General features: G+C 45.5%; 6 protein-coding genes across 7 annotated transcripts in view; 3 read left to right on the top strand and 3 right to left on the bottom strand.

Moving 5' to 3' along the window:
• LOC141112671 (Golgi apparatus protein 1-like) overlaps positions 1-13312 on the top strand; it is a gene marked incomplete in the record, with an annotated part of 122289 nt that extends 108977 nt beyond the window's left edge. The window contains 9 exon segments of the mRNA XM_073605665.1: positions 2218-2310; positions 2389-2526; positions 2616-2739; positions 3868-4010; positions 4251-4352; positions 6645-6752; positions 8687-8807; positions 8897-9003; positions 10885-13312. Coding sequence (XP_073461766.1) covers positions 2218-2310; positions 2389-2526; positions 2616-2739; positions 3868-4010; positions 4251-4352; positions 6645-6752; positions 8687-8807; positions 8897-9003; positions 10885-11052 — 1104 coding nt within the window.
• An 18443-nt stretch (positions 13313-31755) lies between these two features.
• PDPR (pyruvate dehydrogenase phosphatase regulatory subunit) lies at positions 31756-51847 on the top strand. Its single transcript, XM_073605664.1, has 18 exons — positions 31756-31908; positions 34675-34923; positions 35188-35321; positions 36776-36857; positions 36939-37102; positions 38442-38563; positions 40212-40329; positions 41831-41980; positions 42628-42820; positions 42944-43068; positions 43718-43873; positions 44692-44825; positions 46630-46778; positions 47794-47906; positions 48162-48256; positions 48339-48428; positions 49373-49555; positions 50204-51847. Exons 2-18 carry the CDS (start codon positions 34709-34711, stop codon positions 50573-50575), a joined length of 2595 nt encoding a protein of 864 aa, XP_073461765.1. The 5' UTR covers positions 31756-31908; positions 34675-34708; the 3' UTR covers positions 50576-51847.
• An 11087-nt stretch (positions 51848-62934) lies between these two features.
• Positions 62935-79498, bottom strand: LOC141112669 (fibulin-7-like). The gene is made up of 8 exons (XM_073605663.1): positions 79357-79498; positions 78784-78855; positions 74876-75026; positions 74189-74359; positions 68658-68777; positions 64910-65047; positions 64687-64825; positions 62935-63460 (listed from the first exon to the last, which is right to left on the bottom strand). Exons 2-8 carry the CDS (start codon positions 78844-78846, stop codon positions 63100-63102), a joined length of 1143 nt encoding a protein of 380 aa, XP_073461764.1. The 5' UTR covers positions 78847-78855; positions 79357-79498; the 3' UTR covers positions 62935-63099.
• Positions 79499-89497: 9999 nt separating this feature from the next.
• AARS1 (alanyl-tRNA synthetase 1) lies at positions 89498-106357 on the top strand. Its single transcript, XM_073605661.1, has 21 exons — positions 89498-89652; positions 90004-90153; positions 96278-96466; positions 96538-96683; positions 96784-96975; positions 98934-99078; positions 99660-99805; positions 99911-100019; positions 100296-100446; positions 100862-100986; positions 101250-101394; positions 101809-101987; positions 102315-102428; positions 102515-102721; positions 103601-103785; positions 104201-104309; positions 104388-104501; positions 104735-104854; positions 105045-105131; positions 105212-105325; positions 105729-106357. Exons 2-21 carry the CDS (start codon positions 90010-90012, stop codon positions 105912-105914), a joined length of 2907 nt encoding a protein of 968 aa, XP_073461762.1. The 5' UTR covers positions 89498-89652; positions 90004-90009; the 3' UTR covers positions 105915-106357.
• Positions 106358-109071: 2714 nt separating this feature from the next.
• Positions 109072-130632, bottom strand: LOC141111752 (C-type lectin domain family 18 member A-like). Its single transcript, XM_073603889.1, has 10 exons — positions 130376-130632; positions 129089-129307; positions 128210-128307; positions 127632-127753; positions 125810-125917; positions 125121-125213; positions 116696-116802; positions 112211-112340; positions 112024-112120; positions 109072-109222 (listed from the first exon to the last, which is right to left on the bottom strand). Exons 1-10 carry the CDS (start codon positions 130487-130489, stop codon positions 109123-109125), a joined length of 1188 nt encoding a protein of 395 aa, XP_073459990.1. The 5' UTR covers positions 130490-130632; the 3' UTR covers positions 109072-109122.
• Positions 130633-142125: 11493 nt separating this feature from the next.
• The window catches only part of ST3GAL2 (ST3 beta-galactoside alpha-2,3-sialyltransferase 2), a 64272-nt gene continuing 63087 nt past the window's right edge, over positions 142126-143310 (bottom strand). For both annotated transcript variants that reach the window (XM_073605660.1, XM_073605659.1), the window contains exon 7: positions 142126-143310. This exon is cut by the window's right edge and continues 3697 nt beyond it. The gene's annotated coding sequence lies outside the window, so the exon portion shown is untranslated.

The raw sequence follows: 143310 nt of genomic DNA, 5'->3' as shown, positions 1-143310 counted from the left end.
GAACAAGATCTCTCAGTCAAGAGAAGTCAAGCTGTTGATCCCTTTTGTGTCCAGACTCAGTTGGAAAGTTCCCAAGTTCATGGCCAGGTCAAAGTACCTCTGGGCAGAAGCATTGGATGCTCCTGTGGCATATGTACTCCCTAATATATCTTTCTCTTTCAAACCCCTTCCCTGGTTACTAACAGGAATCCAGCGAGGGGGCATTCTTGTTTTCCTTGTTTCTCCAGAATGGCCACACGGGGCTTGGTTCGGATCTTGTTTGGTTTATTCACAAACACTTTGTAGTGCTTTCCACTCTGCCCAGACCTTCTTTCTCCAGGTCTAAACTACCAACCTGCTTTATGGTGGATGGTGTAACTGTTTGACTGTTGAAAGACAGGTGCTAAAGAACTAAGGTCTATCCTAGGCTATCATTTCCACAATGATTCGTGCTTGGAAGTCTACTTCTCTGGTTTATCTGCTATGACACATAAAGGCATAAAAGGATTTCACTGTAAGTTCAAATATCATGTATACATTAACCTACTTGTCGACCGCCTAGCTGTAAATGTATGTAATGACTTTACAGTTATGGTAAATACCGTAGCTAGGTGCCATAACCCCGGTATCATTTTATTTTATTCTTTTCCCTCAGGCGGTCGGCTTTCTGATAAAAGTGATCCCAGCATAAGATTTGCTGTGAGAACTTATATAGGCAGAGGTTCCCCTGCCGCTTCCCGGTTGTTTCCGAGCTTACCGGAACCATCAGCCTGAAACTGATCCGGTGTGGCTGATGGCTAGGCAGGAAGTCGAGTGGGGGGCAAGATAGCTGCCACTCTGCTCTATGCCCTTGGAGGACCGGAGCGACGTCTGACGTCCCTTCCTGTTCTCTGGGCAGGCAGACAGGATTTTTTTTTTTTTTTTTTTATTTATTTACCTTTTAAAGGTAAGAGAGATCTGGGGTGAAGCGAACGCATACATAGGTCGTGCCCGCATATGTAATTGGTGTTCAAACCACACATGCGAGGTATCACTGCGAATGTTAGAGCGAGAGCAATAATTCTAGTGCTAGACCTCCTCTAACTCTAAGCAGCTAACCTGTAAAAAAATTTTAAGGCATCGCCTATGGAGATTTTTAAGTACCGTAGTTTGTCGCCATTCCACGAGCGTGTGCAGTTTTAAAAGATGACATGCTGGGTATCCATTTACTCAACATAACGTCGTCTTTCAAAAAAAAAAAAAAAATAAGCATTCCGTTTGAAAGACTGCTGCACAAATGCAGTATGATGTAAAATATTGCAACGACCGCCATTTTATTCTCTAGGGGCCCCGGCTAAAGTGTGTGTATATATGTGTGTGTATTCTAAGTAATTTTCTAGCAAGAAGTGCTGATTTTACTTGTAAACAAATGTCAGAAAAAGGCTGGGTCGGCCAGTGGTTAAGCTGGGCATATTCACATGCACACTGTAAAGACTATCTATTTCCTGTGATGTTTCTCTCTATTGCACAGCAGATTTCCTACAGAAAGTGAGCACTAAGATCTGCTGTTCTAAGATTGCTATGCTGGGTCTTTGTGTGGCCTTTCTCCTGCCCCTCTCTGATGGTAAATCATAGTGCACTTGATGTAAAAGTTCTCCGCAGAACTAGGGAATAATTACAGAAATTGTGAGAACTTTTTACTCATTATAGTAGAATTCTGGACTCTACCTAATCTTAATGCTACCTCCCCCCTTCTAACATCTATTCTGACTAACCTTTGTAAGAAAAATCTGTGTACTTGCCTATTTTCAGGCCAGTCTGGTCACGTGATCTCACCTGTGTCAGCCAGCACCAGCTGTAATGAGAGGAGAGAGCATTCGATAACAGCTGGTTATGCCTGAACAGTGACATCACCCATAGGCTTCCATTGTCAGTACCGCATCCTCTTCCTTGCAACAGCTGTTGGATGACTTGGGGAAGCCGAGTCACATGACCAAAGCAGGTTGAAAATAGATCTTTCTTACACAGGTTAGTATAGGTGTTAGGAAGGGGAGAAAAGGGTTTTTAAGGCTAGGTAAAGTCCGGAATTCTATTATAAGTGTTAACCCATAGATGGATTGTAGCCAGGGAGGCTGTAATCGGTCACGTCTCTACGTACAGCTTATTCGCAGAAAATTCTTGTATGAGTCCCTGGACAGAAATTTTAAATAGTGACCCTTTGTGGGATATAGATACTGAACTCTGGGATTTTCCTTTCAGTCAGAGGACATCCGCCTAGAGCCCAAACTGTATGACGCTTGTAAGACTGACATCACCTCCATCTGCCCTAATATACCCTTCGGTAATGCTCAGGTGAGCCTGCCCTCTACTGGCCAAATTTCCTCCTCTTACCCTGTATCAGTTTATATTAACCTTTCTGTATTGTCTCAGATCATTGAGTGTCTGAAGGAAAGCAAGAAGCAGCTGAGTCCGACCTGCCATCAGAAGATCTTCAAACTACAGGAGACTGAGATGATGGACCCTGAGTTGGATTACACACTAATGAGGGTCTGCAAACAGATGATCAAGGTTAGCGCTGCTCTCTGTATCAGTGTCTGGGAATAACCCCAAGAGTAGCCCCCAATCTCAAAACTTCCCCATTCCTGTTCTCTCCACAGAGGTTCTGCAGTGACACTGACCCAAAGAACATCCTGCTGTGTCTGAAACAGAACAAGAATACAGAGACCATGGACCCCAAATGCAAACAGATGATTACAAAGCGACAGATTACCCAGAACACAGGTATGTCCCATGTAACCACAGAATACAGATGTGCTCCCCCCCCCCCCCCCCCCCCCCAGGGGTGCAGGTGCGTGCGCCCCCAGGGCAAGTAGTTTAGCTGCTGTCCACATTTCGTTAACCACCTTAAGATTTACCCCCCTTCCTGACCAGGCCATTTATTGCGATACGCCACTGACAGTTGCGCAGTCCTGCCACACTGTACCCAAATAAAAATGTCCTTTTTTCCCACAAATGGCTTTCTTTTGGTATTTGATCACCACCTTGCCGTGGGGGTTTTTTTTTTTTTTTTTTTTTTTTTTTTTAAATAAAAAAAAAAAAAAACAAATTTGAAAAATACAATTTTTTTTTTTTCTGCTATAAAACAAAACGTATCCAATAAAAAATGTAATATATATTGTGCTACATATTTTTTGGTAAAATAATCCCAATAAGAGTATATATTGATTGGTTTGTGCAACAGTTATAGCGTCTACAAAGTATGGGATATTTTTATTTTTTGTTTTAACTTGTAATGGCAGCTATTAGTGACCTATAGCGAGACTGCAATTATTGTGGCGGACATTCTGACAATTTTGACACTTTTTGGGGACCAGTGACACTAATACAGTTTTCAGTGCTAAAAATATGCACTGTAATGATACTGGCTGGGAACGTGTTAACACCAGGGGCGATCAAAGGGTTACCTGTGTGCCTGACCAGGGTTTTTCTAAACTGTGGGAGGTGCTTTTACTAGGGGAAGACATGGATCCTGGTTCCTGCTTTGCAGAGAAAACAGGATCCATGCCTTCCCTCCTGTCAGAACAGCAGTCTGCCTTGTTTACATAGGCAGATTGCAGTTCTGGCTCTGTGGCTGATGATCGGCGGGTGCCGGCAGACATCGAGTCCTCTGTACCCGCTGAATGGCTCCTGCTGTGTGTAATCACTGTGGGAGCGAGGCACTATCGGTGCACATTCGTACCCCCTATCCAGAAGTGTAGGATCACGTGTATATGTGATCCTGAGCACAATGGCCACCCTGTAGCTGTAAAACTGCTATAGGGCGGTCGGCAAGTGGTTAATATTGGGGATTTGACCCGCAAACTGCTTTGGATTTGGAGTAAAATTCAGCTACTGTTTGTCTTCTCACAGATTATCGGCTAAACCCCATACTCCGCAAATCCTGCAAAGCTGACATTCCCAAATTCTGCCAGACCATCATCAACAATGCCAGAGATGACACGGAACTGGAAGGACTTGTCATCTCCTGCCTCAAGCTTAAGTATGCAGACCAGGTAGGTCACGGACACGGCTGAGGAGCACAGACAATTGTGCATTGTTCTCCGTCACTCCGTCACTCTCTTTTAGCCCCATAGATCCTTTTCACCCTCTGTCCGGGTCACTCCCTCTGTCCGGTAGATCATGTTTTTTCTTTTTTTTTTTCCTGCCATGACACTTGGCAGAAGCTTTTTTTTTTCTTGTAATCAAATATTTTATTGGAGCAAGACTTTCTTGACAATTTGCTTTGTACACAGCGTCTGTCGCCAGACTGTGAGGACCAGATTCGCGTCATCATTCAGGAGACTGCGCTAGATTACCGGCTCGATCCTCAGCTGCAGATGCAGTGTTCTGAAGAGGTAATGGTGTTTTGTGTGCTATGGTCTTCACCTGCTGGTAAGAATTTAAATGTTTCCTGGAAATATGGTGATGACTTTCCTAGGACTCAGTGCATAGCATGTTCTTCTCTCCTTTATACATCAGTAAATTTAGAAACCAGATAGAATTTCCCCATAAACAATAGGATGTTGTAGAAAGTAAAAAGTCAACAGGCATGGGGAAGGTTGGGGGGGATTGGGAGAGTTTATGGTGAGCAGTGCACATATTTACCAGCACACCGTGGATCTTCAAATGCAGTCCAAAGCTTTTATTGCAGAGATTATTGCGCAAAACAAGTGCAATGTTTCGGAGCCACGCAGGACCCCTTTGTCAGGCATGTGACAAAGGGGCCCTGGGGGGGGTGAGTCCGAAACATTGCGCTTGTTTTGTGATTTGATCTCTCTACAATAAAAGCTTTGGACTGCATTTGAAGATCCACAGTGTATTGAGGAATATGTGCATTGATCTGTAATTTATCCAGTGTCCAGCTGGTAGTTGATACAGCACCCACTTCAGCTGAGCCTTATGATCCAGGAATGTGTGGGATGGGGATATAGACAAGACTATGGTGAGCAGTGGTCGTTTGCATACTGAGTATTGAAGTTAAAGGGGTTGTAAAGGTAAAAATGTTTTCACCTTAATGCATTCAATGCATTAAGGTGAAAAAACTTCCGACATTACCGCCGCCAACAGCCCCCCGCCCGCCCCCCCCCCTCGAAAGTCAGCCGCTCGCTCCCGACATCCATTTCACCGCTCAGCCTGGCCGCTGATTGGGTACAGTGGATGGATTGAAAGGGAGCTCGCATTAAGGTGGTTAGTTCTTGTGGGGAGGAGCTGAAACAGCCGCCGAGGGACCCCAGAAGACCAGGTTCGGGGCCATTCTGTGCAAAACGAGCTGCACAGTGAAGGTTAGTATAACATGTGTTTTTTTTTTTTTTTTTTAATTACCTTTACAACCCCTTTAATACAAAGAGTATTGATTGGTGTAGAAATTGTGGGGTGCCAGGTCCTATCAGGCATAGAATTCTTTGCAACCAGCCCAATCCTAGAGCAGAGAAGCCATTTGGTGAGTCATAAGTGGCAGTGTTCTAGGCATAAATAGAATGCTCTGTGGTACCTGTAGGGTGAAGAGCAGGTAAGGAGGAGCCTATCAAGAGTGACTGAGGTATCATGCTCTGGTTATCAGTGGGGTTAATAGCTTTACAAGAGAAGTGTGTTTTGTTTTTTTATTCATACTTACCTAGGTGCATCTGTCCCTCAGTGTCTGTTCACTGAGAACCGAGCCTTCGAACACTGCCAACTGCTTGATTTTAACAGCTCCCCCGAGCAGAGAGTTCACAGCTCTCTGCTCCGCCTCCTCGCTCACTGGAGTGCTGGGATGTGGAGGGGATGGGAGTGACCGGCTCAGGCTCTCAGCGGCTCGCTGAGCCAGGTGTCTGTTCAGGGATCTAAGCGGATCACGACTCCATGGTCATGATGACACGGAGCCTGGACCAACTCTGATGTCAGCAGAGAGCAGGCTACAGCCCGCTCTCTGCTGAAAACGGGTCACAGGAGTGCAAAATGAACTTCACTCCTGTGATCCACAGAAGCACAGCCAAAAGAGCGTTTTTGCCACGATTTTGTTCAGGTCACCAGTGTAAAAGGCAGAAAAACGCCTGTAATCTGCCCCAAAGAAGCTCATGTTCTTTTTTGAGCTTAGGGCGTTTTTACAAGCGTTTTGCTTCAGGTGACAAATTGCTCAGATGTGAACAGGTGCCATTGAAATAAATGGAATTTTGCTTGTTGTGCGTTTTCAGGCGTTTTATGAGCTGAAAACGCTCTGGTGTGAATGCAGCCTTAGGCAGTATAAAAAAAAGGTAAGATGTGTGCAATTTGTTTCTGGGCTGTACTACAGGTACAAACAACAACTACTACTAACATACACATATGTATATGTATTGCTGCAATAGCCAGGAGCAGGGGAAATAATTTTGGCTTCTTTAGTGGTAAATTATGATCAAGAAAAAAAAAAAAAATAAAATCAGGAGATATACATTACCATTTACCACCAAAAAGCCTAATTTGTCCAGGAAAAAGGTATAATCCACCTGGATGCACAAAGTAGTTGTGATTTGTACAGTTTTACTAGCACATGTCAAAGTTACAAAATTGTGCTTGGATATTTGGATTTGTTTTACCCTTAGGCGTGAATGGGTTAATTTCTGTGGAGATTGTGACTAGTGAGAATGTTGTGCTCTAAGTTTTTTACTGAATTCTCCCTGTGCCCACAGATTAACAGCCTGTGCGGCGAGGAGGCGGCGGCCCAGGAACCCACCGGGCAGGTGGAGGAATGTCTGAAGATGAACCTACTGAAGATAAAGTCCCCTGGCTGTAAGAAGGTGAGAAGTGACTGCATTACCCTAGAAAGCATTTGGACCCTATATATATATATATATATATATATATATATATATATATGTATATGTATATGTATATGTATATGTATGTGTGTGTGTGTGTGTATATATATATATATATATATATATTATTATATCTTTTCACATGTTATATAGGGCAACAATTCATTATACATCATTAGGGGCAAACCAAGGGGCAGTCCCTTAGTTTATCCAATCACAAGAGTACAAGTATCAAAAGTTACATATCACAAGTTATATGGACATATGGAAGTTATATGGACATTTGCATAATCTGACGTGCTTAAAAAAAAAAGTACCTAACGAAAAGTACCCAAAATATCCTTTATCAAAATATATTTTCTTAGCTTAAATTCCGAGAAAATGAATAATATAGAAATAACCTTTTAAGATACTTTCAAAAAGGTGCCTTTGGCTTTAGGCCCAGGTTTGCGGTGGGATGTTCTAACTTGTTCCCGTACTTATATTCAAATATTCTCACCGCAGGTACGGTACTTTCCTGTTTTTGCAGATAGCTAGCTTAGTAAATTTAAAATTGAAATTAGCATTTCATCTATCTTGTATAAAAAAAAAAGTTCAGGCCCCTTATCTAAAGTATATAGTGAACCAAAGTGCAGCCATTTTCCTTACAGGTAGTAGGTGGGGCAGTGCACAAAAATCAGTAGTAGGTGGGGCCGTGTACAGAGGTCAGCTGTACGAAGAGCAGTGTATTATAGAGATCAGTAGGGCAGAAGATGGGTAAGCAGGTCAGAGGCCGGGAGGGCCCAGACATTCTTGTCTAATGCAGAGTGGCACAGGGAAGCTGCCATGCCATAGCTTCACATTCAGGAGCTGATCCCCCTCCTTTCGCATGATATCACTCGCAAGCGCCTTGGATTCGGAGAGGAGGGTCGGTGGGGATGCGCGCACTACACAAAGGGGAAGAACCCACTATTTTGGAGGATTTTCCCACCCTGCGGCCTCATATGCAAGGGGCAGGGGCTGCCTCTGCAGCCTAGGATTGGCTGAATGTGCGCATGCGCCACTCTGCAGCTATAGGGGGAGAGCACAGGGTCGGCAATGAGGGGACATGTTCGCAGTATACCAGGTACCGGTTTGCAATCATCGGGTAGATCGCGATCGATGGGTTGCCGACCCTGGTATTTGTGTCAAGTATACAGGTTGGGTTCTAACAGAAGGTATTATATTTGTACTTTGGCTTTAATGAGTAGGAAAGAGATATTCTTAGTCAAATTAGACTTTTATTTTTATTTTTTATTTTTACTTTTCTGTATATTGCACTTGGAATATCAAATGTGGGACAGGGATTCCTATACAGAGGGATCGAATAGCTGCCCAAATCATTGGTCTCAGTGGGATCATGGCCCACAGGGAAGAATAGCCCCCAAGTCATTGGTGTCATTGAAATGGTGACCCCAGGGAAGATCCCCCCCCCCCCCCCCCCTGCAGATGAAGACTGATGAACCCTGCATACTGCCCGCCAATGCCTTTTGTGAGTGACGTTTTTCCATGTGCAGGTGCAACACCATCTGAACTTTTTTAATTTTTCTTAAAAAGTAATAGTAGTATCCTGGTAATAAGAGTACACTTTTTCGGTAACGTAGCAGGCTGTGGCCCAGCGGAGGATCTGTTGGCGATCCAGTGCGAACGTTTTGATAGCAGTAGCTGTCTAAGCAGACAGTGATCTGTGGCCCAGTAGGTGGAAAGTCCAGCTTGGTGGTTGAGAACCCCCAGTGTAGAGCATATAAAAATTTGTTTAATGCCCCATCCAACTTTGTGTGAATGCCAAAACCCAGGCCACGTATGGGAACATGCACTTTATTGTACGTAAGATCTGATGCTTCTATATTCTCTGCCACCTGGTGTAATCCTGATCCTTCATCTTTTTGCAACAGGAGGTTCTGAACATGCTGAAGGAAAGTAAGGCAGACATATTTGTGGATCCTGTGTTGCACACGGCCTGTGCGCTAGACATAAAACATCACTGTGCCGCCATCCCGCCAGGAAAAGGACGCCGTAAGTAACACCCCTAAACTGCTCCCATGTTAAACCTGTATGGGCCAGCAGATCATATCTGAATAAGTAATGGTGTTTTCCTATTGCAGAGATGTCCTGTTTGATAGAAGCATTACAAGACAAGATGGTACGACTGCAGCCCGAGTGCAAGAAGAGACTGCAGGACCGCCTGGACATGTGGAGCTATGCAGCCAAGGTGAGCAAGACAGCCTGCACGCCATTCATAGAGCAGCCAATCCTTTGTGTCTGTGAACAATATATGTGTCACTGACTATGAAGCGAAAAAATATAATTGAATGTGTGTGTTTAGCCGCTGCTGTAAAAAAAGTACTAATACGTAAAAGATAAATCAAAATAGATACAGCGCTGGCTATGCGAATAGGCAAACACTGTGCAATAACACTGGGATCATACACAGATGATTAAATAAATGCTAGGCATATGTGGGTATCATAAATTCATGAAAATAGGAATTGAAATTAAAATAAAACACATATGTATAAATTATCAAAAACAGTCCCAATAAACAGAGATAATAGCAATCCTTCAGCCTATGCTATACAGTCTATCACCTGATAAGCCAATAAGCTGTGATTCAATGAAGGCGAAAGATGACTCTGGATCAAAGTTCATGAGATGAGTGCTTCTAGGTGCAGGATTTCAAAATCACCCATAAAAAATAAAGAAAACACTATGGTGTGAAGTACTGAAGAGACAGGATATCAATTGCGCATAACAGCGCTACTCACAAGAACAATGTATTGAACAGGCATTCAGAGAGACTTCCGCGTTCGGCGCTGTAAGCGTGCGTTCCACGGGAACAGGAAGCAGTGTCACTGGTTTAGGATGTGAGCCGGATATTACGTCGACGGGTTTCGCCCCTCCTCCAGGGCGTCATCAAAGAAAAAAAAAGACTATTTTTCTGAATTTATGATACCCACATATGCCTAGCATTTATTTAATCATCTGTGTATGATCCCAGTGTTATTGCACAGTGTTTGCCCATTCACATAGCCAGCGCTGTATCTATTTTGATTTAATCCTTTGTGTCTGCCTCACAAAATCTTTCCCCAGCCTCGGTCACACACTAACAGAGATCTGCTGGTACAAAAGATTAAGTATATCTGCAGTGCTGGGATGCTTTGTGTAGTATGAAGCAAGAGGGAAATGGCTTGGCAATCAGATATCCACTTTAAAGCTGAGCTGCTCGTATTACAGGCAGTCAAAATACCAGTATCAGCTTTTCGCAGACCTCAGAGGGGGGGTGGAGACAAGTGGCACAAAGAGCCAATCGAGTGTGTTGCAAGTGCAATGAGCATGGTAGGAGGTGAGAGCAGAGATGAGCTCATCAGTCTGCTGCTCCATCTTTCTCTGTCCAGTGACAGTATAGCGTTGGAGACCTACATGGATAAATTGCAAAGAAAAAAAAGATCCTCGGGTTTGGATAGACTGTGATTGGCTGTCGGTGATCATGTGATTGATTATTGCTTTGTGATCAAAGGCTTTCAGTGACAGCACGGTCATAGTGCTTGGGAAAGACAATTGAGAATGCTTTCAGCACACAGCAGTTACGCAGGTCCTACAAGTATATATGCAACAGCTTGGCATAAAGCTCACCTCTGTGCTGTCATGGATGTATTCAACCGGCATGGAGTTTTCCAGGTTTACTTTACTATATAAAGTTGATTAACCACTTGCTGCAAAATCACATACCTGGTACGTCAAGTGGTTGTACCGGGATGATGCAGCTGAAGGCATCACCTCCGGTACCTCTTTTTTTAAAAGCCGGCGGTCGGCTCTCTTGTAATCGCAATGAGAGTGGCTAGCCACTGGATTGCTATTACCAGCAGCTGGAGGGGAATTCTGTTTGAAAAACCGCTGCGCAAATACTGTTTGTTATAAAAAAATTGCAAAACCCACCAATTTATTTTCTAGGGTCTCCGCTTTAAAAAAAGTGTTTGGGTTCGAAGTAATTTTCTAGCAAAAAAAAAAAACTGATTGTTGCATGTAAATGGAAAGTGCCAGAAAAAGCTTGGTCTTCAAGTGGTTAAATTTTATTTTATTTTTTTCCTTCCAGGTGGCCCCGGCTGATGGATTTTCTGATTTGGCAATGCAAGTGATGAGTTCCCCATCCAAGAATTACATCTTGTCGGTTGTCATGGTTAGCGTGTGCGTGCTTTTCTTAGGAGGCCTGCTGTGTGGTCGCATCACCAAGAAGGTGACAAGAGAATTGAAGGACAGGTAGAGCATCGGACCCCCTCCTACACCTCTCAGCAAGAGCTCTGAGAAGCAGGGGGCTTCTGGGGAGGGAGGGCAGGCCTGTCGCCACATGTACAGCTCTCCCATGCAGTCCTATCCCATCTTCCTCTTCCTCCCAGCTCCCTCCAGCGCTGTGGAACCTGGATGGAGCAATGGAAGAAAAAATAAACTGGCTCCCGTCTCCTCTGCTTCATCTGCTCGTTCTGTCCCCCAATCCAGAGACTTCAGGCCTCCTGTTGCTGCACAGCTCCCTACTCTCCTAGTGCCGTGTTGCTTTATGTGGACTTTTTTTGGGGGGTGGTGGGTGGGAGAGAGGGGATTATTATTTTAACGGTATGCCTCCCAGAGTTGGAAGCTGTGCCTCAGCCACTTTGCATAACCCCACGGCAAGATGTGGAAGGGATGTGGAGATTGAGCACTTTGTGATGCTGTCTGAGCCCGGATGTCTGCAGAGATGGATCAGTGCAAACCGCCCGGCTCCAAACCTGCCAAAACTCTACGAACTCTTCTGTCCTTTCTCTTCCCGAGCAGTGCGGACTTTTCTTAATGATTTCCAGCAATGGACATAGAGCATTTTTAATAGTGCAATCCCGTGGCTCTCTCTTCTCCGGTTCCACAAAAAAGTATTACTGTCCTGGGTGGAAGGGGCCGCTGCGGTGGTGGTGTCTTTCTGTGCCGATAACTTTTAATTCTCAATCTCTGGCGGTTTCCTCACACTTGGGGGGGTTGTGCCCTTTAAGCTCCTCCTTTGCTTAACTTTTTTGTCTTTAAATTGTGTTTTTACTTCTCTGCTCACCCATTGTGAAACGTCTAATATTTATCTATTTTGCTTAAACTGATAGTCTGGCCTCCCGATTTTTCATGCTGATCATTTCATGATGCCCTCTAGCTGCTAGCCACTCGGGTTCCCTGCTGGACAGACTTGGCTATAAGGTTACCCCCCCTGAGTGGAACTGTCACGTGGCCAAGAGCAGAGGTTGACGCTCATGGTCTCCATTTTGCACTACTGTACCCAGCAGCCAGTCGTTGCGACTGGACGCTGAGCAATATTTTCTGCAAGTTCAGCGCGTGCCACGGTTGATGCTGCCCGGAGACCGGGGCACTTGCTGTACGCTCTACAGCTCCGTTAGGCTTATATCTGTGAACATGGCCAGGTCCTTGGTGTGCTGTTAGGTGGAGCAGGTACATCTAGCTGGGGGTTAGAAGTGAACAGAGCTGGATTCTGAGCATTAAACCATTACACTCCGTGCATTCATTTCCTGACAAGTGCGCTTTCCACCTCCAAACACAAGCCCCACATTATTTAAACCTTTGTCTTCCACTATTGTCCAACATCCCTCCCCAGCACAGGGTCTGCAAGCTGTCAACCCCGTGTCTTACTGGGGACAAATGCCAACAACATTCCTTATCTGTTAATAGAACTCATTCATCGCATTAAAGTCCTGCTGCTATTGGTGGCCCTGTCCACCCAGCTCTTTACCTGTGTGTTAGTGATGACTGAAAGGAGATGGTGCCTGCTGTCAGTGACTGGTGGTGGTGTAGGCAGCTGGTACTGGTCCTGAAAAGTGTCCAATATATCCTTTAATCACCAAATCTTTAAAATCTTAATACCTTGTGGCCCCAGTGCATTGTGGATTTTGTGGGACCTCCGTAAATTGATGTGATTGATCCTGGCTGATCCGATACGGATTTCCAAAAAATTTCTGCTTTGTGTGTGGGTAGCACTGTCATCCTGGGCTGAAGAACTTACAATTGCTTGCTTCATTTCACCCACTCAAAACCTGCTAATGTCAAAACCCTTCACCAATTATTCTTTTCCTCTCTTTATCAGCTACAAGATATTTTGCCGCTAACAAGGATGCGGAGAACTACTATAGAACATAATCAACCACCTCACTCCTCCCCCCTCACCTGCACTCTACAGCCTGGACTGCAGCCACACCCCTCCCTTTCCCCCTTGTTGTCCCTGACATTGCAGGCCCAGTATGGTCGTGCATTATACACTGGAGCAGAGCCCCGCCCACACACATTGAATAATGGTCGTAGACTTCCATGTCCTCCCAATTGTCACATTCGAGTACATTTTTCTTTTTGTACATTGTTTTTGCTCTGTGTATAGACCCGGTCATCATGTCCATGCTGTGTCAGAATGAAATGTTACCCAATGTTTCCGGCATAATGTGCATTTTTTTTTTTCTGTACAGAGAAATGGGAAGATTTAATAAAAAATAAAAATGCTACCTAAATACAGTTGTGTTCCTGAATCCCTAAAACAAGGTTCAACAGTTAAAGCTGCCATTTATGTCCATGGTGCCTTACTCCCCCTTAACATGCTAAAGAAATTTTTAAATGGTTCCTTTCCTTTTTCATTACATTCCTTATGTTAACCTTGATATCCACCCTGGGTCTCTCTGCTTCTCTATGCAATGCAGACCGATCATGGCTGGTGGGAGGGGGGGCTGGCAGGGTGCTAAGATGTTTTCCATAAAGCTTTATTCTGCACCCTGCGAGCCCCTCCTGCCAGCTATGATCGGTCTGCCTCAGTACTCCTCTTAATGTGGTTGAAAACATAAGTGATATTGTCATCCTTAAAACATTAAATATAACAGTTTAATCCATGCTTAGATTATAGAAAAAATGTGCCTGTTCTACTTTTTTTTTTTTTGTTAATGAGCAGGTTACTTGATTGCTGTTGCTTCCTGAGCGATTCACGGACCTGCTAGTGGGTGTGTATCTATCTAGTCCTCCTCTCCTCCTCTTTGTGACGTGTCTGTCCCGCTCTATACACTCACCAACAGGTCTGTGAATCGCTCGGGATCACATGACCTGCTGGTGGGCGTGTATGGGCGGAGCAAACACGGCTGACATGTCAGGGAGGCAGTGACTGGGTAGGAAGCCACTGTTTGTCAAGTTCAGAGAGATGGGCAGGGGGGTGTGGCTTACACTGTCACCCTAGTTATATGTGACTCTGTACTACATTGGTGAAAAAAAAAAAATTGAAATCGTGAAAACTTTGTTTAATTTGTTCATTTTCCAAAAAACTATGACTAATTACAACAAAAAACTCGCCATGCCTCTTACTAAATACCTTGGACTGTATACTTTCCAAAAAGAGGTCATTTGGGGGCTATTTGTACTGTCCTGACATTTTTGGGCCTCGAGAAATGAGAGGCCAACAGTACATAAGGATTGATCAAATTTCAGATAGAGTAATACCTTGGATTGTGAGCATAATTTGTTCCAGAAACATGCTTGTAATCCAAAGCACTCGTATATCAAAGCAAACTTCCCTATAGTAAATAATGGAAATGCAGATGATTCGTTCCACAACCATTTTTTCTCTATAAAAATGATTACGGCAATACAAAATACAGTACAGTATAAAGTGCATGGTGTATACAGTACATGGCCAGAGGTCCGGGGTCCAATACGATAAGTAGAAGGATCAGTTTCAATGTGAAAAAAAAAAATTGGAATTGGACTCACAATGTTTATCCCACGTTAAGGAGTCTGGTGCTCATCCATGTAAAGCTGCTGGTGTATACAGTACTGTATGTGGCCAGAGGCCTGGGGGCGCTGGTGGCTTCCAGCACTTCCTGGAGAACTCGGAGACACTCTGGAACAGTTGAGAGATTCAGGTGCTCCGAACGCGCATTACGCCCGCCCCACCCAGCTGGGTGTGTCTGAGTTCTCCAGGAAGCTCTGGGAGCCACCAGAACTCCTGGACCTCTGACCACATACAGTACTGTATACACCAGCGGCTTTACATGGATTCGTACCAGACTCCTTAACGCGGGATATACCGTATTTATCGGCGTATAACACGCAATTTTTTTCCCCTTAAAATCAGAGGAAAATCATGGGTGCGTGTTATACGCCGAACCGCTGCTTTGGAGGGAAAGGAGCTAACCCAGCGCCGCCGAAATACAGCGCCGAGTGTACTCGGCTAGGCTCGGTTCCGCCCGCAGTCACGCCTAGTCCCGCCTCCTAGCATTTACATCCCGCCTCCTAGCATTTACGTCCCGCCACTGGACCGGTGTGGTGTCCATCATAGGAACCCGGCCAAGGGGTGGGAATGCGAGAGGAGCCGACTACACAGGACATCCCACTCTGTCTACCTTGGCGGCGCAACAATTTAAAAGCTGATCATGGTACAATTTGGGGCAAGGCTGCAGATGGACACTGATAAGGCTTCATTGATGGGCATTTAAAATGTGTTTATATGTATGTATATATATATATATATATATATATATATATATATATATATATATATATATATACAGTGTGTGTGTGTGTGTGTGTATATATATGTATGTATGTATGTGTGTGTATATATATATATATATTTAAAACTGAAACTGATCCTTCTACTGCTTGTCTTGCATATCAAGGTATAATTTGAAAAAACATTTTGCTCGTCATGCAAAAAGCTTGTTTACCACGTTACCCACGTTACTCGTAAACCAAGGTATTGCTGTATATACCATAGTTTGTGGACTCTTCCTACAGATTAAATAATACAAACTGATTTGGGTTATTTTCACCAAAGGAATGTAGCAAAATACATTTTGGCCTACATTTTTTTTAAAGAAAGATTTGTTTGCAAAAATTTTTTTTTTTTCAGTCTCCTTTTTTTTGTTTTTTTGTTTATTAAGTAAAAACAGCTGTGATTAAATGCCACCAAAAAAGAGCTTATATGTTCATGGTAAAAATTATATATATTATAGTGTGTTACATGACCACGCAATTGTCATTCAAAGTGCAACAGCTCTGAAAGCTGAAAACTGACCTGGGCAGGAAGGGGGTGAATGTGCCCAGTATTAAAGTGGTTAAAGGGTAACCCCACTTTCATGAGGAAAAGAAATGGCAAATAAAGACATTTATATAGCTTATACAATTGTCACACAAGTCCTATTGTATATAAATGTTCTTAAAAATTTACTTTTCCTTTTCAATCTGCAGCTCTGTAATTTTCTGAAAATGCAATACAATATGACTACCTGGAGGTGTTCTGTACACCGAATGTATACAGAACGCACCCCAGAAACATTTCCTGTTCATGTGATTGGCTCACCAATTTTCCCAGAAGTCTGCGCTAAGATACAAGTCAGATTTCAGGCATCCCCTGCAACAAAAATGTCATTTTTGGTGAGATACTCCCAATAGGAAATCAGGCTAAAGGGATTCAGGCCCAGTAGCTTTCCTCATTAGAGCCCTGCAGGTGCACAGCTGAGTGATGATCATGAAACCACTCCCATTAGATTCACTTTCCACATGGACACAGACAAACACACAGGGATTTCTTTAGAATAACAAAAGATAGGAATCTGCAACAAAGTTTGTTAAAATTCTTGCAATGTACATAGATCACCCAGAGGGGAATGTTTTTTTTTGTTTGTTTTTTTTTTCTCAACAAATGTGGAGTTACCGTTTAACTGCTTGCTGCCCGCCCATTGTCAAATGACGGCAAGGCGGTGCAGCTCTCGTTCTGGGACGACGTCATATGACGGCGTCCGAGAACGGCCCCTCTCCCGTGGCCGCGCCGTGTTGCTAGGACACGGCGCGACCCCAATCTCTGTAAAGAGCCGCGTCCACGGCTCTTTAACCATGTGATCAGCTGTGTCCAATCACAGCCGGTCACATGTAAACAAGTAGATGCCGGTAATCGGCTCTCCTCGCCTCACACTGACAGTGTAAGGAGAGGATAGCCAATCAGCAGCATCTCCTCACAGGGACATCTAATCAGTGACCTGATTACAATAAATACAGTGTCACAAAACAGTGCCCACCATTGCCCACCAATGCCAGCATATAGTGCCCACAAGTGGCAGCAATCGGTGCCCACCACTGCCCACAAGTGCCACCAGTCAGTGTCCATTAGCGATGCCAGTCAGTGCTGCCCATCACTGCTGTCGATCAATGCCCATCAGTGCGGCATATTGGTGCCATCTCATCAATGCCCACTAGTTCAGCCCATCAGTGCCGCCTCATCAGCGCACATCAGTGAAGGTGAAAAATTACTTAGTTACAAAATTTACTGACAGAAAAAATGTAAACCTTTTTTTTTTTTTTCAAAATTTTTGGTCTTATTTTTTACAAAAAAAAAACAGCAGTGATTTAAATACCACCAAAAGAAAGCTCTTTTTGTGTGAAAAAAAATGATGAAAAAATTTGTTTGGGTACAGTGTAGCACGACCGCCCAATTGTTCAAAGTGTAACAGCGCTGAAAGCTGAAAAATGCCTTGGGCAGGAAGGGGGTGTAAGTGCCCAGTAGGCAAGTGGTTAAAGATGCAGTGCAATGATTTTACACTGTAAAAAAAAAAAAAAATCTTCCACATGATTGGATGATGGAAGTCCGTATAGCTTCTGCTCATTTACTAAGCTGTGGAGCAGAGTGCACAGTCTATTTGCTTTTAGTAAATTGACCCCTTTGTGTCTTCTGTGGGCTGACTCTTGGGAGGAGTTATGCAAATCTCAAAATGCCTTGATGGGTGGGTGTCAGTCTGGAGGAATTGACATTCCTAGGCAGGCTACAGGTAAGGACATAATGGACATCCTATGATGTGGGCTCTACCAGAATTGCTGCAGTTTCTAATGCACATTATGAGAAGCTCAGTGTGCAGTGAAATCAGTCATTTCAGTATGGGAGATAAGCCTGTACAGCTGTGCCAAGACTAAAGGGAAGTTGAGAATTGCAGTATAAATGAAGGCAAGACTTAATCATAACCATGCAGGACACAAAGTGGGAGATTAACTAAAACTGGACCACACAATCTGGTGCAGCTGTGTGTAGTAACCAATCGGCTTCTAACTATAGTCGTAGATCATGAGTTGTATGCCCCTACCTTCAGGTGATTGGACACTGGCAAAGTCTTTGCACCCTCATATAACTGCGCCCACTTTGGATAGAGTGGAGAGGGATTTGAACCCCTTTCAGTTTTTGTATTGCTGTCTGTGCCCCCGTTGGTGAGATTCATTCTCTCCATTTGTCCTGTTTACTGTTCTCATGGAGAGTGAAAGAAAATCCCAAAATGTGTTTTCACCAGAACAGGAATAGAGGGGAAATCTTTCAATGGGGCACTAGTTCTGATGAGAGCCAGGGATTTCCTCTCACTTCCTGTTTTTTTTTTTGCTATGGGACAGGAAGTGACTGGAAATCTCCCCAAAGATGGAAAAGAAAACGGACAGGGGTTGTAACCATCCTTTTTTTTTTTTTTTTTTTTTTTTTTTTTTTTTATTCTTGGTAGGAAAAAAAAAAAAAGTTTCTCTGGTCATTGAAGGTCACAGCTGTACTTCATTAGGGATTGTTTTGATGTCGCCACCTACAGGAACAAGACGCTGGGTGCAATTAAACTAAAAGCACACCCAGGAAGTGGCCAAACCCCCCAATCTGCAGAAAGGTGTTCTGTTTTTTCATAGAGTCGCAGGACTTACGCTTTCTAGTGTCTAGATTTTGCAATTTTTTTTTTTTTACCCATTTAGTTCTACTTTTGAGAGACACTGAAGAGCACAGATTATGTGCAGCCCAATTCTTCTCCCATCCCTATTTACCTGAGTGAAGTGCACTGAGATCCTTACAGACTTCATCATCAGTATATAATTATAGGAGATGACATTGCAGATTCACAACGTAAAGTGCACCTGTCACGTCTGCAATATTGAATTATTGACATGTTTCAAAATGCAACAACGCTGTCTTTTTTCTGCTCCCTCCCCCCCCCCCCCCCCCCCCCCCAAAAAAAAGTCGGAGTGATTTAGTAAAAGACGCTGGGCAGGGCTGTCACCACTCCTTCCACCAAAAGGCAGTGTGTTGTCAGCTTACACAAGGATTTGGAAGCAGATTGCATTTCTGGCAGGTCCTCAGGTAGGTTTCTGTACTTGTACAAACAAGGCCAAGGGAAAAACCAAGCTTAGCTTACCACCAGCCCGCAGACAACCACATAAAGTCTGTACTTGCACTGGCTTTAAAAGGGTCAAACATGGGGAAATGTGCATGAAATGCAGAGATGTATGGCTTATGTATTTTTTATTTTGCCTTGCCAGGCACTTTAACCACTTCCCGCCCGCCCTATAGCGGATTGACGTCCGGGAAGTGGTTCTGTTATCCTGACTGGACGTCATATGACGTCCAGCAGGATAACATGCCGCAGCGCGCCCCCGGGGGCGCGCATCGCGGCGATCGGTGGAGCGGTGTGTCAGTCTGACACACCGCTACACTGATCTTGGTAAAAAGCCTCCGGCGGAGGCTCTTTACCACGTGATCAGCCGTGTCCAATCACGGCTGATCACGCTGTCAATAGGAAGAGCCGTTGATCGGCTCTTCCTCACTCGCGTCTGACAGACGCAAGTAGAGGAGAGCCGATCGGCGGCTCTCCTGGCAGGGGCGGTCTGCGCTGATTGTTTATCAGCGCAGCCCCCCCGCAGATCACCACACTGGACCACCAGGGATCGCCACTAGGACCACCAGGGAAGGGGCAACATATGGATGGCCAGGTATGTACCCCATGGCCATCCACATGTGCCCAGTGTGCCAAATCTGTGCCAATCTGTGCCCACAAATGGGCACTGATTGGCACAATTATGTTGCAGTGATGCCCAGCAATGCCACCCTTAGGGGCATCACTGCAAACAAGTAATGCCATCAGTGCCACCCATCAGTGTCCATGCCACCTGTCAGTGCCCATCTGTGCCAACTATCAGTGCCACCCATAAGTAACCATCAATGCCACCTATGAGTGCCCATCCGTGCCGCCTATGAGTGCCCATCCGTGCCACCTATGAGTGCCCATCCGTGCCACCTATGAGTGCCCATCCGTGCCACCTATGAGTGCCCATCCGTGCCACCTATGAGTGCCCATCCGTGCCACCTATGAGTGCCCATCCGTGCCACCTATGAGTGCCCATCCGTGCCACCTATGAGTGCCCATCCGTGCCACCTATGAGTGCCCATCCGTGCCACCTATGAGTGCCCATCCGTGCCGCATACCAGTGCCACCTATCAGTGCCCATCATCAGTGCCACCTCATCGGTGCCCATCAGTGCCCGTCAGTGCAGCCATATCAGTGCCCGTCATTGAAGAAGAAAACGTACTTATTGACAAAAAGTTTTAACAGAAACAAAGAAAAACTTGTTTTTTTTCAAAATTTTCGGTCTTTTTTTTATTTGTTGCGCAAAAAATAAAAACCGCAAAGGTGATCAAATACCACCAAAAGAAAGCTCTATTTGTGGGAACAAAATGATAAAAAATTTGTTTGGGTACAGTGTAGCATGACCGCGCAATTGTCATTCAAATTGCGACAGCGCTGAAAGCTGAAAATTGGGCTGGGCGGGAAGGTGTCTAAGTGCCCGGTATTGAAGTGGTTAAGCTTCAGTCAGCGACTTTGCCTAGGCTGAGATGTCATCAGTCTGCTGCAGGCAGGAGGAAGCATTTTCTCAGTCTTCCCTGCTCCCCCCACTGATTAGACTACATTGTAACTTTGTATAAAGTCACAAGTTGAGAGGCTGCAGCCAGGAGCTGATCTGTTGGATATCTGTGAACACAGCCAAGAACTGCAGACACCAGGATTTACAGCAGGGGTATCCAAAGTGTGGCCCTTTGCTTGCCTCTATCTGGCCCTTGGGGGCACTATTCCTTCCACTGACACCAAAGATAGGAGACTAATTTTAGCAATGATGGGGCACGATTCCGCCTACTGACACCAATGATATCATTATTTTTTTTTTTTTTTTTTTTACTTTACCTCTGACCAACCACCAAGTCTATGGCATTGTTTACTCCCACTGATGCCAGGGAATTTCCTCCTCCCACTGGCCACAGTCTGGTCCCCCTAACGTTTGAAGGGCCAGTTTACTGCCCTTTGTTTCAAAAGTTTGGAGATTCTTGGTTTACATGCTTTGTGCCATCTCCCAATCCAAGAAGTGGATGACGGCTTGAACAAAGATGGCGCCGCTCTTCTGGAGAGAAAAGCAGATGGCGTAAATGTCGGGGGGGAATACTGTAGTCTCTGAGAGAGGTAATATCAGGAAGGGTTACACTGAAGCATTATTTACCATACATGCTCTGAGCATTGAAATATGTGATGACAGGTCCACTTTACATGCTAGAAATGATCTGTAGATTTAAAGTGTCTGGATGTTGAACGGTCACTGGCTTGTTATGAAGATTTGACTTTTCTTGGTAGTGAAGGAAGGATAATTGCCCCAAGGGATGCACCATTCTCATTTCTAACCTGACAGAACTAAATTCATCTGCCTGGAGCCTGACAAAAATGATTTGTACATCTATAGGTGTCGCCTTCATTCTGGGTGGGGTAGGGCTGGCAGTGGCTGGGCTTTGGCAGAACACACAGGGAAGATTTATCAGGCTTCACAATGAAGGCGACAGAGATCTGCTCATGAATTGCCCCCCTTGCCTGAGCCTATATGACCATCACATGATTACTTAATAACTGCCAATCTGTGTATCTGCCTAGCATTGCCTGAGAATGCACAAACTACAAACATACAAAATGCCTACTGCAAATCCTTCACTAAAAAAAAAGTCTCTTAACGTGCTTCCTGGTAAATCTGGTGCTATAGACCAAGTTGTCTCCAAACTGTGGCCCGAGGGCCGGATGCGGCCCTTTGCTTGCCTTTATCAGGCCCTTGTGGCACTATTCCTCCCATTAAAACCAGTTATGGGGTACTGCTTACTCCCATTGATGACAGGGCATTTTTTACTCTCACCAGCCACAGCACAGTCCAGCCCCCCTAAAGCCTGAAGGACAAAAATCTGGCCCTTTGTTTAGAAAATTTGGAGAACCCTGCTATAGACTAATATAATCCTAGCTGGTTCTTTTTAAAAGATTGCTGTAGTAGCAAAAAGGATCTACATACCTCCAGGAAGACTTCGCCTCACTTCTCTCCTCATTATAATGTGTATGGTGGACACAATGGGGTTGATTTACTAAAGCTGGAGCACGCAGACTCTGGTGCAGCTGTGCATGGTAGCCAATCGGCCTTTTTTTTTTTCCAAGTAACCACTTCCCTGACTATAGGACATCCTTGGGTTGAAGTGGTTATACTGGGATGATAATATAAAAATGTGATAAGCGCTACAAAAGTGAAAAATATATTGAAATTAGATGAATTAATTAAATCAGAGGATCCGTGATGGACCCAAGGAAGTATTAAAAAAACAAGCAATATTAATAGCAAAAAGAATCATAAAAGAGTGATAAAAAACTGACTAAATAGTCCCAACAATAAAAATGTAGGCGTAGTAATAAGAAGTCCGTGAGTGACATCCAGAGGTATTCAGGAGAAGTGAAAATGAGGCTTAATTCTACAGACACCACCATGTGAAGAGATCCACCACCATAAGGATTGCACGCTTACCAGAAGGCAAGCTTAAGTAAGCTTGTATGGCAGCCTGATGCTCAATCACTGGCAACTTCACAGCACGACTTTCCAGTATAGGGCCAGAGACAAACAAGATAGCTCCGTCCAGTACGGCAGTCTGGCTGAGGGTGTCCTGGTCTGGAGGTTGATATGGAGCTCCTTTGATGAGTCTTTTATGGTTGGGGTCCTCTTGGATGTTCCCTATGGTTCCTCTGATGAGTCTTCTATGGTCGAGTGACTTCTGATTCTTCCCAGCACGGTGAATGGACATGAAGGGGGAAATCTCTCCCAACTCTCAGCTTCTCTTCCTCCTGTGTGAGGATCTTCTCTGTCTCTCCTCCGTGTCCCCGATGGAAGATGGAGGCTTCCTGTCCTGGCTGAGAGGTGTGAGAGACGTTCTGTGTCTGCACTATAGATCTGGGAAGACTCCAATCACATTGTGAGCCAGCTTCCTCACAGGGGGCGCCTCCTCCACAGAAGCCCCAGGCCATGCATGTGGAGGAGGCGCCCCCTGCGAGGAAGCTGAGTAATTTTCTAGCAAAAAAATGATTTTTACATGTAGGAGAGACATGCCAGAATTGGCCCGGTAGGAAAGTAATTAAGCTTTGACGATAAAACTCTGGTATGCTCACACTGCTGCAACTCCAGCTTTAACCTTAATACTGAAAAGGGGTTTTCTTTTGTTTTTGTTTATGCCTTACCTTTTAAATTATGGCTGTTTCTTATCTTTACTAGCTGTCCACTTGTACGTCTGTTTCTGAAGTGAGAATTTTGCTCTGCGTAGCCAGTCATTTTTTTTTTTATTAATTCCCTGATTAGTAATTAGAAGCACCCACCTCTATCCCTAGCAGTATATAACTAAGAATCTCTTGGCAAAGGCACATTTTCAGATGGGGTTCTTTCTCAAAATGGGGGTATTTCTATAAGTGGGAGCACTTCTGACTCTGCACTTCAGCAAATGCACAAAGCAAAGGAACACTCGAAAACACCTTGAAAAATGCCACACAGACTACAGGTGACCTTGTTTACACCTTCCATTATGCCTATATATATATCGCCCTCCCTTCTGTCCTCTCCTTATGACTGCACTCACCAACTCCTGCTAATTCTAAGGCCCCATACACACTATTAGATTTTCTGCAGATTTTTTTCTTCAGATTTACCAAAACCATATAATATGAGGTCAAACCTTAAGAGTTTTAATTTGTATGCAATCAGGAAAGGCCTTGCACTATATGGTTTTTAGTAAATCTGAAGACAAAAATCTGCAGAAAATCGAATAGTGTATATGGGCTCTAAATCCACATGCACAAAAAAAACTCCAGGACACTGGGGCATGTCCCTTCATATAAATCGCACTTCCACATTACCTCCCTCACCCTTCTGCTTCTCCTAACCTCTGGTGAAATATACCCAAACCCTGGGCCTCCTTTATTTAACTGTACTCAATGCACCCATTACCCTGCACCCTCTGGCTGCAGGCGCAATGCACACAATCTAGTTCCCATTTCTCCTCTTCCCAAGACCAGACTCCCTTTCTCATGTGCCCTCATGTAATAGAATCTGTACCTGTAATAAAGGACTGACTTGAGACCAAGGAGTCCAGGTTTATCAAGCTGCTTTAATTCGTGTTTTTTCCAGGACAGAACCCCAAAAAAAGGGGGAGGAAAAGGACAAACGAAAAAGCCTAGAGACAACAGCAATATTTCAGTCAGGGGACCCAAAACAAAAGCAAGGGTTTCCTCAAAAATTGGTCTAAAATTTCCTCAGAGTAGCATGGAATACCTGGATCAGCTGGTAAGTGAAGAAAATGACATCCTCCTCCTCTCAGGCTGGATCTCTATTGAACCACCACCAGAGTGTTTAAATACTCCCCCTCTCCAAATTTGGCGCCAAAACCTAGGGGAGGGGAGGACACTGCAGGGGCATCTACCAATAGGCAGCAAAACCGGAAGTGACACCTCCAGCCAAGTCAGGAAGAGAAATACATCAATCAAATCAATGTAATCAAAGGTGCTGGGCACACCGGAAATGACCAGGCAACACCTCTATATTGTTTTAATTTCCTCCCCCTTTCTATTTCTGTTTGTATATTCAAAGGTAATTGATAAATACAATCTGCATAATTGATCCATAGACCACAATGGCAAAAAATGAAGTGAAGGCAATTTAGATAGGGTGTACATATGAAAACCTGGTACAGGAACCTAACACATATAAAAGTATCAATAGAGGTCAAAAAGTCACCAATTTAAGGAGCAACTGAGAACATGGCCCTCAAAATCCCTAGAGGAAAGGCCTAAAGCTCATGGATTCGTTGAGCCCAGGAGGCGAGGTGGCACCCAAAGAGTGGATCCACCTCGTCTCCTTCTGCAGGAGAATTCTATCCACATCCCCCCCCCCCCCCTCTCATGAGTGGGTAGGAATTCCAGGGCAAAAAATTTCATCTTAGTTAGATCAAATGAGTGGTATAAACCCATGTGTCGACTGATGGCTGTTTCCATCTTTTTCTTTTGGACGAGGGACACATGGTCCCTAATCCTGTGGAAAAAGGCCCTCTTGGTTTTCCCTATGTAAAAAGCCTTACAAGTGCACCTCATGTAATAGACCACGCCAATGGATTGACAGTTGACAAAAAAATTGGGTTGATATAAAGTCCCATCTGGAAGGGTTATCTCCTCTGCATCTAAAATATATCTACAGAAATCGCACCTACCACATGGGGCACTGCCTTTCCGATTATTTCTTGCAGATCTCTGTGTTAAGTGGCTATGGACCAATTGATCCTTTAAGGATCTGGATCTTCTATAGGTAATGGAGGGAGTTGGTTTCACATATTTGGAAATTACTTTGTCATTGGACTATAGGGGCCAATATTTCTGAATAATCTCACTGACTTTTTGATGCTGTTTAGAATATATCGTTATCAGCCGTACCTCGAGATCCGATTTTCGAGGTTTCGACGAATGGAATAATTCAGTTCGATTGTGTGATTTGGCCCTATGGTATGCCTTTTTGAGAGTGGAGCAACTATAGCCCTTATCCAAGAGGCGTAGCTGCCATGCCCCTGCTTCCTTTTCAAAGTCCTGGTCGTGGCTGCAGTTTCTCCTTAGTCGTAGATATTGACTATAAGGAATGCTCACCACCAAGGGCTTGGGGTGGGAGCTGGCCGCGTGTAAAATGGTGTTTCCTGACGAGGACTTTCTAAACAAGGAGGAGCCAAGTGTACCATCTGAATTAAGATAAATGGAAATATCCAAAAAATTGATCATATTTTGATCACACGTCATCGTGAATTTGAGATTATAGGAATTGGCCTTAAGTGTGTCCAAGAAGAGAAGAAGTTCCTCCTTAGAACCAGTCCACACCACAAAAATATAGTTGATGAATCGACGCCAAATCAAAACATTGTTAAAGAATCGGCTATAGTCATCTGAGGAGAAAACCTCCCGCTCCCACCCCCCCCCAGGTACAGATTGGCGTACGATGGGGCACATTTAGTCCCCATCGCAACACCCTGCAACTGGAGGTAGTGGGAGCGGACAAAAAGAAAGATGTTATTGGTTAGGATAAACCGTAAAAGATCCAAGATGAAACAATTGTAGGCGAAGGCCCCAGGGCCCCTTTCCGATAGGAAGCCCTCCACAACCCCAACCCCCCGCTCGTGGAGGATAGAGTTGTAGAGGGCCTCCACATTGATGGCGACCAATAGGGACCCTGGTGGTACACAAATACCATCCAGGGATCTCAAGAGAAAAAGTAATTAAGAGATAAAAGATAAATATAGAAAAATTAAGAATTGAGAGACGTAAATTAAAGATCACTTTATTCCTTTCTCCACTCACATTTCAGGATCTCTTCCATCAGTTAAAAACACGATTTTACCTACCCTCTGTGGTCATCAACTGATCCTCTGGCTGGGCTTGCTTCCCGATTTAAGTAGCTTAACTATTTGAGTTTGCATTCAATTCGCTATTTCAATTTTTTGAAAGACCTGCATACAGGTAAACAGATCCCATATTTGGCTTAAATGTTGCATTGGCGGTTTGGATGTGTGGTACTATTTTTTTGCCTTGTGTTTATAGTGTTTTTTCTTTGTCTTTTTTTGTGTACTTTGTAACTTACTGTATTGTTTTCTTAGTGCCTGATAGATACTACTCTCCTGAAGAAGCCACGGTGTGTGGTGAAACATGTTGAGAAATCAATCCTTCAGTTGCACTATATTAAGATTGTTTCAGTACATTGCATGTAAACTCTTTTTAAAACCATGTTTTTATCAATTTTTCTAAATAAAATGTGAAAATTTTTTTACATTAAATTTGTGTCACCCTGTTTGCACCTTTTAAAATCCCAATTTTTCCTTTTTTGTATATGATCTCTTTATCGCTAACTCATTTAATCTACTCGCCATTACCAAAACCTGGCTTCATGAATCCGACACTGCGTCTTCTGCTGCCCTATCCCAAGGTGGTCTTCTTTGGACTCACTCCCCCAGACCCAGTGGATGCAAAGGAGGGGGTGTTGGAATCCTTTTAGCCCCACATAGCACCTTTCAGGTACTTCACCCACCTCCCTCTCTGTCACTCTCCTCATTTGAGGCGCACTGCATTCATCTCTTTTTCCTAGTTTCTCTAAGGATAGCTGTGATCTACCAGCCCCCTGGATCAGTATCAACCTTTCTTGATGACTTCTCTGCCTGGCTACCCTACTTTCTCTCTTTTGAAATCCCCACTATTATTCTCGGGGACTTCAACATCCCTACTAATACTAACACTCCTCCTGCTTCCAAACTTCTCAGTCTAACTTCCTCCTTTGACCTGCACTCTTAAGGCAATACCCTTGACCTGGTTTTCTTCCACCTATGCACTCTGTGCAACCTCTGCAACTATCCTTACCCTCTCTCTGATCACTACCTTATTAGTTTCACTGTCTACCTCTCCTCCACCTCCTCTCCCTCCAACCGCCTAAAGGTTACCTGTAGAAACCTGCGCCATCTCAATTCTTCTCTTCTCTACTCTGCTACTGACCACCTCTGTGACAAAATTGCACCCCTGTCCTGCACCAATCTAGCCTCTTCTGTCTACAACACTTTACTTCTAGCCTCGCTGGACACACTGGCCCCCTCACTATACACAGAATCAGGCCCCATCCCCTTCAACCTTAGCAAACAGGTGACACTAAAAGTCTGAAAAAACATAGCCGCACTCTTGAGCGCCTGTGGCGTAAGATGAAGTCCCAGAAAGATTTCAGCCAGTATAAATCTGCCTTCCAAAAATATAATTCCTGCCTCCTCACTGCCAAGCAGACCTACTTTATCTCTCTCATTAACACCTTATCATCCTGTCCCCATCAACTCTTCTCTACCTTCAACTCTCTACTTCGTCCTCCACCCACCAACTCACTCACTGCCCAGGAGATCGCCAATAACTTCAGACAAAAGAAAACAAATTTACAAGAGAAAGCCTAAGCTGCCTCTGTAAAATTGGGATTTTTAAAGGAGACCATTGCATCTGTATAGTAAGGTAAGCACAAAATTATTGGAATTTTGTATAAAAATTTTCAGACAAAAGATTGATACATTTCGTGAGGAGATCTCTACTATTCAAGTACCCTCCATGCTTTACACTTCATGCCCACAGGTACAATCATTACTTCCCTCTTTCAACCCCATCACTATAGACGAGGTTGCTAAACTACTTGCTAACGCCCATCTTCCCACCTGCCCCCTGGATCTTGTTCCCTCGCAAATGCTACGTTCACCCTCTGGCTCTATTCTACACTAACCCACATCTTCAATCTCTCCCTCTCTTCTGGCATCTACTCCAACTCTCTAAAACATGCACTTGTCAGCCCCATACTTAAAAAGCCCTCACTGGACCCATCCAATCTTGACAACCTACGCCCCATCCCCTTGCTCCCCTTTTTATCCAAACTCCTTGAATGTCTGGTCTACAACCGACTGAGCGGCCGCCTTGCTGATAATAGCCTTCTTGATCCCCTTCAGTCTGGATTTTGTCCTCAACACTCCACAGAAACTGCTCTCCTAAAACTAACAAACTATCTACTAACAGCCAAAAACAATCAACACTATTCTGTACTCTACTCCTGGACCTCTCTGCTGCCTTTGATACGGTTAACCACCCCCTCCTTCTCAAAAAACTCCACGCCTTTGGTCTCCATGACTGTACTCTTCACTGGTTCTCTTCCTACTTATCTAACTGCACCTTTACTTACAATTCTACTTCCTCCTCTCCTCTTCCTTTCTCTGTTGGGGTCCCCCGAGGTTGTGTTCTTGGACCTCTCCTATTTTCAATCTACACCTCCTCCCTGGGTCAGCTGATAGCCTTCCATGGCTTCCAATACCACCTCTACGCTGACGACACCCAAATCTATTTCTCTATCCCTCAGCTCACTCCTTCAGTCTCCTCACATATCTAATTTACTATCTGATATATCAGTCTGGATGTCACACCACTTCCTCAAACTTAATCTATCCAAAACCGAACTTATAATTTTGCCTTCCCCGTGTACCTCTTCCCCTGATCTTTCTGTCAAAATCGATGGCACAACTATAAACCCATCCCTGCATGCCAAGGTCCTAGGTGTAATCCCGGACACTGAACTCTCCTTTATGCCCCACGTCCAATCACTGTCAAAATCTTGCCACCTCAACCTCCGGAACATCTCCAAAATACGCCCCTTTCTAACCAATGACACAACAAAGCTCTTAATTCACTCCCTGGTCATCTCTCGCCTCGACTACTGCAACTCCCTCCTCATTGGCTTACCTCTACATAGTCTATCACCTCTTCAGTCCATCATGAATGCTGCTGCCAGAGTCATCCACCTTACCAATTACTCTGTGTCTTCTACTCCTCTCTGTCAATCCCTCCACTTGTTTCCGCTCACCCAACAAATTACATTCAAAATACTAACAACTACTTACAAAGCCATCCACAACTTAGCCCCCAGCTACATCACTGACCTAGTCTCAAAATACCAACCTAATCATTCTCTTCGTTCCTCCCAAGACCTCCTGCTCTCTAGCTCCCTCGTCACCTCCTCCCATGCTCGCCTCCAGGACTTTTCCAGAGCCTCTCCAATCCTATGGAACTCCCTACCCCAATCTGTCCGCTTATCTCCTACTCTATTAGGTTTTAGACAATCCCTGGAAACCCTCCTCTTCAAAGAAGCCTACCCTACCCACACCTAACAACTTTTAATTTTCTTCATCTGATCATCCCCCACAACTGTTACCTTTTGTTCCACTTGACCCTCCCTTCTAGACTGTATGCTCTATCGAGCAGGGTCCTCTGATCCCTCCTGTATTGTATTGTAACTGTACTGTCTGCCCTCATGCTGTAAAGCGCTGCGCAAACTGTTGGCTCTATATAAACCCTGTATTATAATAATAATAATAAAAAAACCTTGAAGCCATTTGGTTTCTATGCAGAGCTGCAGCAAATTTTGCACACTCCAGTTTTAGTAAGTCTGCCCACCGGTGTCTAGGTAAACCTCACCTCATTCCTTATTTTTTTTTTTTTCTTTTTTTCTTTTTTTTTTTTTTTTTTTTAAGACTGGGTTTTTAGAAACTCTGTGTCTCTAGGACAATTTTTTTTTTTTTTCAGTCTCAGGTCTAGGGATCGACCAATATCGTTTTTTTTTTTTCGGTGCCAATACGATTCCGATATTTCAGCCACCTCTCAGGCCGATAGCTGATATTGTCTGCCGATATTCTATGCATTTAAAAAAAAAAAAGTTACACTTTTTTTTTTTAATCACTGTTATTGCTGTCACAAGGAATGTAAACATCCCTTGTGACAGTAAGACCCCTTTCACACTGGGGCGCTTTGCAGGTGCTGCAGGACTAAAAATAGCGCCTGCAAAGCGCCCTGAAACAACCGCTGCTGTCTCTCCAGTGTGAAAGTCTTCGAGGGTTTTCACACTGGAGCGGTGCGCTGGCAGGACGCTGAAAAAAGTCCTGCTAGCGGCATCTTTGGAGCGGTGTATACACTGCTCCTTCACTGCTCCTGCCCATTGAAATCAATGGGGCAGCGCGGCTATACCACCGATGAAGCAGCGCTTTGCGGGTGGTTTTAACCCTTTATTGGCCACTAGCGGGGGTTAAAAGCACCCCGCTAGCGGCCAAATACTGCCGCTAAAACAGCCGTAAAGCGCCACTAAAAATAGCGATGCTTTACCGCCCCAGTGTGAAAGGGGCCTTAAAGGGGTTGTAAAGGTATACATTTTTTCACCTTAATGCATTCTATGCATTAAGGTGAAAAAACTTTTGAAAATACCGCCGCCCCAGCCCCCCCGTTTTACTTACCTGACACCTCGAAACTCGGCCGCTCGCTCCCGACCTCCATTCAGCCAATCAGCCTGGTCGCTGATTGGTTATAGTGGATGGATTAAAAGCAGCGCAACCATTGGCTTGCGCTGCTGTCAATCACAGCCAATGATGCGCCGCGCCGGGGGCGGGGCCGAGTGATATAGCCGCCGGCTGTATCACGGGAGCGCCCGCAATAACTAACCACCATGCGAGAGAGCTCGCATTAAGGTGGTTAGTTATTGCGGGGAGGAGCTGAGACAGCCACCGAGGGACCCCAGAAGACCAGGTTCGGGGCCACTCTGTGCAGAACGAGCTGCACAGTGAAGGTAAGTATAACATGATTGTTATTTTAAAAAAAAAAAAAAAAAATGACCTTTACAACCCCTTTAAAGTCAGTGACGGATACTATTTATGGAGAGATCGCAGGTCTATAAGACCTCAAACCCCTCCACTGCACTTGAAAGTATTCAAAATGTCAAGATCAGTGTTTTTGAATACACCGGTTTCCCCCCCCCCCCCCCCCCAAAAAAAAAATTACCACCAGCTGCTGCGGGTTTACATTGAAGTCTATGGCCTTCAAGTCCCATGAAAGTCAGACCAAAGTACTGCAGGTTGCACAGATAAGAATGGTCATCATTGGGAAACATTGGGGAGTGACTTGTCAAGTGTGAATGGGACTCTGTATATACATTCTGGAATGGATACATTTTTTTAATTGTGGTCCTGTATATGTGTGTGCCTTCACATTCCATTAGTGGGCGCTATACTGCTAAAGTGACAACAGCTTCACTCTATTCACACAGCAGCGCTCACTGTACAAACCGTCAGACGGGTCATTCGTTGGCTCCGCCCCCTACACAGACAGGTTACATTGTATCCCCAACGACCCCGCCTTCTTCGCTGATTGGATGCGGCGTCTTCCCGGGATAGGTAGCTTGCGCACCACGTGCGACCACTAAACACAGCCGGGGAGGGCGGGTCCGGTACGCGCTTTCTGATTGGCCGGCTAGGGAGCGGCCTGCGTGAGGACGGCCGTAGCGGTGACGTCACGATCCGGGGTTCCGAGTTCTGTGAGGAGACGGAGCAGAGAGGTCAGAGGTCACAGCGAGAGTCCGCCTGGCCCCGAGGGTGAGTGACCCGCTGAGGGAGGGCGATGTGAAGCTGCCCGGACCGTTCACTGCCCCCTCCTCTCCAGTATTTATGGGGGGTGGCTTCTCCCTTCATAAAGAAGACCTGTCACCCATCTGTACTGTGTGTGTATATATATATATATATATGTGTGTGTATATACCCCCCCCCCATTATATATATCAGTGGGAGGGTTGGGGAGCTCAGAGATCTGACCCTCCATATAGAGGACTTGTCACCCCTCTGTACTGTCACATGGGGGGGGAGGGGAGTGTCCGCTCCTCTATACTTGTGTTAGGAAGCATTAAAACCATGACAGAGACCCCCCTATATACATCACACAGGGTGTAGAGATGACTATCCTGTCACATGACCTGTAATTGGGTGTCTCGAGTCTCCTCCCTTATTGGGTCACATGACCTGTATTGGGTGTCCTGGGGACTCCTCCTATATTGGGTCACATGACCTGTATTGGGTGTCCTGAGGAACCCTCCCATTTTGGGTCACATGACCTGTATTGGATGTCTCAGGGACTCCTCCCATTTTGGGTCACATGACCTGTATTGGGTGTCTTGGGGACTCCTCGGGTCACATGACCTGTAATTGGGTGTCTCGGGGGACTCCTCCCATAATGGGTCACATGACCTGTATTGTGTGTCTCGGGGACTCCTCCCATTTTGGGTCACATGACCTGTCTCGGGGGACTCCTCCCTTATTGGGTCACATGTCCTGTATTGGGTGTCTCGGGGACTCCTCCCATATTGGATCACATGACCTGTATTGGGTGTCTCGGGGACTCCTCCCATATTGGATCACATGACTTGTATTGGATGTCTCGGGGACTCCTCCCATATTGGGTCACATGACCTGTATTGGGTGTCCTGGGGACTCCTCCTATATTGGGTCACATGACCTGTAATTGGGTGTCTCGGGGGACTCCTCCCATATAGGGTCACATGACCTGTATCGGTTGTCTCAGGGGACTCCTCCCATATTGGGTCACATGACCTGTATTGTGTGTCTCGGGGGACTCCTCCCATATTGGGTCACATGACCTGTCTCGGGGGACTCCTCCCATATTGTCACATGACCTCTAATTGGGTGTCTCGGGGACTCCTCCCATATTGGGTCACATGACCTCTAATTGGGTGTCTCGGGGACTCCTCCCATATCGGGTCACATGACCTGTATGGGTTGTCCCTATGGTCCCTCTGACATTTTTAGTTGTCAGACTGTTTTGTCATCTCTCCAGTGTAGATAAATCTGATATTAATGGACTCCGCTCAGCTCCTCCTCTTAGCTCTGTGTTGGGGTGACACAGAATGTGATGTGTATATAGAACCCCAACACAGATCTACAATAGAGGGGGACACCCCCACTGTGCATTGGAGAGCGCTGCCTTATAGTATGGGGCCGGGTCTGATATTCTGGGTGTTGAGGCAGAACTCCAGGCAGATATAAAACCCAAATCAATGAAGTTCTGTAATCATTATTACATCAATAAACAAGCGTTCTAAGTCCCCAAATATGACCTGGTATTAGCCTCTTATAGTCCCTTTACAGCAGAGCTCAGACTGGGAGAGGGAGATCCAGCACAAGGAGCCAATTAGTTCATGTGCTGACAAGAAGCATTCTGATAGAAGGAGAGAGCAGAGTCTTCTCCTTTCACTATCCAATCACAGTCTGGGGGTGGGTCCAGGATGACCTTGGCTCAGAGAAAGTTGGGTGAATGATGCTGACCATCAGTAAGGACATCTAGTGGCTGATAACATACTGGGGGGGTAATCTCTGGATTGAAGGGTAATATTTCATCAGAAGTTGGTTTTGTTATTTTACCTTTTAATGGGCTCTTGTTTGAAAATCAGTGAGAAATGGAATCTGAAATCTATATATTACACGGACTCTGGAGATTTAAGTAGGGGGCCATCCTCAGGGGTCACCATATTGCATGGCCATTCACCCAGTGACAGTGCATCTATATTCAATCTGTGTGAATGGGGCAACAAAATAAATAAACAAATGTTATTAGGCAATTTCCTGTACTGGATGAAATGCTTTTCATTGATATATAAAAGAATATAATGTCTCCGGCCACTAGATGGTGCCAAGTATCCTAGGAAATTCCTATGATACTTAGTGCCATCTAGTGGCCAAATTAGGTATTTTCTCATTTAAATCAAGGGAACTATTTGTCCAGCACAGGGAATAGCCTAATAACATTAGTTTTTTTTTTTTTTTTTTGTCCTATTTACACGGAACGAGTGTGCGTGCACTTTCACAGGGCAAATAGCTATTCAAATTTTTATAAAGACACCTCATTGTGGTACATTGTTGTTATCTTGGCATGAACATCAGATTGTTGGGTCACCTCTGTCATTGTTATCAGTGCGTGTTGCACCTCCCCCAATCTGTCAGAAGCAGAGGAGAAAATCGCCATCACTTCCATGTTAGAAGTTGTATCTCTCGTCATTGTATATAGTAGTATAGCCTGTGCTGTGGTTGGGTGATTTGGGTGTGTCTCTGACTTTATTTGGGGCCTGAGATCTACAGCCATGGTGGGGGAGGGGTGGTGGTAGTTGATACTCTCACCAAGCTCTGTAGTCACTGGTGTCAGCTCTGCGATGGTGTCACCTCAAGGTTGGTGTGTCATTGGTGGGACACATATAGTAACAGATGTGACTCCCTCTGTCCTCTAGGATTTTACTCTTGGGGGAGGGGAGGGAGTCTTTCTACATGTTCACTCATCTTGTCCTTCTCCTTCTGCAGATCCCGCGGTGGAATCCTCCTCTGAGCCTCCACAATGCACGCCCGCCTACTGGCAGATTTCCGCAGCCACATAAGATGGCGGGGCTGGCGGTGCGTGTGTGCACAACAGCGCTCGGCCTCCACGGAAGTCCAGCCCCTTCCCCCTCGGGCCCAAGTGGTCATCTGTGGAGGCGGCATCATGGGGGCATCTGTGGCCTACCACCTGACTAAGCTGGGCTGGCATGATATCCTGCTACTAGAACAGGGCAGGTAAGTGAGGGCGCCCTCTGCTGGCATAGTTTTATTTCCTTTTCTCTTATTGGCTGCAGTACAACCCAATCCTGAGAACTTCACAAAACACAGCAAACTTTTCCTGTTTACAGGGAACTCTCCGATTTCTATCTCACCCGAATTCTGGGTGTTTGACTCCTCCCCTTGTCCCTGACCCCTCCCATAATTCTGCAGCATAACAGCAGATTGCTAATCGTATGAAAATCTGCTCCTGCTCTAATCCGGGTCTCCTGATTCTTGCAGGTTGGGAGCCGGTTCCACGCGGTTCTGTGCCGGGGCAGTGAGTACCGTCAAACACATCTCTATAGAGACTGAAATGGCCGAATATTCCAACAAACTTTACCAGCAGCTGGAGGCGGAGACAGGAGTGCCGACAGGTGAGCCGGAGATTAGAATGTAGACATCAAGAAAAGTGTAGAAAGTATTGGTGATACATTGTGTGCTGTCCCAGAACACTGACACTCAGAGACATCTGAACAATGTTTATAAACAATGTTACTTTATCTCTTGTCTGATCAATGTTTTTTTTAAACAATGTTACTTTCTATCTTGCTATCTCTTGACACGTACCTTAGAGGTGAGCCTGACGTGCAGAGGGAGGCCTCTGATCTCTCATACATCCCTGGCTCCGGAGTCACTGGAGTTGAGACAGTGACTTTAGGAGCACAGTGAGGTATGAGAACCTGCAGAGTTCTCTTGGCAGGAGATGATGGCAGCTGACAGAGACAGGAAACGGCTTAGGTGCTTTGGATGCAGGATACAGGTGCGCAGCAGATGCACACAGGTGCAAGACAGCAGGCAGGAGCAAGGTCAGACAAGCCAAGGTAATACACAGCAGATCAGTCAGGCAGGGAATGGTCAGAGTTCAGGCTGGGTTGGTAACAGAGGATCAGGCAGACAAGTAAACAGAGCAGGGTCAAGGAAGCCAGGGGTCAGGGCTGGAGACAGCAGTGAGGTCAGGAAGCTGGGTCAGTATTGGATCAGATGCAGGTTCAGGATCAGGTCACAGGGTAAAGCTGCAGATCAAACCGCAAACAACTAATGCAGCTGGAGCCCTTTTAAAGGCCACTGGGAGCCAAAGCAATGTCACTGTGCGTGATTTGCGCATGCGCATTGGCGCACGTCTGTTCACCGCTGGATTCCTGTTAGCCGGACTGCGCCTCTGTCAACCTTTGTGCCTCAGACCAGTTGCAGAACTATGAGCAGTGCGTTCATGACATCTCCTGTCTGACCAATGTTTATAAACAATGTTATATTGTATCTAACTCCTGGGTTGGGGGTTTGGGAAATCGAGTTAGGAGGAACTTTGGGTGTACGGAGAATTGTTGGGTAGTCTGTTGGGCAGAGCTGGGCTGGTGTTGGAGGACAATGAGCAGCTCAGGATTGATCTACTTCCTGCCAATCTCTGCCATGTATGTGCCATGAGACAAAGCTGCTTCTTGTGCGTCAGGAACTGAAACTGCTGAGCAGTGCATGAACTTTTTTTTGGAGGGAGTTTCACAATTTAATATTAACTCTTTATCATCAAGACCCAACACATTAACACATGAAATGCAGCACAGACTGGACTTTGTACAGACACTTAAGAAGCAAAATGCCTGTGTGAGAAACCTTAGATGGAAGCTGCCAGTTTCTGACTCCTAGGCTGCAGTGATACCACTTTTTCAGGTTCAGCTTTGCTGGCTGAGATGTGTGTTCAGCCTGTAGATGGGCAGCTTCTATCCCAGTCCTCTCATACAGGTGTTTGGCTGTAACATAACCTGTGATTTAAATTCTTGGAAACGTTCCTCCATGTTGTAGAAGCGTTTGCTGACTCCCCCTCTTTCTGCAGGGTACACCAGGGCGGGCACCATTCTCCTGGCTCAGACGCAGGACCGACTCATCTCTCTGCGGCGGATAGTGTCACGGCTGAGGTTAGGATGGCTCTGGCAACCGTCTTAATGTCTTAGAGCTGTTAATGAATGTAAAGCGATATCCTGTCTTTTTTTTTATAGGATGAAGGGAATACCATGCGAAATCATTACACCAAAGAGAGTAGGTGAACTCCATCCCCTCATTAATATTCATGATCTGGTCGGTGCCATGTATGTGCCAGAGGATGCTGTGGTGTCCACTTCGGATGTGACGCTTGCCATGGTGACCGCTGCACGAAGTAAAGGTGAGAGAGAACAAGGCAATATAAAATGCAGCTCGTTAATTTCCAGCTAATGAGGTCCATGTCGGGAAGAAGGGGGGCCTTGCTGGACAATAAAGGGAGTGCATTACAGTCTTCCATAGGACAGATTGTGATTGTACCAACCACAGGGAGATAAGTGCCCTCTAAGGAGCTACAAACCAAGCACAGGGAAGGAAGTGCCCTTTGAGGTGGTATAAATCAACCAAAAGGAAGGCAAGTGCCCTCCAACGGGATACAAACCACAGGGCGATAGGTGCCCTCCCAAACCACAGGGCGATAGGTGCCCTCCCACTAATCACAGAAAGGTAAGTGCCCTGTGAGGGGTACAAACAAACCACAGGGAGATAAGCGCCCCCCCAACCAATCACAGGGAGGTAGGTGCACTCAGAGGCAATACTAACCAGCCAAAGTGAGGTAGGTGCCCTTCAAGGGGGGTACAGCCAAGCATTGCTGTTATTGGGGCATCAGAGATCTTAGGATGATTGTTACCACTCAGTGATTCAAGAGACTGAATACATTGTGTATATCTAGACCGGAGTTTATAATTCAGTGAGTACATTGGTGTAAGAATTGGTGGCTACGCTAGTTGTGAGCCGGGAATTCAGTAAACTCCAACAATTTCTCAATAATTCCAGAGATGTGAATATTTAGTAAAACAATGATGTCTAAAGGGAGATGTAAACCCCAGTCTGTAAAATCTCATAGAAGATTTAGCATGTTGCTGACATTTCAAAAGTAATTTTCAGTCATTTTACATCTGCAGCTTTCATTATAATAATCCCTGGTGATCCTGCCACGGAGGTCCTTGTTCTGACACTTCCTGTTTTAAGGTGACAATGCTCTGTCCTTGTCTTCCCATTGTGTTTATGCGTTGTCACCTGTGATATGTGTATTAATGATTGGTTGCATTGGCTACATAGTATGGAAGGAGGATGAAGTGTCTCTGGGATGTATTGCAGCTGGCTACTCAGTATGGAAGGCGGATGAAACGTCTTTGGGATGCATAGTAGTTGGGCACATAATAGTATAGAAAGAGAAGGAAGCATTTCAGATGTATTGTAGTTGGGCACATAGTATAGAAGGAGGAGGAAGTGTCTCTTTGATGTGCTGTAGCTGGTTACCTAGACAAGTGTCTCTGCTCTTGATGACCATTGCTGCTTTTGTTGCCCAATCTGCCTTTCCTTTATGGCTCTCCCAGTGCAGTATGGGAGAATGAAAGGCAGAATCCAGTGCCTGGGGCAGACAGTTCTTCTTTCAAATATATAGATTGACATTATATGCAGATTGCACTGACCCCATTGTCCTCCCGTCTGTCTGCCAGGTGCTCAGGTCCATGAACTCACCACAGTCAACCACGTTCTGGTGGAGAAAGGTCATGTCAGCGGAGTGGATACAGACCGAGGCCAGGTCGAGTGCGAGTACTTTGTGAACTGCGCAGGACAGGTAATTGTGAAGTCTGCAAGTTTCTGAGTTATAAAAGTGTGGTCACTTAACCAGTTGGTGACCTGTCTATAGCAGATTCACTGCTACAGGGCGGCCTTTGTGTGCAGAATCACTATATATGTATATATATATATTTTATATATATATATATATATATATATATATATATATATATATAATATTATATTGTGTAATTCTGCACTTCTGGGTAGGGGGTGCCCCTCTTCTGCTGTGATTAGTCACAGCAGAAGCTGAGCAGCAGGTGCCGGCCATTGGATATCGGCCGACACCTGCTGACCGGAGCGGAAACGCACTGGACGGAGCTCTGCATTTGTAAGCCATGCAGAGCTTCATCCTGTCAGCAGGGATGTGATGTATTTTATTGCCTTGCCAAGCAGGGAATATAATCCATTACTTGCCCTAGTTAACCACTTCAGCCCCTGAAGGTTTATACCCCCCCCCTCTCCTGACCAGGCCATTTTTTTGCGATACGGCACTGCGTTGCTTTAACTGACAGTTGCGCGTTAGTGCGACGATGTACCCAAATAAGATTGATGTCCTTTTTTTTCCCACAAATAGAGCTTTCTTTTGGTGATATTTGATCACCTCAGTGGCTTTTATTTTTTTCGCTATAAACAAAAAAAGACAGACAATTTTGAAAACGAGGAAAAGAAACCAGTGTTCCTGATTAGCAAGAACACAAGATCTCCATATTCCCCACTGACAGAACAGTGATCTGCCTTGTTTACCAACAGACCACTGTTCTGTCAGCCTTGGAACGATCGCGGGGTGCCGGTGGAAATGGGGTTTGCCAGTCCCACTAAATGGCTCCCGCTGTGTCCAATCGCAGCAGGGGCAGTCCATAAGAGGTTAAAGCACCTAACTCAGTACACTAAAACACCTGGCTAGGCACACATTTAACCCTTTGATTGCCCCTAGATGTTTAACCCCTTCCCAGCCAGTGTCATTAGTACAGTGACAGTGCATATTTTTAGTACCGATCACTGTATTAGTGTCACTGGTTCCCACAAAGTGTCAGATTGTCCGCCGAAATATCGCAGTCCAGCTATAAGTCGCTGATTGCCGCCATTACTAGTATATAAAAAACACTATTCCAGTATATATACATCGTTTGCAGACTTTTGCGCAAACCAGTCAATATACACTTATTGGGATTTTTTTTTTACCAAAAATATGTAGCACAATACATATTGGCCTAAATTTATGAAGAAATTCGTGTTTTTTTGTTTTTTTTTACATTTTGTTATTGGATATATTTTATAGCAGAAAGTAAGTTAAAAAAAAATGCAGAGATGATCAAATACCACCAAAAGCAGGCTCTATTTGTGGGAAAAAAATGACATAAATTTAATTTATGTACAGCGTCGCATGAAGGCGCAATTGTCAGTTAAAATAATGCAGTGAGTATTGCAAAAAAAATGGCCTGGTCATGAAGGGGGGGGGTACATTTTCCGGAGTCAAGTGACCAAAGGGGTCCTCAGTCCAAGACTATTGCGTTCTAGATCAAAAGTGACCATAGGGGAACATAGACAGAAGTGGAGTAATCTGATGGGAATAAAATGCAATGAAATGTTAGTGATGATGAGCTGGCGGTGTATAACCTGATCCTTGTGTTCTTCCATTGCAGTGGGCCTATGAGCTCGGCCTGTCCAATGAGGAGCCTGTCAGCATCCCGCTGCATGCCTGCGAACACTTCTACCTCCTGACCCGCCCCCTTGCCACGCCCCTGAGGGAGGGCACACCCAGTATGTATTCTCCACATCGCAGCTTCTTACACAAGTGAGGTCAGGTGACTGAGGAGCCAGGCAGATGTATCATAGCCACATCATTGCGCCATGTACATAGGAACGGCCTGCCGCATCGATGACATCACACCCTGTGTTCTCCACATTGTTGATAAGCGGATTGCAAATTTGACTTTGAGCCGGCCTCGTCTTTACAAGAATAAAAATTTGTTCTGTGTGAATGGGGCAATATTGAATGTTCACAGGCAATATTCTCTGAAGATCAAATGTGTGAATGAGGAAAATACTGAAATTATGACCACTAGATGAAGCTGAAAAGCATATTTATTTCCTATGGTAATCAGTGCTATCTAGTGGTTATAATGTGGTATTTTCCCTATTGTCCCTTTTACAATGAATACCATTCAATCTGCAGAGAATGTAGCCTGATAATTCACACATAATTGACATGCAGTTTCAATGGATGAACAGCAAGTTTTATTACTGTCATTAATATTCTTTTAGACATCCGGGCAAAAATGCTGGGCTGTAGTTATGACCTTTTTTCAAGTGATTGTAAAGTCTCGTCTTTTATCCTATAAAAATAACAAACATGTTATACTTACCTGCTTTGTTGTAGTGGATTTGCACAGAGCAGCCCGGATCCTCCTCTTCTCGGTTCCCTGTTCTGTGCTCCCGGCCCCTCCTTTCTGTTCATTGACCGCCACAGCAAGCAGCTTGCTATGGGGGCACCGAGCCGAGTCACAGCTCCCTGTGTCTATTCAGACATGGAGCCCTGACCTGGCCCCACCTCCTCTCCCTCCAGATTCGCTATCTGACTTTGATTGAGAGCAGCGGCAGCCAATGGCGCCCCTGCTGTGTCTCAGCCAATCAGGGAATGAGATTCTCGGACGGCTGAGACACTCGTGGACAGAGAGGGACCTCAGGTAAGAATTAGGGTATTGAGGGGAGGCTGCTGCATACAGAAGGCTTTTTGTCTTAATGCATAGAATGCATTAAGAAAAAAACCTTCTGCCTTTACAACCACTTTAAGCTTTCAGGAAGTGCATGCTTGTTCCAGGTCAGTGGTTTACCAGGAATTATACCCAGAGCCAGGATTACACCCCTTCCTCCATGTTCTACTCACCCACCCATGCTTCTTTGCCTTTTTTCCTGCTACCCTGGGTAGAATCCAGTGTCAGAACTTACCCAGCCAAAAGATGTCACTGCCCCTCCTCATGTGACAGTGTTCAGGCCTGGCAATTGGCTGTTCATTGCTGAGCACTGTCATACGTGGGAGGTCACATGCGCCCCATGCCCGGAAACCTTGCTCTGTTTGTGAGGGTCTCATCAAAAAGGGAGGAAGCAAGAGTGTCCTGACTGGTAGGTAATAAGTTACTGGTGGGGGGAGCAATCAGCAGACGGGATCTTTTTAAAGAAACGCTGCAAGTCTGTCAAAGATCATCTGCAGTTCCCAGCGGCATCATGGGTAACATCTCACACTCGTGTTTTTTGTCCTCAGCTGTAGTGGATCCAGACGGCAGGATTTACATCCGCAACTGGCAAGGTGGAATCCTGTCTGGAGGATTCGAGAAGAACCCCAAACCCATCTTCACTGAGGGACGCAACCAGCTGGAGATTCAGAACCTGCAGGAGGACTGGGACCATTTCGGTAAACCCATACTTTCTCTTGTCCATGAAGGGTGATAGAAGAACCCCTGGAGTCCTGAAGGCTTGCAGTTTAGGAATTATCCTGTGATATCACCTCCACAAAGCCTGATGAAGGGGAATCCAATGTATTGTTATTTCCTGATTTGGATGTTTGTGTCCTATTGGAAGTGAGGATGGACGCTGTTAGGATGTGGAGGTGTCAGGGGAGGCATTCGGAAGTGGAAGCACTGTGGAGGTGCAGGGAAAGGAATTCTGAGTGAGAGGAGTTGCAGAGAGGGAGGTGTAGAGATGCAGGGAAAGGGCTGCAAAAGTGCAGAAGAAGAGGGATTCCGAAGTGCATCAGGGAGAGGGGTGGAGGTGCAGAGGGAGGAGTGCAGAGGCAAAAGAGGAGGGAATAAAAGGTGCTGTAGGAGGGATTAGAAGGTGCAGAGGCACAAGAGGAGGGATTTGGAAGTGCAGAAGGAGGGGTGCAGAGGCGCAAAAGGAGGGATTTGGCGGTGCAGAGGCACAAGAGGAGGGATTTGGAAGTGCAGAGGGAGGGGTGCAGAAGCGCAGGAGGAGAAGTGTGGAGATGCAGGAGGCACAAGGGAGGGATGCAAGTTGTGGTCTTTGGGCTTTTTTTTTTACTTATCTCTGACTTGTTTGCAGAGCCTCTACTTAGCGCTCTGCTGCGTCGGATGCCATCCCTGGAAGCACTGGAAATCTTACGCCTTGTCAATTGTCCAGAGTCCTTCACACCCGATATGCGGTGTGTGATGGGTGAGAGCCCTACGCTATGCAAGTATTTTGTGCTGGCCGGGATGAACTCTCAGGGTTGCTCACTGGGAGGCGGTGCTGGCAGGTGCGTACCGCTTGTAAATTCCTCTCTCATTTCTTGTACCCCCTGCTCCCAGTGTGGTTACTGATGTGTCCAAAGTATGAGATTCCTGCAGCCAGCTCTGACGTTTGTCCTCTTAATTCCCAGGTTTCTTGCAGAATGGATGGTCCACGGTTACCCTCAAGATAACGTATGGCCTCTGGACATCAAGCGTTTTGGGGCCCTTCAGAGCAGCAGGACCTTCTTGCGGCACAGAGTGATGGAGGTTATGCGTAAGTATGTAGGGTAAACACGCATAGAATGGTCACGTGACCATTTCTCAATCACGTCTGCATCTAAGGAGTTTAGTGATTGGAGAGTTTTGTTGGCTGACCTCCGCTTATATGCTGCATGTTTCCTAATTTCACTGCTAAAATCAATTCCAAAACAATTGTGCCATTATAAGGAGTGCTGAGGCTCCTCCCACCTTTTGTAGAGATCTGGTCAGAACTGATATTTCCAGGATAGGCAACAGCAAAATAATAATTAGAACCTTGGCCCCACTAAGGAATATTGACGATACACCGAATAGCAGAGAGTTATGTCTTGCGTCCTTCATCTCTGAACCATGAGATCCCTTAGGCCCCTTTCACACTTGTACGACTTTGCAGTAGTCGCATGACAAGTCGTACCCCATGATTTCCAATAAATACCATTCATATCTGTGCGACTTCAAAGTAATCTCTGCATTACTTTGTTCTGACTTTGATACAATTTGAAGTCCATAGATCATAAGATTACACAGGCATTTCTTATTCGCATCAAAATTGTGCGTCTTTCAGGTTGCACAGGTGTGAAAGGAGCCTTAGTGTGTGGGCACTTTAAGAAATCACAAATTCCTCTTAACCGTTGTCTTGAAATTTCTCATCTGACCTCTTCCAGCACTGATCTATGATCTAAAAGTGCCACGATGGGACTTCCAGACTGGACGGCAGCTGCGCACCTCCCCCCTCTATGACCGACTGGATACCCAGGGGGCCCGATGGATGGAAAAGCATGGCTTTGAGAGGGCCAAATATTTTGTACCTCCTGGAAAAGGTGAGATGCACCAATAGTTGTTCTCCTTCCTCAGGGGTTGCATAACTGTAGTTGTACTAAGATGGGGCATGTGGTTCTCACAGATCCCTAAGCAGAGAGCTGCTGCCTGTCAATCATCAGCTCTCCTCTCTGCAACTCCACACTCCCTGGAGCGCTGAGCTGTGGAGGGGCGGGGAGCGGGCCGTCTCAGACTCTCAGCGGTTTGCTGAGAGCCTGAGACGGGCATCAGTCCAGGCACCTGGGAGATCCAGACTTCCATTGTCGGGATGACTCGGTGCCTGGACTGATTCCTGTGACGTCAGCAGAGAGCGGACTTCAGTCCGCTCTCTGTTGAAAACGGGTCACAAAAGTGCATAACGAATTGCACTCCTGTGACCCATAAGAGAAGCCCAGCCAAACAAGCTCAGGCTGGACTTCTCCTTTAAACAGTTCAATGCAACACCAACCCATACGGATGTGTGAACTGGCATTTAAGGTGGTTAAGTATATTAGAGGGTCAGTAAGGCCCAATCTAAATCTCCTGGGGGGTAGTGTTCAACCCATGGGGGTAAAGACTTGTTCAAACCTTTGCATAACATCACTTAGGATCGCAGCCATCTTCTCGGCTGCCATGGTTTAGCTAATATTTTGTATAGCTGCAGGTGGTAAAATTGTGAATTTGGACTTTCTGCTGGTCTTACAGCTGCACCGTGAATTTTATTTACAGCCATTAAGCTTCAATTTGGCATTTGCTAAACAGTCTTTAAGGCCCCTCCTACCACTCAAGGTACCATATCAGGTAGGCGGAGTCACTGATTAGTGCCATTCTTTATCTGCAGATCTGCTGGCCCTGGATCAAAGTAAAACCTTCTACAAGCCGGACTGGTTCGATATTGTCGGCTCAGAGGTGAAGTGCTGTAAGGAGGCCGTGTGCGTCATCGACATGTCATCCTTCACTAAGTTTGAGATCAGTGTGAGTTTCCTCCCCCCCACCGCGCTCACATCTCTATACGCACTTTGTGTCTGTTTGCTGATTCGTCTTTTTCTTTCTTTCTGTGCCGTCTCGCTCTCTAGATTCATGTAAGTCATTATTTTCAGCTGTAAATGTTCTCCCCCCCCCCCCCCATACTTCCTCCTCTCATTTCCTCCTCATTGGTTCTCGCTTCTCGGTGTAAAAACATGCAGGACACACCAAACATTGTATCATTTGCATATTATTGGGTGTCACAATTGAAGCCTTTTAGATTGTTAAAGACTGAATGCGTTTCCTCCTCATTGTTTATATATATATATTACTTATAGCAGGGTCTCCAACCTACCCGGCCCGCAGCTAAGGTCAGTGGGGGTCTCTCGACGTGCACAGACTGAGGATTCCGGTAGCAGAGACTGTTCATGATTTTCAATTCAACTCCCCTCTGCAGTCTCCAGCTCAGGTTCCCCCTGATGTTATCATCTCCGCACTGGTTGTTAGGACCACTGCAAATCATGCCAACATTCATAGGACAGAACTTCCTCCATCCAGACCTGCTCAGCCTCCCGGTTACCACCCTGCAGCCACAGCCCCACCTACATTAGTATGGAGTACACTGAAAAGGGACTCTGATGTAGCAGGGGTTTAATGAGAGCCCTGATGTGAGGGGGAAACTGATGGGAACCCCAATGTAAAGGGGAACTCTGATGCAGGGCCATGATGTAAGGGGTGCAGGTCTCCGATGAGGACCCCAATGTAAGTGGGGACTGATGTAAGAAAGGCTCTAAGACAGACACTGATGTATAGGAGACTCTGATTGGGACCCTGATATAAAGGGACTTTGATCCTGATGTAAGGAGGGCTTCTGATGGCAGGCCCTGATGTAAGGAGAAAATCTGAAGTAAGGGGCCACCCTAATGTAAGATGGGACTCTGATGTAAGAAAGGCTCTGATGTGGGGACAATGTTGTAAGGGGAACTCTGACGAGGACCCTGATATAGGGGGCGACTCTGATGTAGGAAGGGCTCTGATGGGGACACTGGTGTAAGGGGGAACTTTGATAGAGACCCTAAAGTAAGGGGAACTCTAATGGAGACCCCGATGTAAGGGTGACTCTGATGGAGATACTGATGGGGATTTTTTTTTCTGCCCATGAATTACTGCGAAATATACAATGTGGCCCTCACACTGAAAGGTTTGGAGACCCCTGACTTCTGAAGATTGCCTGTCATGTTCTCACTTTTGCACAGTGCTTTCTGTGCTACCAGCAAACCTTGATCAGTCTTCTAGCTGACTCGTGGATGAGACCCAGTTTAGGAGAGTTGGCCCAATTCTGGATCTGGGGCTTTTGAGAATAATCCATTTAGCAACACTGCCAGTGACATCACCACCCTGGGAACACGAGGCATAAGCTGTTTAATTGTGAAAGACATGGGAATATCTCTTTACCCTGGTTTCACATCAGATTGGGAGCAAAACATGACCATTACTTTCCACTATTACTGTTCTGAAATCAGCCCCATTTGCATATATGCAGATAGCCTGGAGATGCTCCCTATTGGCAGAGGGGTCATGTTGACAGATTGGGCTTTATGGGTCCACACAGCACACTAGGCATGGTGAAGTCTACAAGTTAATGACCTGTTCTCTTAATTCTTGTCTCTGTTGCACCCTCATTATCCGACTAATCTTTCCACCTAGTTTCTCCCCCACGTGTGCACAGGCTGGGATTCTGATAGGTCACTTCTGGTTCAGGGGCCATATTCTATTCTTTGTGTGCAGTAATAATATGTGACATGTCTGTCAGTCTCCAGGGGACCAGGCGCTGGATATCCTGCAGTATCTCTTCTCCAATGATCTGGATGTCCCCGTGGGGCACATAGTTCACACCGGGATGCTGAATGAGCGTGGAGGATATGAGAATGACTGCAGTATGGTGCGGCTCAATAAGCGCAGGTGAGAGGCTCTTCTCCTATGTGACAGAGCGGACTTACTGACAACCAAAGTCTAAATGAAACCTATTGGGGAGCTGATTGTAAAAGCTGTAATTACTCTTTACCATATTAAATATGACCTCCATTCTTCTTCAGTCTTGCACAGCTGAACAGGCTTCTCTCCTGTACGAGAATTACCTACTCTGATTTCAGTGCACACCGTGAGCGTCTCACAATGTGCATTAGAAGCTGCAGCAAGTCATATAGAGCCCTCATTTCAGATTAAGCAGATTAAACTTCAGTTTTAAGAATTGTTGATTGGGAGGACTCCGGTATCTAAAGCCAGATTTTTGAGTTTCACTTTCTGTCCTAGTTAAAAAAACAAAACAAAAAAAAAAACTTTACTTTTCTCCCAGTAGGGAGATTTCTCTTCACTTCCTGTCCTAATGATACAACAGATAATATCTAAAAAGTGAAACGATTTCCCCATCTAATCCTTTTCTGTTACAATGTGGATTCCCTTTAAATTCTGTCTTGTGACATGACATCAGGACAAATAGAGAGTGTGAATCCCACCCAGCAGGGACCTCGCCGATAATAAAAACCTGGCAGGTATCTGACTTTGGAGTGTGCAGAATGAATGCTCTATTGGCACTGTCATTTCTGTTTTCAGCCACTAGGTGGGGCTGGATGTTCTCTTTAGTGAGCTCTATGCAGTTGTAATGTACAAAACAATAGAAAACAAATAGGCAATTACAGCTTCCAACTTTGCATTCTTTTGTGAATGTTTATGGAACATGTATGCTTGAATGCGTTCAAATAAAACTTCTGATTTATTAAAAAAAACTGGCAGGGGTTCTAATCTTTCTTTATTTAAGTTAAGGAATAATAACAAATAAATATATATATTATAATATAAATTATATTGCATTCCAAGCTGAGTGCGGTCTTATGGGTTGGGCCAGGACTGGAGGACAGGTCACAGTATTGTGAAATAAATGTGTGTCTCACTAAGATGACTTGTCCTTTTCTTGCAGATTCTTCATGATCTCCCCTACAGATCAGCAGGTCCATTGCTGGTCTTGGTTGAAGCAGCACATGCCCAGTGACAGTGACTTACTGCTGGAGGACGTCACCTGGAAGTACACCGGTATGGCACACCACGTTTTATGAAGCTGATGTCATTGGGGGCGTTTCCCACTGTGTTGGCTTCTTGTATGAAACTTTAAGCTTTTTGTACATTTTGTGAAGTACAAAACTTTTGGTGACTCACTTTTAATAAAAAAATAAATCAGATGCTATAGATCACTCATATAGTATAAATGGGGCTCAGGGGATGCTACTTACCTCCATGTACTCAGGGATCTCACTTCTGCCTCCATTCATCATGGCTCTTGTTTTGCAGCTCTGAACCTGATTGGTCCACGTGCCATGGATGTACTGTCTGAGCTGTCCTACACTCCCATGACACCCGACCATTTCCCATCTATGTTCTGTAAGGTGAGGCGAGGGGCGGGCGTGTCATCTCTGATTCAGGACTTGCTGTCTGTTCCCTAAGCATCATGTCTTTATTCCTGTACAGGAGATGAGTGTGGGCTACGCGAACGGTATCCGCGTCATGAGTATGACCCATACCGGAGAGCCGGGGTTCACGCTGTACATTCCCATCGAGGTGAGTTCTGGTGACCCATCTCTGTGTGTGCCCCCCCCCCCCTTCCCAGACACCCATAGGACACCAATCACTGCAGTCTTATTATGACTTGTTTACATTTTATACAGTTTCTGTAACCAATTTTTGTCTCTTTTTACCATGTTTCCATTGAAGAGAAATGGGAAAAAATCTGGTTTTGTAAAATAGAGATTCCCAATTTATAAAGATTTTCTGACAGTTAGGCCTGGTTTGCACTAGTGCGACTTGCGTTGCACAGAATCTCATGACAAGGGAAATCATATTATTTTCAATGGTGCCCGCCCTGGTCTATGCGACTCAGAACGGTGCGATTTTGGAAAAGGTTCCTGCACGACTTTAGTGCGATTTACAGTGTGACTTGGCCCCAGAGAATATGCAAAGTCACGCCACATAATCACACTGTATATCGCATCCAAGTCGCTTTGCAGTAGTATGAACCGAGTTTTTAAGACTTGTGGGAAAAAATATATCTAGCAGCTAACCTCATTTCTTTGCAAGCCTGCTGTCCCGCCATGTCTACTGAGACAGCCACTCAGTGTCTGAAATTTCCTGCTATAGGATGGCTAGGCTGCCTTGCAGAGTCCCCCTGGAGCCCCTATGTAGCCACCCGTACATGCATATTCCTGTCTGGGACTAGTGCTAACACTCAGTGGCAGGCAGCTGCCAAGAATGCATTCCTGTCCACTCCCTGCATTCTAAGCCACTCGCCTGCCCCTCTTCCAGGCTTGACAGCAGCTTTTATGCCCTTCCTGCATATTAAGCTACTCCTTTGCCCCTCCTGTAGTCTTTCACTGACAGCGGCTACCATGACTCAATGCATTCCAAGTCACTCCCCACCTCTCCTGCAGGCTTTGATTGATGGCGGCTATGGGGGAGTTTAGTTTGTACCTCTTTTATATCTCACTTGTTGCTTTTCTTCTACCCAGTATGCATTACACGTCTATAATGAAATAATAAGTGTGGGACAGAAGTATGGAATCCGTAATGCCGGTTACTACGCCCTGAGGAGTCTACGCATTGAGAAATTCTTCGCCTTCTGGGGTCAGGACCTAGACGCCTTCACCACCCCGATGGAATGTGGGCGTGAATTCCGAGTCAAGTTGGACAAGGTATCTGTCTTTTTGTGCCTAATTTCTGGTATAGTTTTGGGTTAAATGACCCAAAGGTTCTTTGACCTCCTCATGCACACTGGGCCAGTGTGTAAGATCCCAGCATTTAGGTGCAGGTGAAAGGCATTTTTTTTCTGAGTATAGTATATCGATAGTCTTTAGCACCACTCGGTGCACCATCCAGTGACAGCAGCTTTCTGTCTCTCTTGTACTTTTACTAGCTGCTGGACGGTGCGCCTGTGCTTTCCACCCACACCTAAATGCCGGAGTCGCATGCATCGGCCAAACATCCCCAGTGTACATGGGCCTTCTAGCTCCCACATTATTTTGGAGGATATTGTGGAAGAGTTGTGGACAGTTATGTCATCTCCATCCACTGTATTATTCCTTGTGTTTTTCCATCAGCTAGCTTGACCATTTCCTGTCTTCATGTTTCCAGAATTTCTATAACTTTGGTGTTTTGTTACTTTTTTGCTGTTAATTTTTGAAGAGATGAAAATTGTGGAAGTGACATGGGATTGCACCGCCAGAACTCTGCAGCTTGTATGGTGCATCCTCAGTGGTGTCAGAACAGCGGTCTGGGGGAAGAGAAGTAGTTGGTTGTGCTGTAAGACTAATTCTCATTATGTTGTTCTGTTCTCCCTGCAGGGATATGACTTCATTGGCCGGGACGCCTTGCTGCAGCAGCGGGAAGAGGGCATCTCAAAACGGTTCACTATGTTCATCTTGGAAGATCATGACACAGACCTGGACTTGTGGCCCTGGTGGGGGGAGCCCATCTACCGCAATGGGGAACTTGTGGGCAAGACCACCAGCAGTGCCTATAGCTACACTCTGGGCAGACACGTTTGCCTGGGCTTCATTAACGGCCAGAACCCCGTCACCCCCGAGTTCATCAACCGAGGACAGTATGAAATAGAAATCGCTGGACAAAGATTCCAGGCCAAAGCCAAGCTTTACCCTTTCAGTTCGCTGTTTACCCAGAGACGCCGGAAAGAAGACCTGGAAATGGGGTACTGAGTTGGCTTTGGGCTCGCCGACAGACACACTGAGCTGGAAGAAGGGGTATGCAGAGCTGCGGATCGGCACGGAGATGTTATGAGCACAATCTTGGCCTCTGCTCCCCCTTGTGAAGTACGGAGCATGTTCATAAATCCTTCTAAGGTCAGAGACCAGCAGGGAGCTGCCATCCTAAAATTTGGCCCCTGGGAGCCAGACAGTGATTGCTGAATATGATTGGCTCACTGATGAGCACAGAGTGTGAATAATACACCTGCAGCAGCTGTGAGTTCACCATACAAAGTTCAAGACGTCCACAGCACTCTTCTGTGCGTAATTTCCAGCCTTGCGCAATTACCTCTGCAGATGCCAAGAGGAACACCATAGGGCTGATGCCATTTTGCAGCTAGAACTCCATTTTTATGAAAATCCTTTTCAGACAAAGTGTGTTGGAATGTCAGCCAGCTATGATTGTAAAGGGGAAACCCTCACTGTCCATACCATGGCGACATTTTGATATCCTTCTGCATCAGTTAATGGCTCCCAATCATTGCTCTGTAATCTTCTCTGTTATTCAGTAATTACATTCAATACAACTTCACTGTGCTCTGGGGCTCTGCTGGGCAGTTTCTCCCCATTCCTGGCTCGGCTGTGACTGGCTGAGAGTTCAGCTTTGCAGCCGAGTGACTGCTGTCCCCATCTTTATCTGTATAGATCTATGGAGGGTTTAGTCACTTAGCTGAAAAAGCCAAGGTCAGCCAGTCATAGCTATACCTGGGTGGAAGCAATGGTCAGCAGTAAAGGCTTCAGGCTACTACTATTGAAGGAGCCAGCCTTTTTCTGACATTTTGTTGTGTACAAGTAAAAAAAATCTGTATTTTTTTTGCTAGAAAATTACTTAGAACACCCAAACATTATTTATTTTTTCCTTTAGCAGAGACCCTAGAGAATAAAATGGTGGTCATTGCAATTGTTTGTCACACGGTTTTTCAAATGCAATTTTTGGGGGAAAAAATACACTTTAATGAATTGAAAAAAAAAAAAAAAACTGAATATATACCAATTCTTTTGAATAACATGAAAGATGATGTTACTCCGAGTAAAAAGATACCCAAGATGTCATGCTTTAACCTTGCACATGCTCGTGGAATGGTGCCAAACTACGGTACTTAAAAATCTCCATAGAAGACACTTTAAACATTTTTGCAGGTTACCAATTTAGAGTTACAGAGGAGGTCTAATGCTAGAATTATCGCTCTCGCTCTGACGTTTGCAGCAATGCCTGCAAGTGGTGTGGTGGGCGTGACCTACATATGGAATCACTACTGCGCATGAGCACACGGGGGCGCTTAAAATTTTCTTTCCTTTTTTTTTTTTTTTTTCACTGTCCCTTTTAAAAAAAATAAATGAAATTTGATCACTTTTATTGCTATCACAAGGAGTATAAACATCCCTTGCAATAAAAAATACAGCATGAAAGGTACTCTATGGAGAGATCTGGGGTCTAAAAGACCTCAAATTACTCCTTTAACGTTAACAGCAAAAGATCAACAACAAAACTTTTGCTTTTAAGAAAAAAAAATATATATATGTTTACATGGCCCCGGAACCGGAAGTGACATCATGACGTTGCTCCAGTCCTCAAAGGACATGGAGATGAGTGGTGGCCATCTTGCCATCGCTTATCTCTATGGGAAAACATTGCCAACGCAGGTTGGTTCCCGGGCTCAGCGATTGGCAACATAAGCCCGAGAAGCGGCGGGATGGGGGGGCGCCTCTCACCTGCCACTTCTAAAAGTAATCCTGCGGCCAATCCGCCACAGAGGCCCATTTAATCTGAAAGCTGGCTGCCTAAGGGAAAAGAAAATACCTGGGTTTTGGCATCTAGCTGCAGCCATAACCCCAGTATTTAACGTCAAATTCATGATGTAAATTTCCAGTTAGGCAGTCGGCAAATTGTTAACTGACCAAACATGCTCCAAAAATGTGGCAAGCAAGATTTTTTACACCGCAACGGAAGTGCAACACCCAGTGTGAACAAATACATAGAATTTAAAGGGAAACCTTTTTCTTGAGCTTTTCTTTTGTTTTTTTTTTTTTGTTTTTTTTATTGTAAAAGTGCTTCAAAAACTCCTAAGTTCTGTAAAGAAAGTAACCCCTTCATGTGTATGACTCCCTGTATTCCTCCACATCAGAGGACGTCAGTATCAGAGCTTGGCACAAGTTTGCAAACATTTCACACATATTCCTAGATTCCATGATGAGGTTTCCTCACTTAGCAGCCATAACTCCGCTAAGACCAGTTTTTCTATTTTTGATCAAAGTTTAATCACGGCGGGTCTTCGCAGCTCACAGAAAAGCTGCCCTTTCATCTGAGCTTCTGGTGTCACATGTGTAGGAGGATGTTTCAATAGAATGGCCATATTGGACAGCGGTCCCTCCCTGCTGACAGCGGTCCCTCCCTGCTGAGTTCCTGAAGGGCTGTAAAGACCTGGCAGTAATGGAACTCCTTCCAAAAAGGAAGAAAGAGCATTGTTGGCCACAAGACTTAATCCATAATGTTTACTCACACTTACTTTTATTATACCGTTTTTCAATTTAATTTTTAAATCCGTGACCGCTGCCGCTGAGAATGTCCTGAAACCAAACCGAACTTGGACTGCAGATAATGCACTTTAATTGTTGGACACGGTCCTTTGAAAGCACTGAACGCACCATCCGGTGTCGTGGACCTGACACGGGACACTCCGCTCTGTCCCATGGTGGGACGAAGACGCCTTCTAGCAATGGACAGGACAGACATCACTCCAGGAGTGGCTTCATGTTACTTTATATCATTTTTACTGTATATAGTTAACAATAAACAGATGTTAACATAGTGCTGCCCATGGACAATTATTTGCAATTGCTGTTACATATGTGGTAAAGTACTCTGAGTCACTGAGGGGTTCTGGATCCTGAAAGTCTGCAATTAGTTTAGATCAACCCTTTTACCCTGGAGCAACCCTTGAAATTTCCAGGTTTTAGAATTCAGCAGGTGTCAGTGGGAAGAATGCTTTGTATATGAATGATCAGTGGAATTCCATTGGCATTAGTGACATTACAGTCTTGTTTAATTTTTTTAAATAACGTACTTTCCTGCTCTGTGCAAAACCACTGTGCCCAGATCCTCCTCTTCTTGGGTCCCCCGTCAGGGCTCCTGGCCCCTCCCTCTTGCCAAGTGCCCCAAGAGCAAGCATCTTGCTCTGGGGGCACCTAAGCAGGCTCGCTCCCAAGCCATCGGTCTGCGTGTCCATTCACACACTGACCCGCAACTCAGCCCCGCCCCCCCTTCTCTCGTTCTTGGCTCACTGGGTGCCAATCGCTCCCACTGATGCCTCAGCCAATGAGGAGTGAGTCCACGAATAGCCGAGGCTCTCGTGCACATCGCTGGATCGAGAGGGGGCTCAGGTAAGTATTAGGAAGGACTGGGGGGGGGGGGGGGCTGCTGCACACAGAAGGTTTGAAGATAAAACCTTGAGCCTTTACAACCACTTTAAGATGTTCTATTGCAATATTCAACATGACTTCCAAAAAAAAATGTATGGGGGGGCCAAGAACAGCCAAAAGCCCACAGATGAAACTCTTCCCAAGACTTTGATAGGCACACAAATGAGATTCCACATAAGCATATTGGTGTCCTAAATGTCCATGCAACAAAGGATAATCCCTATAGGCAACGCCACCACTTTGTACATAGCCTGACGCTAAAGATCCGGCCCCTGTCTACTCTTACCCCTTTTGAGAAGATATGCGCTGACAATGCCCCGGTCCCTCACTCTATCTCTATTCTGTATAAGATGCTACAGGTAGTTCCACCACCTACAAAACCCTATTATATCCACGAGTGGGAGAGAGACCTGCACCATGATTTGAATGAGATTCAGCTTGACCACCTGTATTGGGTTGACCCATTCCAGCTCTCGTGATACGAGTATGCAAGAAACAAGTTGTTAACCTGCTGGTATAGGGTGCCTTCTATGTTGGCAATGATTTACCTCTCAAAGTCTGGCGCCTGTTGGAGGAACTGTGGTCAGCGTGGCTCTTTCCTACATATTTGGTGGGAATACCCCAAGCTTCATCCCTTTTTGGTCTGATATTAGATCCCAAATTAAAATTATGTTAGATATTGATGTCCCTGACTTGCCGATCCATTTCTTATTGCGTGTTCCTACCATTCCTCTTAGCCACTACAAGATATGTGTTTTGCCTCATCTCCTTAACACGGCTAGGCATTTAATCCTGAGGTTCTGGAAGAACCCTCAAGTTCCTAGCCGGCAGGACTGGGTAAGGTTAGTATCCTCTGTTATGGAGGCTGAGGAATGCATAGATAAATTTGAAAAATTTTATTCCATTTGGTCGGTTTGGATTAATTATAGCATGGGACAATCAGGTTCACAAACCTCTTAGCGCTTTCTCTTCATCTCTTTGTTCTGTAGTGGATCAAAGTCTTGTTCTGTTTGTAACGGTTACATTTTTTGTTTTTCTTCTAATCCATGCGTATACCTATATCCCTACTTGGTTGACAGGGTGATAAGTTTACATACCCTGGCAGAATTTATGATTTCTTGACCATTTTTCAGAGAATATGAATGATAACACAAACTTTTTTTTCACTAATGGTTAGTGTTTGGCTGAAGCCATTATCAGTCAACTGTGTTTACTCTTTTTAAATCATAATGACAAAAGAAACTACCCAAATGACCCTGATCAAAAGTTTACATACCCCAGTTCTTAATACTGTGTATTGCCCCCTTTAACATCAATGACAGCTTGAAGTCTTTTGTGGTATTTGTGGATGAGGCTCTTTATCTTCTCAGATGGTAAAGCTGCCCATTCCTCTTGGCAAAAAGCCTCCAGTTCCTGTAAATTCTTGGGCTGTCTTGCATGAACTGCACGTTTGAGTTTTCCCCTTAGAGTGGATCAATAATACTGAGGTCAGGAGACTGAGATGGCCACTCCAGAACCTTCACTTTACTTTGCCAATGACAGGTCGACTTGGCCTTGTGTTTTGGATCTTTGTCATGTTGGAATGTCCAAGTACGTCCCATGCGCAGCTTCCTGGTTGATGAATGCAAATGTTCCTCCAGTATATTTTGATAACATACTGCATTCAACTTGCCATCAATTTTGACCAAATTTCCTGTGCCTTTGTAGCTCACACATCCCAAAACATCAGCGATCCACCTCCGTGTTTCACAGTAGGAATGGTGTACCTTTCATCATAGGCCTTGTTGACTCCTCTCCAAATAAAGTGTTTATGCTTGTGGCCAAAAAGCTCAATTTTGGTCTCATCACTCCAAATGACTTTGTGCCAGAAGGTTTGAGGTTTATCTCTGTGCTGTTTGGTGTATTGTAAGCGGATACTTTGTGGCATTTGTGTAGTAATGGCTTTCTTCTGGCGACTCGACCATGCAGCCCATCTTTCTTCAAGTGCCTCCTTATTGTGCATCTTGAAACAGCCACACCACATATTTTCAGATGGTCCTGTATTTCACCTGAAGTGATTTTGTGGGTTTTTCTTTGCATCCCGAACAATTTTTCCTGGCAGTTGTGGCTGAAATTTTAGTTGGTCTACCTGACCGTGGTTTGGTTTCAACAGAAACCCTCATTTTCCACTTCTTGATTAGCTATGGAACACTGCTGATTGGTGTTCTCAATTACTTGGATATCTTTTTATATCCCTTTCCTGTTTTATACAGTTTAATTACCTTTTCCCGCAGATCCTTTGACAATTCTTTTGCTTTTCCCATGACTCAGAATCCAGAAACATCAGTGCAGCACTGGATGAAAGATGCAAGGGTCTGTCAGGAGTCCAGAAACTCTTTGGCCTTTTATACACACTAATTACAAGCAAACAGATAACAGGTGAGGACAGTTACCGTTTAATAGCCATTTAAACTCCTTTGTGTCAACTTGTGTGCATGTTATCAGGTCAGAATCACCAGGGTATGTACACTTTTGATCAGGGTCATTTGGGTAGTTTCTGTTGTCATTATGATTTTAAAAAGAATAAACACAGTTGATTGATAATAAATGGCTTCAGCCAAACCCTATCCATGAGTGAAAGAAATGTTTTTGTTTTATCATTCATATTCTCTGAAAAATGGTCAAGAAATCATACATTTTGCCAGGGTATGTAAACTTATGAGCACAACTGTATAGATCACATTTCCTGCACATGTTCTCTTGTACTTTGCTTCTTTTACTGTAGATTTTTTTGTGTGTATTTCTATTATGTTTGCAGGAATCAAAATAAAGATTATATATAAAAAAACATAGGATAGTCCCCCATCAGCCAGTGCCAGAACCAGGTACTGATGTTGAATGAGAAACCCTTGGCTGATTAGTGTTCAGTGAGGTTGAGGTCAGGGCTCTGTGCAGGAAACTTGAGTTCCTCCACACCAAACTGGTCAAATACCTTTTGCAGCTGTAGCAGGCTTCACCCCTCTGGGAAGACTTTCCACAATATTTTGGAAGGTGTCTGTGGAAAGTTGTGCCTATTTTGAAGTCAGGTACTGATGTCGGATGATCACAATTGGCATTCCAATTCATTCCAAAGGTGTTCAGTAGGGTTGAGGTTGGGGCTCTGTGTAGGACACTCCAGTCCCCGCTCTTTTAGTTCTTCACTGTTTAGTGCTTCCAGGACACACCAGCGCAATTCATTGTGCAGGTACCGACCAATCAGAATTGCTCTGATCTGTCCTGGAAGCACTGCACAGAGAAGATGAAGCAGAGCAGTGATTTTAAAATGCCTGGACTGGTAACATTGGCACAGACAGCTCAGCATCCCCAGAGGTTAGTACAGAAGGGGCCAAGGGGGTGGGGGAGAGTGTATGACGTTGGTTTACCTTTACGTTTTTTTTCTGTAAAGGTGAACACTTTAAGTGTGCCATGATCCCAGATCCTGTATAAAACCAATGAATCACAGCACTGTACATACAAGATGATATATTCCATATCTTCCCATCGGCCAAACAAAATGGAGCGGGTTAATCTTTTGTACATGGTGTCCGAGAACAGCTTAATCTGTGTTATGTACAGTATGTTATTCCTGGATTCAGGTTCTACCTCGAGTTGTTTACCTGACTAATGACAGCCGGTCCCCTCCATCCACTGCACAAGCCGCCCTTTGTAAGCCGCCGTCTCCTCCTTGCACTGCGGATTTGTGACGTTCTCACATTTCCCCAACAGCAATCTGTATGACCCTTCCTGACCCCCCCAGCCTCTTCCTACAGCTAGCTGTGTGGCCCTATGCAAGCCCAGCTTGGCCCCCTAGCTGTTATAGATTTGCTCCCTATATGAAGTGATGCCATACCCTGGCAGCAGCAGTGTTTTTATGTGTGGTTGTGCCATACCTGCGCTGCCAGCAGACGCTCCATAAACACCCCAACCGACGGCAACAGACATATTTCTCCAGCACAGTAAACATGTTTATTTCCAGAAGAGACATCAGTACATGCGGAGCTCAGCTAATTGGCTCTATTAACTCTTAAAATGTGTGTAAAGGCAACATTCTTTTCTTTAGTTCCTGATAGCATTGGGAAGGGTTAGACTCAACTTTTTACTACTCTGGTGCATAGATTCACCCTCTCTGTTTCCTGGGGTCACCAGGACAGGAAGTGATGGGAAATCCAAAATGTTACAGAACTCACATGAACAGGAATAGAAGGGAAATCCTCTAGTGGAGGCAGCTTTTAATTTTTACTTGCATTGGAGAGATTTCCTCTGACTTCCTGTTATGTCTCTGGCACATGAAGTGTAGGGAAATCCTCCCTATGCTGCATACAGCACAGATGGCATAAGAGCACCTCAAAGGGTTGTAACTTTTCCCTACATAATCTAAAAATAATGTTTTGGCAATGCATACACTTGAAAGTAGGTCATATAGTCGAACATATAAGTTCTTGTACTTCTATATATTATTATACAGGATTTATATAGCGCCAACAGTTTACGCAGCGCTTTACAATATAAAAAAGAGATAATACAAGAGGATTAAGAGGGCCCTGCTTAGAGGAGCTTACAATTTAATAGGGTGGGGCAGGTGGTACAGAAGGTTGTAACTGTAGGGAATGAGCTGATGGAAGTGGTAGAAGATTAGTTGGAGACGTGCTAGGCTTTCCTGAAGAGATGAGTTTTCAGGGATCGCCTGAAGTGAGCAAAAGTAGGGGATAGCCGGACCGGTGGAGGTAGTGAATTCCAGAGGATGGGAGAGGCTCTGGAGAAATCCTGGAGACGAGCATGGGAGGAGGAGATGAGAGAGCTTGAGAGTAGGAGGTCCTGAGAAGAGCGGAGAGGACGATTTGGGTGATATTTGGAGACAAGATTGGTGATGTAGCTCAGGGCAGAGTTGTGAATGGCTTTGTACGTTGTGGTTAGTATTTTTAATTTAATTCTCTGGGTAATTGGGAGCCAGTGCAGGGATTGGAGGAGAGGGTTGGCAGACACTGAGCGGTTGGTAAAGTGGATAAGTCTGGCAGCAGCATTCATGATGGACTGAATAGGGGATAGCCTATGGAGAGGTTGGGCAATGAGTTGCAATACTCAAGGCGAGAGATAACAAGGGAGTGAATGAGGGGCTTGGTGGTTTCATTTGTTAAAAAGGGGCAAATTTTAGAGATGTTATGGAGGTGAATTCTACAAACTTTTGACAAGGATTGTACTTGGGGCTGAAATGACAAGTTAGAGTCTAGGATTACACCTAGTACCCTGGCGTGAGGGGAGGGACTGATAGTTGCATTGTTGCTTTTGATGGAAAAGTCATGGAGGGGGGGAATATTAATAGCTCAGTGTGTGTGTGTATATATGTGTATATATGTGTGTATATATATATATATATATATATATATATATATATATATATGAATAACTTGTATAGTGCTAGTGTCTGTCTGGGTCTTCAGAAGAGATGGGTCTTGAGCTTCTTTCTGAAAGCCAGATGGTTTTCTTCCGAGCGGATGTCCGCGTTCCATAGCTGTGGTCCGTTCCCATATATATATATATATATATATATATATCATATATATTAAAAAAAACTTTCATATTTCTAAATGAATTTTATTTAACAATAAAACACTCATCTATAAGCCCCTATGTGAAATGATGTTATTTGTGCATAGACTGATCTTGTCTCAGAAGAGAAGGACAATTTTACTTTGCAGGGGAAAAAAATATCTCTAAACTACATGCCTATTTATAGAGGCTGAAACGATGGGCATTACCTATCTAGAGAGGCTGAAATAATAAGTGTACCCTATTTACAGAGAAAACAAATGGCTGAATCTATTCTGCAGATATTTTCACTTTCTTCATCAAACATTGTGTAGATCATTTATTTTCACGTTTACTGTAACACTAAAGCCGTGTACACACGAGCGGAATGTCCGACAGAAAAAGTCCGACGGAAGCTTTTCACTGTCTATTCCGATCGTGTGTGTGCCTCATCGGACTTTGTTTTTCGAAAATTCTGAAGGACCTAGAAATGGAACATGTTCTAAATATTTCCGACGGAACCAATTGCTATCGGGAAAACCGCTCGTCTGTATGCTGTTCCGACGGACCAAAAACGGCGCATGCTCTGAAGCAAGAATGAGACGGAAGCTATTGGCTACTGGCTATTGCACTTCCCTTTTCTAGTCCCGTCGTACGTGTTGTACGTGACCACGTTCTGGACCGTCAGACTTTGGTTTGTCCGTGTGTAGGCAAGACCGATTGAATGGAATTCCGTCGGAGAAACCTTCGGAGTTTATTCCGACAGCATAACCGGTCGTGTGTACGCGGCATAAGTAGTTTGTTTGGGCCAAACTGGCACAACCAACTATTTCCATTGCTAACTGATCCGGCTGCTGTGTGTTGAACTATAATATAATAGCATCAGCCACAAACACTATGTGGCACTGTGTTCTGAGAGAAATAATCGCAACATCATGCTTGCTGCAAGAACTACATCGAATCGGGCTTAGCGCTTCTCCCTCCCATTCAGGAGAACCCTTGTATTTTTACAGGTGGAATTCGGGATGTCTTCCACCTGCCTCTCTACCTCAGCCACTCAGAGAAAGCCTTGTATTCACTGATAAGAAATACAAGGCTTCTCCTGAATGGCAAAGAAACATTCAGGCTGGGTTCACACTAGTGTGAATTGAATGCGTATTTTTCTCTGCATCCAATTCGCCTTACTAAGAGATCGTGACCGGCTCTCTATGTAGCCGGTTCACATATCTACGGAGCGGCTCGCACAGGAGTCCTGTGCATCTTTTGGCTCCGTTTTTGTTTAACTGACCAAAAATGCAGCAAGCAGGATTTTTAACACCACAACGGAAGTGCAGCAAAACAGGGTGAAGACATACATAGAATTTAAAGGGATGCTTCGTTTAATTTTATGATATGAATTAAAAAGTCGAGACCGATAAAAAAAAATATATATATATTTTTATATATAATTGTAACATGCAACACTGTACCCAAATAGAGCTTTCTTTTGGTGGTATTTAATCACTGCTGGGGTTTTTATTTTTTGCTAAACAAAAAAAGACGGAAAATTTCGAAAAAACAAAACATTTTTTTCATAGTTTGTGATAAAATTTTGCAAACAGGTAATTTTTCTCCTTCATTGATATACACTTAGGAGGCTGCACTGATAAGGCAGCACTGGTGATGAGGCATTGATAGGTGGCACTGTGGCCACTGGTAAGAGGCACTGTTGTGCACTGGTAGGTGGGACAGGTGGGTACAGATCACTCGGCGGCGGTTCTCCGTGATCGGACCGATGTCCCTCTGACAGCTGCCGGTGATCAGTTTTTTTTTTTCAGCTTGAGGAGAAAAAATATCCGATTACCGGGTCTGTTTACATCACATGAACAGCTGATCACATGGTAAGGGGTCGGGATCGACCCCTTACCCAGATCTATGATTAGCCGAGTCTCAGACTCGCTGATCACAGAATGCGCCACGCGCGCCCTGCAGGGGGCACATAGGTCGCTCGGGCATGGGAGGATGTCATATGACGGCCTCCCGGCAAAGTAGGTCCATTCTGTAGCCGTCATTCGGCTAAAGTGCGGACAGGAAGGGGTTAAAAAAAAACCTGTCATTTTCAGTTTTGGCCAAGTGTATCCTGAATTTTGGGTACCAAAATTTTAATTTGGTGCACCTCTACCGTATACTCTATGCAGCTGAAACTACTACAGTCCATTTTAGTACACACAGCGTGCTTAATAGTTGGTGGTGATAACAGTTTGTTTGGACTAGCTTGGCCCGAACCAAGTATTTAAAGTCAAAATAAGTGTGGAGTTCTAACCTTAAAAAATGTTAAGCCTGGCATAACCAATTATGTACCATGGAGGGAAGGTGTTAGAGGAATAGGCACACTCTAGTCAAAATGAAATTCTAGTCTAGTCTAGTAATGCAAATGGATTATCCTTCCTGTTCTTATTCAGTCCTTCATCCACCCCGCACCCTTCTGCCTGTAACTAGGTGATCCCGGAACGCACCTGTTGGAACACCTACAGTTGATTCTGTCTAATTCTCACATGCAGAAAGCCTTAAAGTGGAACTTTAGTCAGAGAATTCCGTCCAATTAGACCACTTCACGCTGGCCCCTTTTGCAGGTATAGCTATGTAAAGCATTAAATATACCCTGTTTCCCCAAATAAGCCCTACCCTATTTCCCAAAAATAATCCCTACCCTGAAAATAAGACCTACAAGGACTTTAACTAGGGCTTATTTGGGGGGTAGGGCTTATATTGCAGCCATCACGACAATCATGCTAGGTCTTATTTTCGGGGAAACAGGGTAAGTGCCTATACTGTTTAAAATCCAGTAACACACTGTCTCACCCCACTCTGCACATGCTCAGTTGCTCTCCATTTTTGGCATTGTGCCGAAAGTCTCAGCCACTAGAGGCCGATCTGCTGACAGCTTAAAGATTTACTGCTGCTCAGGGGTTCTGGGCTTCAGCAAAATGGCAGCCTCCAGCAGGAAGAAACAGAAGCAATGCTGGAAGTAATTTACAGAACACACTAATTTAGTAGATTATTAATGTGGAATGTATGTTCCTTGCTAAAGAACATTATTTTTTTTTTTTTATCAAGTTGTTATAAGTAAAGTTCTGCTTTAAAAAATGGCACCAAGTTGTTCCTTTGTGCCACCAAATTCAAACCCAAACTTTGTATATTTTGTATGCGAAAGCAGAGGGAGCTTACAAAGCACAGCCTCCAGGAAGTAGTGGCCTTCTACTGACCCTGCTTGTAAATGGTGGCTTGTCATGTATTGCAGCCATCACACAACACACCCTGCTACGACCGTTATTCGGATTCTGCGCCAAGAAAACACAACCCATCAACACAGTGATCTACCAGCACGTTGTTATAGAAGATCTGCCAATGTAACAAAGAGGGAAAAGCACTAGGACGTTTGCGTATAAAGTGAAGCAGAAAGCTCCCACCTGACCTCATCCGCAGTGCCTATAATACTGCAGAGTGTGGGTCACCCCTCTCCTCACCAGAGTCTAGAATGGGTACTGAGATACAAACAGAGTGACGGTAAAGATGTGCCTCCCGAGAAACCCCTGCCCAGACATTTCCGCCATCTCCACGTCCACCTGTATCTCAGCCGGTCCAGTCAGTTGTTTGGTCAGGATCAGTTCTCCCCGGTGTCTGCCAGCTTGCCGCACCTCCAGGCCACGCTGACCTTTGCCTCTTGTGATGGTGAAGCGTTGGCCATCTCCTGGAGACCGCGGTGCCGTCATGGTGAACAGGACTCGAGGAACCGGCAGCTGGGACTGTACGCCAATGTAGTGAAAGGAGACAGAATGGGGGGCTTCCAGGCATGCGGCGCTGCCCACGTGGCATGGTGTCCGTTCACACTGACTGCAGAAACAGGAGGAGACCAGGTGAGAGGGCTGAGCAGATACAAGATGAGGAGCACAGGTCACATACATTTATAATGTGATGTAATCACCCAGCCCTCTCCACCTTGTCCAATCAGAGAATGACTTGCATTCATTGAGAAAAATGTGAATGGTGCCTGTGCTGTGCAAGTGACTCCTCTGTGTATAATATGCAGCTGCTCAGCATGACACACAGTAGATAGTAGCCACTTTAACAGCAGTCCCAAAGGAATGTAATTTGCATATTTATGTTAAAGAGGAACATCACTATATCCTCCTTTTTTGTTTTCTTTTTAACTCCCGGTTAGTTCTAGATTCACATACTCACCTGCCCAGTGAATCCAGGGTTGTCCTGCTGCAATCCTCTGCTCAGTTGCCAGGTCCTGTGCATCTTCTTCTGTGATGTCATTGGGAGTTGGCTGCCTCTTCTGAGTTCAGGCAGACAGTCCCTGATGTTGTACCCCAGCTCCACACTCCGGCCGCTGTGTGTCCCCACTGCTACAGCCTTCAGGAATATGTTATGTGCATATTCCAGGAGGCTACAGAGAGGAGGAGACGTAATACTTGCCTCCGCAAAAATGGTGGCAAGTGGGCAGGACTGGCTTAACAAAAACCATATAGGGATAGGAGTGCAATAATGCTTTGTGTATCTATTGAGTAAAAGTTTGCTTTTACCAGCCCTTTTAAAAACAATGCCCTCCCTGTGTGACAGATATCTTATCTCAACAGTTGTTAGGCGACAGGGTTATTGTTTTGAGCCCCTGAGAGCTCCACCTAGAGGCCAATCCACAAATTACAATTACCTTCATTATCACATCATATTCTCTGGCATTTCACAGCTAGAAAGGGGCGTCCTTTACAGCAGTGGTCATCAACCCTGTCCTCAGGGCCCACTAACAGGCCAGGTTTGCAAGATAACCAATACATCACAGGTGACATCATTTGCTGCTCAGTGATTGCAGTGTTCTAGTCTGCATCTCCCCCAAGGTAATACATAAAACCTGGCCTGTTAGTGGGCCCTGAGGACAGGGTTGATGACCACTGCTGTAAAGGACGCCCTTTTCTAAACCCATCGTAAAATCTTCTTCTACAGCTACTCTACGTGCCCCTGTCCTTTGAGCCGAGGAATTCATTTATTTGGTTTCCTCCTGAAGCTTTTCTAAGTCTTCCATTATCTGTAGACCTTGAGGAGGAAATCACACTCACTATGCAGAGGTCTTCATGTAGGTTGTGTTGTGTTTGGGTTTGGGGCACTCGGGGCGGACGCACGTGAAGCCACCATACAGATTGACGCAGGTCTGTCCTCCAGCACAGGCACTCTGCTCTGACACGCACTCATCGATATCTGAGAGGAGAGGAAAGGAAAGGAATGGTGAGGCGGTCATGTGATAACCGTCTGGGTATTTATGTCATAGATGGAGCGACTTACCCTGGCACCTGTTCTGTGAAGAATCCAGCAGATACCCCTGTGGGCAGACACATTGGTACGATCCAGGAGTATTGACACATTCATGGACACAAATCTTCACAAGTGCACTTCCATGGAACAAGCTGCATTCATCGATGTCTGCAGAGGAGGGGGGAGAGAAACTAATAAAGACTTGCGTTAATCCTATTTTGTTGAGTTTTCCTAAAATATACATAAAGCCAAAATGTCCTTTATCTTTTGGATAGAATAGGTCTCAATGGTTATTTTGCTACCTGTGTCCCATTGTGGAGATTTCTCTTTACTTCTTTTCTTGTAGGCACAATAGGAAGTGATGCGTAATCTCCTCTTAGATAGCTGTCACCAGGACAGGCATTTCCATTGGAAAGTGTCCCTCACCTCCAGTTTCGTTGATAATCATACCATTTGAGATTTCCTATCAGTCTTTGTCAACAGAACAATGTAGAGGGGCTCACCAGTGGGAACACAGACAGCAGGAAAAATCTGATAGGCGTTCTGATCCTTCCACACTCCATCCAACACTAAATATGTTTTGTATAGATATGCAGTTTAATAACCCGTACACTCTAAGGCTAAAAGGTATGGGAACCCCTCTCCCGATGATGTAGTTCAGGTATCCTCAGTAAAAAGTTCTGTTAATAATGCACCATACAAAGACATTGTAGACGATTGTGTTCTTCCAACTTTGTGGTAACAGTTTGGAGAAGACCCTTTTCTGTTCCAGCATGACTGTGTTCCTGTGGCTCTATAAAGACATGGTGTCACCTGCTTAACATCTGGTCCGATCGCTTGGCCCTTTTGAACTCCCACCCGGTGCACCCAGGCCACCCATGCGGCTGCAGCGGGTGGTGACTTACCATCCCGGGCAGTGGTTTTGCTGGACGATGGTCGTTCCGCCCCTTGGGTTGCTGCGCAACCCTGGGGGTTGCTTGGCTGCATCGTTCTGGCTCCGCCCACATGTGCATTGGTGGGAGCAGGCATAGCTCCACCCCTTTTGGACATGGTCGTGCCACGTGCCGTGTTCCTGGGGGTTAGTGGTGGAACGCATGCCAGCCCAGCATGGCGCCATGCTACGCTGGGCGGCGTGACGGCAGAGCTAATTCCTCTTATGGGGTATTTAAGGTGTGTAGCCTGGGGGGTCCTGTCACTTCCAAACGCTCCTTGGTAGCAAGGGGATCTCTACCTCCTTCCAGGGGAAGCCTTAGCCCATATCCTTCTCTGGTGAGTAATGCAAGGACACTGTTTTTTATTTTTTGATTGTTTTATAATAGCCAGTACATTGGTCTTGTATAGAGTCATATAGTGTAGGATACAAAGTAATTACATTTCATGCCTTACTTTGATTATTGGAATCTTTTGTATATATTTTTTTAACTCGATAGGTAAATCTCCATGTTGTTATGCTGATCACAGCAATCGTGTTATATACATATATTTCACACAGGCCACCTGGCCTGAAAGCTGCATACTCCACCAGACTAGTGGCTAAAAAAAATCTTTAAAAAAAAAGGTATTAGCCACGCCTTTCGCAGCAAGTATTTGTATGTCATGTATTTTTTTTAAATCCTTTATAGCATAATAAATTTCTATTTCTATTTTTTACACACTTTTGTTTGTGGGTGTTATATCACCACTAGGGCCTTTAAAATCCCATAAGGGGGAACCCTGTTCTCTGTATCCTATAAAGACATGGTGTGGCCAGGTTGGTGTGGAGGAACTCAACTGTTCTGCACAGAACCCTAACCTCAACCCTACTGAACACTTTTGTGATGAATCGGAATGCTGATGGTGAGCCAGGTCTTCTCATCCAATATCAACACCTGACCTCACAAATCGGCACACATTTCCACAGACACCCTCCAAAATTTTGTGGAAAGTCTTCCTAGAAGAGTGGGGGCTGCTACAACCACAAAGGGGCAACTCTATAAAAACGGCCATGGGGTTGGGGGCAACCCCATTTTACTGGCCATGGGGATGGGGGCAACCCCATTTTACTGGCCATGGGGATGGGGGCAACTCCATTATAATGGCCATGGGGATGGGGGCAACTCCATATTAATGGCCATAGAGGGATGGGACAAATCCATCTTAAATGGCCATAGAGGGATGGTACAACTCTATATTAAAATGGCCATAGAGGGATGGGACAACTCCATATTAAATGGCCATAGAGGGATGGGATAACTCCATATTAAATGGCCACAGAGGGATGGGACAACTCCATATTAAATGGCCACAGAGGGATGGGACAACTCCATATTAAATGGCCATAGAGGGATGGGATAACTCCATACTAATGGGGATGGGAGCAACTCCTTATTAATGGCCATAGAGGGATGGGGTAACTCCATATTAATGGCCATTGGAGAATGGGAGCAACTCCACATTGATGGCCATGGTTTTGGAAGTGGATGTCCAACAAGCTCATAGAGGTGTGATGGTCAGGTGTCCATAGACTTGGCCATGTAGTGTATAAACCAGTCTGTATGTGATGATTAGATGAGGAATGGAAAGTGCCTAATAGTGGAGTGTTTCTGTTCCTACAAAGACCATACCTTCCATACTGCACTGCGAACATGATAAGAACATAACTGCTCTTCCGAAAAACACTTCAGATCCATTAAAATGCTCATTTGTATGTTTTGTCCCTTTTATCCTCTTATCCACAATCCTCAAACTCCTGGACTGTCAATGACCTTCTCTTCTAGAAGCTTTGAGATCCATGGATGCCAACATACCATGCCTGGCACACTTCCGGCCACTGCCACCTGCTCCACAATCCCCGCAGAGCTGGGAAAATCCCTGTGGATTTCTGTAGGATTGGAAATAAGAACAGAAGGAGATTGTAGAGTAGTGCACAATGGGAGGAAGTCTGCAGGATATCTGCAGACTGGTGCCAGAGAGGGTAGTGTTGCTAACACCATTACACTCACATTACTCAATGGTGGGGTCAACCATGTTCTTCCTTAAGGCTGGGTTCACACCTAATACCGATGCGGGTCCCAGCAGGGGTCCTGTGCATCCCCGTTCACTGTCCGATTTCAACCCAAATTTTTGGCTTAATTCAGACCTGAAACGGACCAAAACACGCACAGGGCTCCTGTGCAAATTTGCACTGGAGCCACAGCAGAGATATGTGAACCGGCTCCATAGAGAGCCAGTCAAAACCTCCTGCTATTTCGAATCAGATGCAGGGAACCCGCCTGCCCCTTTCATTCACTAGATTTACCTTGTGGCCTTTACCAAGGGATGTCTGCATGTAAATGCAATCTTCCTAGGAACACCCATGTCCTACAAGGAAAGGAGGAACCAAGGAAGGTAAAATTTAAGCAAATTAAACTTCATATTTAAACTGTTATATACAAAGATATAAGAAAAAAAATAAGTATCTGAAAGTATGCATCACAAGGTGCCAGCTGTGCACCCTAGAAGGCTCTCAGGATGTATTTTTCAGCTGACTGCTGGAGAAATGCCCATAATTCAGTTCATTTTTATCCCATTAATTACCTTTTAATTAAATAACTCAACTTCGAGTCCATGTTAAAGGTTAGATCCCCAGCAAACTATGCACTACATTCTGTAAATTTGAAGACCTTCCCTCTAACACACATTCTGTTTTGGAACATTGTGAGGGCACAGTCCTCTCACGCAGATTTGGCAGTGCGGCCAATACTCACACAATACCCCTTACCACCATATACCCCCCCCCTTCTTCTCCCCCACTGGTTACCCTGACAGACGCCTCCTGTCTGGATCACATAGCCATCATCGCAGGTACAGTGCTGAGTCCCATGAAAGGAAGAACACTTGGCGGGACGAAGAAGGGTCGTGTTGGTGGTAGACGGTGATTCTGTGGACAGAGAAACTTGCATTGACACAGGGCATGGTGAGATTGTGTTGCAGCTGAATCATTAACAAACCAGAGAGACAACACCAGCTATCTGTATCAGGGTCAGTTTGATGATGCAGAGATCTCCAGATTCCAGAGCACAATGCCAGAATCTAACCCATGGCTGTGTGCCTACAACAAATTGTACAAATGTATGACTTTTAAGATCTCCAAACACAATGTTGCTTATATAATGGAATCTAATTGAATATGCTATTCCGTGGGACAGAGGACCAGTATGACAGGCATTTTTTAGAAGGAGGTCAGCAATGGCAGCGTACCAATTTCTTTAATGACAGGTTCCCCTTAAGGATGCTGTCATAATCGTTTTCTAAAGAAAAAGAGAAATAATTTAGGGTGAAAGTGAGCAAGTTTGTAAACTGATGCAGGTTTTAAGTGAACATGTTTGGATGGGACTTTCTAAGCATTCAGTATATCACACGTATACATCCATTTCATTCACATTGAAAAACCACACTTGATTGTGTGCCTTTCTGCTACCAATTAAATACTGTAGATTACAGGTAGGTGATCTCTTTGGCTTGATACCCCAGGATGGCGTGATTGGAGCAAACCTCTCCTCTGATACTCACACATGAAGGTATGACATGGTCTCTTTTTGGGCCATATATACCTTGCCCTTTTTTTTGCTTTGTAAGGTGTTTTATACAAGTTTTATAACCTTACTTTATATACAGGTGCATCTCATAAAACTAGACCATCATCAAAAAGTTAAATATTTTCAGTTATTCAGTTCAAATTTTTTATAGATGCGTTACACACAGAGTGATATATTTCAAGCATTTCTTTCTTTTACTTTTGACGATAATGGCTTACAGCTAGTGAAAACCCAAAATTCAGTATCTTGGAAAATTTGAATATTACACAAGACCAAAAAAAAAAAGGATTTTTAATACAGAAATGTTGGATTACTGAAAAGTATGTCCATGTACAGTATAGTATGCACTCAATACTTGGTCGGGGCTCCTTTTGTATGAATTACTGCATCAATGTGGCATGGAGGCGATCAGCCTGTGGCACTGCTGAGGTGTTATGGAAGCCCAGGTTGCTTTGATAGCGGCTTTCAGCTCATCTGCATTGTTGGGTCTGGTGTCTCTCATCATTCTCTTGACGATACCCCACAGATTCTCCATGGGGTTTCAAGCACAGTGATTCCATGATCATTAAACCAGGTAGTGGTACTTTTGGCAGTGTGGGAAGGTGCCAAGTTCTGCTGGAAAATGAAATCAGCATCTCCATAAAGCTTGTCAGCAGAGGGAAGCATTAAGTGCGCTAGAATTTCCTGGTAGAGGGCTGCGGTGGCTTTGGACTTGATAAAACACAGAGGACCAACACCAGCAGATGACATGGCTCCCCAAATCATCACTGACTGTGGAAAAGTTTGCATTTCATTTGGAAATCGAGGTCCCAGAGTCTGGAGGAAGAGTGGAGAGGCACCGAATCCAAGTTGCATGAGTGAGGTCCAGTGTGAAGTTTCCACAGTCAGTGATGGGGAGACATGTCATCTGCTGGTGTTGGTCCACAGTGTTTTATTGGTCTTATGTAATATTCAGATTTTCTGAGGTACTGAATTTTGGGTTTTCACTAGCTGTAAGCCATAATCATCAAAATTAAAATAAAGAAATGCCTGAAATATATCACTCTGTGTATAATGAATCTATTTAAAATATATGAGTTTCATTTTTGAATGGAATTACTGAAATAAATTAACTTTTTGATGATATTCTAATTTTATGAGATGCACCTGTATACAGTATTTGTATCTTTTTTTACATTTGGACTTTTTTCAGCTTTTTTTTTCTAGAGCAATAATTCCCTTTTGTGTGCTGCACCTGTTCTACTTGTTCGGGACTCCATTAGGACCTAGACTGTGTGGCTGAGATATGATCATTTTATAGTATTGTTATGGGCACTAGGCACAGAGTCATTTATTGTGGACAACTATTGAAGCATTTGGTGGGGGTTCTGGCAGTCAAACATGGGGCAAGATTGATGATGTCTCTATGTAATGTTTATGGATATTGGAGAGCTTATTTTTTGTATCCCTTTAAATCCACTCAGTTTTTTATTTGGATTGATGTCCGTAGGTTCTTGTGATGGAGAGGACCTTGATACTTGCTGGGGGGACTACACTATAACCATTTAACATATGAATTGTTTTTGATGGCACATACTTATGTGTTGTAAGTTCATTGCAATGTTGACCTGTGCCTATTTTGTATGTTTTTCAGTGTGTGGGAATTCTCTTCTCACCCAAAGACGAAAGAAAATTTTGAAACGCGCTGGAAATAGAGAGATTTGTACATACCAGCTATGACTGTATATTATTTTTTTTAGTCTTTGGGGTTTTTTAATTTGTGATACCAGTTTTTAAGTATTTGTTAATTAAAATTATCTTTTTTTTATGGATGTATACGTGATATACTTGAATGCCTAAAAAATCCCATCCAAACATGTTTACTTGTTGCAGTTTATTAAGGGATGTTGGCAATCAGGTTCTGGGTGAAACCACTCCCAAATACAATGTGTAATGATGGTTGTTTTAATATATATAGTTTTAAAAAAAGAAAAAAAAGAAGGATTTCCAGAGCACTATGGAATACCTAAAGAGACGGCACAGTAGAAGCTGGCTGGCTTTGTATGACTAAAACCTCAGATGGAGCAGTATGGAGGGATGGGGCAAGTCACTGATCTGGAGGGGGTGGGGGGTTGCAGAGACTGTTCTGAAATGGGAAAGAAGGAGATGGAGTCACTGGCTGCACAGTCTTGTTCTGCAGTACAGTCTATGATCATATTGTACACTCCATGGAGGTGCAGTATACTTTAAAGTCATGCAGTACTGTCTATGGTCAGTAAACATTATGGTCATGCAGTACACTTTATTGCCATGCAGTACAGTCCAGTCTATGGTCCTGCAGCACAGTTTATGGTCATGCAGTACAGTCTACAGTTGTGTAGCAAAGTCAAGTCTATGGTCCAGCAGTACAGTCTACAATCATGTAGCACAGTCCATGGATGTGCAGTATACTCTAAGGTCATGAAGTACAGTCTATGGTCAGTACACTTTATGGTTATGCAATTCAGTCTACAGTTGTGTAGTGCAGTCCATACACTCTATGGCAGTTTATGCTCATGTAATATAGTCTATGACCCTGCAGTACAGTCTATGGTCATGCAATGCACTCTACGGACATGTAGCATTCTCCAAGATAATGCAATACAGTCTATGGTCAGTACACTCTCTGGCAGGGGTACGGAATTAAAATTGGAGGTCTGGTAACATTTTCTTTCTGCAGAGGTCAGAATCTCATTTTTGTTCTAGGACTCAGGCCCTTTACATCACTGCCTCCTTTACATCAGTGGCCTGAGTCCCCCCTTTCACATCACATCCCCCTTTAACATCACAGACCCCCCCCCCCTTACATCTCAACCCCCTTTCACATCAGAGCTTCCCCTCCCTCACATCACAGCCCTCCAACATCACAGCCCCCCTGGTAATCACAGACCCCCCTTACATTAGAGTGCTTGCAATCACAACCCTCCACCCCCCAACATCTCAATCACAGCCCTTCTCCTCACATCAGAGTCAGACCCTTCATTTTACAGCCCCCCCCTCACATCACAACCCCCCATATTACAGCCCCCCCCTCACATCACAGCCCCCCCAAATCACAGCCCCTTTACAGTAATACCTTAACACAGATTTGCAGAGGGTGGGAGGAATGGCAGGGTGGGCTCCTTCTGAATGTATACTCCTGCCTGCTGCCGCCACTGCTATTCAACTCACAGCAGGGAAGAGTGTGGGAGGCACGAGAAAGGTCTGCAGGAGCTGCCCAACTCTTCTTGTTAAAAAGTGAGTGACCTATTTGTTAATATGAAAGGTTTGGCAGCTTCTGCTCTCCCTGTAGTCCTGCAGGGTCACTGATGTAAAGGACCTGAGTCATAGAACAAAAATGAGATTCAGACCTCTACAGAAAGAAAATGTTACCAACCGGACCTCAGATTTCAAATTCGGTACCCCTGCCATAAAGTGTACTGAGCATAGACTGTACTGCATGTCCGTGGAGTGCATTGCGTGACCATAGACTATATGGCGGACTGCAGTCCAGACACAGACCAAGTGACAGTCTTGTCCATACTGCAGCTGCACCACTTAGCAGCCTGAGTGGACTCCACTCCTGCCGCCGCTGCAGCGGGTAAAAGTCACAGACACAACATTGCAGAGGGTGGGAGGAATGGCAGGGTGGACTCGTCTTCTGTATATACACACACATCTGCCTGCTGCTGTTAAATTTACAGCAAGAAAGAGGGTTAGAGGCAGGAGAAAGGACTGCAGGAGCTGCCCAACTCTTCTTGTTAAAAAGCAAGTGACCCGCTTGTTAGTATGGAAGGTTGGGCAGCTCCCGCTCCCCCTGTAGTCCTGCAGGTTCACTCGCTTTTTAACAAGAAGAGTTGGACAGATCCTGCAGACCTTTCTCGTGCCTCCTGCCCTCTTCCCTGCTGTGAGTTTAACAGCAGCAGCGGTGGCAGTCAGGCAAGAACATACAGAAGAGGAATCCACCCTGCGATTCCTCCCACCCTCTGCAATGTTGTGCTTGTGACTTTTAACGGCTGCAGCGGCGGTGGGAGAGGAGTCCACCCAGGCTGCTAAGGCCGCAGTCTGGACAGGACTGTCACTCAGTCCATGTCCGGACTGTGGTCCGCCATATAGTGACGCTTGCTCTATGATCATGAAATACACTCTAGAGTAATGTAGTGTGGTTCTGTAATCGGCTGTGCAGTCCTGCCTATGGTCATGCAGTACCATCTGCAGTCAGAACACTCTATAGTCATTCAGTATAGTTTATGGTCGTGTATTACAGTCTATGGACATGTAATACCGTAAAGAACAGTCTGGGGTTATGAAGTTATTCCAGTTCTGAAGGAAAGGAGCACAAAGATCAGCTGTTCTCCTGGAAATGTATACTTTGTGTCTGGGCTTTACACCTGTCCGCAGAAGAGAAGTGACCAATTCAATTTCCCAGGTAGTCCCAGGACACACGAACGCTCATAGAACACTTTCTGTATCACATATGTGTGTGGGGGTGAACACAGCCTCATACCTCCTTATGGGAGAACTGGTCAATTTATCTTCCAGTATTCTCTGACTCCCCAAATATTGTGGTCCTGCAAGAGCCAGTACAGCCTGAACATAGTGGGCATGCTGGGATTTACAGTTCACCAGTAGCTGGTAAGCCAGAGATTGTTTGCCAACGTTAATAGTTGATGTGTAAATATCCACAGAACCAAAATCTGTAAAATGTAAAAATGCAACCAGCCAATCAGAAGTGAGCATGTGCTGTGATCCATACCTGTGCAGCTGGCTGCTTGTCCGCTCCAGGTCTGGTTGTCCTGGCAGGTTCTGGTCTCAGAGCCGAGCAGGTGGAACCCCAAATCACACAAGAAATGCACCTCATGTCCTACGTTCAGCTTTCGGCCCAGCATGCGCCCATGACGAGGAGGCTTCAGAGGAGGGCAATTGTCTAGGGTTGGAGGAAAGCAGGGTGATGGGGATAAATTAATACCGCATAAGTAGGTTTATGAGTGAAAAGGAGGGTATCAAACAGGTGACAAATATTGACAATGAAGTTTAGCGGGTCAGTCAGAGCTAGGCTGGCCATACACTATACAATCCAATTGTACAATTCCCTTTAGATTTGATAGAAAATGGCCTGTTACGGTCTGCCCTCATATTACATTGTTTGCGTAAATTCAATCCTTTACAACAGTTATACGGATTTCTTTGGCTGTAGGGCCAGTCTTGTTCTGGGGAGATCTCCTATCAGTGTCATGGTCAACTACCAGCAATCATTAGCCAATAGAATGAACTCTTGATGACATTGGGACTGTGCAGCCAATCACAATGGTCAGGAATCTTACTTACTGGCCTCGGCCATTAAAGGGTTAAAAAAAGATTGTAAAATCAGACCGTACCATGTAAGGCCAGGTAATGTAGAGGTGCAGGAAATAAGAGAGAGGGTCCCCAGAATTGCACCCACCTTTCCCATCTTCCTTCTGCAGATGGGTCCTCAGCTGGTTCAGCCTTCGGCTTAGGGTCCTCATTCCTCGCAGGTAGGACGCCTCATGATCGGTGAGCAGCTTCTGGACCTGACGCAGAGTTCGGAGAGCCTCTCGCTGCTCTGAGCAGGTCTGGGGGGACAAACCATATACCAATCATCACTCAACACCAACAGCCTGAAAACCCCCTCCATGTACAAGAAGTGGGGGGGCTCACCGGGGAAGGTAACAGAACTCACCTAATCTCAGGAGAAAATGTATAAAGCAGCAGCAGCAGCAGGTGCTCGGACAGAGAGAGGCTGCCATTGATCACTGTATTAGGAACATCTACCCTGGTCTGGTTTCAGGCCTCCATTGTAGATCTGTCTATTGAAGGCCAGTGGTGGCTAGTGCTGAAAAAAAAAATTGGGGGGGACCCAGAGGATGACGTGAGACTTACCTACAAATGGAGCCCTCCAGCGGTCACGGCTCCCCTGATTCCCAGCGGCTTCCGTGTTAACCCGGTCTTCTTTCCGGGTTCAAAATCTTTGGCCTCCTGACAAGCAGCCAGAAACCAGAAGTGACGCGATGGCGAATATTGATTTGCTAACAATCAAAAGCGAGGCGCAGAGGCGAAACTAAAACAAGCCAAGTGGAGCCTCAGGCCTGTTTCGCACAGTATTTAGCTTGAATAAGAGCGGTGTGAACAGCAAGCTTTGACAAAGCAATTACAGAGCTTTCAGCAAGCTTTCTTGAAGCTTTTAAAATACCATTCAGCTGCAGTTTGTAAATGCTGAACACAAATCCTAATGGGAGTGCTGATTGCCACTTTAAAGTGGTTGTAAAGTCTCAAGGTTTTTTAACCTCATGCATTCTATGCATGAAGGTAAAAAAACTTTTTTGTGCAGCAGCCCACCCTAATACTTATCTTAGCCCATTCTCGACCCAGCGATGTGCATGAGTGCCTTGGTTCTCCGGGGACTCTGCCTCCTCAATTGGCTGAGACAGCAGCGGGAGCCATTGGCTCCCATGGCTGTCAATCACAGCCACTGAGCCAATCAGGAGAGAGAGGGGGCGGGCGGAGCTGTGGCTCTGTGTGTGAATGGACATGCAGAGCCACAGCCTGGAAACAAGCAAGCTTGGGTGCCCCAATTGCATGCTGCCTGCTCTGGGGGCACTCGCAGGAGGAAGGGGCCAGGAGCGCCGCTGAGGGACCTAAGAAGAGGAGGATCGGGGCTGCTTTTTACAAAACAACTGCACAGAGCAGGTAAGCATGACATATGACATGTTTTTTTTTTTTTTTTTAAGAAGACTTTAAAATCACTTTAAGCAAGCTGCTAGCAGGCTTCAGCAGGCTTTCAACAAGCTACAAGTGCTGAAGTCTGCTAGTAGCTTCTTTAAAGTGGCAATCAGCATTCCCATTAGGATCTGTGTTAACTAGGGATGAGCTTCGAGTTCGAGTCAAACTCATGTTCGACTCAAACATTGGCTATTCGCCAGTTCGCCGAACAGTGAATAATTTGGGGTGTTCGCGGCAAATTCGAAAGCCGCGGAACACCCTTTAAAAGTCTATGGGAGAAATCAAAAGTGCTAATTTTAAAGGCTTATATGCATGGTATTGTCATAAAAAGTGTTTGGGGACCTGGGTCCTGCCCCAGGGACAGGAGGAACACCTGCGTCACACAGCAGGAGCCTCCCATGGATGCGGAGCGGCCCAAGAACGAAGAAGGGAAGAAGACGCCGTGGAGGAAGATGCCGGATGAGAACACCGAAGGAAGAACCAGAAGAACCAGAAGAAGATGGAGGAAGAAACCGAAGGAAGATAGAAGAAAGAAGATGGAAAGAAGAAGCATTTAAATAAAGGAATTGTCAAAAACTGTCTCTTGTCATTTTTAACTTTTTTGACAGTTTTTTGGTGAAATGGTAGGGGTACACCCTTACCATTTCACACAGGGCTTCCAGATTTCGATAAGCCCCCCCACCCACAGACCCCCACAACCACCGGCCAAGGGTTGTGGGGATGAGGCCATTGTCCTCATCAACATGGGGACAAGGTGCTTTGGGGGGGACCCCAAAGCACCCTCCCAATGTTGAGGGCATGTGGCCAGGTACGGTTCAGGGGGGGGGCGCTCTATCCTCCCCTCCTCTTTTCCTGTGGCCTGCCAGGTTGCGTGCTCGGATAAGGGTCTGGTATGGATTTTTGGGGGGACCCCACGCCAATTTTTTTTAAATTTTGGCGCGGGGTTCCCCTTAAAATCCATACCAGATCTGAAGGGGGGGACCCCTACGTCATTTTTTTTTAAACTTTGGCGTGGGGTTCCCCTTAATATCCATACCAGACCTGAAGGGCCTAGTATGGAATTTAGAGGGACCCCCACGCCAGTTTTTTCTTTTAATTTTGGTTCGGGGTTCCCCTGTGGGGAAATCCCATGCAGTTTTTATCAATTAACTTTTAAGTGTATTGTCGGACCGGCAATTCATTAAGAGCCGCGAGTAGTTTTAAATGACTTATTTTCCTTTGAAATGTCATCTTGCTGTCAGACTGTTCTAAACACGGGAAACATGCGCCCCTTTACAGGCATACTATAGACACCCCCCAGGTATGAAACTTAAAGGAATATTACACTTTTATTGTTTCACTTTAAGCATTATTAAAATCACTGCTCCCGAAAAAACGGCCGTTTTTAAAACTTTTTTTTGCATTGATACATGTCCCCTGGGGCAGGACCCAGGTCCCCAAACACTTTTTAGAACAATACCATGCAAATTAGCCTTTAAAATGAGCACTTTCGATTTTGAACGTTCAAGTCTCATAGACTTCAATGGGGTTCTAACGTTCGTGCAAAGTTTTGGTCTGTTCGCAAGTTCTGGTGCGAACCGAACCGGGGGGGGGTGTTCGGCTCATCCTTAGTGTTAACATTTAAATGCAGATCCTAATGCTGAAGCCTGCTAGCAGCTTGTTTAAAGTGGCAATCAGCACCCCCATTAGGATCCGTGTTCAACATTTACCAACTGGAGTTGAATGGTACTTTAAAAGCACCATCCTGTGTGAAACCGGCCAATCTCTTCCCTGAGCCGATTCAGAAAATGGAAAATCTGCAACACTGTACAGATCTCTGAGGAGAAGGAAACATTGTATATGGCAATTTCCTTCCAGATACATAATAAAATAATTTCATTAGCTTTTTATTTTTCAGGCAAGTTGCAGACCCTAGGACTGTCCTCCTGACCTGAAACAAGCATGCAACCAGGGAAGTCAGAACACCTGACTCACCCATGCTTGTTCCTATGCATTAAAGGAAGTCGGCTTCAGAGTCTACATCCAGTAGAAGAGTGGCAGTTCCAATATTCCTGAACTAACATTGAAGGGGAACCGCCCACTGTGATCAAGGTGAGGTGCGCCCGCTGTGATCGAGGCGAGGTGTGCCCACTGTGATCAAGGTGAGGTGTGCCCACTGTGATCAAGGTGAGGTGCGCCCGCTGTGATCAAGGTGAGGTGCGCCCGCTGTGATCAAGGTGAGGTGCGCCCGCTGTGATCAAGGTGAGGTGCGCCCGCTGTGATCAAGGTGAGGTGCGCCCGCTGTGATCGAGGCGAGGTGTGCCCACTGTGATCAAGGTGAGGTGCGCCCGCTGTGATCAAGGTGAGGTGCGCCCATTGTGATCAAGGTGAGGTGCGCCCGCTGTGATCAAGGTGAGGTGCGCCCGCTGTGATCAAGGTGAGGTGCGCCCGCTGTGATCAAGGTGAGGTGCGCCCGCTGTGATCAAGGTGAGGTGCGCCCGCTGTGATCAAGGTGAGGTGCGCCCGCTGTGATCAAGGTGAGGTGCGCCCGTTGTGATCAAGGTGAGGTGCGCCCGCTGTGATCAAGGTGAGGTGTGCCCGCTGTGATAACCCGCAGTGACTTGGACTCACCTGGCTAGCGGAGGGGCCCAGAAGATGGAGGGCGACGCAGAGCAGCAAAACCGCCTTCACCATGGTGACAACCTGCAGGGAGGAAAGCAGAGTCAGATAGCGGGTGACATCTACCCCCCCCCTTACCCCTCCACATTAAGTATTGATACAATGTTTCATCTTCAAAGACAAATAAAGAAGAATTTGTATAAAATGTCACAAATTTTGGAAGTCGGAGGATCTCGGCGGTTGGGTAAATGTTACAATTACAACAATGTATGTAGCTCATAACATAAAAACATTTCAGAATATCCAGCGGGGACTTCCACCTCCATCACTTTCATTTTGTTGTCAGGGAATAAAAATAAAATTAATGAAATTAAATAAAAATCCAAAATGTGGAATGTGGAAGGGGTGCAACATGAAAAAAAATTTTTTTATATAATATATTAAAGAAAGAGGAAAGAAAATCTGATCAGAAATCCACTGACTGTCTGCAGATCATTCCACCTACATAGATGGACATTCCCTGTGGGGTCCCCCCAATTTGTAGCATTGTTCTAGCTGTCCCCCCCCCCCCCCCTAGACACTTACCGTATGATGAGCTCCGCAATGATTCGGCTACTATGTGACTGCGCAGGATGTGTGCTGTGCAGACCTCATTACCTCCACATTCCTCTCCGGCCACGAGTCGCCTCCCCGCACAGCAAACACAGCAACAGGTCTTGTTTGTGAGGGGCTGAGTCATTCCTGCAGAGCATCACACTTCATCATATAAAGATGCAGAGTATCGCACCGTATCACAACTTACAGAACATCATACCTCATCATATATAGCTGCAGAGCATTACACCTCATCATATATAGCTGCAGAGCATTACACCTCATCATATATAGCTTCAGAGCATCACACCTCGTCATATATAGCTGCAGAACATTACTCCTCGTCATATATAGCTGCAGAGCATTACACCTCATCATATATAGCTGCAGATCATTAGACCGCATCATATATAGATGCAGAGTATCGCATCACAACAAATTACAGAACATCACACGTCATCATATATAGCTGCAGAGCATTGCACCACATCATATATAGCTGCAGAGCATTACACCTCGTCATATATAGCTGCAGATCATTAGACCGCATCATTTATAGCTGCAGAGCATCGCATCACAACAAATTACAGAACATCACACTTCATCATATATAGATGCAGAGCATCGCACCACATCACAACAAATTACAAAACATCACACCTTATATATAGCTGCAGAGCATTACACCTCATCATATAGTGTAGATCAAGAACATCACACACAATATATATATTAGATAGATTCACTGGCCTAGGCTATAAGAAGATTGCCAAGACCCGGAAACTGAGCTGCAGCATGGTGGCCAAGACCGTACATTGATTTAACAGGACAGGTTCCACTCAGAACAGGCCTCGCCATGGCTGACCCAAGAAGTTGAGTGCACGTGCTCAGCATCATATCCAGAGGATGGAGGTTAGGGGTGTACTCACTTTTGTTACCAGCGGTTTAGACATTAATGGCTGTGTAAGTTATTTTGAGGGGACAGCAAATTTACACTGTTATACAAGCTGTACACTCACTACTTTACATTGTAGCAAAGTGTAATTTCTTTAGTGTTGTCACATGAAAAGATATAATAAAATATTTACAAAAATATGAGGGGTGTACACACTTTTGTGAGATAATAAATAAATATATATATATATATATATATATATATATATATATATATATATATATATATATACACACATATATATACACACACACAGTATACAGTATAGGCAGAGAATCACACCTTATATAAAGCTGCAGAGAATAAAACCTTATCATATATATATCCACTGAACATTATATAAACATGCAGAGCATTACGCCTCATCAGAATTATATGATGAAGTGTGATGCTCTGCATGCATATATATGGTATGATGCTCATTATGTATATACCCACAGAGCATTACAGCTTATGATCACCACTCCTTGTCATGTACCCCCCTATATAAGGTGTGATGCCCTGCATATATATATATATATATATACAGGGCATCACACCTTATATAGGGGGGTACATGACAAGGAGTGGTGCTCTGGAGATAAATAAAATGAAGTGTGATGCTCCCTAACTCATCTGATGCAATGATCTGTAGGAGTATCATACAGCCTTCTGCACACCCTAAATACCATCCCGCCATTTGTCACATACAGTATACCTGAGCATAACAGCTCAAAAGATATATATTGCAGACCATTACACCTTATTAGATATAGACTGCAGAGCATTACACTTTATCTATATTGAATGAATAGCATCACACCTCAACAGATAAAGACTTCAGAACATCACCAGATACACATTACTGAGTCAAGTCCTTTATGAAAATAATTGAGAGTTGTGGCCCCCTGTAGAGGGGGGAGGTCATACTGGGAGTTGTAGTTCTCCTGTGGACAAGGGAGGTCATACTGAGAGCTGTAGTTCCCCTGTGGATGAGGAGGGTTATGCTTGCAGTTGTAGTTCCCCTGTGGAGGAGGGTCATGCTGGGAGTTGTAGTTCCCCTGTGGACAGGGTAGGTCATGCTTGGAGTTGTAGTTCTTCTATAGAGGAGGGAGGTCATGCAGGGAGTTGTAGTTCCCCCTGTGGAACAGGAAGAGGGAGGAGGACATGCTGGGACTTGTAGTTCCCCTGTGGAGGAGGGAGGCCATGCTGGGAGTTGTAGTTCTCCTGTGGATGGAGGTCATGCTGGGAGTTGAAGCTCCCCAGAGGAGGAGGAAAGTCATGCTGAGAGTTGAAGTTCCCCCTGTGAAGGAGGAAGGTCATGCTGGGAGTTGTAGTTCTCCTGTGGATGGAGGTCATGTTGGGAGATGTAGTTTCCCCCTGTGGAGCGGGAAGAAGGGGGAGGTCATGCTGGGGGTTGTAGCTCCCCAAAGGAGGAGGAGGAAGGTCATGCTGGGGGTTGTAGCTCCCCAGAGGAGGAGGAAGGTCATGCTGGGGGTTGTAATTCCTCTATGGAGGAGGGAGGTCATCATGGAATTTGTAGTTCCCCTGTGGAGGGGGGTCATTCTGGCAGTTGTAGTTCCCCTGTGGAGGAAGATCATGCTGGGAGTTGTAGTTCCCCTGTGGAGAGGGAAAGAGGGGGAGGTCATGTTGGGAGTTGTAGTTCCTCTGTGGAGAGGGAAGGTCATGTTGGGAGTTGTAGCTCCCCTGTAGAGAGGGAAGGAGGGGGAGGTCATGATGTTGGGAATTGTAGTTCCCCTGTGGAGCGGGAAGAGGGGGGAGGTCATGCTGAGAGTTGTAGTTCCCCTGTGGAGGGAGGTCATGTTGGGAGTTGTAGTTCCTCTGTGGAGAGGGAAGGAGGGGGGGGTCATGTTGGGAGTTGTAGTTCCCCTGTAGAGGGAGGTCATGCTGGGAGTTGTAGTTCCTCTATGGAGAGAGGAGGGGGAGATCATGCTGGGAGTTGTAGTTCCTCTGTGTAGAGGGAAGGAGGGGAGGTCATGCTGGGAGTTGTAGTTCCTCTGTGTAGAGGGAAGGAGGGGAGGTCATGCTGGGAGTTGTAGTTCCTCTGTGGAGAGGGAAGGCAGGGGAAGGTCATGTTGGGAGTTGTAGTCCCTCTGTGGAGAGGGAAGGAGGGGGAGGTTATGTTGGGAGTTGTAGTTCCCCTGTGCAGGAGGGAGGCCATGCTGGGAGTTGTAGTTCTCCTGTGGATGGCGGTCATGCTGGGAGTTGAAGCTCCCCAGAGGAGGAGGAGGAAAGTCATGCTGAGAGTTGAAGTTCCCCCTGTGAAGGAGGAAGATCATGCTGGGAGTTGTAGTTCTCCTGTGGATGGAGGTCATGTTGGGAGTTGCAGTTTCCCCCTGTGGAGTGTGAAGAAGGGGGAGGTCATGCTAGGGGTTGTAGCTCCCCAAAGGAGGAGGAGGAAGGTCATGCTGGGGGTTGTAATTCCTCTATGGAGGAGGGAGGTCATGTTGGGATTTTTAGTTCCCCTGTGGAGGGGGGTCATGCTGGGAGTTGTAGTTCCCCTGTGGAGGGAGATCATGCTGGGAGTTGTAGTTCCCCTGTGGATAGTGAAGGAGGGGAGGTCATGTTGGGAGATGTAGTTCCCCTGTGGAGAGGGAAGGTCATGTTGGGAGTTGTAGCTCCCCAGTAGAGAGGGAAGGAGGGGGAGGTCATGATGTTGGGAATTGTAGTTCCCCTGTGGAGCAGGACGAGGGGAGAGGTCATGCTGGGAGTTGTAGTTCCCCTGTGGAGGGAGGTCATGTTGGGAGTTGTAGTTCCTCTGTGAAGAGAGAAGGAGGGGGAGGTCGTGCTAGGAGTTGTAGTCCCCCTGTGGGGAGGGAAGGCGGTGAGGTCATGTTGGGAGTTGTAGTTCCTCTGTGGAGAGGGAAGAAGAGGGGAGCTCATGCTGGGAGTTGTAGTTCCCCCATGGAGAGGGAAGGATGGGGGAAGTTATGTTGGGAGTTGTAGCTCCTCTGTGGAGAGAGAAGGAGGGGGAGATCATGCTGGGAGTTGTAGCTTCTCTGTGAAGAGGGAAGGAGGGGGAGGTCATGTTGGGAGTTGTAGTTCCTCTGTGGAGAGGGAAGGAGGGGGAGGTCATGTTGGGAATTGTAGTTCCCCTGTGGAGGGATGTCATGCTGGGAGTTGTAGTTCCTCTGTGGAGAGGGAAGGAGGGGGAGGTCATGTTGGGAATTAAAGTTCCTCTGTGGAGAGGGAAGGAGGGGGAGGTCATGAAGGGAGTTGTAGTTCCCCTGTGGAGGATGTCATGCTGGGAGTTGTAGTTACTCTGTGGAGAGGGAAGGAGGGGGAGGTCATGTTGGGAGTTGTAGTTCCTCTGTGTAGAGGGAAGGAGGGGAGGTCATGCTGGGAGTTGTAGTTCCTCTGTGTAGAGGGAAGGAGGGGAGGTCATGCTGGGAGTTGTAGTTCCTCTGTGGAGAGGGAAGGCAGGGGAAGGTCATGTTGGGAGTTGTAGTCCCTCTGTGGAGAGGGAAGGAGGGGGAGGTTATGTTGGGAGTTGTAGTTCCCCTGTGCAGTAGGGAGGCCATGCTGGGAGTTGTAGTTCTCCTGTGGATGGCGGTCATGCTGGGAGTTGAAGCTCCCCAGAGGAGGAGGAGGAAAGTCATGCTGAGAGTTGAAGTTCCCCCTGTGAAGGAGGAAGATCATGCTGGGAGTTGTAGTTCTCCTGTGGATGGAGGTCATGTTGGGAGTTGCAGTTTCCCCCTGTGGAGTGTGAAGAGGGGGGAGGTCATGCTAGGGGTTGTAGCTCCCCAAAGGAGGAGGAGGAAGGTCATGCTGGGGGTTGTAATTCCTCTATGGAGGAGGGAGGTCATGTTGGGATTTTTAGTTCCCCTGTGGAGGGGGGTCATGCTGGGAGTTGTAGTTCCCCTGTGGAGGGAGATCATGCTGGGAGTTGTAGTTCCCCTGTGGATAGTGAAGGAGGGGAGGTCATGTTGGGAGATGTAGTTCCCCTGTGGAGAGGGAAGGTCATGTTGGGAGTTGTAGCTCCCCAGTAGAGAGGGAAGGAGGGGGAGGTCATGATGTTGGGAATTGTAGTTCCCCTGTGGAGCAGGACGAGGGGAGAGGTCATGCTGGGAGTTGTAGTTCCCCTGTGGAGGGAGGTCATGTTGGGAGTTGTAGTTCCTCTGTGAAGAGAGAAGGAGGGGGAGGTCGTGCTAGGAGTTGTAGTCCCCCTGTGGGGAGGGAAGGCGGTGAGGTCATGTTGGGAGTTGTAGTTCCTCTGTGGAGAGGGAAGAAGAGGGGAGCTCATGCTGGGAGTTGTAGTTCCCCCATGGAGAGGGAAGGATGGGGGAAGTTATGTTGGGAGTTGTAGCTCCTCTGTGGAGAGAGAAGGAGGGGGAGATCATGCTGGGAGTTGTAGCTTCTCTGTGAAGAGGGAAGGAGGGGGAGGTCATGTTGGGAGTTGTAGTTCCTCTGTGGAGAGGGAAGGAGGGGGAGGTCATGTTGGGAATTGTAGTTCCCCTGTGGAGGGATGTCATGCTGGGAGTTGTAGTTCCTCTGTGGAGAGGGAAGGAGGGGGAGGTCATGTTGGGAATTGTAGTTCCTCTGTGGAGAGGGAAGGAGGGGGAGGTCATGAAGGGAGTTGTAGTTCCCCTGTGGAGGATGTCATGCTGGGAGTTGTAGTTACTCTGTGGAGAGGGAAGGAGGGGGAGGTCATGTTGGGAGTTGTAGTTCCTCTGTGGAGAGGGAAGGAGGGGGGGTCATGTTGGGAGTTGTAGTTTCCCCGTGAAGAAAGGTCATGTTGGGAGTTGTAGTTCCCCTGTGGAGAGGGATGGTGAGAGGTCATGCTGGGAGTTGTAGCTCCCCTGTGGAGGGAGGTCATGTTGGGAGTTGTAGTTCCTCTGTGGAGAGAGAAGGAGGGGGAGGTCATGCTGGGAGTTGTAGTTCCTCTGTGGAGAGTGAAGGAGGGGAGGTCATGTTGGGAGTTGTAGTTCTTCTGTGGAGAGGGAAGGAGGGGGAGGTCATCCTGGGAGTTGTAGTTCCCCTGTGGAGGGAGGTCATGTTGAGAGTTGTAGTTCCTCTGTGGAGAGAGGAGAGGGATGTCATGCTGGGAGTTGTAGTTCCTCTGTGGAGAGGGAAGGAGAGGGGAGGTTATGTTGGGAGTTGTAGTTCTTCTGTGGAGAGGGAAGGAGGTGGGAGGTCATGCTGGGAGTTGTAGTTCCTCTGTGGAGAGGGGATGACATGCTGGGAGTTGTAGTTCCTCTGTAGAGAGGGAAGGAGGGGGGAGGTCATGCTGGGAGTTGTAGTTCCTCTGTGAAGAGGGAAGGAGGGGGGAGGTTATGCTGGGAGTTGTAGTTCCTCTGTGGAGAGGGAAGGAGGGGGAGGTTATGTTGGGAGTTGTAGTTCCTCTGTGGAGAGGGAAGGAGGGGGAGGTCATGCTGGGCGTTGTAGTTTCCCTGTGGAGGGAGGTCATGTTGGGAGTTGTAGTTCCTCTGTGGAGAGGGAAGGAGGTTATGCTGGAAGTTGTAGTTCCTCTGTGGAGAGGGAAGGAGAAGGGAGGTTATGTTGGGAGTTGTAGTTCCTCTGTGGAGAGGGAAGGAGGGGGAGGTCATGTTGGGAGTTGTAGTTCCCCTGTGGAGAGGGATGGGGGAGGTCATGCTGGGAGTTGTAGTTCCCCTGTGGAGGGAGGTCATGTTGGGAGTTGTAGTTCCTCTGTGGAGAGAGAATGAGGGGGAGGTCATGCTGGGAGTTGTAGTTCCTCTGTGAAGAGGGAAGGAGGGGGGAGGTTAGTTGTAGTTCCCCTGTGGAGTGAGAAGGAGGGGGAGGTCATGCTGGGAGTTGTAGTTCCTCTGTGGAGAGAGAAGGAGGGGAGGTCATGCTGGGAGTTGTAGTTCCTCTGTGGAAAGAGGAGGGGGGAATGCTGGGAGTTGTAGTTCCTCTGTGCAGAGGGATGGAGGGAGAGGTTATGTTGGGAGTTGTAGTTCCTCTGTGGATATGGAAGGAGGGGGAGGTCATGCTGGGAGTTGTAGTTCCCCTGTGAATGGAGCTCATGTTGGGAGTTGTAGTTCCTCTGTGGAGAGAGAAGTAGGGGGAGGTTATGCTGGGAGTTGTAGTTCCTCTGTGGAGAGGGAAGGATGGGGAGGTCATGTTGGGAGCTGTAGTTCCCCTGTGCTGGGAGGTCAGGTTGGGAGTTGTAGTTCCCCTGTGGAGAGGGATAGGGGGTCATGCTGGGAGTTGTAGTCCCTCTGTGGAGAGGGAAGGAGGGGGAGGTCATGTTGGGAGTTGTAGTTCCTCTGTGGAGAGAGAAGGAGGGGGGAGGTTATGTTGGGAGTTGTATTTCTTCTGTGGAGAGGGAAGGAGGGGGAAGGTCATGTTAGGAGTTGTAGTTCCTCTGTGGAGAGAGGAGGGGGAGGTTATGTTGGGAGTTGTAGTTCCTCTGCGGAGAGGAAAGGAGGGGGTGGTCATGTTGGGTGTTGTAATGCCTCTGTGGAGAGAGGAGGGAGTGGTCATGTTGGGAGTTGTAGTTCCTCTCTTGAGAGGGAAGGAGGGGGGAGGTCATGCTGGGAGTTGTAGTTCCCCTGTGGAGGGAGGTCATGTTGGGAGTTGTAGTTCCTCTGTGGAGAGGGAAGGAGGGGGAGGTCATGTTGGGAGTTGTGGTTCTTCTGTGGAGAGGGAAGGAGGGGGGAGGTCATGCTGGGAGTTGTAGTTCCCATGTGGAGGGAGGTCATGTTGGGAGTTGTAGTTCCTCTGTGGAGAGGTATGGGGGAGGTCATGCTGGGAGTTGTAGTTCCCCTGTGGAGGGAGGTGCATTCCTACCGGCAACGGAATAAGACATCAGTGAAGGGAGACAAACCAGAGGATGAAGACGTCGCCGAAGGGAGAAGAAATCAGAAGGAGAAGAGACGCCGGAGCTGCTTCAATAAATTACTTTGTCAAAAACCTGAGTACTATTTTTTAATTTTGACTCTTTTTTTGGGGGTGAATGGGTAGGGGTACAATGTACCCCAAACTCATTCACATAGGGTGGGGGCCGGGATCTGGGGGCCCCCTTGTTAAAAGGGCTTCCAGATTTCGATAAGCCCCCCACCTGCAGACTCTGAGAACCACCGGCCAGGGTCGTCGGGAAGAGGCCCTTGTCCCCATCAACATGGGAACAAGGTGCTTTGGGGTGGAGGGGCACAGGCACTCACCCCCCATGTTGAGGGCACGTGGCCTGGTATGGTCCGGGGGGGGGGTGCTCGCCGTCCCCCCTCCCCTTTCATAACCTGCTGGGCTGCGTGCTCAGATAAGAGTCTGGTATGGATTTTAGGGGATACCCCAGAATTGTTTTTTTTTTTTTTTAATTATGGTGAGGGTTCCCCTTCAAGATCCTCAGTGCACAAGCCACACCGCAAGTTGGATCATCATGATCCGATTTCTGGTGCGACTTCTATTCAAATTAATGGGATCTCATAGGGAACCATTGATTTTGACATGTCAAAAAACGCTTGGCGAAGTTTAATGCAGCTGTATCCAGCGTTAAGCCGCATTTAGCAGCTTTTACCATTGTCAGACATTTTTACAGCTCTAATGCCGGTCCCCAGAACGCGCTGGCCCTGGGGTTTTTGTTTGCAGCTTGAAAACGCCTATGCCTTTTACAGCTCCTAAAAGCCTGTATGTGCATGAGGCCATAGAATAAGATTTAAGCTGCAAAAAAAAAAAAAAAAGTCTGATGCTGCTAAAAGCAGCTGTAAAAACGCCCTGTGTGCATGAGGCCTTATGTGTGAATGGGGTGTAAATGTAAATATTGTAAGATATCATAGGGGGGGGGGGGTGTATGACACATCTGCATTGTAAACGTATTGGTCCAATGGGAGATTTTGTTGCTGACCCACTTTGAAGTATTACAAAAAAGTCAGTTTGGAACCAATGGGTTCATATTTGGGGCTCTGTATCTTTAAATCTGCACAATAAAATCATAGCGTATTGTAAATGTTAGAGTGATGTATGTGTGACAACTCTGTGTAATCATTATTTTATATATTATATTATGTTATATTTAGTTTTTTTGTGTTGAATATATTGAATATTGATAGCAAGACCACTGAATTGCAACTGTCTGGTGGCTTGACTCTAGTGAACACAGGGGCCACAGGAGGAACACAGGGACCACAGGGGCCAACACAGGGGCCACAGGAGGAACACAGGGGCCACAGGAGGAACACAGGGGCCAACAGGGGCCACTGGAGGAACACAGGGGCCACAGGAGGAACACAGGGGCCACAGGAGGAACACAGGGGCCAACACAGGGGCCAACGGAGGAACACAGGGGCCACAGGAGGAACACAGGGGCCACAGGAGGAACACAGGGGCCAACGGAGGAACACAGGGGCCACAGGAGGAACACAGGGGCCACAGGAGGAACACAGGGGCCACAGGAGGAACACAGGGGCCAACAGGGGCCACTGGAGGAACACAGGGGCCACAGGAGGAACACAGGGGCCACAGGAGGAACACAGGGGCCAACACAGGGGCCAACGGAGGAACACAGGGGCCAACGGAGGAACACATGGGCCAACAGAGGAACACATGGGCCAACGGAGGAACACATGGGCCACAGGAGGAACACATGGGCCACAGGAGGAACACATGGGCCACAGGAGGAACACAGGGGCCACAGGAGGAACACAGGGGCCAACACAGGGGCCACAGGAGGAACACAGGGGGCCACAGGAGGAACACAGGGGCCACAGGAGGAACACAGGGGCCACAGGAGGAACACAGGGGCCACAGGAGGAACACAGGGGCCAACACAGGGGCCACTGGAGGAACACAGGGGCCACAGGGGCCACAGGAGGAACACAGGGGCCAACACAGGGGCCACAGGAGGAACACAGGGGCCACAGGAGGAACACAGGGGCCATAGGAGGAACACAGGGGCCACATGAAGAACACAGGGGCCACAGAAGGAGTTCTTCTGTGGAGGTGGGAGGTTATGCTGGGAGTTGTAGTTCCTCTGTGGAGAGAGGGGGAGGTTATGCTGGGTGTTGTAGTTCCTCTGTGGAGAGAGAAGGAAGGCATGCTGGGAGTTGTAGTTCTTCTGTGGAGGGGGGAGGTCATGCTGGGTGTTGTAGTTTTTCTGGGGAAGGGGGCGGAGACATACTAGCAGTTTCTCGCCTCTCTCACACTCCCCTCAGCGTCTTCTTGCTCGGTCCTCCCCTTTCCCCGCCCCCCGATCATGTGACCCGCCTTGCTTTTAGTTGCATCAGCCGCAGCCTCGCTCCCGGGGAGTGACAGCCGATTCAGGCAATTAGAAGCGGCAGACGGCGCCCGGCGTCCAATCGGTGGGAGGGGCGGAGTCTGAGGTGTCAGTGCCGCTCAGTGAGCAGAAAACGTGTGAGGGAAAGAATCCGGGGCAGGTGAGAGGGGAGAATACATAGAAAGGGGGCAAATAGAGTGACAGAGGGAGCGGGAGGAGATGAATGACCGCTGTCACTTACCTTGCAGTAAAAAGTATTTACCCCTGAGGGAGGGAGTCATTACCCCCCCCCCCTCCCCCCAGTGTTATGTTGTCTGGGGGAGGGGGTATTATGTTTTGTGGGGGCGGTGTGTTCTTTTGGGGGTGAGGGGTATGTGGGGGTCTTTTTGTTGGGGGAGAGGGTATGTGGGGGTGTTCTGAGGGGGTATGGGTGTTGGTGTGTTCTGTGGGGGGGGGGGGGGGCGCTGGGTATCTGGAGGTAAGTCCTCACATATACTGTTCTCCATCTCAGGTCACCATGACGACACCACTGAGCGCCGCCGCCATCCGGGAGAAGTTCATCGACTTCTTCAAGCAGAATGCGCACACCTATGTGCACTCCTCGGCCGTCGTCCCCCTGGATGACCCCACCCTGCTCTTCGCCAACGCCGGCATGAACCAGGTACGATCTGCAGCACATAACATTGTATGGGGGAGGGGTGGCCAGAGGTAATCTCTAGTGGTGTGCACATCGCAGGGTGTCGGGATCCATGCCGGACCCTCATTGGTTGAACAGGCTGAGGTGTGAGGGGACGCCGGTTCCCCCTAATATCAGATGTCAGCGGGGTCTTAATGTTCCTCCAGCTCCACCCACATCCTCCTGTATAATGACTTTTCTTTGGTCGGTGTTTGCATAGTAATGAGCATGCTGTCAGGTGGGAGTGTCCGGGGCTGCTGATTGGCTGCTCTGACCATTGCATTGTGGGACGGAGGATGTACCGCCTCTGCTGACAACACTGTTAGCTTAGTGCAGACTTTTCTTAGCCGGGGTGTCACCCGGATCATCAGGAGAGATGTCCAACAATGACGATGTCACCAAGAAATTCAGCATTATGGAAGTCGGCTTTCTTCCAAGACTCAGCAAATGTGTTAGTGCTGGAAGTACACTTGATTGTGCGCCCCCCAGCGCAGTGATTGGGCTTATCACTGATCTCTCCTGGTCTCAGAGTAACAATTAGTAACTGGTAGGGTCAGCCTATGATCACTTGCCCCACCCCATTAGATTGTAAGCTCTTATGAACCGTGCCTTCTTAACCCTCTTTTTATTGTATTGTTTTGTAACTGTAGTGTCTCCCTTTTATATATAAGTGCTGTGCAGACTGTTGGTTCTATATAAATCCTGAATGATAATCATTGTGATGGACGATCACAGTGGTCGTTACTGTTAAATCCCGCCCCTGTACTGATCCTCCATTGTCAGGAGAAAAAGATACATTGTATCTATGGGAGAAGTCTGCAATGGGGGAAAAAAAAGATAACTAGTTACACCAGGGCTTAATTCAGGTCAATGATGGGACTCATTCACATGGGCATCTGGGGAGCAATACAAGCGGGTAGTCAAGCCGCCGTTTTACTGCCAACCTCAACAAGGAGATGCTGCTGCTCGGGCTGTACACATGGCACGGCCATAAAGCCTTTGTTCCACAGCCGCAGCAAAAATTAAACGGCATTGATGGGTGGTACCAAGCGCAACCCATTCCAATGAATAGGGGCTGTGACCTCCTGAAATACACAAGTTTGCAGCACTGTGGGTCGGCATTTTTGGGGTTAAAACAGGCAGTGAAAAATGGGGAAATATCGCCTCCTCATCACCTGTCAAATGTAGTGGATCGCTTTTCAGTGGGGCGGCAATGGTGAGCAAACGTTTGAACGAGCCCTTAGTGTCAGGTGGCAAAAACGGGTTAGAACGCAACAGCCGGTGTGCGGTTTGTCTGACAGCAGCGCCAACCACGACACATCGCACTGTTCATGTTTTGTTTTATTTAAAAAAAAAAAAAAAAAAAACAATTTAAATATCGATGACATTTCATTAAATTATATTGTCTTCAGTGCGGTGAGAGACAGTGGATTACGTTGCAGTATTTTTCACCACTGGATAAACAACAATATCCGCTAGGTTACGTAGGAAACAATTGTTTTCTTTGTGCCCCATTTACACGCTGGTGTGATGTGCAGTGGACTACGTGCCACGTTGTGCTGCAGTGAGTTGGATGGCACCACATCACTGCAACTCGCCATGCTGCTGTACAGAGATGTGTATGGAATGTGTCTGAGACACTTCAAAAAAAGAAGAAAAAAAAAAATGAAGAAAAGTAAACCACATACCGCTGCAAAACTCGCATTGAACCAATCCCTGCCGGAGCTCACAGCAGCCCGCATGGTAAAAAGCTGTATTTTATTGTGTGGGATGATCTGAACCAGGCCCCAGACTCCATTCACACCTAAGCATTCTGCAGCAACACCTGCTGCCCTGAGCTTTGTTTTTAGCTTTTTTGTGTGTGTGTTTTTGTGGCACTTTTTGGAGCGGCACCATTCGTTTGAATGAGCCTCCCTCCGCTACAAAGAAGCTCACGTACCAAAATTTGGCACCGGGCCAGGCCCATTCTGCATTTTTTGCCACGAATTTAGCGTGTTTTGTCGCTCAACAATGGCAGCAAAATCACACAGTGTTTGGGGTGCCATTAAGAAATAATGGCATCGGAAACGCGTCCTGTGATTTGACGCAATTCTGGAATCACGGGCACAATTGCGAGATTCTGCCCGCAATTCCAGTGCGCTCAAGTGTGAATGGAGCCTAAAAGTATGTTTACTGATTAAAAAAAAAAAAATGCATGTTCAGGTACAAATAACTAACACATTTGTGGTGTCCTCAAACAGCTCAGATTTTTTTTTTCTCTTTTTGTTATGAGTGATATAAATACAGTAACTAAAATGTGTAAACACTAATATATCTATCCTCTGGGGTGCCGTGAGGATTGAGTCGTTTTGGTTTAGTGTTTTATTTATTCGTATTTAACTTTTTTTTTTTTTTTTTTTTTTTTTTTTTTTTAATTTTATGGTCAGATTGACCAACTGTTGAAAGGTGTGTGTCCAGCAGGGCTGTATGATAACCAGCTCTGTACGTTGTATTTCTTGCTTATCTTCCTCTCAAACGCCGATTTATGTTTGGCTGTGGTTGTGTTTAAAAGCCCCGCCCACACTAAGTCATATCTGCAGCCTCCATGACACAGCACTCCTCCCCCTCCTTGTCCTTACTCAGCATTTTCCAGCACTCTGTCCATGTGCTGATTCTGAGCAGCTTCAACCCTTCGCTGCCTCTGCAGACCCATCACAGATCCCCAGACCTTCCCCACCGATCTGGCTGCAGTATAGTAATATTGGGTTGCTATAGTTTACTGCACATGACACATCACCCCCCCCTCCCCCCTATTCACTGTAGGTTATTTGCTGATTTATGAGATCGGTGGGGGGGGGGGGGGGGGGTGTTAAGGGTTTGCAGATGAGGGATGGAGGCAGACCGTGTTCAGAGGAATGCAGCAACTTAAAATAACTCCTCAGAATCTGATCTCACTGACGACATCTGTGGTGATCAGATCTCGGGGTGAGGAATCCTTTACTGGTCACTGCTCCAGCCCGCCCCCCAGATATGGGATCCTGCCTTACTTCCTCTCCCTCATTCCCCTATTATGTGCACTTGGCCTGTTGCATTTTAGGAAGAGGAAAAAAAAAAGAATCCATCATGGAGCACCGTCAGATCACACCTGAGCCATCATCTATTCTCTGATCACTATGGCTGATCTGATTTTTATTTCTTTATTCACTAAAATCTCAATCATTGACATAAGATTATTGTAAGGGTCGGCTCACCCTACATGTTGTGACCCGTGTTTTATTTCTGCAGAAGAAAATGCAGATCACTGCTAGGGCACATGCAGTGCGGTGTCATGCTGCTGTTTTCCAAATCACACTGGATGGCACCGCATGTCGCCCTCTGCGGAGCATCGCTGTGTGGACATCTGAATGAAGTGACACTACAAATAAAGTTAAAGTAAAGTATTTCAGTGCATCGCACAGCTCCCTGTTGGATGTCGCACTGAATTGGATCACTTTCCAGAGGGCAGTTGACAGGCAGCTGGGGAATGACATGTTGCCTCCTCACTGCCTGTTTTAACCCTTTGAAAGGCAGCAGCTTTCAATAAAATCTCTGGTGATCCTGCCATGAAGGTCTTTGTTTAGGCAATGCCTGATATTGGGTGACAACGCTCTGTCCTTGTCTTCCAGCTCTGGTCTTGTGGTGTCACCCTGCCATGTGGGCTTCCGATTGAAACTACAAGTGGCCAGTTCAACACACGTTATACTTTTACATCTGAGGGTGTCAAATGATTGGTTTGTTCTGTTCAAAAACATTATTTTATTTTGTATTTTACTTTTTTCATTCTTTTCGGATTTTTCGCTGTTTCAAACTCATCACCTTGAGAATTTTTGCGTGCGTGTGTTTATTTTTTTAACCATAGAGAAGTGGTGTGTAAACTGGTGACTTGAGTTCCCCTTTCCTAGTACAGTACAAGTTATTTCTCAGTTGCCCCCTACCCTGTGCACAGAGTTGCTGGAGAAATGCATTGTGGGACTTGTGTCAGATTTGAATATCTGTAGGAAGGCAATGAGTACCTTGACTCCTATGTGTGTTTTCTTTAACCCCATTCATGCCTAAGGGTAAAACCAAATCTTAATGCCTAAGCACAATTTTTCAACTTTGACATGTGTTAGTAAAACCGTACATACTGTGTTTCCCCCAAAAATAAGACCTACCCTGAAAATAAGATCTACTGTTATTTTGCGTGAGGGCTGCAATATTAGCCCTACCCCGAAAATAAGCCCTAGTTTAAAATGCTTGTAGTCCTATAATCCACTCTACTACAGCCCCCCCCCCTGCAGTGCTCGGAGCAGGGAAGAGCGCTCTGGTGGGTCACGGGAGCTGCGCTACAACAAAATTATTTGGCACAATTGTATTACAGAAACGCACACATTTTACGTTATAGACTACTGTACTAGAGTGGATTATAGAGTTTTACAAGCATTTTAACTCGGTTCACACTGGGGATTCCTAACATGCAGGTAAAGACCTACCCCGAAAATAAGCCCTACTGTGTCTTTTGTTGCCAAAATTAATAAGACCTGGGCTTATTTTCAGGGGAAACGCGACAGAACAGATTGGGATTTCATTTGGTGGTAAATAATCATGGATATCTCCCAGTGTTTTTTTTTTGGGGGGGGGGGGGGGGGGGGGCTGGCCCTAAACTAGCTGTATTTTTGCTACTACCATAACCTTCCACCAAAGAAAAACCTCCTGCTCGGGACGATCACAGCAAAACCTCGTATGTGTATCTACCCATAGTACTGCCCAAAAACAATAGTGCGCATTTTGCTGTGTTTTTTGTTTAAAAAGAAAAAAAATACTGACCTTGACCCCAACACGAACCATGGAACTGACCTAGATCAAACCAATCAAAATGATTTTTTTTAACTAAAGGCAAAACTTTTTTTTTGGAGAGGGATTAGACCCCCTGTCAGGTTCTATTGCTGTATGTGTCCCCCATTAGGGAGATTCATCCACTCTATTTGTCCTGTTTACCATTATCATTGAAAGTAAAAAATTCCCAAATTTTGGATTGTCCCCACAAAAGTGATAGGGGAGGGGAAATATTCCAATGGCGACACTAGTTCTGGTGATCTGGGGGGATCCAAAGGAATTCCTTTAATTTTGCAGGGATTTCCCCTCACTTCCTGTTTGGCTATGGGACAGTAAGTGAAGAAAAATCCCCGCAATGGGGGCACAGATAGCAGAAAAATATGACAGGGGTTATAAGGCTCCCTTATTCTATCCAAAATGAAAATTTTGGCTAGAGGAATCGGGAGTTTCAGGTTCCGATCGTTAGTACGACCCGTGAGACCCCGGTCTCTGTGCTGGGAGCGTGCTGTGCGGCGCACTCCCAGCACAAAGGGAAATACGCAAATATGCAACACCATGGAAAAAAGCCCAATCCAGTGGGACTGATTAGGTCGGCGTGAAGGGGTTAAAGCACAATAAAGCTCCCTCCCAGGTTCAGAAATTGGGACACTCTCACATTGGCGTTCTGAGGTGCTGCAGCATGGGTGACATGATCATCGTTTTGGAGGTAGCAGTGTCACTGTCATTGATGGGGTTTTGACAAATGTTGGAGGTTTAGGCTTCCTTCACATGGGTGTACTATAGCATATGTCTATGTAAGGGCTGTGTTTGCACACTTGTGGATGCACAGGTGATCGTACATCCCCATTTATGTCAATTGGGCACGGACACAGCCACAGCTCCCAATTTGACAGCCACGTAGGTGCATGGCCGACCTGGAACCCACACGCTCTGCATTTGGGGCCGTGCCGCTGTCAGATTGGGAGCACCGACTGTCTGTACAGCTACTGCATGCCAGTTGACATGAATGGGACTGCCTGCATTGGACACCTGTGCACTACCACACGGGCATATGCTATATTGTCGTGTAAATGAGACCTTATAGAAAATGGAGGTAAAAGTGGAGTTTTCGTGTGATCATGACATAGAAGCCAATCAGTTGTTTGATTTGCTGTCGGAGAAAAAAGGCAAAATTCAGTTTGACGCATAACGTCTGCCCCTAACGCATGAGGATCTTGCATGTCCTAGACAGCTGTGTCCCTCTCCTGTCCGTCTTCTAACATCCTCTCTTCTGCAGTTCAAGCCGATCTTCCTGAACACCATCGACCCGTCTCATCCCATGGCCAAACTGAACCGAGCAGCCAACACGCAGAAGTGTATCCGAGCTGGGGGGAAGCACAATGACCTGGACGATGTGGGGAAGGATGTCTACCATCACACTTTCTTCGAGATGTTGGGCTCTTGGTCCTTCGGTGACTACTTCAAGGTGACGCTGTCTGTGACATGTGCGGGTAAGACGAGGTCTGTCTTGTAGTAACACTTTACTGCCCCCTGCAGGAGCTGGCATGTAAAATGGCACTGGACCTTCTCACTAAGGAGTTCGGCATTGACATTGATCGTCTGTACGTCACTTATTTTGGGGGCAATGAGGCTGCTGGCCTTGAACCTGATCTGGAGTGTAAACAGATCTGGCTGAACCTGGGGTAAGATTTATATCTCATTCATACATATATATCATATTGTGCATGGTAATCACTGACCAACATTTCTAGGGCTCTTTTAATGTATGATGTCTTCATCCAGCCTACCCGAGGGGAGAATATTGCCAGGCAGCATGAAGGACAACTTCTGGGAAATGGGGGATACCGGCCCCTGTGGACCTTGTAGTGAAATGCACTTTGACCGCATCGGTGGCCGGGATGCAGCCCACTTGGTGAACATGGACGACCCCAATGTGCTGGAAATCTGGAATCTTGTGTTCATCCAATTTAACAGGTAAAACACAGGAGACTAAAAAGAGCTCTGAGATTAGACTTGGGGAGCTCTCCCATCTCTAGAACATACTGGCAGGTCCTGTCCTTCCTAAGCATTCACCAAGGAGACACGAGCTGCAGGCAGGCAAGGGGCGATTCATTAGAATCCAGTTTTCAGTCTCACTAGGCAAGGCTCTATTTACCCAGCAGGTGTACAGACCTTGTGCAGGGATAGTGAGTACCAATGCTAATGAGCACAGCAGGTGTGCAGACCCAGGACCCCAGCACAGGGATGGTGGGCTCCTCTCATAATGGGCACAGCAGGTGTTCAGACCCAGGAACTACACACATGGATGGTGGGCACCCCTTACAATCGGAGCAACAGGTATACAGACCTGGGATAACTGCTCATAATGGGCACAGCAGGTACACAGACCTGGGAACTTGGCACTAGGATGGTGGGAACCCCTCATAATGGTCAATTAATAGCCATTCTGCTGCCAATCTTTGCTCTGACTGAAAATTCTTTAGCCTCCTACACCCTTCCAGTTTTGTAGGATTTCTGGTCCCTCTTGGGTCATTTTGACAGCCTATATCACTACAGGGCATGGTACATGGCTGGTTGATGTAACCCTATCTCTTAAGGGGGACCAGGCATGAGACACTCTTGAAAGTGTTTTGGCTGCTGAAGAATTCTAGGCAATAGTGTTATGAGGGACCTGTTCGTGAGAGCTTACAATCTAAAAGCAAGGGGCAGGTGATGCAAAATATAACTGTGAGGGATGGGAGAAAGTAAAAGCTCTGTTATGTGCAGGCAGAGAAGAGATTAGTTTTCATGGATTGCCTTACAGAGGTAGGGAGTTCCAGAGGATAGGAGGGGCTCTGGAGAAGTCCTGGAGACCAACTTGGGAGGTGGTAATGAGGGAGCTAGAGAGCAGAAGGTATTGGGAGGAGTGAGTGAAATTGATGGTTTGTGTGATATTTTGAGATGAAGCTAGTGATTGTAGCTTACGGCTGAGTTGTGGATGATATGTTGGGGTTAGTACTTTGTTTTATTCAGTGGGGGATCAGAAGTCAGTGGAGTGATTGGCAGAGTGGTGTGGTGGACCCCGAGCAGTTGGTGAAGTGGATGGGTCTGGCAGCCCCATTCATGATGGACTGAAGGAAAGGGACAGCTTGTGTAGAAGTCGGCCAAGGAGGAGGGATTGTGCAACAATCCCGGGACTGCAGAGTATTCACTCTCTTTTTACAACATCTTTAATGAGCATCAGTCACTTTAACTCTCCACCATCCACTAAACACAGATTTTGGTTTCGGGTGGACTGACACTTTTAATGAAATGTGATGGATTGCTCCTGAATCTTGGCACAGTCACCTCCTTGCTTAATAAGCTCAAGAGCAGGGAAAGAACCCTATTATTAAAGTCACAACTTAAAATTGTGAAGGAGTAGAACCAAAACCTCTTGGCAAATTTCACATGCTTTAATTGAACTTTTTGGCAATGTTAGTGTGTCCCAATCTATCAAGTACCTTTAAACTTAAATGCAGAGTGCACTTCTCCCAAAAGCTAGGTCATTTTCCTCTTGGAGACCTGGGTGCTTGATGCTAACAGAGGCGTGCCCTATGCCCCATAAGTCACATTAATCTAGGAATGAGAAAGCCAGGAAAGTTCAAACGCTAAAATCAAGAATAGAGTCCCTGCCTGATGCATCTTCCTCTTAAACACAATCCATCCACAAACCTGGGCTAAATTGTAGAGAACATAAAGAAACTCGTTAGAGGTTGGGGAAAATCTTTGCTTGTCTGTCCAGAACAATAAAGTTGCCAGTGTTTTGGACTTTCCAGCTTTTTCTTCTTGTATCAAGTGTCTTGCTTGTACTCTTCCTCATTGTATACCATTAATATATGATTGCACTGCCCTACAGAATACAATGCAGTAGTCACACCAGGTGCCACCTTTTCACCATCCGACTTTTGTAGGGAGAGTGATGGAAGCCTGAAACCCCTGCCCAAGAAGAGCATTGATACCGGCATGGGTCTGGAGAGACTGGTATCTGTACTGCAGAACAAAATGTCCAACTATGACACTGACCTCTTCGTTCCATACTTTGAGGCCATCCAGAAGGTATGTCTCTTGCACAGCCATGTCTGAAGATTAATTTGCATGTGTCCCACCATAAGCCCACGTTCACATCGGGCTGATTTGACATGCAACTTTACACGTCAAATCGCATGCCAAATCAGAGCCTATTGCCGGCAATGGCGCCATCCACCTCACCGCTTCCCAAAAGTATTTTCTGCACTTTTGGGGACTTCAGGGGCAATTTTTCAATAAACATCTGTGCATGAACCTGCACAGATGTCTGTCAAATCTCCCCAAAGTATGACTGAAATGCTGGTTTGAAATCATGCGAATTCAGCTGAACTTCGCATGATTTCAAACCTGCTAACAGTGTATGGGAGTTATTGATAAAAAATTTATGACTCCTTCTGTCATCAGTTGCCTGGATAATGGTGCAGTGTGAAATGCTCTGGCAACACTTAATCTCTGTATCATAACACCTTGACTTTCAGTGATTGTAGCCTGGCACTAGTAGCATTCCAACCATTTTGAGCAAAATCTGCCCTAAAGCCCCATCACACTGACCCTACCTAACCCCTTGTTTGTATCACTTGCATGATGTGATCAATATTCTGTCATCACAGGGCACTGGAGCCCGTCCTTATTCTGGAAAGGTGGGTGCTGAGGATGAAGATGGCATTGACATGGCATACAGAGTGCTCGCTGACCATGCCAGAACAATCACTGTGGCACTGGCTGATGGTGGACGACCTGACAACACTGGGCGCGGGTAAGAGTCCTGGCTATAGGATATCAGTCTATAGACCTACTTAACAAGGTAACCTTTTAGTTTATCATTATCGGAGCTTATTATTTTTTTTTTTTCTCTCTGTAGTTATGTCCTGCGTCGTATCCTCCGCCGAGCTGTCCGCTACGCTCATGAAAAACTTAACGCTTCTAAAGGATTCTTTGCTACTCTGGTTGACGTGGTCGTCGACTCGCTGGTAAGTGATGCTATGCACAGTTTTTATAAATTATCAGATGACGGGCTGGAATGTCAGGATAAGGAGAGTAAACGGAAACCAGAATTTCATGAATACAGCCTGACCGGTAAAAAAAAAGTTATTCTTGTATTTGGTTCTTGTTACAATGATCTTGTATGGAAACTTGTTGGCCATATTGGATTCATACCTAAATAATATCTGTATCATTTTCTGGCTGGTACCATTCTTCAGTAGTGCTGTGTATGCTCTCCTTTCACACTCTGCCCTTTTTTATAGGGAAACGCTTTCCCTGAGCTCAGGAAAGACCCCGATATGGTGAAGGATATCGTCAATGAGGAGGAGACGCAATTCCTGAAAACACTCACCAGAGGGCGTCGCATCCTGGACAGGAAAATCCAAAGCTTGGCAGAGAATAAGATCATCCCAGGTGAGAGGGGACCCTTCTGCCTCTTCCCAGAAGATGGGGTGAAGGAATCACAAGGGAGTACACTTTAGAAATTTAGCAGCTTGCAAAATAGTAGATATCCAAAAACTACAAGTGCCAGCATGCACTGGCAGCCATATGTTGGCCTATTATTTCTCCACTGGTATATTCTACATTTAATATTAGTGGTGCCCCCAGAGTACATCATTCATTTCCCAACAGGAATACTATTTTGAGGTTATACAGTCTCCAGGCTTTCTCTGTGTGCATTTGTATCCTGCAGAGGCTGTGCTTTCCTGTCACTGGCCATCCATAGGCAAATTGCTCAGTGTTCTCTTCTGTACAGCACGTGTGTGTGTGCTATAGGAATTACTAAAATTATTTAATTTTTTTTTTATCCCCATTGTCCACTCACTAGGTGACACAGCATGGCTGCTGTATGACACATATGGTTTTCCAGTGGATCTGACAGGTCTAATAGCAGAAGAGCGTGGTCTGAAGGTGGATATGGAGGGCTTTGAAGATGAGAGGAAAGCTGCTCAGGTAGCCCATATACTATACTGTGTTTGTTATCCATGTTCCATCAACTTTTTTTTTCTCTCCCCTGTAAGACTGTGATAAGTTAATATAACGCCCCTCCATGTGTGGGTCTTATTGTAGCTCCTCCCTATCTCTGGGACTTTACGCTGCAGTATTGACCTGACCCCACAGTTGCATTTTCTTGGCCATTCACGTATGCTCTTAAACGTATGTTGCCTTTTCTCTAATTTGTATTCTTTGACTGACCTCTCCTTGTCCTGTTTCAGCTGAAATCTCAGGGGAAGGGGGCTGGAGATGAGGACTTTCTGATGCTTGATATTTATGCCATTGAGGAGCTGCGCTCCCAGGGCCTGGCACCCACGGACGATTCCCCGAAATACAACTACAAATCTAATTCTGAGGGTGTCTACGGTAAGATGCGTGTCTGGTGCTCTAGTGGCATCTTCTTGGTGGGAGGGTTCCATGTCTTTTCTCAACCTTTTCAACTGTGGGAGCCCTTGAAATAATTTTCAGGTCTTGGGGAACCTTTGCTAAAATTCTTAGATCTACAGCTCCTGGTATAGTACATAAGTGTGATCAGTAAGTTGGTGATGGTCAAGTGTGGAAGTGACCCCTTATAATGGTGGTCGGTGATGGCACCCCTGCAAGACCCCCATGTTTAGTGGTCAGTGTAGAATTGATCCCATTGCTCACATCGGTGGTCAATCTGCCACTGCTCTCATGGGGCCCCTAGCAAACTCTGAAGAAAACTTGGCAGATGAAGGATAATGTAAATCTTGTGTGTGAAGGTGCATATAATGATCTGATGATATTATGTCCTCTCAGAGTTTGAAAGTGTGCTGGGCACAGTGAAGGCGATCCGCAGAGAGAAGACCTTTGTGGATGAGGTCAGCACAGGGCAGGAATGTGGCATCGTCCTGGACAAGACTTGCTTCTACGCTGAACAAGGCGGACAGACTTTTGATGAGGGATATATGGTCCGAGAAGATGATACCAGTGAAGATGTGAGTCTGTATTAGAGTGTTCTCCCTGACATTTCTTTTTTTAACAGACTTTGCTTATATAACACCATCTGAGCTGTGATGGCTGCAAATTGTGTCTTACTTTGCTGTGTCCCTTCTATACCCTCTCCTATGTGAGTAGCTCTCAGTTGAGGCAGACTGGGATCTGTACATCCCCATAGTCAACAGTCAGAATCTACTCATCAGAATGTTGTGGCTGGAAAGTCTAAATTTGTCTGCTGTGGGCCAACACAGTCTGATGTTCGACACTTTGATAAATGAAACACACACTCTAAATTTTTTTATTTTTTTTTATACATTCTTCTGCAGAAAACAGAGTTTACGGTCAGGAATACACAAGTACGAGGTGGTTATATTCTCCATATAGGGACTGTGTATGGAACCTTAAAAGTTGGGGATCGTGTACATCTCTATGTTGATGAGGTGAGTGCTGGCTCCTGCCTGAACCTTGTTACTATAGGGTGAATCCTGTACCATTCAGTCACGTCACCTGTTTCCTCGTTCCTCAGCCAAGGAGACGCCCAATCATGAGCAACCATACAGCCACCCACATTCTGAACTTCGCCTTACGCTCTGTACTCGGAGAGGCTGACCAGAGGGGATCTCTAGTTGCCCCTGACAGGCTGAGATTCGATTTTACAGCTAAAGGTGCCATGACCACTCTGGAAATCCGTCAAGCTGAAGAGATTGCAGACAAACTGATCCAAGAGAACAAAGTGAGTGTGGCAATCCTTATCACCCCCACCAGTGCCCCAGCTTGCCCTCTGCTCTTCTATATTGCTACATTTTTTTAATTGGTTCCCACAGACTTTCTAATTTTATCTCATAACCTCTCAGTACATCCAACACGCCAATCGTTTTTCCTTGTAAATCTCAATACTATAATCTCTGAAAGCAATTTTACAATAGATAAATGCCAGCTTCCAAATACAACAAATCAGTGATGCCTCATTTACTGAATGTGATCAGAGCATGATCCCTAAATACTGGAAAGCCACCAAACGACCCCCAGTAGCCAAATGGGCACTAAGTGACAAAATCTGCTTTATGGAAAGGATTACTATACTCCAAAAAAGGCCAGTTTCCAGATGTTTCATACAATATGGGTGGGTAGGTTGTCTTGTTACAGCTCACTCTCATTAATTCCAAAAGGGAAGTTTGACAGGTGGTGCTGCCTCTCAAATTCAATAAGCCAAGGTAAATTTGTTGCAGCTTTGCGACTGTGGCATGTGTACCAACCCTTCTTTAGATTAGTGGTTGGTGGTGGTGAAAAAACAACTCAACTGTCTTTTTTACCTCCCCCTTGCTGCCCATGTAAAAGATGCCTTGGTCTTCACATGGCTTTACTCCCTCTACTGATAAACCAAGTCCTGTCAACGTAGGTATTATCTTATGTTGACTTTATTGTATCTTTTTTTCTGTTGTATGGAAAAATTTTAGTAACTTTAAAAAATAAAAACCCACAGGCCATGACCTAAACAGAGTTCCTGGAGTAACTGATCAATAAGGGTCTTTGGGGTCGCTGAACCACCTTGCCACCTTGTCTCCCTATCCCTCCCATCACTGATCAATAACTGGTACATTATTTTCTGCAGACAGTCTATGCATTGGATTGCCCACTGGCAGCTGCTAAAGCCATTCAAGGCCTGCGTGCTGTGTTTGATGAGACCTATCCTGATCCTGTCCGTGTGGTGTCTGTGGGCATTCCTGTGGAGGACCTCCTGGCTGACCCCTCAAGTCCAGCTGGTTCAGTCACATCAGTGGAGTTCTGTGGAGGAACGTAAGTAGCTTTTGTGTCAAGCTGCCCTAACTCAGGATGAGACATTTCTAATATTCCTTTCCAACCCACCCCTGAACCCCCCCCCCCCCCCCCCCCCCCTTACCTCCAGGCATGATCAGAATTTATGGGGGAAACAGAACAAGGAGTAACCAATATGATGCTGAGCACAGAGCATGGAGTATGGGGTTCATGGTTTTGAGGTTCGCTGGCCATACATGAACTTTGTATATAGAACAAACTTTTTACATTCAACTCTTGTGATAGTATGCAACATTTCCTTTATACCAAGTAACACGTCATTATTTTTTTTTTTTTTTTTTTTTAACTAAGCTTCAATATGCAACATCAGTGGCTGGAAGTTTGGTTCTTGTAGTTATGCAAACTTGTATTCCAACCACCAGTGTTATCCTTCCAGGCATCTCCAAAACTCTGGCCATGCTGGAACTTTCGTCATTGTCACTGAAGAAGCCATTGCTAAAGGAATCCGCAGGATAGTGGCAGTTACTGGGGCTGAGGCACAGAAGGTGAGTTAGCACAGATTGCCAGTGGCAGTAAACAACAATACAACATAAGATCACACTGACTGTTATTATTCATCACAGGCTGTGCGCAGACAGGAGGCCCTGAAAGCTGCACTTAACCAGCTGGAGGCCAAGGTGAAGCAGCAGACGTCGCCCAACAAGGATGTACAGAAGGAAATAGCAGATCTCAGTGAGGTATAATAGTCTCATGACCTGCGTTACCCCCATCTCAGTACTCTCTGCCCTTCTATCCTAATACCTCCCAGCCTCCATCTGCTAGAACTTTCACCTTCTTCTGGAACTCTCACCTCTTTGTCCTCCTTGCCCTCTGTCCTCACTCTCTGCTGAAACGCTTACTCTCTTCTTCACACTCTGCTTCTGTCATCCTTCACCCTCTGTTGAGACTCTCACCCTCTGTCCTTTCCCAGACTCTGGCCACTGCCGTCATCTCTCAGTGGCAGAAGGATGAGCTCCGGGAACATCTGAAGGCCTTGAAGAAAACTATGGATGACCTTGACCGTGCCGGCAAAGCAGATATCCAGAAACGGGTGAGGAAAATATGTAAGCTAGGTTTTGTTTTTTGCAGATATGAAATGGCAGTATTTCTGTGACAATGTCTGTCTGGCAGTACAAGAACACCCAAGTAATAAGTCTGGCATACAGTTCATGCACAACCTAGTAAGGAAACGGTCAGCTTGCTTCCTTAATATTCCTTAAATATCGTTCTTTGCCCTTCAGGTTTTGGAGAAGACAAAACAGCTGATAGAGGAGAACCCCAACCAATCGCTTCTCATCCTGGAGATGGAGAGCGGAGCATCCGCCAAGGTCAGTATTCTAATCCTTTTGTTTATTGAGCGACTTAATGGATATATCAGAGCACTGATTATTGTGTTTTCTCCTCTCAGGCACTAAATGAATCTCTGAAACTGCTGAAGTCTCAGTCTCCCAAGACTGCTGCCATAATATTCAGTGTGGATAATGATGCCGGAAAAATCACCTGCCTCTGCCAGGTTCCTCAGGTAAGTGTCCACCTGGTGTGGCCATTACCAGGGCTCCACCTTTAACTGTTTTCTCATTAGCTTAAATTGAAAGGCAAAGCAATAGGTCCACTCTAATGCAGACCTGCAGAGATTTATACTTTTATTTCTTTCTGTACTGCTTAGTTCAGCTGCTGTGGGTGGAAGAAATGCCTTGAGCAAGGTATACATTGTCAGTCACAGCTCACATGCTCCCCCCCCCCCAAGGCAGAAGTATTACCAGCAAGTTGCTCATCCAACCAGTCTCCACCTAGAACTGAAATATTTTAGGGCAGACTGACCCTTACTTTTCCTGACCAGTAATTGAACATGAGACAAAAGCATGAAGTACAACAAATAAATGATTAGAGTCTTTAATGTGATTTATCGTCTGTCTGATCTGCAGGAAACCGCTGACAAAGGTCTGAAGGCCAACGAATGGGTGGCACAAGTGTCCGAACTGATAGACGGGAAGGGAGGTGGAAAAGACACATCTGCCCAGGCCACGGGAAGGAATACCTCTTGTCTGTCTGAAGTGCTCAGACTGGCTGAAGACTTTGCCAAACTAAAGTTGGAATCCATGAAGAACTGAGAGAGACGTGTGACTTAACCCCATTCTGCCAGCGACAACAGGCAGGCTTCTTGTCATTCCGTCCGGGAGAAGCCGGGGATCGGCTTAGTGTTATGATGTCGCTGGCCACCCCGTGAATGTTTTCATCTAGTCCCATCTTCATCCCTAGCCGCCTGTCCCCCTCCTCTCTAATTTGTCCAGACTAACACGACTATGTGCGTTTTCACTGGAGCACCTGGGACCTAGCTGCTAACACTCCCTGTGTGGTTCAAAAGGGATCTCTAGTCATGGAAGGGTTAAACATTGGGCTCCTCCACTCTTCTGTGTAACCTGTGTCTGCTTCTTTTAGCTACGGGGGGGCTGATCGTGTCCCATAATGTTCACCACTCATAGCATGTAGTGCGTCGTTCATTGTTACAGAATTATTTTACGGCCGAGGAAAATAAAAAGTTGCAGAATGAAAAGATTTGACTCGTGTGCTTTTTTTTTTGTTTTTTTTGTTTTTTTGTTTTTTTGATAAAATGAAGTAGACGTGTATAGCCGTAAGGTAAGATGAATTTTGGCATATATTACACGCCCATACAAAGTGTTTGTTTGGCATAGCTTAGAGCAGTGGTTCTCGACTTCTGTCCTTGGGACCCACTAACAGGCCAGGTTTGCAAGATAACTGAAATACATCACAGGTGATATCATTTGCTGCTGTGATTGCAGTATTCTAGTCTGCATCTCCCCAAGGTAATACTTAAATTCTGGCCTGTTGGTGGGTCCTGAGGAGTGGCGTTGAGAACCACTGGCTTAGAGATATTACCATTAAAATCCATTCAGGGTGACGATCTAGGAAATGTTGACCATTTCATTGCCAGTTGGTGGATGTCCTATGCCTCACCTGGTCAGATATATGCCAGTTTCATGATGCGAGAACTGTTATGGCAGAAGAGTGTTATATTGGTGGAGATTCAGTAAGGCATTTACAATGCAATTCTGGCAGTGTGGATTTAATTGGAAGCCTTGCACCAAATTTATGAAACTCCTGCAATGTTTTAATTGGATGTATAAGATTAATTCATGTAGTCAGTTACTGTTAATGGCTCCTATTCTGTTAGACGGCTGAACTATCTGAGGGTGGGAAAGTCCACAACTGTGTACAGGCACCAGGGAAGGAAAATTGCTCTTGTAGTCCGTTGTTCCTTCCTTCAGCTTCCATCCTGAGATGGAGGAAGAGTCTGCAGCAGGCAGAGCTCTAAGTGAGGAAAAAAAAAATAAGAAATGCACTGTTTTTTGCTTTTTCAAATATGGGTCTGTTTTTATTTTTTTTTTGTGTGCAAAAGATGGAACATCGGTGTGATTTTTATGATGCGCATGGTCATCTGCACCCTTCCTGTTTTGTTGTCCTCATTCTGTCCCCACACTGACCTCGCTGTCCCTGTACTTTCCATATACTGACCTTGTACTGTCTTTGTTCTGTGCACACACAGACCTTGTACAGCCATACTGCCATCATTCTCTCACTTTACTGACGTAATACTTTCCCAATATTGTACTTGTTCAGGTCCATAGTGACATTGTACTGTTCTCTCATCATATTGTTCTCACACTGACCTCATACTGTCCTGGGACTGTCCTTATTCTGTCCCTATACTGCCAATATTCTGTCCCTATACTGACTCCCTACTATTCCTATACTAACCACGTAATGGATTTGTTCTATCCCTATTCTTACCAGTGCGTGGGCACTGCTTAGGGACCCCAGGTGCATGGGAGCCCCATGATAACCTTGCATTGGGCTCCGCCACTATAGGCTGACAGAAGACATGACAGCAGTGTCATTCATTCCTCCTGTCCGCAGGGAGGAAGAGGAGCACCACCCAGCCTTAAAGTGCAGGCAGGGGAAGGCAGCAGCTTTTTGTAGTGTTCTAGTACAACCTTGACAGATAACTGTCTTTTAAACATTGAACTGCAGAGCTGGAGTGGGCAGCAATGGGCCGAGCTGTGAACGGGGAAAGCTGCTTCCCGAGTCCCAACTTGCCCTACTTTCCTTCCATGCAGTACTGTGTACAGACGCATCTTACTCGGTGGTGCAGGTGACAAATGCTGGTCAGCCAGGTACAGTAAGCTGTAGTTTTTCAAAAGGCTATGTATGTGAGTGTATGTATTTGTGTGCATATGTATATTTTATATGCATGGCTGTATGTCATGTCATTTGAGATGCAGCACGGACAGAACCTCTGCTCCCAATTTGACATCCATATGGGTGCGGGTCCCCAAACGGAAAGTGTGGATTCAGGGACCTGTACCCACGCAGATGTCAGATTGCGAGTGGCAGCTGTATCTGTGCAGCTGCTGCTTTGTAACTGATATGAATGGAATTGCCTGTATGATGATGCATTGACCACCTATGTGTGTGTGTGTGGGCAAACATGGCCCTTGTGCAGGGGTATGCTTAAGTATGCCCATGTGAACAAGGTCTAACAGTAATGTCCAGACATGACCTAAATCCAGGCTGGCAGAAACATTTATGATAGGGGGTAATGTGTACAGGGAGGGAGATGCTGCCCTATACTATCTTTATCCTATCCCCGTACTGTCCTTGTTATGTCCTGCAGGTGTTTCCTAAGTGACTAGTGCTGGGAGCCTGAGGGCCCCATGCTGAAAGCCACCATGGGCCAAATAGGGATGGGTTAGAGTAGAAGTGCTCCATTGCAACACAACAGTGCATTGTGGTGCATGGCATCTGTAGTGTATGTTTGATTTGTCAGTTCTGGTGCATTAGCAGTACCAACCCAATCATTTCACTGGGCTGCCTTAATGCAACATAATGCACATGTGTTAACGCAAAGGCACCAGAATGGACAGGGGTGAATGTGTGTGTGTCCCCCCCCCCCTCCCCTATGTGCTGCAGATGTGGTGAATGGCACGCTTATAAATTAAGAAGCTGATGTTCTCTGTCGGCTTTTTTATTTTTTTTTGAAGGTGCTGAAAATCTCCCACATTACCTTAACTGTACATGCATCTGTTAATAATATAGACTAAAGGAGGTGGTTGCTTTTTTTTCATGTGGTCTATGTATGAGCTGTGTGACCTGTATACGGGACAGTGATGACATCACTGGCAGTGAGTATATATTGCTGCACTGGAGATATGGTAGTTATTGATAACTGGCAGATCATAGTGTAGTCAGGTCTATATGGACAGATCTTCATCTTTCTTTCGGAGGTGGACCCGGGGGCTCCTATATCTTGTGCTGGCAGATGTAACGGTTTTGGATCTTGCATTGTTGATCATTCCAGTTAAATCCTGAACTGGCTCTCATCTCTACACAGTTCCCAGTCCTACAAAATATAAATGAGTAAACCTATGCAAAATAAAAATATAGATCAGATTATTTAGAACAAATGTCAAATACAAGGCCCGCAGGCTGAATTCGGCCTGCCAGGATTTGTCATGTGGCCGTTGCACCCAGTTTTGCAGGCGGAACTACATTCCGCCACCTCCAGCTCTCACCCTCCACTCCCATAAAAGCCTTCTGTTTTTTCAAGGGCCACCTTTTGCATGCAGAAGCTCCTAGATCTAACAGATCTTTGTATGCGCACATGATGCAGCATGACGGGGACAGATCTCCAGTATCGGGGCGAGGGAACAATCTCCCTGCAAGGCAGAGCTGCCTAGACAGAAAAGAGCTGTGCCAGGTAGGAGAGAGTAGAGATGTGTGGAAGCTTTGGGGGGGTTGGACTCTGTACACAGTGTATTCCTGCACTCTGTACATGGCGCACCCCAGAACCCTGCACAGTGCATGTAGCACACTTCCCAACCCTGCACTCCACACAGCGCACCCCTAAACTCCTGTACGCCACGTACTTCTGAGTGGATACACACTTACAGATACAACCGGCCCCTTTAAGGATAATCATGATGCATTGCTGATGCGACCCGCAATTAAATTTAGGTTTGACACCCCTGATTTACAGTGTACAGTATGTCTAGGAAAGCTAATATATTCAGTACATCTCTGCAACACAAGCACATTTCCCCCAGTGCTCCTTTACAAACACTTCAAGTACAGAAAATAATTGATCTTGCTAGAAATCTAGTAAGCTTCTCACTTCCTGTGGTGAACTGAACACCCCCTAAATGCTATAAACCCACACACACACACACTCTTTCATTTTCATAACAAAAGGAGGTGTAGTCCAGCAGGGGCTGACGGCTGTACTTGGGATTTTAGGGCAGCAGACACAGCATTGTCGGCAAAAAATGTTTTTGAGGGCCTGTTCACACTAGTGTTGTGGTAATGCATACATTACTGCACAATTTGCCACAATGCATATAATGTGTAGGTGCCATTCGTTCTAAAGGGCACCCCAATGTAAACTATGTTACCAAAAGTATTGGGACACCTGCCTTTACACCCACATGAACTTTAATGGCATCCCAGTCTTAGTCCGTAGGGTTCAATATTGAGTTGGCCCACCCTTGGGACAGGACAGGCACTTCCCACTGATTGACGCGCACAAGCTCGTTGGTGTTATGCAAGTTCTACTCTGCTTTATGTGAGTACCTATGTTACAATAAACTTTGGCTTTGGTTTAAAAAATTACTACACTATGAGGCATCCCCTTCTTTTAATTTACGGCCCCTGCACCCTCTGAGGGACATAGATGTTGGGAGAACAAGACCCGGGTCCAGGACTATTATGAAAAGGAGCCAGTATCAGCATTGCTGTTAACGCTGTTACCTCAGTAACATGAGGTAAGGGGCCATTACTTATTAGTGTAGGATCTCTGTCACGAAGAGGAGCCACTATCTTTTCCTGGTTTATACACATCATGGTGTCCATCTACTTCATAGAATGCTGTGTGGAGAAATTTCTTTCTATGTGTGAACTCACTGGATGTTATATTGGCAGAACATGGACTGAACCTTTCTCAAGTGTGTATGATACGCACAGCACTGCATTATTTTGCACTGCACTTTCTCTATTTACTTGTATTTTAACATATTGGTTTATTATATTACAGTGCGCCCCTATGTGTGCACAACACGCATATTATTGCATTATTTTGCACTGTTTTGCTTTGCACTTTGTCACTTTCCGAATCTAATATGCACTATTATTTGTAATGTATTAGTATTCAAATACGTTGGTATATATTTTTATTTATACACTGTGTTGCACTTTATCTGTGTTCACTATTAAGACATTCAAATAATTTTTCAATTTAACACTATCAGCTGATGTATTTTCCCATTAGTGACATTTGCACTCTCACCCATACTGCTACCTTTTAGCATTACTGCCATTTTATTATTGGATTAGCGCAACACCATACTGTATATTGATTTGGCTGTTAGTGTAGGGTTTACTTGGACTCTATTCGGTGCAAGCAGCTTTCCATCCTTTCATATACCTGCACATGATAGCGTGGGAATAACCATTTTCCATTTTGCAAAACTGGACTATTTACCCTATTTTTTGGCTAAAAAGTGGCGCTAAAGCTCTGCTAAAATTAGTGGCACTTTAGAGCTAACGGCTGGAGCTTTCAGTGTGAAAGCAGCCTAACAGATGTGCAATGCACTGTCAAAAAAATGGTGCACACACACTTATGTATTGCGATACCTTGCCAAAAGATGTGCATGCATCTTTTTTTGGCAGTACACTGGAATCATTTGCGCTCGCACCATTTTTATTATTTTTTGGCAGCACACAGTGTTTGGGCACGTGCCCTTTTTTTAGCAGTGCATTGGGGTGCCAGACAGAATGCCAATGCATGTAACGTGTATGGCTACACATTGTGGTAAACCATGCATTACTGCAACACTACAGTGTGAAAGTCCCATTTACAATGGGTTGATGCATGTTATGTAGAGCATTAATATGCACTGCATTAGGAAATTACATTAATGTATGGGCTGCCAATGCACCCAAAAATCTGAGTTGTGCTTTTTTTCCTGCTGCAATACATTGCTGCACGTTGTGTCGCCCTCAAAAATGGTGCGTTGGGGTATAATGCAAAATTAATGGAGCAGTAACGCATTTTGTTGTGTATTGTGGTAGTATATGTTACCACAATGTGAAGATGCCAATGGGCGCTAAGTCTGGGCAGCAGAAGTCTTGTCGGCGCAGTTCTCTCACCCAGGGTTGTCCGGTTGTCCCATGGAAAAGCTCTGGAAGATCAGGGGCTCCCCAGAGTCCCAGCGGTAGGAGGTGAAGCCCATTTTATATGTCAGACCTTAAAGCAAAGAGCATTATGGGTAAGGTCAGGAATTCCCCCATCGCACCAGCACTCTCAAATGAGTTGGAGGGTCTAGAGGGTTCTCACCAATCCAGAATTTCCATTTCTGGGGGTCTCTGTCCATCACTTCATTCGTATTTTTCAGACGGGCAAGAAAGAACGCCAAAATGTCCTGAATTCTCTGCGTAGGTATCTGAGCCAGAAATCCCCCCGACCTCTGCAAAACATCAGAGAGGACACACAGGCTGCATTAACGTGCACATTCAGGTCTTTTAATGCATTAATATTGATTTTTAATCGGAATTGCACAAGTGTAAAGCCTTCGTACACGCGATCGAATTTTCGGCAGACAAAGCGTCAGACTTTTGTCCGAAGAGTGTGTGCCTGGATTTTGTCTTGCATGCTAACGGCACGCAATTGTCGGTCAACAAACACGAACGTAGTGACGTACTACGTGGAATTTCAGCTCTTGAGCGCCACGCTTTGGGCACTTTCTGCTAATGTGTTTGGTGAGCATTGATTCCGAGCATGCGTGTTTGTACTTTGGACTTTTGTGTGACGGACTTGTGTACACACGATAGTAAAATCTGACAACAGACCATGTCCGCCAAAAATGTAGCCTGCCATACAACATTTGTTGGCGGAAAGTTGGCCAACAATTGTCTGATGGAGCGTACTAAACGATCGGATTTTAGGCAAACAAGTCCGTCATCACACAATTCCCTGCCGAAAATCCGATCGTGTGTATGAGGCCCTTTCACACGGACGTGTCCGTGTACGGGCTCCGCTTTGCTCAGTGGGGGATCGCTCCATCGATCCCCGCTGAGCAGGCAGATGACAGGTCGGTCTCTGCACACTGTGCAAGGACCGACCTGTCAGAGCGACACTCTCCTCTATGGGGGATCGGATGATGACGGACCGTAGAGTCCGTTTTCATCCAATCCGATCCGCAGATGGATGGAAAAGTAGGGTTTTCCTCCGTCACACTTTAGCGGGTCGGATGTCAGCGGACATGTCACCGCTGACATCCATCGATCCATAGACCTGTATGGAGTGTCCGTTCAGGTGCGCCTAATAAACTGATTGAACGGTTCGCCCATGTGATAGGGGCCTCAAGGCCCCATTCACACTTGAGCTTGTAGCTCGAAAACGCTCTGCAAGTAAAAAAAATAAAATAAATTGTTTCCAATAGCCCTTGTTCTGACGCAAGCTACTTTACAGGCAGAATTGAGCATTTTGGTCCCTATAGACTTCAATAGACAGCAGAACGCAATACCTTTTTAGTTGAAAAACGTCCAAAAAAACACCTGGCAAAAGCTGCAAAAACATTCAATCCTGCTCCAAACAATGCACAACAACGCTTGAAAACACGACGCTTCGGTATGAATGTAGCCTTAATCTAGAGGTCTGAATCCAGCTGGATAGAAGCCAAAGCACTCCTGGGCCGCTTTAACACCTGGGTGTAATGAATCGCAGGCGAGATTTCCATGACTCTGCTAGCGATTTCAGAACGCTCTGCTAAAATTGATGAATCGTACAATGCAAATTTCAGAGAGCATTCATTTTTAATGGCAATGGCAAGAAAGCAATGTGGTTCTGCTGCCATAAATCGCGCTGCAATAGCGTCAAACTGCATAGCGTGAAGCTTGTCGCCCAAAAAAAGATCAGGAGCTTCTTTCTGGGCGACAAGCTTTTGCGCCTACGTTTTTAGGTGCCATTAAAATGAATGGCATCTGAAATTCACATTGTGTGATTTGTCATTTTAGCAGAGCGTTTTGAAATCGTGAGCAGAATCGCGGCGTCCAAGTGTGAATGCAGCCTAAGTGCCGGTTCACAGAATGTGAATTCAATGCGGATCAGATAAGATCTGAAATGTATAGATTTGCATGTCATCTAAAAAAAGCATTATTTCCAGTGAAGGCCATTCACATCGATGTGGTGCGATTTTTGATCCGGTTAAAAAAAAAAAAAGGGTCCTGTGTGAGTTTAATCCTAGTGTGGTGCTATTTAAATCTCCAGCTATGCCCAGTCAGTCACCTCAGAAATTGCATTAAATTCGCAACTATCACAACAGAAATTGCATCAGATTCGCAGCACATGTGAACCGGAACTAATGGCTCGTACACGCGATCCGAAAATCGGACGACAGATCGTCTGGGTTTTTTTGCATGCTAGTCGCATATTGAAAATTGAGAGGTTACTAAAGTGGCAAAAATTCTCATATGACAGAATAAAAAATCGGAAGTGATGTCGTGTTGTAGTGTATTTGTATTGTATTTTCGGATGACAACTGTACTGATTAAACGAAAATCGTCCGAGAAAAATTTTCGTGTTTTTCCATTTGGATAATATCGGATGAACTGTCATGATCGGCTCTCGAAAGCTCTGTATTAACTGCAGTAATATAACTGAACCAAAGTGACTCCATCTTGAATGATTATAGGTTTATATGACTTTTAGGCTACTTTCACACTGAGGCGCTTTACAGGCGCTACAACGCTAAAAATAGCACCTGTAAAGCGCCTCTCCTGTGTCTCCAGTGTGAAAGCCCGAGAGCTTTCACACTGGAGCGGTGCGTTTGCAGAACAGTCAAAAAGTCCTGCAAGCCTTTGCAGCGCTATAGGAGCGGTGTATTCACCGCTCCTAAAGCGCCCCTTCCCATTGAAAACAATTGGGCAGGGCCGCAAACCCGCCATTTTAACCCTTTTTCGTCCGCTAGCGGGGGTTAAAACCACCCTGCTATCGGCCGAATAGTGCCGCTTAAATGACGGTACTTACCGCCGACGCCCACAACGCCGCAGTCTGAAAGTAGCCTAACTTAACCACTTGCCGCCTGCCATATAGCAAAATGACGGCGGCAAAGTGGTTTCAATATCCTGACCAGACATCATATGACGTGATCAGGATATTAAGCCACTGTGCGCCCCCGGGGGCGCGCATCGTGGCGATAGTTGTTGCGGTGTGTCAGTCTGACACACCGCAACTCCGATCTAGGTAAAGAGTCTCTGACGGAGACTCTTTACCACGTGATCAGCCGTGTCCAATCACGGCTGATCACAATGTAAATAGGAAGAGCCGGTGATCGGCTTTTCCTCACTTGCATCTGACAGACGCGAGTAGAGGAGAGCCGATCGGCTGCTCTCCTGACAGGGGGGGTTCTGTGCTGATTGTTTATCAGCACAGCCCCCCCCTCGGACCCCCCCCAGGACCACCAGGATGGCCACCACACTGGACCACCAGGTATGCCACCTAGACCCCCAGGGAAATATCAATATGTGCCCAGGCAGCTGCCAATCAGTGCCCACTCCAATGCCTACCACTGCCAGTGCCACCAGGGATGCCTATCAGTGCCTCATATCCGTGCCACATATCAGTGCCCAGCAGTGCTGCCTTTCAGTGCCACCCATGAGTGCCCATCAGTGCAGCCTATCAGTGCCACCCCTCAGTGCCGCATATCAGTGCCCGCTCATTGGTGCCACCTCACCAGTGCCGCCGTATCAGTGCCTGTCAGTGCCGCCTTATCAGTGCCCATCAGTGAAAGAGAAAACTTACTTATTTACAAATTTTTTTAACAGAAAGAAAAGCAAAACTTTTATTTTTTTCAAAATTTTCTGTCTTTTTTTATTTGTTTAGCAAAAAATAAAAACCGCAGAGGTGATCAAATACCACCAAAAGAAAGCTCTATTTGTGGGAACAAAATGATAAAAATTTAGTTTGGGTACAGAGTAGCATGACTGCGCAATTGTCATTCAAACTGCGACAGCGCTGAAAGCTGAAAATTGGTCTGGGCAGGAAGGTGTATAAGTGCCCTGTATTGAAGTGGTTAAGTTAAGGTCTTGGACTTATATAAGGTCTTATAGCTTATTCTGTATTTCCAGCTTTGTAACCGCATTTTGCAAGAGCACACAACAAAACAGCTTGCATAAGCATTTATAAGCATTCATACTATATATATAATTATATATATATTGTGGTCTAGTCTGGCTTTCCTGTGCCTTGTTCCTTGTCCTGGGACAGGAAAGCATGACTTATGAGTCATAGCCAGATGGCCTATTCACTTTTGTAACCTTATGTCTACTATGTTTTTAAGGGTTATAAGCCCTGTATAAGCCATATATTGCTTAATTATATATTAATTATATTAATGATATTCAATATATTCCTTTACTAACCACTCCCCCCTCCCCTATTGTGATTGGTAAGTTGAACCAAATATAAGTTGTCTACACGCCCAATAAAAGGCAGACACTTTTTGAACTCCCTCCTTGTATCTTGTGGTCATTGAGTTGTCTCACGGTTCCGAGGGGTCTTTGGTAGTCTGCAGTATTAACCCTTGGCTGGTCTGTCATGTACCTGGAGTACTCTTAAAACCCCTTCACTAACGATCAGATTATCGTACGATCGCTCCGAAATCGGTATTACGATTTTCTGATCGTGTGTACGGGGCTTAAAGGGTTTCTGTTTTTTTTTCTTCTGACATTCTGCAGTTGTGTATTACATGAAAGGAAGACCGGATCTGGTACTCATACTATCTAGGTGTAAAATACTGTGCGGACATGTTGGCTGGTTTACCTGACAATCCTTTTTAGCTCCATAATAGGAATGAAGATGTGAGGAGATTGTAAAGCAGAGTTCATCACTCAGGATGTCACAAGATGGAGCAGATGACTGCAGCTTCTCTGTAATGACAGACAGACTGATATCTATTTGATATATTTACAATACAAAGAGCTTACTGTGTATCCATGAACCCAGAGTGCCTGGGGGAAACATTCATAGGAAATCTAGGAGACACAAGTCCTCTGCATGTTACAGATGAATGGGCTGAAAATGCACTGCACTAAAATCGCACAAGAACGCAAACACAACCCACCCTGCTATTTTGGGAAACTAATCGTATCAAACTTAGAATTCAAGAGCCATTCAATCCAGTCTATGGCATGACCGTCTGTAGCCCGTCTGACATCTGATGTTTTATAAAGCTGTGGGATAATCCATGGTGAACCAAAAGAGAAAAATGATGGATGCCGCTCCGACTCTGAAGGATCCTAATCTGCGAGTGCCGGCCAGGACGGAGCTCGTCCCGGGTCCAAACATCAGGGTACAGTAAAACCTTGGTTTGAGAGCATTTCGCAAAGACGAGCTAAATTTTTTAATCAATTTTGACGTGATATACAAGTAGCGTCATGTTACAACTGAGTATAAAAGAGAAGAGAGGCGGCTCTAAGTGTAGCAATATGGTTACATTTAATGAAGGTACAACATTTTGCAACATATTGCTACACTTAGAGGCGACTCTCTTCTATTTATACTCTGTAGCTCCTGATGGATTTTGCTTCTGATCCCCTTGTGGAGGCTTCCATATGTGGATGGACATTTTATGGTTACACAACCTGGTCACATTGCTATAATCTTTTTATGTGGACTATAAACTGAAGGACTTATGCATTAATGGTTGTGGAACGAATCATTTGAGTTTCCATTATTTCTTATGGGGAAATTTGCTTTTATATACAAGTGATTTGGATTACAAGCATGTTTCTGGAACAAATTATGCTCGCAATTAAAGGTTTTACTGTATTGGGAAGTAAATGCCCTGTAAGCTGCACATCCCTGCAAACCCTGTATAAGAGAATATAACAGCCTCAGTTCCAACCAGGCCACGCCCCCAACACATTTCGCTCTGCCCCCGGAGCTTAGTCATGGGGATGCCTCATCTCCATGACTAAGGCCTGGGGGCGGAGTGAAATGTGTTGGGTGCGTGGCCTGGTTGGAGTTTAGGCTGAGGCTGTTATACTCTCTTACAGGGCTTGCAGCAATATGTGGGATAATCAACTGTTTTTTTTAGTCAACTACTTTGCAGTGACTGAAATCCTACATTTTATATGTTGGCATGAAGATGTTTGAGGTTTATTTACTACTGTTGCTTTTATTGAAAATAATCCTTGGCGATCCTGCCATGAATTTCCTTGTTCAGGCACTTCCTGTTATACAGTGGGGCAAAAAAGTATTTAGTCAGCCACCAATTGTGCAAGTTCTCCCACTTAAAAAGATGATAGAGGCCTGTAATTGTCATCATAGATATACCTCAACTATGAGAGACAAAATGTGGAAACAAATCCAGACAATCACATTGTCTGATTTTTGAAAGAATTTATTTGCAAATTATGGTGGAAAATAAGTATTTGGTCACCTACAAACAAGCAAGATTTCTCCCTTCGTCTTTCAGGACAGCACCTGGAGAGAGCGCAGCTCCACCCACTTTCCCAGGAAACACTGCAGTCAGTTTCTTTAAAGACCGGACACTTCCACCATGGCCTCAGTTGTAGTGTTTCCTCCGCCATGGAGGACGATCAGACGGCAGTGGCAGGAGCAGGAGCCACACCAATCAGCCAGGCCCAGGTAAGCAGGGACATTGGTCACTGTGTTTCTTACTCTATGGGCAGTTGTTATATATTCCCTTCCTTAAAAAAAAAAAAAAAAAAAAGGGGGGGCCTGCAGATCACTTTTCCTGAGTACTAGTAGAAGGATTAGTGATTGATTACTTTGTGGAAGGTGGATCTGTGGGGTGATTCACCGGCTGTGGAACAAGACATAGGGGTTAAAGGGTTAACTTCCCTTGTGGGTTTCTGTGTTTCCTTTTGTACAGCATGCAATCTGTTTAGTGAAATGTGGTTCAGCAGATATCTTTTTTTCCCTTGGGATATTGCAGAAGGCTAAAGAAAAGACCAAGCATGTCTCCCCTATTGTTAAGAGGAAATGTCCGTCATGTAAAGGGTTACTGAGGGATTCCTGGACCAAAATATTATGCAAGCCATGTATTGCAGACATAGTTAAGGAGGAGATGGCTCCTGCTAGTCCTGCGACTCAGCAAGGAGAATTGCTGAGCTCTTTCAGGAAGGAACTGGCGGACACCTTTGAATCCTTCAGATCCTATCTGGATAGGCGCCCATCGGCGCATAGCAGTATGGTGCCCCGTTCTCAATCCTCTGTTTCAGCATCCAGAGGGGGCAGCGACTCAGAGGAGGAAGAATGTAACGCTTTACTAAACTCTGACGAAGAAGCGGAAGAAGAGAATGAAGCTTCTTCTAGGTACAAACTATCCCTTGAGGAAGTGGATGATCTACTAAAGACAATACACACTACCCTTAACATTACAGAGGATAAACCTCAGCTATCCTTACACGATAGGATGTTTCAGGGCCTTGGGGAGGAAAAGCACAGAGTTTTTCCAGTACATAAGTTTCTATCGGAAACTATTAAAAGGGAATGGAAGGATCCAGAAAGAGCCCCCTTCTTTTCTAAATCCCTCAAGCGGAGATTTCTGTTTGATGAGGATAGCTCGCATATCTGGAACAAAAAACCAAGACTTGACGCAGCGTTTTCCCAGGTATCAAGGAATACTGACCTAGCGTTCGAGGATTGAGCAGGGACGCCTCGTAAAGATCTGCTAGATACGCTCCCGGTGTTATTAAAGGCGGTAGGGTATATAGCAGATGCTTCAGCGGAATCAATCAGAATGTCAGCCAGATCCTCAGCTCGCAGGGCGTTATGGGTCAAGACATGGACAGGGGATACTGCCTCAAAAAAAAAAGTTGTGCGGTTTACCCTTTGAGGGTGATTTGGTGTTTGGCCCTGGGCTTGAAGCCATACTTGACAGAACAGCTGACAAAAAGAAGGCTTTCCCTATAAAGAAAAAGGTGATTCCGCAAGGCAATAAGAATTTTCGTGCTTTTCGGAAAACCTCAGATACCAAAGAGACAGGCTACAAAAGGCCTTGGAAATCTCAAAGAGGGAGGGGCAAGTCAGGAGTACTATTTCGCCCCCCGGCCACAAACACAAAAACCCAGTGACTGTCATCCAACTGTGGGAGCAAGGTTACAGACCTTCTTTTTACAGTGGAAGACTATAACGAACAGCCAGTTTATCCTCAAGACCATTGTGGAGGGTTACAGGATGGAATTTTCTCGACCCCCGCCTGTGCGTTTTTACGTAACCCAGGCTCCCCGAGACCCAGAAAAATCCGTAGCAATGACCACTATCTTGCAAGAATTGATGCTACAAAAGGTGATCACGAACGTACCCCCCAGGGAAGTAGAACAGGGGTGCTATTCGCACATATTTCTGGTGAAGAAGCCTTCGGGAAAATTCAGACTCATTCTGAACCTGAAGATTCTCAACAAGACCATCAGGTACAAAAAATTCAAAATGGACACAATATTCTCAGTGAAGAGTCTCCTGACCCCAAACTGTTTTATGGCGTCCATATACCTGAGAGATGCATACTTACATGTGCCAGTAGCACCAGCATCCCAGAAGCACTTAAGGTTTGCAATAAAAATGGGGGAATCAACCCTACATCTCCAGTTCAGAGCTCTCCCTTTCGGGCTGTCATCCTCTCCGAGGATTTTCACAAAGATCCTGGCAGAGGCCTTAGCCCCACTCAGAGTGGAGGGAGTATCAGTTCTACCCTATTTGGACGATCTACTAATTTTTGCCAAAACAAGGGACCTATTAGTGAGGGATCTGGAAAAGACAATGAGACACTTGGTAAGTCTTGGATGGATAATAAACAAGGAAAAATCAAACTTGATTCCATCACAGACAATACTATTCCTGGGCTATACTATAGATTCCGTCCAGGAGAGGATCTTTCTCCCCGCGGAGAAAATAGAGAAGCTTCAGGGTGCGGTAAAGAAGACACAGACAAACATGCCAATCTCCATAAGAGCAGCTATGTCGGTCTTAGGACTGCTCACTGCGACTATACCAGCAGTGCAATGGGCCTGTCTACATACAAGGGAGCTCCAGCAGGCAATTTTAACGAATTGGTCTTATGGAGAGTCCCTGGAAAAATTAATAAAAGTGCCACCGCAGGTTCAGAGGAAGCTTTGGTGGTGGAGAAGCCACTCGAACCTGGACAAGGGTCTACTCTGGGGTTTTCCTTTGGAGAAAAGACTAACAACAGACGCAAGTTCCTGGGGTTGGGGCGCCCACCTGGACAAGCAGATGGCTCAGGGGAGTTGGACAGACTGGGAAGCCAGAAGGTCCTCCAATTGGAGAGAACTAAGGGCTATTCTCCTAGGACTATGGGCCTTCAAGAAAACAGTCCGGGGCCATCATGTCCAAGTTTTATCGGACAAGCGGTGGCATATATATCAAGGCAAGGAGGAACAAGGAGCAGGACTCTGCTATCCTCGGCACTCCAAATTCTAGCCTGGGCAGAAAACAACCTAAAGTCCATAACAGCAATACATCTGAAGGCAGATTTGAACCTTCTAGCAGACTTTCTGAGCAGAGAAAGAATACTAGAAGCAGAATGGAGTCTGAACACAGGAACATTTCAAAAATTAACAGAAAGATGGGGGGTACCCCAGATAGATCTTTTTGCATCCCAGAAGAATACAAAAGTAGAGGCCTTCTTCTCACTAAACAGGCAAGATCAGGCGAAGGGTTTGGATGCATTAGCACATCCGTGGAACTTCCAGTTGTGCTACGCCTTTCCCCCCTTTCAGATGATTCCCTTGGTCTTAAAAAAACTACAAAAAGAGACCACGAGTATGATTCTAGTGGCCCCTTTTTGGCCCAAACGAGCTTGGTTCGCAACAATACAGAGGATGGCGGTGGAACCTTATTGGGTGCTTCCACTGCGGAAAGATCTCCTAACGCAGGGTCCCCTTCATCATCCAAATACCGAGCACCTCAGGTTGACAGGGTGGTTACTGAGGGGCAGATGTTGAAGAATAAGGGCCTTTCAGATAAGCTGGTCTCTACCCTGCTGAATAGTCGTAAGGAGGTTACCAGAGCCATCTATTTCGAGATGTGGAAGCGATTTAATAGCTGGTGCACGGCTAAGAGGCTTTCGCCACAAGAAATTGTTCCGGTACTAGAATTTCTCCATGAGGGAATGGAGATGGGGTTGGCAGCTAGCACCCTGAAAGTGCAGGTAGCTGCATTGTCGGTTTTCCTTGAGAGACAATTATCTAAGGAGCCGCTCATTATTAGATTTTTCAGGGCATTGGCCAGAGCTAGGCCAATACCTTTTAAGTTTTTTCCTAGATGGGACCTGTCGGTGGTTCTGCAGGGTCTAATTAAAGGGCCTTTTGAACCTCCAGAGGAAGCATCAATCAGGCTGTGGTCACTAAAACTAGTCCTGTTAGTAGCAGTTACTTCAGCTAGGAGAGTAAGCGAGTTACAAGCTCTTTCCATAAGAGAACCCTTTTGTTATATTTTTCCAGACCGGGTAGTGCTAAAAACTGACCCGGGTTTTCTGCCAAAGGTGTCAACAGCGTTTCATAGGGCACAAGAAATAGTTCTCCCTACTTTTTGTCCTAACCCGTCCAGTGCTAAGGAGAGGTCTTTCCATTCCCTGGACGTGAGAAGGTGTTTATTACACTATATAGAGATAACAAAAGATTTTAGAAGATCAAATTCTCTCTTTGTTCTTTTCTCTGGACCACGTAGGGGGTATAGTGCATCCAGAAACACCATAGGTAGATGGCTAAGAATGGCCATCAGTGAAGCTTATAGAGCTTCAGGGGCAGAGCCCCCTAAGGGGGTAGTGGCCCATTCAAGGAGGGCAGTAGCAACGTCCTGGGCAGAGAGGGCAGGAGCTTCCCCGGGTCGGATCTGTAAAGCGGCCACGTGGACAAGTTTCTCCACCTTCACCCTTCACCCGCCACTACAGGTTGGACTTGCTATCAGCAGCGGAACAATCATTCGGCAGGAAAGTCCTGCAGGCGGTGGTCCCACCCTAGAGTAAGTACTCTTTTATCATCTCCAGGTGCTGTCCTGAAAGACGAAGGGAGAAAACCCTAGTTAGACTTACCGGTAACGGTATTTCTACGAGTCTTTCAGGACAGCGCCGATGACCCGCCCTAAGTTTAAGGTTATAAAATGTGTTATTGCTATGTTCTGCTTATCTAATTTCAGCATGGCTGGAGGTACTCTATGAACAACTGAGGCCACGGTGGAAGTGTCCGGTCTTTAAAGAAACTGACTGCAGTGTTTCCTGGGAAAGTGGGTGGAGCTTCGCTCTCTCCAGGTGCTGTCCTGAAAGACTTGTAGTAATACTGTTACCGGTAAGTCTAACTAGGGTTTTCTGGCTCTTACAGACCTGTATCTTCATCTTTAAGAGGCTCCTCTGTCCTCCACTCATTACCTGTATTAATGGCACCTGTTAGAACTTGTTATCAGTATAAAAGACACCTGTCCACGACCTCAAACAGTCACACTCCAAACTCCACTATGGTGAAGACCAAAGAGCTGTTGAAGGACACCAGAAACAAAATTGTAGACCTGCACCAGGCTAGGAAGACTGAATATGCAATAGGCAAGCAGATTGGTGTGAAGAAATCAACTGTGGGAGCAATAATTAGAAAATTGAAGACATACAAGACCACTGATAATCTCCCTCAATCTGAGGCTCCACGCAAGATCTCACCCCGTGGGGTCAAAATGATCACAAGAACGGTGAGCAAAAATCCCAGAACCACACGGGGGGACCTAGTGACTGACATTTGGATTTGGAGAGCATTTGGATGATCCCGAAGAGGATTGGGAGAATGTCATATGGTCAGATGAAACCATAGTAGAACTGTTTGGTAGAAACACAACTCGTTGTGTTTGGAGGAGAGAGAATGCTGAGTTGCAACCAAAGAACACCATACCTACTGTGAAGCATGGGGGTGGCAACATCATGCTTTGGGGCTGTTTCTTTGCAAAGGGAACAGGATGACTGATCCGTGTACATGAAAGAAAGAATGGGGCCATGTATCATGAGATTTTGAGTGCAAACCTCCTCCCATCAGCAAGGGCATTGAAGATGAAACGTGGCTGGGTCTTTCAGCATGACAATGATCCCAAACACACCGCCCGGGCAACAAAAGAGTGGCTTCGTAAGAAGCATTTCAAGGTCCTGGAGTGGCCTAGCCAGTCTCCAGATCTCAACCCCATAGAAAACCTTTGGAGGGAGTTGAAAGTCCGTGTTGCCCAGCGACAGCCCCAAAACATCACTGCTCTAGAGGAGATCTGCATGGAGGAATGGGCCAACATACCAGCAACAGTGTGTGACAATCTTGTGAACACTTATAGAAAACGTTTGACCTCTGTCATTGCCAACAAAGGATATATAACAAAGTATTGAGATGAACTTTTGATATTGACCAAATACTTATTTTCCACCATAATTTGCAAATAAATTCTTTCAAAAATCAGACAATGTGATTGTCTGGATTTGTTTCCAAATGTTGTCTCTCATAGTTGAGGTATACCTATGATGACAATTACAGGCCTCTCTCATCTTTTTAAGTGGGAGAACTTGCACAATTGGTGGCTGACTAAATACTTTTTTTGCCCTACTGTAGGGTGACAACGTTCTGTCCCATCTCCATTTCCAGTGTTGTCACCCAGACTTCCAATGGAAACAGCAAGTGGCCATTTCATCACACATTGCACAGGCATGGGTCACTGTTGTTTCTCAGGTTTCTCAGGAAACCTGAGAAATGCCATTGATGGAGTGAGTATAGACAGGAAGTGGTTGCAAAGAGTTTGCACCAGATCAGCAACACTCAGATGTAACAGAGGAGGAAAAGAGTTTTTTAATATAAAAATACAATTGTTTATGGTACATGGTGCACAGAACAAAGTAAATGTCATGCAGTTCAGGTTTATAATACAGCAAGTAGTTATTATATTTTATTAATATTATACAGGATTTATATAGCGCAGACAGTTTACACAGCACTTTACATCATGAGGGCAGACAGTACAATTACAATTCAATACAGGGGGGAATCAGAGCCCTGGCTGTTAGAGCTTACAATCTAGGAGTAGTAGTTGGGTCGTTGTGATGATCAGGGCCCTTTGTATATGTGTATGGCTTATAACCAGAAATCAGTGGCCTTTTTACTGTGCCAGGGACTGCCAGTTACTGTCATCTGTCCAGTTTAGGATCTCACTGACTCACATGGTGCAGGTCATACATGTCATGTGTTACCTGTACATTCTTCTCCTCCGTATCCAGCTCTGCACACGCAGGAACATTCATCTTCTCTAAACCGACCGTGTACGCAGCGTGACCCGCACCGCACTGCCAGAGACACACAAGTATCATTAGTCTACAAATCCTACACTTGTGATTTCCTAGATTCTGACATTTCAATAATTACTAAACAGCCAGGAAGCCCTTTGTTAAAATGTATCCCAAGGCAAAATTATCATTTTTTTACTTTTCCATTGGATAGAGTGATTAGGGGTTGGAGCCTCTGCCTGTGTCCCCGCTGGATAGACTTACCCTCTCTGTTTGTCCTGGTGTCACTGGGACAGAAGTAGAGTTTTGAGTTGTCACCAGAACAGGAATTGAGGGGAAATCTCCTAATGGGGTTACTTGTTTGGGTGACAACTATCTAAGTGGGGGATTTCTTTCCTGAGACAGATAGGGAAGAAACAACTTTCTCAGACAGCCAAAAAAAGCCTGAGAGAAGTTATAGCCGTTCCGTATTTTGGCTTCAGATACACTTTAAGCTTTCATTGAAGCTGTGAGATTTCCACCCTTTGTATATTATGTCACCCCCAAAAGTTTTCTAGCGTAAACACTGAAATGTGTTCTGATGACATGATGTGGGTGCGTCCCATCCTTTGCACAAATTTTCCCTGAGATCCTTTACTTCCCAGTATCTCACTCACTTTGGCAGTAGCGGCCGGTGTACCCTGGAGCACAGTGACACTGGCAGTTGGTGGTGTTTAGGCGGCCATAGTTCCTACAGCTGATCCGGCAGGGATTCCGCGGAACCTCTGAGGGGTAGACTGAGAGTCACTGACTTGGCTATGGAGACAGACTCAGGAGCAGAGCATTGAAGAACTCAAAAACAAATATACAATAACAAGTGAGCACCTGAGGGATAGTGGAACCTTGTTTATGATATTGGATCATTATTTAGGATATTGGGCATTTCTGTGGAATATTGCACCCTCTTGTAGGATATCGGGTTTCTATGTAGGATACTGAATACTTATTTAGGATATTTAATTCTAATTTAGAATATTGGGTTCTTATGTTAGATATTTGGTCTTTATTTAGGGTATCGGGCTCTTATTTAGGATACTGGCACGTATGTAGCATATTTGGGCCCTTATTTTTGATATTTGGCTCTTATGTAGGATATGTGTCCTTATTTAGGATATTGGCCCGTGTATAGGATATAAGGTTCTTATAAAGGATATGGATGGAATCTTTATGTAGGATATTGGATACTTATTTAGGATTTTGCCCATTATGTAGGATATTGGGCCAACATATAGAATATAGGGCCGTTATGCAAGATAATGAGTCCTTATTTGGGATATTTGACTCTTGTGTACAATATTGGATTCTTATTTCGAAAGTTCTGTTTTAATTTAGGATACTGGCCCTTTTGTATGATATTGAGGCCTTATGTTGGATATTTGGTGCTTATTTAGGATATTACCACTTGTGACGGGAGTCACTTTGGGTAGGGTGCCCGAGAACTCCAGTCTGATCTGTGCTAGTCAGACTTGCTGTGCAGTCATACTGGAATGTTGTGTATATGCTCATGCTGTTGGACTGTGGTTGTATTCCATTGTTCTATTGTGTCTGTCTGCCTTGGAAGAAAAGTATATTATGGGTGTATGTCTCTGTGGATGGGGGGGGATTCCTCCAACAGCTCTCCTTGCTGATTGGACAGTTTACCCCACTCTGAATTCCAAAGGGAGGGGTGATTGTCCCCTGAGTTGTATATCTGTTTGTACATGTGTTTCAATAAAGAGTATGATGGTTTTCACCCTACACCTAGTTAAGGCTAGTGACTGGGTGGGCTAAAGGGTCTTGGATTGTGTGGTACCAGACAGAGAAAGCATTTACGGTGGACATAGTCCTGTTGAGGGTGGAGGCCTGTTACACCACTCATGAAGCATATTTGGCTCTTACGTAGGATATTGGGTTCTTATTAAGGATATTTAACCCTTATTTGGGATGTTTGGCTCTTATGTAGGATATTGGATCCTTTTTAAGGTATTGGCCCTTATGTAGAAAATAGGGCTCTCATCAAGGATATTGGCTCTTTTGTAGGATATTGGGCTCTCATTTAGCATATTGGGCCCTTATGTAGGACATTTGGCTTTCATGTAAGAAATTGTGTCCTTGTTTAGGACATTGGCCTTTATGTAGGATATTGGACCATTATGCAAGATAATTGGGTCCTTATTTAGAATATTTGGCCCGATTGGTAGGAGATTGGGTTCTTATTTAGGATGTCAGGATAGGTACATTATTCTGCTGTAATGAACGATATTGGGTTCTTATAATAACAGCCCTTATGTAGCACATTGGGACTTTATGAATAGTACTGGGTCATTATATAGGTCATTTGAACTTTATGTGGTATATTTGATCCCTATGTTGGATATTGGGCCTTATTTAGGAATGCAGAGTTTTTCAACAATCGTTATTTTTACTTAGCCTCCCCCCCTTCCCCTCGGCGATCCTTACCACAGAGGCCTCCACGCTGCTCCCAGGTCTTGAAACATCCTGACCAGGTGGCTGTACAGAAACTGCACCAGGGGCCGGACTGGTAGGGGCTAATAATCTGTCCTCCGATGTCCCAGTTACCCCTGGAAAGGGGGGGGGGGTTAGAATGGAATATCTGGAGTTTCTTAGACACGGACACACATGGAGGACACTGTCTGCTGTGATAGGAAAAGGCAGAGATGTGAACAGATCTCATATGTAACCGTGCAGCTTCTAATAACCACTGCTGTGTTGAGATATGATGCAGGAAAGTGTGTATAATAGCTCAGCCACAAGACATGTTAGTGCACTGCAGTGTTTTGCTTTAGGATTGCAGACAGAAGAACAGAAGAGAGTAATACGGGTAAAAGAGGGTGTCCGATGGGAGTGATGTAGTTGGTGGATAGTAGTGCAAGGCCAACAGGTGCAGGGTAAAAGGAATGTGTACAAAGTTCAGGCACAACTGTCTGGTACATGCAGCTATAATTACTGAGTAGTAGTGTTGTCTTTGTGAGTTATGGTGATGGTTCTATAGGGGAAGAGACGTCACATGACCTTACCCCGGGGAATATGCACACACCATCATGTCAGTGTCACCTTGCTCTGAGGGGCATCTACTTATAGCGCAGCCCAGCTCCCACGATGTGGCCCATACCATCTGCAGGACAAAGAGGACAAAACCCTACTGAACACCTTTGGGATGAAATGGAACCCCAGTTGTGAGCCAGGTTTTCTCATCCAGCATCCATACCTGACCTCACAAATTCCCACAAACACCCTACAAAATCATGTGGAAAGCCTTCCCAGAAGGGTGGAAAAGGTTATAGCCACATGGGGGCAACATTATACTGGCCACGTAGGGGGTGGAGGGCAATTTTATATTAATTTCCATAGAAGAAAGGGGGGGTAAGGGGCAACTCCATGTTAATGTACATGGTGGAGAGGGGGATAAGGAAACCACAAATCAATGTCTATGAGGGAGGAGCAATTTTATATTAATGTACATGGGGATCAGAAAGGGGCAACTACATATTAATGCCCATGGGGGAGGGGGCAGGTTCAACAACATAATATTGGCTATGGCTTTGTAATGGGATTCCAACAAGCCCACTTTCTGTCTCTGTAATAATGTCCATAGGGGAGGAGAAAGAGGGACAACTGGTTTTGGCCATGGCCAAGGTTTTTGAAGGGTAAGTTCAAACATGTCCACTTTCTGTTTCCAAATGAATGTACATGGGGGGGGGGGGGGGAAGGTAAGCTCCATATTAATGGCAATGAGAGGGGAAACTCCATATTGATGGCCGCCGTGGGGGGCGGGGGTGTTTGGCAACTCCATAATAATGGCCGTGGTTTTTGAATGGGATTTCCCACAAGCCCATGTATGGGTAATGGTCATGTGTCCATATGTTGTATATACAGTATATATACCATCCCCTCACCTGGGTGTAATGGTGGCAGGTCCGGTTAGGGGCGCACTGCGCTCTCTCAAAGTCAAAATCTTCTCCTTGGCGGTACCAGAGGTGAATCACATCTAGTAAGGAGATCGTCTTTGCTGGGACACTCTGTGCATTCCACCCAACCTGTCGATCATCCGGAGGTGTGAATCGGCAATGGGAGGCCACAGTCTGGGCCTGAGAGCGCAGATCCTCACTCCACATCTAACAAAGCAGAGAGAAAACGGTGACATCACTAATACTTCTCGTTTATTACTCTGAGATGAGACGCCACCTGACAGCGGAACATTAAAATGACGTCACATATCTGGATGCAGTAAGTGACTTGTATTACATCACAATGCAAAAGCTATTATGAATGATTTACTGTAGTAAGGTCTTACTTTGTGGCTGAACCATTGTGATTACTGGAGCTTCAAAGAGACTTTTATACATAAAACTTGAGGTGCTAAAGGGGTGTGGCCACGTGTTAATTAGGATGTTTTTGAGTTTAAATCTTTTTTCTGCATTCTCTGTAATATGTACAATGTTAAAAATCTAGCAGGGAATGACACTTAAGTGGTATTAAACCTACATTTTAAACTTTGCCCCCTATAGACAAGCTTATTATAAGTCTCAACTGTAAGCACCTTTGAAATAGTGTAAACTGGAGCCATTTAGTAGGTATTTATATGTTCAACTGTTGAATTGCAGCAGTTTTTATGATTAACCTGAATGTATAGCCAAAACATTTTTTTTCCAAATTTGGGATGTCAGTTTATGTTTTGCTTTCTGTGTTCCATTGGGGATCTTCATATTTTCACTTTCAGATTTATTCTTAATTGCCACTGGAATAGGTGTCCCCGTTGGAAGTTTTCCCTTCACTTCCTGTTCTGGCAACACCTGTAATGATTTTGGATTTCCCAAAACTTGATGTCCCTGTGACACCAGGACAATAGAGGGGACATAGTGGGGACACAGATAGCGATAAAAACCAGACATAAGATCTAACCCTATCAAACTCTTTACAAAAAAAAAAAAAAAAAAATGTAGCTATACAAAATAGTTTAAGCTCTGGTGTTCTCTCCTGTCCTTCCCAGAGTTGTGTGGGCCTGATCGCTCATCCCTGGGGTCCAGACTGGCTCCTCTACAGTGCAGCAGAGGGACAGATGTGCAATGGCTTTTATGGTCCCTCAGAGAGGAAAGTGAAATAGTTTCCCATCAGAGTTCAGCCAGGAATGTGGAGTGTCACAGAGCAGCTGCAATCCACCTCTGGTCCCCATCACCACTTACCATCCTTCTCATGTTGGCAGCTGGAGGATTCACGCGGCCACGGAGCTTGTTATGTAGAGAGACCAACGCAAAGATTTCCCTCTCCCCAACACCTGCAAAACACAGAGAGTCCATGCCAGTGCCATATACCTACATCCAGATGTGGCTGCGGAGGCTGTGCTTGTGCTACATACCTGCACTCTATTGGGGCTCAGAGAGGCCATGCCAGTGCCACCTACCTATATGTAGATATGGGGGCGCAGAAAATACAGGCCAGTTCTATGCACCTAAACCCAGATGTGGGGGCTTAGAGACGTTGTGCCAGTACCAGTTACCTACCCCCACATGGTAAGGCTCAGAGATGCTGCGCCAGAGCCACATACCTACACTCAGCTGAGGGGGCTGTGCCATGTGGGGGGCACAGAGAGGCCATGCCAGTGGCACTCAACAACAACGGCGATGGCGCAGAGAATACAGGACAGCAATCTTCACCTAAACCCAGATGTGGGAGCTCAGAGAATCCATGCCAGTGTTCTATACCTACATTCAGAAGTGGGAATCAGAGAGGCCATGCCAGTGCCACCCACCTACAGCCAGATATGGGGGCTCAGAGAATCCATGCCACTGTTATGTAGCTGGACACAGAGAGGTCATGCTAGTACCATTTACCCCCCACCCCCCACCCGCATATGGAGGCCCAGAGAGGCTGTGCCAGAGCCACATACCTACATGCAGATGTGGCGGCTCAGAGGGGCTGCAGCAGTGCCACATACCTACACCAGATATGGGGTTCAGACCGTGGCAGAGTCACCTGCACACCCAGAAGAGGGGGCTCAGAGAATCCATGTCAGTGCCACTTGCCTACAAGATATGGGGGCTCAGAGGGGCCATGCCAGAGTTACAAACCTATACCCAGATGTGAGGGCTCAGAGAGGCTGTGCCAGTGCCACATATTGAAATGTTGGACCCAGAGAGGCTGCCCAGCTGCTCCATACCTACACTCAGATGTGAACTCTCATCCCAAAAAACAATATTAATCCACCAAAAATAATGCCCCAGTATTTTTAGCCTTGCATGTATAAATGAATAGCAATGTCAAGTGGACCTGTCTGTATTTTCACAAGCCTGTATGAGTAATTTCTTGCAAAGTCCCAATATCATTTTTTGGAAAAGCTCCAACTTTTATCTTTTAAAAGTAATGCTGGAGCGTCAGTCTTTTCCTCAGCTGAAATGATATCATCAGTCTGTTGGAGGAAGCAGTTCCTTTGTCTCCCCTCCCCACAGTGATCAGAATACAAATTGTAACTTTGTAGCAAGTCACATGATGAGAAGATGCATCAGGGGCTGCTCTGTCTCAGACATTTGTGAACACAACCAAGAACTCCACAGACACCGGGATTTACGTGATTGTGTCAGTTCTGAGACAGAATCTCAGTCTAGAAAGTAGACAGCGACCCTGCATGATACCTGAAGCAAGATGGCGCTGTCCTTCTGAAGAGAAAAGGAGATGAATACATTTTCAGAGTGAGTACCGTGATCTCTGTGAGAGGTAATACCTGGAAGGGTTACAATGACATTACTCAGCGTACTGCACTTATAAACGGAGAAAAAAGATGATATACAGTGCCTTCAAAAAGTATTCATACCCCTTGAAATTTTTCATATTTTGTCATGTTACAACCAAAAATGTAAAATGTATTTTATTGGGATTTTATGTGATAGACCAACACAAAGTGGCACATAATTGTGAAGTGGAAGGAAAATGATAAAATGATTTTCACAATTTTTTACCAATAAATATCTAAAAAAGTGTGGTGTGCATTTGTATTCAGCCCCCTTTATTCTGATACCCCTAACTAAAATCTAGTGGAACCAACTGCCTTCAGAAAGAGGAAAAGGGTACCATCCAACAGTGTCACAAGAGTTGCCACCATCCCTAGCATACGAGAAAAGAAAAAGACCCCTCAAAGAGTGGTGGGACTTTGAAGGCAACAGAAATAAGAATATAAATAAAAAACGGGTTTTATTATTACAATTATATAAAATTATACATATTAACAAGAGTTTATCCAAATACAAACATGTAAATCAATTTGACAGTAAAAACAATGTTCTGCTGGTGAATGAACAAACGGTGTATTCATATAGTCTTCTACCTGGGCCTACGCGTTTCGGGACTGTTGAAGTCCCTTCATCAGGGGCAAAATGGTAAGCAGACTTTACACTAGTAAAACATGAAATATCATAATTAGATACAATTGTATTGAACATGTTTACTGCACTTAACATCATTCCAGGAAGGGGGAAAAAAAAAAAAAAAAAACAAACCTACACACCCAAGCATGAACAGGAGAGGAGACCAACCGTCGGAGACACTCTCAGGGGCAGCTACGCATCAAACGCCAGAAAACCAAATAGGGAAACAGGCGTGTCTCTGGCCCCACCTTCTCCACACTGGTCCCAGTGTATCACCACAAAAGGGGGACAACGCTACCTCAAAGGTCCCAGCGACCAGAGGATCAAGAAGAGAGGGGAGGGAGAAGAGGGGATTATCTGAAAATACAAAAAAAGAGGAGAGGAGGCCTTATGTGCTGAGATGTTAAGGAAAGGGGGCTTATAAGGTAAATGGATGTATATCTGCAGAAGACGCATAATGACATGCGTCGGAGCAGCAATATGACCATATATTTTAAGAAGCATGCAAATTGCACGGTATGCGGATATTCACAAAAAACAGTTCAGAAAATAATCTCAGCATACATAACTTACCCCAATATTGGTATGTAGAAAATATATCCAGTAGCAAGTAAGATAAGCAAGTGTACTAAAAGCGCTAACTCAGCTACAGTTGCAATGGTGAGTAAAGACCTCATCTAGGGAAATCTGAAAAGGAGTAGAGAAAGTGGTGGTTGAGTATAATGCAGGCCAGTGTGTGTAGTCATGGTGTCTCATGGCAGGCACATAGAAGGGCGTATTCGTGTGAAGAGAGTAAGATAAAATGAAGGTGATCCTGGAGGCTAGTGCAGGAGAAGCCTTACCTAAGTATGGTGGTTGCTGGCCGCCTTACATCGCCGCCGCCGTGTCAGACAATGACACCGGCACGGGCGTAAGGGGGTGGGGTATAAGAGGAGAAGGAGGAAGTGGGTGCGGCGATGATTGGCGTGGGAACCCGCCAATCATAACGCCGCTCCTATTAGTCACAGGTGCCAGGGGAATCCTACAGCGTCGACAGACGCTGAAAGGGAGAACCCGTGGCAACGTAGTGTAGGAGGAGGAGAGGGGAGTGGCTGCGGCAATGATTGGCGTGGGATTCGGCCAATCATACCGCAACTCCGATCAATTGTAGATGCCAGGGGAATCCCACAGCGTCAACAGACGCTGAGAAAGGGAAACCATGGCAATAAGCAGACACAACTCAGGATCACATCATTCCCCGCTGCTATCCAAAGGGGGCTGCCCAGGAAGCAGTACCACTCCAGCAAAACCGCTGGAGCGGAGAGATGCACAGAAACACAGGACATCTCTAATTTAAAAAATGGGGGGGGGGCCCGAACAAAGGTAACCAGCCACTTCACCGGTGCACCTGCATAAATGTGTGCCTGGCAAAACAATGCAAACCACCCCTGAAGGGGAGGTGTGCAGTTGGTGTATAGACAAAAAGATATAATGGGGAATGTTCACCAAGGTCGTCACATGGACATCGCAGGGGCAGAGGGACCCTGGGCGGGGACTGCACGGCACCCCCCCACGTGGGGCCGTGGGGGGGGGTCATGCAGAGACCGCCCACCGACGCAGAAAAGGGAACCATAAATAGCGGGCATGGTCTGGCAGAAAAAGAACTGCCAGGCGTACCGCGAGTATGTTCCGGGTACCCATAGGTAGGCCCCCCGAAGGACATAAGGTTCCAGGGGGGCCCACGTGCGCCGGGCGGGACAAGAGGGGGCCAGAGCTGCGGCTGACAGATGTAGCCCAAAAGTGATCGACAGTGTGTCTCAAATCATGGCATGCCTATGCGTGACAAAAGAAAGAGGGGGGGGGGGGAAAGGGAGAGGGGGGGGGGGGGGAAGAGAAAATAAAAACAAAATTGAGCAAAATTCAAAAAGGAAAAACATACATGAGGGCAATAAGGATAGACATGACAATCTCAGTATTTTATAGATCTTTCTCGCAAACCCCAGAGGAGAAACCTTCTAGAAAGGGTCTAAAACTCAAATGATCGTTGAGACCAGGGGGTGAGGTGGCGGCAAGGTCTGCGATCCAACGAGCCTCCCGTTGCAGCAAGGCCTTGTTCCAATCACCACCCCTCGGACTCGGATGCACTCTGTCCAGGATTAGAAAATAGATGTTGGGAAAGGTACCGTGGTGCACATTCGCCACATGTCTCCCCAGTGGAAGTTCAGGATTCGCTTTCCTCATGGCAGAAATATGCCGTGAGGCTCGCAATGAAAATTTTTGTTTAGTCTTACCTACATAGAATTGGAGGCACTGGCAAACTAAAAGATATATCACGCCCTCTGTTTTGCAGTTAGCAAAATGGCGTGGTCTATATGGATGTCCATTGGGGAGGGTCACATGTTGTTGTGTATTCATGAATCTACATGTGGAGCATCCTCCACATGTGAAAGTTCCAAACCTCTTACAGGGGTCCCCGTGTGTTTCACCAGTAAACTCACTGCGGACCAAATGGTCACGCAGGGAACTGGTACGCCGGTAGGTGATTGCCGGTCGGGCAGGTAAGTATGGGCGTAGATTATTATCGGAGTGCAAAAGATGCCAGTGTTTGTTGAGGATGGATTTAATAGATTCATGTTGGTTTGTGAACCGCATGATGATCCTAGTAGTGGGGTCCATATTGGCCTTCTTCTGAGAGCCAGAAAGGAGTTCCCACCTAGTGTGTCACCTAATTAGTAAATAGAGTCCACCTGTGTGTAATTTAATCTCAGTATAAATACAGCTGGTCTGTGAAGCCCTCCAAGGTTTGTTAGAGAACCTTAGTGAACAAACCACATCACAAAGGCCAAGGAACACACCAGACAGGTCGGGGATAAAGTTGTGGAGAAGTTTAAAGCATAAATCAGAGAAGAGCCAAGAGGTCCATGGTAACTCTGGAGGAGCTGCAGAGATCCACAGCTCAGGTGGAAGAATCTGTCCACAGGACAACTATTAGTTGTGCTCTCCACAAATCTGGCCTTTATGGAACATGACCAAATGTGGAAAATTTCAAGGGGTATGAATACTTTTTAAAGGTACTGTATATCCATTCAATGACATGTCCACTTTAAGAAGGGGGCCAAGGCATTTGGGATCTGATGTAGACAAAACTGGAGTAGAGGGAGGCAGCTCATGTTATGGGTGCATACACAGATTTTCTCAGGGTGGTAATTGGACGGTACGCTTTACTGACTGCTGCTATTTTAGGAGCCATGTCCTAGATTATCAAATACACAATAATATGTACAAATTAACAAAGCTCCAACCACAACCCTGACCAGTCCAGACCAGTTTGGGAGAAACCAGTGAGGGGAGTCCCAATCTTCATACTTAGATTCTTCTAGCTCACAAATTGGCCAGTGATAGTAGAAAATACAAAAACCACAGATTGGCCAAGCCAGTTCTCTCCTCCAACATGAAGGTGTAATGGCCGCTCAGGAGGAGCCTGCCAAGGCCTGTCACAGGTGTCCACCAATTAAAAAAAAAAAAATAATAAAATAATGGCACCCATACCTGAGCTCTCCAGAACTTCAATCCAACACTATTCTACCTGAACAGTACATGGGCCCCAACAGGATCCTCAAACTATAGACCAGAACGTGTGTGGTAAGGTTAGGAAGCAATTCCATACATACTGCAGGGGGACACTTTATTCTGTGTTCTAACAAAGCAATCTTCTTGCAATGGCCCAGAACAGGTTTACTATATTGGCAAAAACTGGAGGACACCCTACTATATGGCCAGAAATATGAGGACACTTTTCCCCTTCGATGATGGAGTTCAGGTGTCTCCACTGAAGGAGTCACTCATGCACCCTGCACTTCAGCCCAAATACCTTTGGGATAAATTGGAACATTGATGGTAAGCCAGGTCTTTTTATTCAACAGCAGTACCTGACCTCACAGATTCCCACAGACACCCTCCAAAATCTTGTGGAATGTCTTCCCAGAAGAGTGGAGTAGGTTATAGCCACAAGAGGGGACGGGGAGGATTGACAACACCGTTTTAATGACCATAGTTTTAGAATGTAAAGTCCAACAAGCTCATACAGGTGTGATGTCAGGGGTACACAAACCTTTGATGGAGCTATACAGTAAAAAGGGGACAAAATGGTGCTCTAATTTACCTGTGTTAATTCAGTTTGAGCTAGTGAACTCTGTAAACAACATACATTTCAAAATACAACTAATGAGAGCCTAGAAAACAGAGCACATTGACCTCAACCCTACTGAGCACCTTCGGGATGAATTGGGCTACTGGTGGATGAGAAGACCTGGCTCACCAACATCAGAACCTGGCCTCAAAAATGGGCACAAATGACCACAGACGCCCTCCAAAATTTTGTGGAAAGACTTCCCAGAAGAGTGGAGGATGTTATAGCCACAGAGAGGGCAAGTCCAATAATTGCCACAGGTGGAGGGGGAAACTATTTTAACCATTTCCCGCTCACTCTATAGCCAAAAGATGGCTACAAGCATTCAAAAATAAGTTGCGCTAAACACATAATTACTACATTTTCACCATTTATTATTTGAGTCTATCCAGTGAAGTGATATTCAAGTTGATCCCACAATGATAATAAAAGAAAGTGCACTAAGAAGTGAGCGATATTCAGAAAAGTGACTTCCACCTCTTATAGAATGGCCGCTTAGCGACTCCCTATGATCTCCTATTACGGGAGGTCACACTCACTTTCGGCTCTATACCCAGCCAGGGCCATTGGTGCATCCAGGGAAAATCTCACTTCAAGAACCTCCACTGCCCCGATTGGGTTTCCTGTACAATCATGCCCAAAGAAAAATAGAAGCCTCCATAGCATAAAATCTTTGTGGCATGTATTGGTTTAAAAATATAGTACACTTACAAGTATGCAAGTAGTATCTGGCATAAAAACAAGCCGGCCGGCTCAAAGTTGCAGCCTGTCACTCCGGGACCTGCTCGAACGCAGTGACGTCAGCACGTTGCTCCTCCTTACACATTTCGTCACAAATGACAAAAACAAACTAACAAAAAATAAAAAACCCAGGGATGATTAAATACCACCAAAAGAAAGCTTTATTTGTGTGAAAAAAAAAATACAAAAATGTAATCTATGTACAGTGTTGCATAACCGCGCAATTGTCAAAGTGTGACAGCACTGAAAGCTGAAAATTGGCCCAGGCAGGAAGGGGGTAAAAGTGGTCAGTAGGCAAGTGGTTAAAGGGGTTGTAAACCCTCTTTTTTTCAGCTTAATGCATCCTATGCATTAAGGTGAAAAAACTTCTGACAGTGACTGCCCCCCCAGCTACTTACCTGAGCCCTTCGTTCCCTCGGCGGGGATGCGCTCCTCCCCTCTGCCCAGGGTTCTTGGCTCTTGATTGGATAGATTGATAGCAGCGCAGCCATTGGCTCCCACTGCTGTCAATCAAATCCAATGACGTGGGGGGCCGGGGCCTGAGTCCAGCATTCTGTGTCTATAGACACAAATGCTGGACTCGGGAGCGCGCCCGCAAGGTTACCCCCTCAGGAGATTGCTTCTCCCAGGGGGTTTACTGATGCGAGGAGGAGCCGTGAGAGCCGCCGGGGGACCCCAAAAGATGGTGATCGGGACCACACTGTGCAAAACGAACTGCACAGTGGAGGTAAGGATCATATGTTTGTTATTTAAAAAAAATAAAAGAGGGTTTAAAAACCCTTTAATGGCCATGGTTTTGGAGTAGAATATCCAATAAGTTCATATAGGGGTGGTGGAAAAGGACTAGAGGTCCACAGACGTTTGGCCATATAGAGCATCTCCAGTTCACAAGCAGGCAAATTGGATATAATGTACTTGCTATTGGAGCAAAATGATAAATGAACGAATAAAGACAATATTAAAAAAAAATATTCAGAAAAAAGCCTAAATTCTCTAGGATGATATGCAGTGTTACACACAGCAGGTTCCTCAACCCCGACTCCCCAGAATAAGTGAAATGTACATCAGTTGTGGTCACTTACCCTGGCCAGTCCTGGCATGCTTGAGGGTTGTCTGGGGTGACATAGTGGCATGGCTCACCATGGTACAGAGAACACCAATGACCAGGTGCCATTTACCTACCATGCTGCCCATCGTCTCCTCTGCCACCATGCGATGATCTGGGCTGCAGCTGTCTCATCTCCGCTGTCATGTCACACCACTCCTCCTCCTGCCCCAAGAGACCCAGTCACTGTTCCACACTCCTGGCATAAGACCTATTCTTGGCTGCTAACTGGATATGCTGAGACTTGTTGTTGCACAAGCACAGCTGAAGAGATCCTTCTCACCTTCAAGACCCCAAGCAGTATGGCTTCGTGCAAAGAGCTTACACTTGATGAGCTACATCCTTGTATTTCACCCATAAGAGATGCTCACTTGACTACTGCCATTATCTGTCTGCGCAACGAGACCTGCTCCGGCCCCATCCCAAGAGATCTACAAATCAAGACTCAGAATTCCACCCACCAGATCTCTTGAGAATGTCACAGCTACTTGAAATAAATCGGCTAAAATGAACACAATACTGTTGCAATTACTAAAGCAGAACCTGGTTAAAAAGTCAAATTATTCAGTGCCTTGAGAAAGTATTCATACCCCTTGAAATGTTCCACATTTTGTTATGTTACAACCAAAAACGTAAATGTATTTTATTGGGATTTTATGTGATAGACCAACACAAAGTGACAGATAATTGTGAAGTGGAAGGAAAATGATAAATGGTTTTCAACATTTTTTACAAATAAATATGTGAAAAGTGTGGCATGCATTTGTATGGCACCCCCCTGACTCAATACGTTGTAGAACCACCTTTATCTGCAATTACAGCTTCAGGTCTTTTTGGGGATGTCTCTACCAGCTTTGCACATCTAGAGAGTGACATTTCTACCCATTCTTTGCAAAATAGCTCAAGCTCTGTCAGATTGGATGGAGAGCGTCTGTGGACAGCAATTTTCAAGTCTTGCCACAGATTCTCAATTGGATTTAGGTCTGGACTTTGACTGGGCCATTCTAACACATGAATATGCTTTGACCTAAACCATTCCATTGCAGCTCTGGCTGTATGTTTAGGGTCATTGTCCTGCTGGAAGGTGAACCTCCACCCCAGTCTCAAGTCTTCTGCAGATTCAGCAGGTTTTCTTCTAAGATTGCCCTGTATTTGGCCCTATCCATCTTCCCATCAATTATGACCGGCTTCCCTGTCCCTGCTGAAGAAAAGCATCCCCACAACATGATTCTGTCACCACCATGTTTCACGGTGGGGATGGTGTGTTCAGGGTAATGTACAGGGTTAGCTTTCCACCACACATAGTTTTGCTTTTAAGCTAAAAAGTTCAAATCCTGGTCTAAAATGACTGGTGCACCTTCTTCCACATGTTTGCTGTGTCCCCCACATTGCTCCTCGCACACTGCAAACAGGACTTCTTATGGCTTTCTTTCAACAATGGCTTTTTTCTTGCCACTCTTCCATAAAGGTCAGATTTGTGGAGTACACGACTAATAGTTGTCCTGTGGACAGATTCTCCCACCTGAGCTGTGGATCTTTGCAGCTCCTCCAGAGTTACTATGGGCCTCTTTGCTGCTTCTCTGATTAATGCTCTCCTTCCCCGTCCTGACAGTTTAGGTGGACGGCCCTGTCTTGGTAGGTTTGCAGTTGTGCCATACTCTTTCCATTTTTAGATGATGGATTGAACAGTGCTCCATGAGATGTTCAAAGCTTGGGATTTTTTTTTTAATAACCTAACCCTGCATTAAAACTTCTACACAACTTTATCCCTGACCTGTCTGGTGTGTTACTTGGCCTTCATGATGACGTTTGTTCACCAAGGTTCTCTAACAAACCTCTGAGGGCTTCACAGAACAGCTGCATTCATACTTAGATTAATTTACACACAGGTGGACTATTTACTAATTAGGTGATTTCTGAAGGCAATTGGATCCATGTAATAGTATTCAATTGTAATATGACAAAATGTGGACATTTTCAAGGGGTATGACTACTTTTTCAAGACACTGTATACAAAAACTATTTAAAAAAATAAAACTCATCTCCCCCGGAGCATGGGATCAAACACAGTGGGCCCATATTTACGGGCCACCTGGCCTACAGCAAACTCATTCATACATCCAACTGAGGGTACACCCGCTCTACCAGGAGATCGCGGTAACTGGCTTACAGCCCTACGTAGGTCCACTTTTTGCTCTGACCCGTTTTCCTCCTGCCACATACATAGACCCCTGACTGGCTACGAGCAGCTGTGCTCCCTCTCGGAAACCCCTAAACATTTACTCTCCACTATTTACAAACTACTACACTCACTGACCCATGATCAACTTCCACCTTACACGAGGAGGTGGGCTACGCATCTGGGAAGGGACCTTTCGCTAGTTGACTGGCAAAAGTCATTCCACTTCATGCACAAATCCTCCATCTCTTGTAACACACAAGAGAAGAACTTTTGGCTAGGTGGTACAGGAACCCCCAATCACTCCATAGAATTTTTCCATCCACCCCTACCTCTTGTTGGAGATGTGGAGAAATAGATGGAAGCTATCTCCATATATGGTGGGACTGCAATGCCATACAGCCCCTTTGGTCCCAGGTCTTTGCCATATATAGTAGCCTTTATGATAGGCCAACGGTACCCACGCCAAAAGTAGCATGTCCATGCTTCCGGGCTCCATACCCTTGCAAAAACGTACCCTACTTCGATTTTTTTCTTTTGGCAACTAGACAACTTATACCCCTCTTTTGGAAAATCACTACTACGCCACCTTTGTCCGCATGGGTCTCTACAGTCAACAATATTATGCGAATGGAAGAGATGATAGTCCTGGATACATATGATAAATTCAAAACCCTATGGCTTATCTGGATTGATTATTCCACTTCAGATGCCCTAAAAACCTTACTAACGCCACCTAATTAATCGGACTCTGACCAGACCCTCCAATGTGCTGCAATAGGGCCTGCTCGTCTGCCTCGACCCTCCTCACCCCTACCTATTCTCTCCTCTCGATTCACTCCCTCTCTATCCTCTTCTTCTCTTTCTTGATTCATGTAACAAGGCCTTAAAACAAGTGATTTTTGGTTGTGTCATAAAATGGATATTTTACAATTTACTGCATAGAAATCAAGCCGAACTAGCATACACTTATGTATCTATATTGTACCGGCCTATATTCAAAGTATGCTAACTAGGCAGACTGTTTTTTTCATGTTACTGATGTATTGAACGTACTAATGTATTATGTTTGGCATTGTTTTACCTTGTAAAACTTAATAAAAACATATTTGACTCTAAAAAAAAATAAAACTCAAAATACAAATACTGATAGTATAAGGTTTTTGAATTTTATTGTAACCATAGCGGTCTGCCCTCATGTTGTAAAGCGCTGCGGAAACTGTTGGCGCTATATAAATCCTGTATAAGAAGTGATTGAAAACAGTCTTCATATTATCTTCCCACAAGAGTTATACAATTATCTAGATCTATACATTGTATCACAATGTAAAATGCCATCTTATTGCACAGAAGAATGAAAGGAAAAAAAAATATGAGACGGATGACAAGGCTTTCATTGTTTATTACTTCAAAGAGCGCCGTTCACCCGCCACACGGGGGCAGCACAAATGACAATCATAGAAAGTGCACAAATAATAATACTGATAGGACAGCAGGAGGATGCTGTGTGATGTCACGGCCAATCACAGAAGTCATATTTTATACAATGTAACAAGTTTTATCACTGAGAATTCAATGCCACTGTGACCATCCACTCATTGACAGATCTGTCATCTGACCGCATGGTATGGACCTATCCCGGGACAGAATATACAAAACTGGTGGAAAAGCCCATTGTTCTCAGCAGCCAAAAGGGATTCCAGGCATGGTTTCCCTAAAGGGGCTCCAATGTAGTTTAAAAGCCAACTCCACCAATAACTCATGCTTCCATTTTGCATGGTCTCTTACATGCTGGCTTTGAATATTTCTGGAGGATATTCCCAGTTCCTCAGCTGCTGCAATATAAAAAGGAAAATAATGGTATCACCTACTCAAGAAGGATTACCCATCATGTGTCATTTCTGCTGTGGGCCCAGTAAAAGAATTGCATTCACTATGGCCTTCTGTTAGTGGTGGAGCCACAACCTCCCCCCCATCACTAAAGTCTTCAAAATGGTGGAGTTGGCTTCTAGAAAACCGTACTCAAATTCATATAAAACAGTTACCAGTACCTTAATTAGCCAATATTTGATCGTTGGCTTGTTCATTCTTCCATATAGTCAGCAGTTCTCTGTAATCGGGCATTTTGGGTTAAATATGTGGCAGACAAGTAACAATTGGCATTTTTTCAGTGGGACTCCCAGACAGGAAGTCTGCTGTGTGTAGGAAGATATTCCACCCCCCTAAATATAAAACCTTCATTATATTATTATATATATATAATTCAGTTATGATGTAGCTTCTATATATTTACCAACAGGAAAAACATTTGTACCATTTTACTGCTGGTAATTCCAAGTGACGGCTCAGAATTCAGTTACAGGCAGAGTGTTTTGGAGTCTCCTCTGGGTTTTTGTTCAGCGTGGGCTCTTTATATTGCATGGGCTGCTGACTCACCAGCAACAAGTGGAGTTCTTCCTCAATGAGTGTAATCAAGCAAGAGAAGTAGGTACATAGATGGCAGCTCGGCCCTTGGAGTCCAGTCCTCACCCAACATCAGGGACTCACAGGTCACCATGGATAGCACC

The sequence above is a fragment of the Aquarana catesbeiana genome, linkage group LG11 (genome assembly GCF_042186555.1).
Source record: "Aquarana catesbeiana isolate 2022-GZ linkage group LG11, ASM4218655v1, whole genome shotgun sequence".
NCBI classification, from domain to species: domain Eukaryota; kingdom Metazoa; phylum Chordata; class Amphibia; order Anura; family Ranidae; genus Aquarana; species Aquarana catesbeiana.
Note: the sequence above shows the minus strand (reverse complement) of the source record. Positions and strands in the feature narration are given on the sequence as shown.

Bases quoted from the DNA above. Each gene is read 5' to 3' on its own strand.
- AARS1 (XM_073605661.1), top strand. From the start codon at position 90,010: ATGACGACACCACTGAGCGCCGCCGCCATCCGGGAGAAGTTCATCGAC. The intron at 104,502-104,734 runs GTATAATAGTCT...GTCCTTTCCCAG, and splicing joins AAATAGCAGATCTCAGTGAG to ACTCTGGCCACTGCCGTCAT. The intron at 104,855-105,044 runs GTGAGGAAAATA...TTTGCCCTTCAG, and splicing joins AAGCAGATATCCAGAAACGG to GTTTTGGAGAAGACAAAACA.
- LOC141112669 (XM_073605663.1), bottom strand. From the start codon at position 78,846: ATGGTGAAGGCGGTTTTGCTGCTCTGCGTCGCCCTCCATCTTCTGGGC. The intron at 68,778-74,188 runs GTATGGATCACA...CTCTGTCCACAG, and splicing joins ACAAGCAGCCAGCTGCACAG to AATCACCGTCTACCACCAAC. The intron at 63,461-64,686 runs GTGAGTGTGATT...CTGTTTCTGCAG, and splicing joins TACATGAAGACCTCTGCATA to TCAGTGTGAACGGACACCAT.
- PDPR (XM_073605664.1), top strand. From the start codon at position 34,709: ATGCACGCCCGCCTACTGGCAGATTTCCGCAGCCACATAAGATGGCGG. The intron at 36,858-36,938 runs GTTAGGATGGCT...TTTTTTTTATAG, and splicing joins CGGATAGTGTCACGGCTGAG to GATGAAGGGAATACCATGCG. The intron at 43,874-44,691 runs GTGAGATGCACC...CTTTATCTGCAG, and splicing joins TTTTGTACCTCCTGGAAAAG to ATCTGCTGGCCCTGGATCAA.
- LOC141111752 (XM_073603889.1), bottom strand. From the start codon at position 130,489: ATGGACTCTCTGTGTTTTGCAGGTGTTGGGGAGAGGGAAATCTTTGCG. The intron at 125,918-127,631 runs GTAAGGATCGCC...TCTACCCCTCAG, and splicing joins GCAGCGTGGAGGCCTCTGTG to AGGTTCCGCGGAATCCCTGC. The intron at 116,803-125,120 runs GTAACACATGAC...CTGTCATTACAG, and splicing joins CGGAGGAGAAGAATGTACAG to AGAAGCTGCAGTCATCTGCT.